We start from the raw sequence: 141,443 nt of genomic DNA on the forward strand, positions 1-141,443 counted from the left end.
CTTTCTCGAAAGAAAAGTTCTTTCAAAAAAGTTGATTTGGTCTTACGCATGAGGGACTGAGATGTGTAAACTCTTCAGTAGAAGGTAGAGATTGTTTCTGTTATTTTGCAATGGAGTCCTCATCGGGTGGCCTGATATAACTAAAACCATGAAAGGAAACTTATACCATGACATGTGCCCTTCGCATGCGTTTCACCTGTATGTCAAATTATGTACTGTATTTCAATGTTTGCATGCTCATGCTACTTTGCTATTTTTTACACACACAATTAAAAAAAGAGAAGTCTCTTATACTTTTTTTTTCGATTAAATCCATTCCAAAGGGGATGAAGGTTTGGCGCTGACTCCTACGCGTTCATTGGTAGAGTGCATGTACGACCAGCGAAGAGAACATCATCTTCTGAATCAAGCGAACGATGCATGGGAATTTGGATATATTCTTGCATGCATTAATGTGAGCTTACATCACCGTTCGAGAGCATTGCATACGAGCCTCCTACGTTTTCTACAACGATGAACTTCCTGTGGAACCTGAAGGTATAGAAAAGCTCTCGTCTTCCCATAAACAACAACAAAACTTCAAACCCCTATCATAAAAAAAAAACAAGCATATAGAATATATGCATACTCTAAACTTGGAAAAATCTATTCTGGTAGCTAGGTACGGAATCCGATATCCAAACCTGGGTGGTGGTAACTAACTATAATATTCTCAAAAATTTAGAAGCACCAAGTACTCAAACTTTTTTGCATCAAGTGATTCCCCTCTTATGGATATATAAAGAGGGATGCGAAGGATTCAATAAAAATGGATCCTTTACAACGTTATTACCCAACTGTTGACGCACCAACACTGTTAACAAGAGTGCAAACACTGGCCTTAAACTCAAATAAGGCAAGTGAACACGCAAGACAACATAGCAACACAAAACAAAAGAGAACACACACATGGGTACAAACAGAGACTCGAGTACTAGCTAGGTTTTCTTCAGTAGTAGTAATTTTCACCGAGACGATTTAAGTGGGATACATGAAGTGGTGCTGAGGGTTCGGTCCCCCAGGGCTCACCCTCTTGGATTCATTGTATGCAGTATCAGACGTCTCCTCTTGTCCGGTGCTTGCCATGAACGAAGCTGTCATGTTCGCCGTGGGGCCTCCGGCAGTGTTTCCCGACGCTTCCTGATACACCAAACGAGACTCTACGTCCCGAGTAGAGGAGGACAAGATCAGGATGATGCATAACCAAAAGCTTGGTCTCGTAGTCCCCATTATTTCCTTCTGGTGCTTCCAACTTAGAGCTTGAGAGATCTGTGGCCTCTGGGCTCTAGTTTGCGGGCTATTTATAGGCTGCTCCCTCACTATTCTATAGGCAAGAGGGAGATTAATTAATGAGTAATAGTGGAAAACAATGTGCTTAATGATACATGGATAGGCTTGATCACTTAAGCCTTGCCTTTCTTTATATGCATTTCAAATGACATTGTCGACATTCTTTTTTTTATTCCTTAAGATTATCCACATTTTATTTAACATTTTGTTACTTTTGCATACTCTCGATCTTGATACACCTTGGTTTTCTCATGCATGATTATTTTCAGAGGGAAGTGTGTGGTGGAGATGTATGCAGGACTGAAGTTATGGGAAAACTTATAAGATGGTATTTGTCCCACTTTTTGTACTTACAAGTGTTATTATTTTGTTGAACTGGTAGAGCTATGCTAAAGGAACAGTTGATGCCGCATTAATTACAGTTTTGCTCAAGAAAATCATGAGCCAGTCCCATTTTTTAGTCCAATAAGCAGTATTCGTATATGAAGTTTTATTTTCGATTTGTAATTTTGCAAACTAATTCACTCGTAAATTAACTTCATGCAAATTAAATGTACCAAATCTTGATGTCCGTACCACCATGACCAGTGTTTGTGCTTGTTTCTCAAATGAAATCCTGCCAATGGTTCCAATCAAATATCGGCAATATCCAGTTTAAAAGGGCAATTTTAGATGCAACCCATGGTCATATGCCAAGCCCTTAGGATTTTTTAAGAACCAGGATGGGAAGGAAACTCAGCCAAAAATTAGACTTGAAACTTGATACCAACTCTCAATGACTTTACTAGCTATACTAGTCGGCACACCTGCAACATTTTTTGGAATTAGATCGATCCATAGGTCACATATGTATGCCTTCAAAGATATTTGCTAGACAAAATCAGGCTAACATGTGAAAATCCATGGCTGGCATCTCAACTCTAATATTATTTAACAATATCCAAATCACCACATTGCAATAGGATAATGATGACAAACAAGGTTAAAATGCCCGGTATCCCTAAAGGTTCACCTGGTTCGGGTTTATCAGATTATGGGTAATTCCTAAAAATCTTCTATTTAGAAAAATGATTGTAGCAAAAAATAAATTTTGGCATGTGTGGTTGGTGAAAAAATTTCTTCAAAAAATAGCACTGACACGATTCATAAATTTAGTTGGAGCTAATTTTATTTGAGAATATTACCAAATTTTCAACATTACCCTTGAATAAACAATTTAAGTAATCACTTTTTTTTGTTCCATCCATTTATTGACCATTCATGACCACTTACATGAAGACTATCAACATGGGCTATTTTGAATATTGAAATAGATTTACATGAGTTAATAAAATTTTTTTAAATTAATTATATATATTAGAAAATATATTTGTTATTATACATAAATTTTAATGTATTTTTGGTATATTAATAAATCCATTACTTAAAAATTTTATAGATATATTTATTAATAATAAATATATTAAATATTAATAAATACCTTATTAGATTTATTAATTATATATTTATATTACTATTTATAAATAATACTATTGTTAATTTAATATATTAATTATAATCAATCAATTTCTTATATTAATTATAATAAATAATTAATAAATACATTAACAATAATAAATACTTTGATTAATACATTAATTACTAATATATTTAATATTATATTATAATTAGTATATTAATTATAATTAATAGAATCTATAAATATATATTAATATTTATTTAATAAATTAATATTATTAATGTAATATTAACTCCGCTTGATAATTTCAAACTACCTTCCTAATAGTATTTATTTTACTATGGTAATCTAATATGAAATTTTTTTTCGCATATTAGATTACCCCCAACTAAATGGATCCTCAGAAGAAAAGATAAACGCCTTGGTGAAGAAAATTAATGTGTTACAAAGAGCAACTGTGCCATATTGAAAAACAAGGGATCCTTTGACAATGCATCACCACATTCAAAAAATTGCAGTAATGATGGTGAAAATTAAAGAGAGAGATTATAGGATTTGATTGTGAAGAAGGAATTGAGAACATGTCTTAGCTGCCTATCAATCTTATATCACTATTACATTAAAGCAAAATTTTCTTCTTTATCTTGATGAATGGTCCGAGTCGTTGAGCATGCAGGAGTGGTCCCTCTTTTATGTGGGACCATATTATTTAAAATAGAAAAAAATAGAAAAAGAAGAAGTGGCGTACGTGGCTCATTTTGGAACCTTTTTTTTTTTATTCACAAGCCCCTTTCGGCCTGTTTTTGGAGGGCGGCAACAAAAGAGGAGAGGAGGGAGAGAGAACGGCCGACGGTGGAAAAAAAACCTTATGAAGTTAGAGTATTACTTTGTGGTCGATTTTATCCCAATTTTATTAAAATTTTAGTATATTATTTCCGACATTTAGGCTGCAAATTGAATGGTTTAAATTTTTGAAAGATTTTCTTCATTGGATATTTAAGGCATCTATATTTGGTGATATCTATTTTTTATTTTGTTGTTTATTTTGAAAATCTATTTTACTGTTGATGAATATTATTATTGTGAAAGCCAAGATTAGATCTTGATAATATTTGTATAGCCTCTAGTTAACTTAGAGAAGATTCATTGTAATCCTATTATCTCAAATAGTAGAAAATCTTTACTGGAATAGGTCTTGTGATTTTTTTCCTCATATTGAAGGGTTTTTCATGTTACAATTGTGTATCTCTTGTTGGGGGTTGCTTAATTATTTTGCTTGTTTACTATTTATACGGATTATGGAGATTATTGTTGCTTGGTGAATTGCAGTGATATTCCATATAATTAATTAAAAAAAGAAAAAGGGTTTGTGGCCTTATTGTTTTTTGGTCCATTTTTTTCCAGTAGAGTGTTTTCGTGGTTGTTTTTTCCGTCATGTTTATTTAGCTATCCTTCTCTCTTTTTTTCCCTTTTTTTATTTTTTTTAATTTTGTCCTTGCTTGTTCAGGGCTCATTTTCTTTATATCTCCTTTCTATAATACACCTCAATTCGATTCCTTTTCTTTAAGAAAAATTAAAAAGAGAAGAGAAATAAAACTGAAAGTTTTACTTATTGATCTAATTTGATTTAGGCAAAAAATGCAAATAGATGATATGATATCTATCCAATCCTTATTGAGTGTATATCCTATGGACAACACTTTTCATTTCAGAAGCGAGGCTTATCCTTATAGTTACATCTCTTCGCTGCAACAGAAGTTCTATGCCTAGAAAATCATTATGTGCGTGGGCCTCTCTCATTTTCCTTTTTTTTTTAAGAAAAAAAAACACTCTTCAAGCAACTTATTTTATCGAGGATGCTTCTTTACAATTTAATAATGGTTTCAATCGATCAAAAATATTAACAAATTAGATCTATTGTGTATCTTATTTGTTTGAAACCCAAATTAGATTATAATTGGGCTTTCTTTCCAATTAGCCATTTTCCCCATAAAATTAGGCTCCGGATATGTTTTTGCAGACCTATTCATATGTTATCATGTGGCCTTGGGTTCGAAACTAATTTTCTTAGTAGGCCAAGCTCACTCCATAACAATCATAGCAACACTTTGTAATAAGAAGCAATAGGTAGGATTTTCCATTCTGCTTATTGCTTCTTGTTTTTCCTCCAATTCTCTCTCTTTCTGAGTAACATGGTGGCATTGCCACCATTATGAGTTGAACTTGAGACCTATCCAACTTGTTGAGATAAGTATGGTTAGGGCAGGTAAACATCTTCTCAGTTGATAAAATATTGATAATCTCGATTTAGAATCAAGGACTCAAATACTTGCTTCATAATTAGGATGGCAATTCACAAGTCCATTAGGTGAAAGATTGCTATCTTGTAGGCCTTGGAATATCACCAGCTAAAAATCACCGGCCGACATGAGTCGACTTCTACATTTCGTTTATCCTTAGGTGCTGGAATCATGATCGCTGGCCAATTAGCTTGGTGCAATACGAGAATTGCGGGTCCAAAAGTCACATATGTTGCCGCACTTATGATGCCACAATAAGTTGTGATGGTGCCCGATTTCTCGAAGAGCTGAACCTAGCTAATTTTTGGCATGAGATTGATTGGAGTAGTCAATGATAAATACCCTCTCAACTGTTAATGTTCAATTTTACATGACATTTAGATCAAAATCTGTCATTGTCGGCTCCATGATATTGCTTTGATGATGGAGGAGTGAGTTGGAAAGATTAATTAGACCGACTAAGGATAGCTGCATGACGAAACATGGATGTGAATTGTTAGATTTTAACTAGCATCTAGACCCAAACCTACATGGTGGTCCCCGTGATGTTCTTGTGATGATAGAGAGGACTGCACTGCAAAAATTAATTAGACCGATAATTACATGATGAACTAATGGTTGCTGCTTCTTTGTGCGTGTCGGTAAGTGAGAGAGAGAGAGCTGGGGGAATAAATTACGAGGTAAATGGTGTCCGATGTAGACCAGCAGATGGGCTCGTAGCCCTTTTGCCGTACCGATGTGATTGCAAATTTTCTTTTTATAACAAAAGCTTTTCCTCTTATCAAGTTGTGGGCTGGGAAGAGGTCCAAGATTTCAACCAGAAAGTGTTCTTGTCGTAATAATTTTTTTTCAAAAAAAAAAAAATCCTGCAAAGAGACCCAGGTTTATAGTGGCACTATGTTGATGAATTGATTCTTAATTTCTGTTATATTTTATGATTGAAGTACCAGATAAAGTTTTTCCCTTTTCAAGTAAAAAGACAATTTTGAACTTACTATTCATCGTCCTCATTGCTTAAAAGACAATTGGTTCTAAATCGAAGATATCTTCTAAGAGAAAAGAAAGAAAATGATTCTGATCAAAATTGTTTAAGGACAATCAAATTCAAAATATCTGATTGTTGAGCAAAATGGTGCGTCGACTAAAGGAGCTATGAATTCACCCAAATCAATAATATTAAGCTTGTCAATATATGTCTATCTTAAAATACTTATTGTATAAGAAATTGTAGCATATAAATATAGAACCATTGCATTCATTTATTTTCAATATTTGCACATAAGATGGCAATTTACATGAGATAATGGGACAAAAATTGCTCCGGTTTTGCTTATGGGCACTTTAAATACGATACTCATTCTTAATCTTCCAAGGATTGGTCGAAAGCTTTTTGATAGTTTACAATCAAGCAGGATATTTTGCTTAGGGTTCATTTAGTATATCTTGTTTTCTATTTTTATTTTCAAAAATCCAACAAAAGAAAATGAATTAGACCGTATGGTAAAATCTAGAGAAATCGGAAAGCAAGATTTATGACTTTCAAAAAAGAGGGAACAAAAGCAAGGATGGCACAGTTCTATATAAATATTATCTTCAACGTGATAATTTATTTATTTATATTGAAACAAAAATATGAAAAAACTGATATGCCAAATAGGTCCTTTATTTTTTCTGATGTCACATTGTATTAGCCCACGTCATGTTTGGTTAGTGGGTTTTGGAGCCAAACAAGCAGAGCAAAACAGCTTCAATGTGCTTCGTAAAAACAAAATCCATACCGTAGAAACCATGAGAGAAACTATGTTAAGAGAACTTTCTTAGAGGTCACTGCTACTACCACATCATACTCGTACACCATGATGCATGCATAGAGGAATCCAACCCACGTTTTGTTCCGCGCGTTGTACTAATGAGGTTTAATTGCCAGAGAAAGCAGAGAAAATTAGAAACCTCGGACCCGTCTCGATTCTACAACGGCTCCTTCTTTCCAATCCCCATCCCTCGAGTCTTTTTTTCCTCCCGGGGGTGGGGGCCGGCGATCCAATCCCTTCATCTCCTGTGTCATTTCTCTAAAACAGTGTGGATCTAGTCATCATGACGGTGCCGCACATCTATCTCCTACGGTGGAAGAGCTAATAGAGTGTGGCTTCCGTGGCCAAAACGTGGCCTGCTCTTAGTATGCAATTTCATTGCGGCACGCAAGTGGTTACCATTATCTTATGACCTCTCATGCAGTCCCACTCAACACCCTCTTATTTCTTCTTTCTGGCTAAGAATGCATCCATTTCTATCCAGCTTTTCCTTCTTAAATAAACCTAAACTTTAATATGACCTATGCCCAGGCTTCCAAACTGATCCATTAAGCGAAGTTCTCTCCACTGAAAAGCATTCTGGCTTTAAGAGGGGTAAGACTTGGCATCAGTGATGACCAGTACAATTAGTGAACAAAAACAGGAAAGCAATAGTTACAATTGTTTACGCAGAAACAATAAGTTAATTCTATAGTGACCATAGATGCAGCGTTTCATTCTCATTGAATACAATGTGGACTCCAAATCTTAGAGTTACAGAAGATTGGTCGGCCAGAGTGGACAAGTGCATGGCAGACGTCCTTGGCACCACGTTACGTAGTGGATTATATGGACGGTAGAGAAAGACGAGCACAATAAGAAAAAGAAGTTGCGGTCGTGACCGATCTCATGAAATCAAAAGACTTCAATGCAATCTTGAATCTCCTATCCACTATTGCAGCAATGCATTGGACGGCCCTGTTCCAACTGCCGTGTATTGTTATGGGATTGACGCAAAAGTTTGTTATCAGAAAAATGTTCATGCTTTCGTTCATCCCAAAGGATCATAAAAGCAACCTTCCTTTATCTTTTTTTTTTTATTATTTTTTTATTTTTTAAACCAGGGTTGATTCCATCCTGCGATGCCATACCTATCCAATCAGCAGACCAAAGTCAAAGCTCGCGAAACCGACTCCAGGACTCCTTTTTTTTAAAAAAAATATTAATTTGCAGTTAAAGTGTGAGTCAACTAATCAAACCGCCATTCTTTTGCCAAAGTGATACCGACCAAACGCAACTTTCTCAAGTTAAATATAACAGAAGACGCTGCCGAAAACACACACATTAGATGGATGAAATCAACCTCCAAAAGCTAGTGTCTGCAATGACATCCACCGCAAATTAAATGCGCACCCATTACTAAAAGCCTATGAAACGGAGGCTAGATCTAATAATAAAGCATTGAGACTTGATTCCTATGATTGACTTTATTGCAATGCTGCTTCCTGCTAAGATGGTTTAATTTATTAAACTAAGGAATAAGGCTTGACCAGTTACAGTTGAATGCAACTTACGGTTAGCTTGGCAGTTGGCATCAGTGCTTACTCATCTTTCACATCCAGTTAGTCACATCTGACTCTGACCTCATCCGGGACTTTGCTTTGATACAGTCACTCAAGCACCGTAGGAGACTCAAAATCCAACAAGCATGATATCTAGTTATCCGTTGAACTTGATCTTATTTTGGCATTGTAATATGCCTCAATAAAAATAACTGGCAACCGAGCATTCACAAAATCACCCCCAAATAGTTGGGACAGATTTTTGGCTGCAATTATTTCTGCAATTCTTATTTCCATCAGATGTTCTTTAATAAGTTCACACATGACATATACCATGTCATAGAATTGATCCCTCGAGAGCTCAAATCCACCTTGAGATCAAGCATTGTTATCTACAAAATTCACCTCAACCATGTCACGATAAAAAATTAATTTCAATGAAACAGTTACAAGATTAAAGTATACAAGCACCCTGGGTATTCTGGTTTCGAAAATAATGATACAGGTAAGAATATTTGACCATTCAGGGAGAAAAGGCAAGCTAGCCACAATATTTTGTGAACTCCTTGAGCCATCAGAGCTGCTACAATCCTCAAATGTGCTCCTACTGTTAACAACCAGATCAGGAAGATTCTATCCAAGCCTGAAGGGGAAGGATTCGTAGAGAGACACCTGGCTCCTGACCTACTAACTCCCACTTTAGTTTGTATCTTTTGATTATGTCTGTCTGACGAGATATGCTGTGTGATGGCCTTGGAAGTAGCTGTACAGACTCCCCTCTTGGAATCACAACTTGTTCAATAGCCAATCTTGCTTCTTAAGATGGCAATTAATGTGTTCCTCTCCATGTTAAAAGTCTTGGATGGGGAAAAAATGAGTTCTAGGATCAAAGAAATTGAATGAAATTACCAAAAGATTTAAATCTATATTACCTCTGAAGCATCAGTCTTTTCTGACAGACTGACTCTCTTCTGCTTCACAAGCTTTGAATCCTTCAACATGTTAATTCATAAGGGCACAAAAAGCCGTTGTTATTTGCACTTAGAGTTTTTCTACAAAGAACAGATCAAGTCCCCAAGACCAAAAAGCAACATCAAATAGTATGTACATTTTCACATAAAACAAATTAAAACAAACTTCTAGAAAAATCCTCATATATATGCAACACTACCTTTGTCACAAAGATTGGTTTGTTGAGAGATTTGGCAAATGCTTGAATATGAGAATTCTTCTTGAGCTTTGAGCGTAAGGAAAGAAATGCATCCGCTTCACATATATCATTGGTACACACAAATATTTCTTCCATTTCCAGTTGCTTAATTGCTTGCAACGAGCATGACTCCGTGATCTAGAACAACTGCTCGACCAATAAGCTCCAAATTGAGCTTCTTTCAATTAATTACAGCTTCAAAATATGATAATGATGGTATCATATTAACTGGCGAATATCCACATAATAAGCATACATCATAATGTTCTAATGATTCATTAGAACCTAGAAGCTATTAATTGGTGGGGTCCATAGAATAGTAACTGCTTTATCATGACTGTGCAAGATATTTTCTAAGTGATTTTCCTTTTGGTTTTCTAGATTAGCAAGAAGGAATCTCATAAAATAAAAAATAAAAAAAAAAACATCCTGAAAAATCCAACCATTAAATAAGGGCAGATGGTGAAGAACCTATCAGCAGACTGAAGATTAACAGAATGATACATGACAGCAATTATACTTGTCAGAATGCTAAGAAACCAATAGCCAATTGTTAAAGTTGAGCAATTATAACAAAAAAATAGGACAAGCAAAAACTATTGCTTGTTCTTGGGTCTCTAGAAACTCATCTATTCTATGTTTGCAAAGCTTTTTTCATTTACTATTAACAAACCAACACCGTGAAGCATCACTTTAATTTTGTTCAACTCTTGAGATAAGCCGGAGGCATCTTCTTCAGAAAAAGGAAAAAAAAAACAGAAGAGAAGAGTGGAAAAGAGAAACTAGAGATATCAGCAAAAATACATGTTTTTCTTCACCTGTAATGAGGATCCCTATTAAAGGGCAACTAACAAACAAAACAGACTAGAGTATATTGCATTCAATATGCAGGAAATCCCAGGTTGTTGAACAAAGAACAAATTAAAATTGCGATGGTCATAGTTTCACATATACTGGGAGAACTGTAGCATTGGTAACATGGGAACATTGGAAGATAGTGGTGTGAATTTAAACTGGGTGTGCACTTGAGGCTGGTTGAGTCAAGTTGAAGGCTAGTCCTTAACTTTGTATCTAGGAAGCATGGATACTCCAAAACACCACCCATGTCCTGATATGGTTTTATATGTGATATATATGGGAAAGAACTATATTGAATTTTTTTTCTAATTAAGGCAGGCTAGGCTCGGATACTTCTAGGATACATTTGAATACTTCCTAGTTACTCTTGGAATACGTCCGTATACTTCCAAGATAATTCCAGGATACTCCTAGGAAAAATATTGATATATTAGTGGGTTGCCAAGCTCACATCAAACAGGTTTTGAATTTGGATTTTCATCCACAGCGAACTTAAAGTAAGTTATTTGCTACCCTCGTTTTCACTCATATCCATTCTTAGCAACTTATATATCTTTACTAGATTTATTTTTATTATGTTTATAATTTATTGAATTTTCATTTTCTGAACTATCTTAGAATTTATGATGTTGTCTATTATATGTTGCTTTATAAGAAAGTAATGACATTTTTTGGATATTTTTTAGCACATAAGTAAAAAAAAATACTTCTCATTGTATCCCAAACGTGTCATGTCATACTTTTTCAAGATTTGTTGCATTGGCATATCGTATATTCGTATATGTATCCCATATCCACATCCGTGCCTCCTAGCTTAACATCTCCTAGCTCTAACCCAACCTAAACTAACCTTAGGTTGGGATTTCTCCAACAGCCCAACCCAGCCCCATCTCAAACCAAAATTTGACTTGGGTAAGGTTACTATGAGGTTAGGTTGAGTTGGTTCAGATTAATTGGTCAGGTTGACTGTACAGGTAATATGAGATTAGGAAAAAGTTTCAGATATTTTTGTTAGCTTAGTGTTGGGGCAGTTGGGTTATCATTTTGCTGCACTTACAAAATTCTACAACTTAAAGAGGGCTAAGCATATAGGCAAATGAAATATATCAGTATTTTATGTGAAACATAAAAAAAAAAAATTCTTATTGATCAGGCTGGGTCAGGTTGGGCTTAGATTGCCAATCCAATTTCGGGTCATTTGGAATTTTTGAGCCTTCACCCAACTCAAGCTCATAAAAGCTCATCGCACCCCAACCAAACAAGTGGGTTGGGCTGGTCAACTTTGGATCGAGACCAACCCAAGTTGCGACCCAATTGAACAGGCATTTAGAAAAACTTTTAGTTACCCAGATAGTTTAAGGATGCTAAAAAATATACATCCTAAGCTCAGATTTCTTTGCCAGCCTGCATATTTACTAGCCTCAAACACCACTTATTTGGTGCATAAACTAAGGTCAACAGACATGATAATATTGATGCAGCACCCGAACAGACCAAATAAAGATTTCTTTTTTCTTTTTTTAGACAAAAGTAATAGATATACATAGAGGATACCTGTTTCAAGAATTTTTTTACATGACTTGCGCTTAATTAAATGAGAAAAAATATTTTGAGCTTTTTAGGATAGATCACCTTACTTGATTAAGATTGTGAAATAGTTAATAAGCATGAAGCTATGACAGAAAAAAAATCTGAACATCAAGAAAAGTTATTTTAGAGCTCTACTTGAACAGCAGGAATGGATGAAAATAAAATGCCCAAGGATAGTTTGGCAGGATGCAGAATTTTCGTTACACACTGATAATTTCTACGATACGCTAATGAGAAAGATAGATACTAAATGGCAGGTTGCTAGAGTCAGAGAAAGATAGATACTAAATGGCAGGTTGCTAGAGTCAGAGAATTTAATGACAGATAATGAGGGTCCAGAAATGCCATGCCATATTCTAAAAGGCTAACAACGTAAAGAGATCAACAAGTGATAGGTAGCTAGAAAACAAAGAAACTCTGAAACATACTCAAAAGCCAAAAGAGGAGGCTGTGGAGATGTTAGGATCAAGGATATGAAGCAAAAAAAATAAATACAATAAGTAAGACTCTAGTAAGAAAATAATAGTTAAAATTGAATGATATTTTGGGAAAAGAATAGCTAAATAAATATACCACATTGGCTTAAGTCTTCTGATCATCAAGGTTACAGTAAAAAATGGAGATGATTTGTCAAAATGCTTTGGGAAAAAGACACCAATACAAAGAATTATGACAAGCTTCACAAGATAAATAGTATTACAAGCATGCAAGTGAAACCAAAAAGGATACCGTGAGGGTGTAAAATATTTTGCAGGGTTGGTATAACTTTGTGAGATCTAACGGAAGTGCAAGGTGAACGGGATAAATGTATTTGTTCATTTGTCAAAGAATACCATTGCAGGATAATACTGGAGTCCACTGTGACAGAAGTGTGTCCATCAACAGCAATGCTATACATCCTCAAGAAATTAATCAAAAATCATAACAAGATAACTAACAAGAAAGAAGTTGGTAGAATTGGGAGTATTGAGTTAACTATCCTAGTCATTATTTTCTCTGTGTCGAAATCAGAGACAGGAATATTTATCAAATGAAACAGACAAATTGGAATCTAAAAAAATGGAACATATATAAATGTTAAGATTAGCATTTGAAAAACAATTAGACAGCTAAAATTCATAGATCCAGTACACAGGCAGTGTACCACAGTTACAACTAGTAGATCAATGTAAAGAGTTTATAAATAGTATCGTCATTTGACTAGTGAACAAAAAAAGAAAAAGAAATAGGGTAATTTACAATAATCAGTGCTAAAGGATAAGACTTTCTTTTTCATTTTGTTACTTAAATTGTTTAGATTGACAAGGTTTTAGGATAATAATATCTGATAACTAAGTTTTTGCTTGTTGACTAATACGAATATACAAACTATGGTTACTTATTTTGTTTTTGACAAATCATGGGAGTTGTTACTTGTATTGTGCTTTAGTCAATGATTGGAGATGTGTATCTTATTTGCATGTCTGAAGAAATTCTCTGGTTTTGAAATTAAAGTTAAATCTAAGACTTTAACACCACTCATTTAAGGGTTTTCATCTCTTTATATGCTTGTGCTAAACTCAGTGCTGGAATATGAAACACATATGCAAACCTTATTGATTTGTTATCTTCTCTACCAGTCTCATTCTCCATGATATTAAATTCTGCCCTCAAGGTCTAGCTCTCTTTCTTTTCTCACCCCCCTTCCCCTCCCCCCACCCCACCTTCAAGACTTGAACTGATTGCAATTTTTTCTTTATATAATATTTATATTTAATTTCTAAAATTTGTTCCTTTCTTTTTAAAATTTTTAAGATAATATGCATGTGTTACTACTATACTATTCGATTAACAGAGATAATACACTTGGATTATTTCTCGATTTTAGGACGGTATGTAACTAATTAAGTATTTCAATGGGTTTAAGACCATTCCAAATCCTTTATGATCAATGTACTGATGGTTACCATCTTCTTTCTTCCTCCATCTCATTTCCACCTTTCAATGGTGGAAACGAGTAAGAAACATGATCAAAAAGTCACCCCGAGCTCTATCTGGACAAATGTATCAGCTCGGGAGAGGTTCATGGCCAGTTCAATGCAAACCGACCTTGCTATGCACCCAAATTGCTTGAACTGGGTTAGCTCCAGCACTTTGAGTGCAGTTCAGGCGGTTTCTACCCATACGGAGCCTCCCTGTACTGAGAGAGGCTCAGTTTGGTAGTATATTCCTTTGTGAAGTCATCCTTGATACAAATAAAATCAGCAGTATGCTATTTGCTTGTATATAAGATTAAAAATAACATTCATGATAATGTGTGCTTCAATTTTATTTGGGAAGAATACTGATGATTATGGGATTAAAGCATGGATGAATGACAGTTCTCGATAAGATTCTCGATAAGATAAGAACTATCTAAGGTTCATGTTATAATAATTTCTCAAACCAAGCTAGATTTCAAGACGTGAAGTCAAATTTGCAGACTGAAAGTGTTGTGCCTATCTGCAGTTTGCATGCTGAAATTCCGTCGATTATATCAAAGCTCTAAAGCCAACACTCAACCAAATATAAACCCTTCCAAATTTCTGGCCAAGGCAACTAATGGGCAATATCAAAACCTGCAACAACTCTTGTGACAGAAAGAGAAACCCTCCTTATGGATTTGTAATTTAACCTCATAAAAACTAGTGATTGAACCCAGATTTAGAATGAGTCCAGATGCATGGAAAGATCTTATAGGCATTTGATCATCTCTAGTACATATTAAGAACCTAAGTTTCAAACTACATCACAAACCCATAAATGATGCGCTACATTGTGAAACTAAATAAAAACAGGAGGCATATAAAACATAAAACAAAATCAAGAGGAAGCGAATAAGCTCCGTGAAGTTGCTATGATAATTATCAGAAGAAGAGTATGACAAAGTAAGCCAAGTTTTAGCCATCAAAAAATAACAAAACTTCCATTAAGAGATCTGGAATAATGCTAAAATATGGTCACATAATAAGAATCAAATCAGCAAGAGGCAAAGCCATCCACCAGGCATGAGAAATTCAAATTATAAATAAAGATGGCAAAAATGAGTTCAAAGACAAGATACACTAAAACAAGACATTCTACCCCATAAACATGAGGTGAAAGCCCATTGGAACTTGATGAGATCTCTCTACACTTTTTCCTGCAAACTCATGATTGACTACCTTATCACCGTTTATCATCCTTTTTTGCTCTATCGTGCGAACTTCAAAGGTTGGAGATGGACCTGTATTAAGAAAACTATAAAACCATCTGAATTTGTGAAAAGATTATTGGGACCACTGACCATTATTTCACACATAACAGCCTCATCAAGGAGCGATAACAAACTAGAGACCTGGAAGAAGAGCTACCACTATAGCCTCCAAGCTACGATGGACTCGTAATTCAGTCTTCAACATGATCTCTGCACCACATGTAAATGTTGAAGGTCCTTTTCATTCCAGAACAGTCTTTTGGGCTCCTCTCCTGCTAGCCTCTTCATCACCTAAGGTACCACTGTTAAACACATGAAGCAATGCAGCAAAATATTAATGGAGAGTTAGGAATTATAAAAATATTTTATTTAACAATCCTCATTGAAATATGTAAATATTGAAAATAGTTAAAGCTTGCAAATAATTACTATGTTCTATTGATGAATAATGAACAATTCATTCAGTTGTTGCTGGTGTAAATTAGATTTATAGAAACTGTTGATAGAGAGATGAAGGCAGCCATGCTTTGCTCAGTCAATTTCCAAGCTTTTATGATGCCAATATTGATATCATTAAGAGAGCCAGCACACTCAGCCATCCACTTCTAGTCTCACCTGCTTTCGGTGTCATGCATTTTGAACACTATAAAATAACTTGAGCTATGCAACAGGATTAAATTAAATAACAGAAAAAACATAGTAGGGTGGTAGAGATAAGCAAAACTTCTGGTTGTATTGAACATTCGATGACGTACAAAGTGCTGATAAATTTCTTTGAAATGATCACCTTCCATTCTTTTGAAACTATTCTTCGAAGCACCACCATGCATATTTTGTGAGGATATTAACAAACTCACAATATCAAAGATCTGTTATGAATTTACCAAACATAAATTAATGTAGTTGTACAGATTTTCAAAAGACATCTTTTTCAACATTTGAAACCTCCATGCTTTACTTCTACCTCAGTTTTAAAAACATGACAGGTATATGGCCCTCCACTTTCATCATTGTTATTAATAGCAATCTTCTAGGCTACTATGACATACAACTTCATGTTTTCCTTCTTAGCAAGCATGACCTAAGCCTAGACCTTTTCCATGGAGGGTTATGCCAAACCACAAATCATATATTGCTTTTAAGTAAGATAAATGCTACACAGCCTAACCACTATGCCAAAGAGTTACCTTGCATCCCTGACATGCTATAGGCATGAGTTGATTGATATATTTTCTCAATGTACATATAAAATGCTAGATATAAATTTTAATGCATGTTTTTTTGAATATCCAATATATATTTGCTTAGACCATTGCTTGTCCCATACTTAAATCCAAGAAAAAAATAATTAAAAGACCCCTAGATGTGTATCATTAGAACAAAAAAAGAAAAAAAACTTTGTTTCCCTTGTAAATCAATACTTAATTGATGTTTTATGCAAAATCCAGTGCACCTTATTCAATATCGAGCTGGGTTGATTTGGGATTGCAGGCTCACAACCACCGGTCCAAGCTCAAATCACTATTTATTTTGGGTGAATTTTTGTAAACCAAGATAATCGAAGCCTATGACTATTTAAGCCCAACCGGCTTATATTATTGGCCCAGCCCAATGTTCACTCTAGCTACTATAATGACAATTCCTTTATTTAGCCATGGATTTGCTTTCTATCTTCCCTTCTCTTATTGATGCTCTTGGTCACTCCTCTGGATTTCTAGGGTTTATCGTCTTCTTATGTTCCCTTCCTTCTTTATCTGTTTTGATCTCTCGATTTTCTTTCGATCTCGCACCAGATCTAAGAGATTGGTGTTCAAATCAACTCTCCTCACTTGCCCTAGGACGATCTTGAGGCAAATATGTACGGATTTGAAGCCCTAACATTCAACATCAATGGAGGATACCTAGAGTCAATCGTTTAGGGCCGCAAGTCTGGCATGCTCATCGCTACCGACTACAACAATCTCTGCCGGTGTGAGCCCTAGATAACATCACGATGCACCTCCCCGCCACCAAGTACGGCCCCTACCCCCCGAATAGTGAACCATATCTCTTTGTCCCGTCTAATTTAAATTGGCTTCCTTGGCAGAATCCGAGGGAGGAAGAGAGGGAACGGAAAGAGAAAGAGAGAGAGAGAAAGAGGAGGGAGAGGAAGAGGGAGAGAGATTAAGCTCAGAGCCCACTTATTGGAGGCGGCAACAAAGGTGAGGGCTCAACTGCGAAATAGAGGGAAAAGGGGGACTTTTTTGGTTGCTGGATCCGGTGGTTCTCAGCGACCGGCCGCTGCTCAGAGGAGGGAAGGGGTAGAGCGAGAGAAAGAGAGAGAACAAGCGGCATCAACGATGGCAATTTCCGACGTGTGGGAGCATACAAATAGAGAAGGGGAGAACATGAGGGGTGGAATAAAAGGGGAGCCACATCCCTCCCCTCTCTGAGCCACGCTCGATCAAACAGGCAGCTATGCCGTTGGGCATCCTTGGCATACGGGGGAATGGGAGGGGTGAGGATTTTACAGGGTCATGGTGGAGGGGTGGACCTCCGCCGCCCCTTCTCTAATGGATAATAGGTCTGGTCTGTGTAAAGGTTTGGGCCCGTACCCACTTGTCACATACTAACACGTGGCTCCTCAGATATTTGACATGTTCCATGCTAAACGGTCGACACTTGGCATGGCACTGAGAGGAGTTGAACTCCCCTTTGTATGGATGTTGTACTATAAAAACCATTTACCAACCTTGTGTGGAAACAGTGTGAGTTTTCTTTGTCCTATTCTTTGTCTTTCTGACCACCCATATGATGGGTCTTAGCCTTCCCCTGCCCCATGTGATTATGCTGATAATTTTCCTTGATGTTTCAGAATTTTCTTCTTCTTCTTTTTTTTGACGAGACACTCTTTTACTTGCAAATGGGATGATATTATATTCTTCATGAATGGGCTCCTTGATAACTTCAAATACTTTCACCAAATCTGAAGTCTTAACTCAAAAGTTGGTCTTTGGATAGAGCACTTCAAGCATATGCAACATATTGCTTTGTAGCAGACATGGTGTTATAGCTTAAAAATCCAGTGGTCCATAAGAGAAATCAAGATTACCCCTTTCTGTTTCTTGACCTGTTCCTTATGATCTATTTTTGCAAATAATGTAAAAGACATGCAAGAAAATGGTAGAAGCAGGGCATACCTATATTCCTCCAACTAGCAGTTCTAGTGAAGGATTCTTTATCAAATTCTCTATAGTTACTCCATGAGCAGTGGCAACAAGCTGAATGCTGTGGTGCAATTGTACTAGCAGCCATCGCTTCCAGCTTGGTCCCAATTTTATCAATTATAATTACTTGGGGCATGTGATTTTCTATTGCTTCAGTCGATACCTGATTAGTATGCAGATTGAAGAATGATCACTTTACCAGGATAAACAGTGAAGCATCACTGAGAAAAACTACTAAGATTTGCTACCCATATGTGAGGTTCATCCTTAACCACATGTCATTTACATGTATTTCTTTGAGTATCAAACACCAATAGCATAATACATTAGAAATAATCAATGAACATGAGTGCAAAAAAATGAATAGAAAAGCACAAATGCCTAGAAAGAATCAGAAAACCGCATATCATAATGATCAGTTATTGAGAGAATATCATATATGCTCACTGTCATGAAGGAATTGTTTGTGCAACTTTGGAGTGTTGGTGGGGGTTTTCCAAGCTATCCCTTTGAGTTTGAATGAAGCCGGCTAATAACATGATTAGGCAACATTCCAAATATAGTTGAAAGATTAAGCAGCCCAAGGAAAACCAACATTATCCTATTCATAGAGCTAACTCATATTTTTTATTAGTTAAAAAAAAGACTTCTGATACAGCAAGAAGAGTAGGTTCTGAAGGAGCGTATAGCAGTAAGTAACCCGACTGCACATCTCAACAAATTAAAACAAGTAAAAACACTGCATTAAACTAAGAAAATGTATGCTAATGCATATGTTATTTTTAGAGGAAAAACACACAAAAGACCGGAAAGAAGCTTCTGTTAGTTGCTATAGCAATATCCTTTGTATGCGAAAGCATACATTGAAACTCCAAAAAAAATCAACCAACCTTGTGCTGCATGTCAGAATTAGGTACTTGCAATCTAGGAGCACTGTGAATACCAGCATGAGGAATATAACCATCTCCACCTATTTCATTTGAGGTGTCAACTGTCAAGACTCCTCTCTTATAATCATCTGCAAGCATCGGGCTATTTCTCTGCAGAATATGGATACCAGGTTAACTCATGGTAGCTAAAAATCCAGGTAAACCAATAAACCAATCAGCAAGCAGAAGCCAACATATTCTAATGCAGTGTTTTGGGAAGTTTCAGCCAATAGGTGCACTTATTAATTGTTCTAAATCTGGAAGAATAGCCAACTATTGGCTTTATCACATGAGCAATAATATATCTGGCTAAAACACAGGTCCTTAATTTCGCGAAAGTTTAGGAAAGTCAAAGTAAATTCATTTTATGATGTCCTATTCTAGTATGGTAAGGTCAGTTCTCTTACTAAGTTGTATAATCATATTATATGATGCATTCTTTGAGTATGACAAGTTCAGTTTACTTACAAAACTGCATTGCTGCATTACCATTTTGGTATCATGTTATAACAAGAAGCTAATTTTAAATATCTCAAATAAGTCACGTATGTTGCCATGTAGTCCATAAACAAAATAGTTTTTTTTTTGGTCAACAAAGAAATAACATTGCAGACCATGAGCATAACCAACAAGCTTCATCCCAAATTTCTAGTGCCATAAAGGATAACTGATAGAGTGATAACCAGTGCATTCAATCAGCTAAAGTATTTAAATTCATTAATCATACAGCAAAACATATGTTATCATGATTTTGTCATTACCCTATCAGTCAGGCATTCCACCAATTAGCACATTATATGAACAAGAATGGCTAGCAAGTACATGCAGCACATAGAACTCACTAAAGCACAAATTAGACTGAGAAAGAAAGGAAGGTTCATGAGGCATATTTTAATATCAAAAACACTCTATCGAATAATATATTAACCAATTACTCATGTAGAGTTTAGTCTATACCCTCCGAAAGCAAACCAGGTTAATTGAACCTCATTTTGATACCCAAAGATCGCCGGCTATAACATTGATACATTATCTCAGTGGATGAAACCCTATAATTTGCATTAAGAAAGACAGAAACATTATAATTGTGCTCTTCCAAACTCCCAGAGGACCAATGAGCAACGGAGAGCCCCTATTCTTCACCAAATCGCGCAACATATTGGCACTTCAAGATACTGCGCGCCCCACCTGGCATGTGAGGCTAATGATCGCGCCCTTTCGGTTGCTGATAGCCCTAATCCGATGCAAAGTCCGACTAATCCCTTCACGGTTGTCCACAGCGAAGTCCACCACCTGTCAACAAGGGATGAAATTCTACTTATAAGAGGTTCTTGAGGCGTTTGTTTTGTTTTTTTTCTTTTACCTTTTTCGCTTCTTGGGTGGGTTTGGAAGTGGCGTGGTGGAGATCTTGGTCGGAGATGTTGCGGTCAGGGAGGAAAAAGTCGCCGGAGGGGAAACGGGCGAGGGGCTGCACTCCAAATCCATGACGATCTCGATGAGCTGGCGGAGCACCGGGTGGTCCTCCACCCTCCGCTGCATCCCCTCCGGGACGAGGACCAGGGCACCGCAGTTCCTCATCAGATCCGCCGCAGCGGGCGCCGTCGGACGCCGTCCTTGCGGCGGGCCTCGGAGGAAGGGGGGAAAACGGGCGCCTCCACGAGCGATCAGGAGCAGACGGGAGGTTCTTGAGAGTTGAGAAGTGTGGGGGCCGGTTGGGGGGAGGGAGTCGAAGGGATCCGAGTGCGGGAAACGAGGGAGGGAAATGGAACAGAAGGTCGGTGGGGTTTCTTGACGGTGGTGGGGGAGTAGAGAGCCGGAGCACAACCATTGGACAGGCTCCGGCCAAGTTGTCCGTACCTCCCGTTTCTTACGAGATGGGGAATGGAGGGAAAGAGGAGATTCTTTATGACGCGGAGATTCGGAGAAAGGGCCAAGTGTCGCATAGTATCCGTTCCCACGGTGTGGGTATTCCGCTGTTCCAGTGACCCTGGTCGGCATTGTACCGGTGTGGCGGTAGGTCGGGGGTTCTTGCAACCGTTTGATCTTAAAGCCTCTTGTGATCACCGTTAACCTACTTTACAATTCTCATCGCTAATTAGCTCCTTCTTTTGGCTGTAAACCGTGGACAGAAATATTGGATCACATTTTTTTTTTTTTGAAACATCAAAAAAGATCATCAAATATTTCATGAATGTTTAAAATTATGTAGAATTTTGCTTCGAGAAAAAAAAGCAGATTTACAAAATGGTTAATTTTGTGTACGCCGATTAAATGCCCAACTCATCTAGAGGTGCATGCGTGGGCATCTCAAGATGCATGATAGCTAATGTTATCAATTTTAATCATGAAAATAGTGTATTTATGCATGATATTGCTTTCATAACTAATTATAAAATCTTAATAAAGAGAATGAATTAACTTTGATATCTTGGCCAATCAAGTATTATTTTTTCTTAGCAAAACCAATCAAGTAAAATGCTAAATAGATCTATAACATAAAAGAGAATTCTCACAAAGTGCAACCAAGAGGCACACAAGAGGAGAGAAACTAAGGAAAAACATCACATTGAAGAACACCTCTCCAAGTTCTAACGAAAACTATATAATTCTCTCATAACTAATCTTTTCATGAACAAGAAAACATAAAATTTCAAGGTAACATTAACTTGTATATTAGCTTATAGCACTATCCTCTATTCCATCCAAAATCCCAATTTGGAAAAAATGAAGCAGAGCCCTCTTCAACAATTATATAGTAGAAGATTATACTAGGCAAAGGGCATGGAGGAGATGGAAGGTGAAAAGCCAATTAACGTTCAGGAGAGACACACAAGTAGTCCTCTTTGAGGCATATATCGTTCTTCTCTTTAGAGGTGGTCCATCCTTGCTTGCCAGTTGATGCAATAGTCCCATGCTAGAACTCGGCAAAGCGAAAGGATCGTGCCATTCCCTAAACACAAACCATCTCGTGTGGTGAAGTATGGGGTGATGCCTTTGAGGGGCACTCTCCTCATCCTCCGCCATCTTCCCTTCTTGCTTGACCCTTTGGAAGGCCATAAGAAGCCAATAGAGAAGGGGAAGAGATTCTCCTTATCATGATGTTCCATGGAGAGGAGGTCCATAGTCATTCAGAGGCAAGGTCTCTTAGGAAGAGAATGAAGAAAGATGGTTAGTATTAGTTTTGGATAGGATGGGGAGGGGTATTTGTAATGGAGAAATGGAATTTAGACTTTTCTAGGGTAGTTTGAACTCCTTTTTTTTTTTTAGCGTTCAAAGTTTGGAGTCAAAAGGAAAGAGAATGAATTTATGGGTTTGAACTCTTGGCTCTGAAATTAGGAGGTAAAATAAGAAAGAACGGAGAGTAGGCAAAAAGTTAAAAAAGTTGATTTTTCAAGAATATTGTAGAGGGAGATTTGAAATTCCCAAGCTAGAGATCTATTCTTGCACTCCTTATGGAAGTGTCTTAACTCGCTACATCCAAAACACAAACTTCTCTCAAAAGGGTATTAGAAATTTGAAATAGAGAAAGGCTTAGATAATGAGCGATAGCGAACAAGACCAAAGATTTGATTAATATGGGTCTTCTCTCCACCGAAAAGATTCTTCCTTCTCAACAGACTTCTATAGTTTCAAGGACATCCACATACGCCTCGAGCACCTCTCCATGCCACTATTGTTGTAAACAACAAATCTTCCTAGTGTTAAATCTTAGCAATGCTTTCGCTGTTATTCTTAAAACTCGAGTGTGACTTTAATGATATATATGCCTAAAAAATAAGAAAAAAAATAGAATACAGTGGACAATACAAGTACATACTAATGAGTGTGAGGAGTTCATACATGAGATGGATTCTAGATATTCATATTGGGAAAGGATTCATGATATAGTGACAACATACTTAGGAAAGGATTCTAAACATAAAGATATATAATCAAGAAAAAGTAGAAAATATTTCTATACCAACAACACGAGCGCCTTACACGATTCACATACAAGGTTTCACATTATATGGTAGAATAGATGCATAGGCAAATAGAAATATTAGAAATCAACAAGCATTACATTTGCAAGGTTGATTGCTATTCTGCAAGGGAGCTAGAAATTTACGTAAGTGGTCCGTTTGTTCTCAAATGAATCCATCCTTATAGAGCAAGAATTTCTTTTAGAATTCTTGAGGCTAAAGTTCATTGATAAATTAGAGATCTAGAATGCACAAAATATGCTAGACAAGGAAGAAGATATAGCCTCTTTTCCATAAGAAAGATGGTGGGAATGCTGCCATCTAAGTTTAAACCTCTCCCCCAAATATTAGGCAAAGCGGGTAAATGAAACCGAACCCTAACGCATATGCGCCTCCGTACGTCCGATTTGGGTCCAACTCCCCCAAGCCCAAACCAAAGCCCTCCCAGAATCCGGCATTCTCTATCCTCCCCTCTCCTCCTCAATCCAATGCACTCCCGTCTCCTCCGCTTCCGTCCCCGAGGGCCGAGGCCGGAACTCGAAGGAGCGCCGCGGATTACCCATCCATACCACGCCACATCTCGAGCCCGTCCTCCCATGGCGGTGCAAATCGCACTCTCCTCCACCTCCTTCTCATCCGCCACCGTCATTGCTTCCCTTCCCCGCACCTCTCTCCCCTGCCTCACTTTCCCTGTAAGTCAACTTACATCTCTCAAACGGAAAGACAGAACGAACCAATTTAGTAAAGAAATCAACGAAGAAACCCTTTTACAAGCCTTAGCTCATTTGCACCCACCATCATTTGCTTTCTTGTTCTCTTCCACAGGCCCCATTCAGCATCGAAGGAGCTTCCATGGAAAAATTGGAACCGGTTTTAGAAGAGGGGCACGCCGCTCCATCATATCCATTGTCGCAGTCCCTGATATCAGCTCCACTGAAGCAGTAAATCCCTCTGTCCTTCCCCCTTCTTTTCAGCCTCTAATTTTCTTATTCACATCTGAGACCGCTGCATTCCATCAAACAGATACTACTCGTTGAAACTTTGTTCTTCATGTATAAGAATTGATTTCTTATATAGAATTAGAGTTAATCTCTATCCACTAAAATCTTGTTACTCTTAGGCCAAGAAGCTGGCGGCCAAGGAAAGCCAGCCACCGGTTTACCCCTTCTCGGCCATCGTCGGCCAGGACGAGATGAAATTATGCCTTCTTCTCAATGTTATCGACCCCAACATCGGCGGCGTCATGATCATGGGCGACCGCGGGACCGGCAAGTCGGCCACCGTCCGCTCCCTTGTGGACTTGCTTCCCGAGATCAGGGTGGTTGTCGGACACCCCTTCAACTCGGACCCCGAGGACCCTGAGTCCATGGGCATGGAGGTCAGGGAGTGCGTCATGAAGGTTTTTTCTTCCTTTTCTTGCAAATCATTTTGTTCTTCTAAGCTATTAGTTTTCTGTAATTTTGAAGCATTTATATAAAGTTCAGACTAGCAGGGATCAAGAAGACGTTTGAAGTATCCAACTAAGGTTTCCTCCCCTCCTTTTTTTAAAAAACATCGGTCCTAATTTTCGTGAATCCAACTACTGCTGCTAATTGATTACTGTTGCACGATAAATTATTCCTTGCTGATTGTCTATTTCTCTTTTGTCATCTGGTGTTAGTGATTATTTATAGGACCTTAAAAGAAAATGCAATGACAAACTGATGTTTGGCTCCAGCTTTAAATAATCAACATTACTTGTATTGCTACGATACATCTTATCCATTGTAATAGAAAATGAGATTGTTGTTTGTTGCAAGTTTTGCCATTCATGGAAATAAGAAAATTTAGTCATGTGTTTGGAAACCACAAGTACTGATTCTAGTTAAAACCGAAGTTTCTTGTGCAAAGGGAGGGAAAATTGTTGTATAAAGATTAAATTGTCTGAAGACTAAGGTGTTTACTACTTAATAATCAACTCATGTTAGTTCAGCTGTCTCAATTTTAAACAATTTGGTGGTTAAATATAGCAAGGTAAAAATGCAGCTATGCATAATCGTCTGCTAGAGTTGAGATGCAATCCGTGGTCTTAGTTTCGAAAGAAATAATGATTTAGTACTAGAAAGTGCATGTCAGAAACTATAATCATAGTAAAGACTGAACAACTTCGACCATATGTTGACACAATAGTTTTTGATGGAACCATTTAGAACAACTGCCTAAGTTCATTACATGGAAGGTCTGTTATCTTAAGCTACTTGAGATCAGCATGGTACCGTGGCCCCTCTTTTGAAGTTTGGTGAATTTTTCATTTTTTTGGAAAAAGAAATTAGTTCAGTTCAGCAGCCTTATTGTTGGGAGAAGGTTGGACTGTCATGGTATGGTCAGCCTTACTTATATGAAAGAGGATGTGTAATGTGTTCTAGAATTTTTCTTATCAGTAGTAGTAATATTTTTGTGGAGTTTTGCCTTTGTTTTGCTGCATGTGGAACTTTACCTTAATTCATAACAATTAAACTAGTTAGGGAATGATTCATCATGAACGACACTTCTTTGAATTGGACATCCAAGTTTTTCATCAGCTCATCTATTTAGGAGCGACAGAAACATCCAGTGGTAAGTTAATGCTTCAAATTCAGTCATTTCTGTTTACGTTCCTTTTTATTTTTTTCATCATGAAAACATGTTGTTTGTTCCTCTCAATGGGGTTGGATTTCGATATGGCTCTTGAAGCTGAACTTTTTTAAGTTCTGTGAAATGGAAGAGGGTGGCAGTCTACCTTTTTGTGTAAAAAGAAGTGAAAAAAGAGGACTTATGTCACTGTGTTATTGTGAAAGGAGAACTGAGAACATAATACATTCAATGCTATGTTGAAGTTAGAAAGAAAGCTGATTTGATATTTCAGTTCCATATGTATTCTATGGACCTACAGTGAAAGTTGCTTGTGGGAACAAAAAGATTTAAATGTGATATAGAAAAGAAGGCAGCATGAAGCTGTTTTTTTTTTGTGCTTTGCTTACAGAAATGCAGGGGTATAATCATACATCAAAGCTTACAATACCACTGAAAAACCTGTCTTATTTATTTATTTGTCATCATGAAAACAATAGCTTAGTATGAATAAAACTAAAACTTTGATATCATCACAATTACCCAATTCATTTACAGGGAACACCCCGGTCTAAGCCAGGGATGTTCGAGAAATGATTGCATCAGTATACTTGGCATAATTACTATTATTAAAATTTAATCTACACTCAGGATGAAGAAAAGAAAATGAGCAAGTAGTGATAGAACATAGAAGCATCTAACACAAAATCTATGAACATGTACTTGTTTAGCAGGTTCATGGCTGTGAAAATTGTAAACATTACATAGCATGTATACTTAACGAGGATGCGCACATGCAAATACATGCCATTGCCAATATAAAGAATATTATACCTTCTATGATATAGATACCTGAGAGAAAGTTACTAGTTTAGTTATTAATTTTGTAGTCAACTTTATCTGAAATGAGATATTTGAGGTTCTTCTTTTGTAATATGCTAATGGAGGGTATATTCTGTATTTAGCTTATGGTAGGTTTTCTTTGATCATATTGGTATTCTTTGGATCAAAGCATTTGCTGCTTCTTCAATGATATCTGATCGTGGTGGCCGGGGAAGATAAGATGATGGTGGTGGAGGGTAAAACACAATCTTGTAGTTGGGGATTGTTTGCCAAACTGATGAAATCTAGAAATACTGAATTAGTTGTAAAGATTTGGGATTATTAAGCAGATAATTTTTATCTCCCATGTTGCCCTGGTACAGGGCACCCAAGTGATAGTACATGTCCTGATCAAGTGCTCGAGAGTTGAGACATGTATCCCAGTTACCAATAATATGCGGATTGTGTCTCATCTCATCGGATGCCAGATTTCCTATCCGTATCCAATCCTATTTGAAAATGAAAATGGCCGGATTTTTTCGGCCCGTTTTCAGCCAAGAAAGTATCACAAAGAGAGCCAATGTTCATATGTATCATTTTCCCATGCCATGATTTTTTGCATGCGATACTAGGTGGCCGATACATTTCATAAGATATGAGAGATGCTTTTGATGCTGATAAACTAAAAATCTACATAAAGCCTGAGCTGTTATTGCTGATTGTGTCATTTCAAAGGAATGGATAGTTTATTTCAATTTTCAACTTATTCCAATGTGATAAAAATCGCACATAATCTATAGGCATAACTATGGCATGTGTCACTGTTTGTCTTATTCCTCTTTCTTATGCTCGTGCTAAGTACAATTTCATAACAATCCATAATTCCATGTTACACAAGTAAATTATGAACTGCAACCTTTCATGTTGAATCTTTTGCACGATGGCCAAGCCTTTGCACCATGAAGGTACAAAGGTTCTTATAAAGTGCATGGTATGTTAGCATATATTAATAGTGCGCCTCCTTCCTTACACATGAGATAAAGTTCATGTTTCATTCCATAGAATGTTCCCTAAAATTTATTTATAAGATTTGTAGAATGTTCCATAGAATAGAGCAATTGAGTGTTTTAAAGATATAGGGCTCGTTTGGTTCGCGGGAAGTATTTTCCCTCCTAGGAATATGATTCCTGGGAATCAGATTCCTAGGAAGAGGATACCTAGGAAAGTACTTTTGGCATGTTTGGTTAACCATGGGAAAGTGACAAATTTCCAAAGTGCTTATGTTTGGTTGACCATCCACTTTCCTAGGAAAGTTAAGTATAATTCCTATTATGCCCTTAATAAAAATTAGGTCTTTAATGCCTCTTTAATGCTTTTTTAATGCTGAAGGGTCTTTTTGGGAAAAAATAAAAAAGGAGTGATTCCCACCTCATGGGAAAGTAACTTTCCCATGTTTCTCATGGGAAAGACTTTCCCATGAAATGTGGGAATCATATTCCCATGGGAATACAACTTTTCCATCTCTCTCCTTTGAAAACTCCAACCAAACAAGAGGCATTTCATTACTTTCCCGTTGACCACACTTTCCCCCCTCCTTTTCCTGCGAACCAAACGAGCCCATAATGTATTAGAGGCTAAGGTTTGTGAGAAAATCTTGAACTCTTTAATCTTCAATTTTCTATAGTAAAACTTTTAAATCATCTTAGCTCGTGGACGTAGATCAATAGATTGAACCATATAAATATTGTGTGTATTTATTTTTTTCTGCCTGTTGCGATATGAACGAATTGGTTAAATTGGTACTTAGAGTAAATGTTGATTTTAACTTGTACAAAATCTAAACACTCTTTTTTTTCTATATGTGGATGTGTAATAACGATAAAACATTATTGATTGAAATTTCTCTTTAGAAATTTACCAATATCAAAGAGGTTTGCACACAAATTATAAGTAGAAATAATATTTGTCTAGACCCAACAAAAGATAGACAAATCTGAAAAAAACACCTATATATCACCACTCAAAACTCAACACCTAAAAACAATAAACCCAACTAGGTGGATTACATATGATGAGGTCAGGGTTTCTCCGATTTCAGATCTTAACCCTCACCGAACTGGAAAAGGAAAAGAAGACTGCGTCCCCATAGGAGGTATTGTCCGTTTTGGAGCAGGTATGACATAGGTCGGCCTCCCTCATGGTTTGTTCTTTAAAAGACGCTTCCTGATGGAAGGGTAATCGAGCCCTTCATTTAAGGCACAAACATTTCCGTTATTCAGTCGATGTGCGACTAAGTCTGAGACTATTTATTCCCACAGCATTAGCTCCTCCAACGGGAAAGTCTGAACCGAGGTCAAGGGCCCCTACTTGGCGCGCCAATGATGTGGTGGGGGTTATCCCGACCTCAGACCTTAGCCCTCATTAAACTGAAACAGAGAAAGAAGACTGCGTCCCCACAGGAAATATTGTCTGCCTTAGGGTAGGGTACGACACAGGTCGGCCTTCCTCACAGTTTTGCTCTTTAAAAAGCGTCTTCTGAAGGAAAAGTAATCGAGCCCTCCATTTAAGGTACAGATCTTTTTGCCATTCAGTCGATATGGAACTAAGTTCGAGACTCTTTATTTCCACAACATCAACATATATGAAAAACAATATCACCATGATAAAAATCCATGAGCTCCTTCCAAATGGAGTATACCCCAAGTTACTATAATTAAAGGAGCTGGTTGTCAATTATCAGCTACATATCATCAATCATCCGTGAGAAGAAAGTAATGCTACGATAACACGAAATATAACACAAAAAATAACTCGCTTTTATGTCGGCATATGTGGCGTGCTAGGCTAGCATCCAATCGGCAACAATTAACAGTTTAACTCTCTTTTTTCATTTTATGACATAGAGAGATGTCAAACCAAATTCCTTGTCTGAAATGGCGAGGCTAGCGGGCTGGTTAAAATGCATAGAGTATGGGAAAAACTATGCCTTTTCTTGCCACTGCTCCCGGTTCCTGGTCGCGCAATACCGCCGCTGCCGACCCTGCACTTGCCTTTCGACGTCGCAGCGGAGAGGGTGGTGGGATGGGCCAAGCCAAGAGGAACGGCAAAGGTTGTGGCATGGGTCATCTTCATCGGCGTCGGTGGTCGCACCGGCGGCAATGGGCGACCGGGAGCCAGTAGCAGCGATGAGAAAGATCAGCTCTAGAAGGAAGGTTTTTTCCCCTTTCTGTCTCTCTCTCTCTCATAAAAAAGAGACGATCTTTGGGGTTTTACATGCCAACTAGACGCCATCCTGACATACCACGGACGCGACACATAAGCTTGTCATCCTCTTTTCGTCTTATCATAGCATTACTCGTGAGAAGACTACACCCATCAGGAATGTTCGTTTTATCTATTTATATCCGTTAGAATGTCCCGTCCCGCTCCCGTCGCAGCTAACCCATGCATCTGGCTCTCTCTGAAGGACCATCTCCCATCAAAAGCCAAATCCAGTCTTGGACGCCGCTTGGTGCCGTAGTGGGACCCCTTCGCGGTGGTGCGCGTGGCGGCGACCGAGAGATGTCCCTACCTTTTCCTCCCCCCTCGAGTCCTAGATTTTTACTCGCGTACAAGCTCGCAAGCCGTCCAAACCACGCGCAGAGCCTTACAGGTATATCCGCCTTTAGAAAGAAAAAGAGGCAGGGCACGGACGTAACTTCCGTTGCCTTAAAGTTTAAAACGACCGGCCTTCCCTTCCATGCGTTATGTTAAAAATCTTGTGTGCTGGCTTGCTCTCTTTCTTTCAATCGATTTGGCTGTCGTACCTTCTTGGCCGTATGTCCTGCACCGCCCCCTCTTTCTCTCTCTTCCCTTCGTACTAGACTTGGGCAGCTCATCCTTGCTCATTGCCCATGTGGCTTCTAATCATGCCGATTCTTTGGAGGGACAGAGAAATAAAGAGATGGATGGGCTGATTGAGAGAGAGGGATCGAACTGCTGCTACTGCCGTAGAGTTCTAGCTTTGGAGCGTGAGCTAGCGTAGGCCTGCAATAAACTAGACCAACCGTAAAGAGTGAACACGTTGGCCTGTGAACAAATATAAAATGGAGAGAATGAGAGAGTCCACCGCTTCTGCTATTTTCTGCTCCTCCTAGCTGTTGCTGGGGCTGGCCCGCTGACATTTGAAAAATAGAGAGAGAGAGAGAGAAAGGAGTGAGGAGAGAGAGACGTTAATAGAAGGAGATGGATGGGGTTGTGGGGCGGCGAGGAATAGAAAGCGACGCCACACAGCACATCGGCACGCAAAAATCCTCCCCTTTTTTCGTATGATGGAACCCCCCACCAATTCCTCCGCCCATCCATCGCCCCTCGCAAATGCTAATAAACAAATACAAGAAACCCATCTTTTGGCTGTTCTAATTTGTACAGGCGTAGGTAGTTCCATTTATTATGAGCCGCATTTGAACCGAGAATGAGGGGATATCCCTCCCATTCCCGTTCCTGTCCTGTCAAATGATCTTTTTGACCCCACGAGATGGTATATTTCCTCGCTAATGAAGAGAGGTTGCTTGTGGACCAAAAAAAGAGAGAGATCGCTCTCAATTAATAAATAAATGTATTTCATAGATAGGGATAGAATAGACTTGCTTCTTTTCACGACGAATACCATATCATTAGTCTCTCCACTTTTTTACCCACTTTTAAGTATGTGATAAAGAAGCGGTTATGTTACATTGCATTGGCTGCGATATGGCGCGTGCATGGCCACCAATCATCGGGTCAGTACATCCGCACAATCAAATCAAAGCAACCGCGTGGGAATCTTAGATGATTTTTTTTTTTTTCTTCCATGGCCTTCATACCATACAAAGTACGAATACTTAATAAAATCTAAAAATAAAATATTATAGAATGTCTGAAGCAACTTTTCTTCCAGATACACATAGTACTATCTCAATAACTAACCATATAAACAGTCACCTAATCTACGGCCTCCTTGATTTTTCTGAATACATGTTTGATCTGAAAGATCTTTCCATTTCTACCCATCGCCCATATGTCTTGTATCAAGAGATGGATTTTAGGAACAAAGATACATGTGGATTTGGAGAAGGGAAGTGGGATGGGGGCAATATTGGGAATTTTGGTAGGTTCCATCGTGGCTCTGTTTGAGTCCCTTCTTCCTGTTTAGATTACCTTTGTTGCGACACCCGTCACGACAATAATCTAGAATAATGGTGTCGGAGATTAAATAATTACTGAATCAAGTAATGCCGTCTATTCCAGGAGGGCGTGAGGCAGTGTTTCAGTGGGCTCACGGGGGGAAACATGGGCAGTGAGAAAGCGGGGAGGGCGTTGGGGGGGGGGGGGGGGGATAATTTGGCAACACCGTGGGCGGGGAAAGGCGATGTTTCTTTTGGCCAAGCAATAAAAGGAAAGAGAAAAAAACCGAAAGCTGGAGAGTCGCCGTCCGGACTCTAAAGAAAAAGATGGACAGATTGACAAACGGGCAAGAGAAGGTGAGACTAGAGAGAGAAAGGGAGGGGACGAGTGTTGGAGCTCCCAACAGGAGACCGAGCCGAGAGGGCTGCTGCTGGAGCTGGGGATTTTGTTTAGGGAGATGGGTGGGCCGCTGAGATGACCAGGATCTTTAATTTCTGAATGCATGTCTGTGTGTGCCACCACCCTCTCACCCACCCCCCCCACCATTAGTACACCCTCAACCCTGTCCTCTTTCGTATAGGCCCGGCCCAAGATAACACTTGTCCCCTAGTCTCTCTCTCCTTTCCCTACCACCAAACCGCAAATCCCTTCTCTCTTTTTATTGTACATGGTCTCCTTGCCCTAGTCCCTCTTCCTTTCTCTCGTCGATCCTGAACTCCGCCTCTGCGTGCTAAAATGGGATGGGTGAGATTGCAAGCTTGTTTTGGGTTCTTGGTCCCCAGAGAAAAGGCCGGTCTGGTTCTCTAATTGGGCTAGTGGTTGCTTTGCAGGAGAATGGTGAGGGGCGAGTAGTGCATACAAGCCAATAGCTGGGTTCTTTCCTTGTGCACGCTTGCACAGGCCTGTGCTTTCCAGTAAGAGGTCGAGGGCTTTACCTGTAGCGTGTTCAGTTCCTTCTCTTTCGATTTCTGATTTTTTTTTCTTTTTTTTCCTTATAAAAGAATTTGTGGCCTGTGTTTGTTGTTAGTCCCAGCCGAGGTGGTGCTGATGGTGATGGGATTCTGGGAGTTGGATGGCCAAGCCTTTTGGAAGCGGAGGCAAGAAAAGCACCAGCACCAGCACCAGCGCATACTATTTCCAGAGCAGCAGCAGCAGCAGCAGGAGCAGAAGAGGCAAGAGAAGCGGCGAGAGGGAGCCGAGAGAGAGGAATCCCACTAGCGGCAAAAACAAAGCTGGACGGAAGACGGAAGAGGGCGGCCGAGGATCTGGATCCCCGGAGGACTCCGTACCACCCAATTCCGAACCCAAGAGAAAGCGAGAGAGAAGAAGAGGAAACAGGGCAACCACAAGAAGAAGTACAGCAACCCCAAGGCTTCCAGCTTCATCCCCTCCACCGTCACCGGAACCCACCACCCGGGGGCCGCTCCTATTTTCCGTCCCCTTCCTCCTCCTCCTCCTCGCCTGCCACGGCTTCCTCCTCCGACTATGCCCGTCTGTCCGACCGGATGGCCGAGGCGCGTGTCCATGGCTACGGCCACCAGCAGCAGCACCAGCGGCCGAGGTTCGGCGGAGGGCTGAGGGGCGCCGGGGAGATCGTGGAGGTCCAGGGGGGCCACATTGTGCGGTCCACCGGGCGCAAGGACCGGCACAGCAAGGTGTGCACCGCCAAGGGCACCCGAGACCGCCGCGTCCGCCTCTCCGCCCATACCGCCATCCAGTTCTACGACGTCCAGGACCGCCTTGGCTACGACCGCCCCAGCAAGGCCGTCGACTGGCTCATCAAGAACGCCAAGGCCGCCATCGACGAGCTCGCCGAGCTCCCTGGCCGGTACCCGACCGCCTCCGCCTTCAACCCTCCATCCGCCTCGAATCCTCAGGAAACCCAGGCTGCCGCCGCCGCGGACAACCAGCCCGGTGGAGATTCTGGCAACACGCCAATTCCAGTTGCTGAACCGGTTGCTTCTGCAGCCTTTGGCTTTGGTGGTGGCAGCGGCAGTGCTAGTTTTCTCCCGCCGTCTCTGGATTCTGATGCTATAGCCGACACCATCAAGTCCTTCTTCCCAATGGCCGCCCCCGCCGCCACCGCGCCCTCTTCAAGTCCTCCAATCGGCTTTCAGAATTACCCGCCAGACCTCTCGTCGCACACTAGCAGCCAGGACCTCCGCCTCTCTCTCCAATCCTTCCAAGACCCAATCTTTCACAACCCCGACCCTAGCCACCGCCACCACCCCCACAGCCGACACCACCACCAGGACCCCACTCCTTCCACTCAGCACGCCCTTTTCTCCGGCTCCGCCCATTTGGCCTTTGACACGGCCTCCGCCGGCTGGTCCGAGCAGAGCCAGAGGATGGTACCGTGGAATGTGGCGGAGACCGGCGGCGGCGGCGGCGGGGGATACGAGTTCAACGTGCTGCCGCCAGCACCGCCGCAGGCTGTGCCGCTGCACCCGGTGCTTGGCCAAAGCCAGTTTTTCACTCAGAGGGAACCCCTTCAGTCCAGTAGCCCGCCCACCATTCGTGCTTGGGCGGACCCCATTTCTTCGACAACCGACCACCAGATGCACCCTGCGCTCCGTCCCTCGGTGTCGTCAATTGGCTTCGCATCTGGTGCCGGCTTCTCGGGGTTTCGCATTCCGGCACGGATTCAGGGCGAAGAGGAGCACGACGGAATCTCCGACAAGCCGCCCTCTGCTTCCTCTGCTTCTCACCATTGATGGAGCGGAAGAAGAGAACTGACAACCACCAAATCCTATCTCCCCTGGTAATTTACCCTCTACTCCCTCTATAAACTTCAACTGTTGCTTATCTCATTAGCATTCACCCTGAAAAAAATGCCAACTTTTTTGTTCCCTGGTAGGATTGCGTGGTTTTGTCGAGGAAGGTGATGGAAGTTAAGGAAACAATATTTCTGCTGATACGTATGAAGCCATTTCTTTTGATTCTCTGGTTGGTCGGTTCCTCTCTTCTCTCCTTCTCTTGGTTTTGTTTCAATGGGCTTCAGCGGCCCTTCGTTCGTTTGCCATGGTTGGTCTTGGTTGCTGTTGTAGTAGTTTGTTATATTTGCTTCATGTTGCCGCTGCTCCTGCTCTTGTGCTCGTGACGGTCTACCCTTCTAGCTGTCGTCAAAAGGGAGAGGGCTCCCTGGATTCTGGTCACCCGGAAATGCCTTTAGTGAGTGGTTCTGTGTTGAATTCAATAGATGGTTAAGTGTTCCACGATGACTGCGCAATCGAGTGGAGCAAAAACTCTTATTGAGCTTTTGACATAGAAGCTCAGATGTTGTTTTCATACCGATAAGGAGATGGAGGCTGCTTTGCTTTGATTGGAAACGAATGGTCCCTTTCCCACTTCCTCGGCTATATTATGTTTCGTGTTGGTGTTAAAAAGAGAAGCCACGGCACTGATGTTGCTTCCACTTTTTCAAAAACCTAAAGTAGATGGATTTAGTATACACTTTCATGATTGCACATTGCCATCCCATTTGAAAATGCTGAACATAGGCCTTTTACCATTTGAAAACTTTCATGGTCATACCTGCTTTCATAGCTCGGCCGCTTATATTATTTCTCATTAGCCAAACTTCCAGTTTGAGCAGCAAAAAGAGACATTATATCCTAGATTGCATGCACCATGTAGTCACACTCAGATGGCATAAAGATACAACTGAGATAAAGTTTATAGAAACAAGCGGCTATAATTGACTGCGTGGGCTCTTTGCCTACAGTATGTGGCATGATATCTCCATAAAAAAAAAAAAAAAAAAGCCACAAACGTTACCAGATTACTTGGGGCCCTTTCACTGCGACTGTTAAAACGTTGTTTTCAGAAGAATGGCTTTATGATTTTGAGTCTCTTTCCCCGTATGACAGATTCCTTGATTGCATTATTTTTCTTTATTTGTTGATCGGCTTTTCCTATGTCTCTCTTGTCTGTACTATCTCGCTCTTCGGAGTGCTGCTTTTGGTGGGGAAACCTTATTGAGGACTTCTCTTTGGAGGGAATCTGCTTCCAGTCTTTGGATAAAATCCTTTTGCCTTTGTTTCCTCTTGATTATATAGAACTAGCTCGAACCCACTTGCATATTCCTACAATAATACTTCTCAATTATGAAGCATGAAAAGGAAACAACCAATTTAAAATTGGCCTCGATAATTCCTAGTTTGCAGTGTGAAGATCTCTCGCATTGAATTATTCAATTTTATATTCTTGAGGGAATTATGATGTGAAAGGGGCCCATAAGTGATCTGAAAGTACCTCTCCTTGTTCTTTCATTTTTAGTATGAAAAGACAAGCAGAATCTTTGTGCTATTCTTCTTGTCTCCCTGAAAATTAAGCAAAACCCTCTAAAGCCATTCAAGATCTAACTTCAGCCCAATGCCTTGCTAGGCCAATACAGAAAGCGTGCAATTCCTCATGCACAAACAAGACGAAGACCCATCCCTTCATGGCTTTATCACATGAGACGCCTCGTGAGCGGATTTGTCTTCGATGCAGTCGACACCCAGGATGAGATGGCACCAGCTCATGCACGGTGTAACTGCATTGCCAGATGATTAAAAGCAAGAACCTTAGGGAGGTATACATAGGCTTTTTTTTTTGTGTGTGTGATGATAAGGGATGCTGGAAGAGCAGCCACCCGGCTTTATTAAAGATCAAATACCATGAGAAATTACAAAAATTTTAGCAGAGAGATACGAGGGGGAGAGGGGGTAGAGATACAAAGTCAGAGAAATACAACAGGAAGAAAGAAGCAATACTGAGAGGCAAAAGCAACAAAACAGACTCTTTAAGCAAACGCTGTGCTAAGCCTGAAAAAATTGGAAAACTCCCCATTTCAAGTGAAGCAGAATGAATCCCTCAAACAAGGTATGAGTAGGCTGGTGATCTCCGCTGGATCTCTGAACGCAAGGCTGGACTGATTTCCACCCACCATCAATGCACAGTTAAGCACAAAACAAACAGATGTATCCATTCCAAGTTGAGATCTACGCTTTCCATCTTGTTATGCTCGTTACGATGTTGGACGAGAACTTGAATACTTCTTAATAGTTCTGAATGAGCTACCCCACCGGCAAAATACGTAAATGGTGTTCGTCCTCTGGAGCATGATGATGGCATCCGCCGATGCTGCGGTTTTAAAAAAGTGGCACAACATATCCAACATCGGATCTAAGGTTTGTGAATTACCTTTGGGTCTCGTGGCATGAAGAAGACATCAATATATAAGAATGCGGTCGGTTAACATTCCACATGCCGACGAATTCCGTATCCTTGCCCCAAGCGACAAAACACACAGAAAACCGATGAAGCATTAAGAATGATTACAAATGGACACTAGTTTAAAGGGTTTTTGTTCCACAACAGCCAGGGCCAGAAAAGAGCATGTCGAGTCCCAGTCATCCAGGTGGCCATGCAAATCTTGGTGAAAGAACCTAGCAGGAACAAGAAGGCCCACTCCTTGGACAGCCAATCTACAATGTTTCTTCACATGAAAGCACATGCATTTATATACTCAATAATTTTTACAGCATCAATGGCAAGTGGCCTCTTTTATTCTGCATAATCAATGATTTAAAAAATAAAAAACAACAGAAAATTATCACTCACACCATCACTTCTATATAGATATATGTCTGAATGTTCTCACTTCTGCAAACAATGAATTGGTTTCATCCGGCACATAATCTCAAGCTAGACTCAGGCAGTAATGTCACTTGTTTGTGTAGGAAGCAGCTGCTCCTCCTTCATCTTTGAATTCTTGGTTTTTTGATGAGAAGTTGCAGCCTTGGCAATTTGCTCTCGGCTAAACATTTTCCCATCATTTGACTGAGATGATCTCTTTGTAGAGCCTTTCCCATCAGTTGCTGCAGGTTTAACTGAATCTGACGCTGTCTCGGCTGATGGATTTGTATTCTTGCCAACTTTGCTTGTTGCCTTGGTCTGGGCTTGCTTGGGGATCACAGTGGGCAGCCTGGTTTCCCATGGACGACCTGCAATCCACCGATCCATCCAACTCCACCTCCAATTACCCTTCCCACATTCATAAACAAAAGGCCCCTGGTTCAAGCCAGGGTTGGCCCTCCACTACAGGCAGAAGCAACAATACATGAGTCCCATGGCAAGTCTGTATTAATTACATGCTTAAGATATCTAGCCAGTTCTTCAAACCTGACCTGATGTGAAAATGCGTATGCCATGGCTCGTTCACGCTTGATTGCTGCTTCTTCTCTTTGTTGTATCCTGGCAAGTATTTCCTCCATCGTTTCAGAGCCTCCACACCATTCCACCTGTTTGAAAATCAAAGGTCAGGACCAGGCTCTAAATGAACGGGAAGCAGGTATAATTTATTGGTTCCTGACTCAACCATGTGGAAATGTACCTAATCAGCCCAAATTGATAAAAATTCATCACGTGTGCAAGAGATACGATACGACGTCTTAAATGTTTTGGTGCCCCCATAAGTGCTCAATTTTCTAGCTCTAGCCCTACATGGAAGACTAAGAGGTGACTTGTATTTTATCAAAATGAGTACTGTTAAGGCCATTGACATGCAAAACAAATAAACAATCTTCAGCGCATAATCCTTAAGCCGGTCATCTAACATGAAGGCTCTTTACCAGTATTAGATTATGTTCTATCAAACAAAATTAACAACCATCTAAAACCAGTAAACCATGAAAATGCCGCTGCACTCATTACAAAACCAAAATCAACTGATGTCCCATTATGACTATTTCAGAAAGCCACTATTGTCATACCACATGCATTAAGCTATGACTAAGGTTTTGCAATGTTACGTCGTAAGTTCTAATAGAACAGATTGAGTTCAGACCTGTTAAAAACAAGTAACATGATAGACATCACTTACCTCTAAGTCATGAATCTTAGCCTCAAGCTTCAATTGATTGTCTTGTTTCTTCTGCCTAATGCGGCCTTCAGTTACCATACAAATACGGCGAGCTCCAATTTGTGCTTGTATTTTGCTCCAAGATTGGATATAACTCAAAGTGCTCGATGTCTGCTTCTTAACAGAATGGCCTTGGGCAAGGACTTGCAGTCTTTCTGTCCCTTTCAAAGAACGAAGGTTTTTCCTAGCCTGCATACATACTATTCTATCAATCTGCAGATCACCATGGCAGTTACCTGCCGTGACAGATCAATACAGTTTCATGACAAAGAATCTGTATTTGGATATGAAATAGATTAGTAGGAAAGCCAGTTAACAAAAGTAATCAGAGGGGAAAAAAAGTCCATTACTACGACTCAATACATAATTGGAGGTGGGCAATTTGTGGGAGGAGAAAGAAAAGGACATCAGATATTTACTATACAAAGCCACTGAGCATTAGACACCATAGTGTTCCCTTCACTAACAAGGAGTTGGTCACTACAAAACTGTGAAAATTGCATATGATTATATTCATTGCAAATGCTGAAGATCTCAACATGTCATAATGAGGTTCACAAATAACACACAAACAAAAAATTGCATTTTGAGGAGTTAAAAGATGCCATGCTAAAATGCAAAAAATCCACCAATAAAAGGCAAGTCACATAATACTACCGCACATGGATCTGTGACATATCCCCTCAATGGATCACCAGTAGAGATATTTCCAGATAAAATAAGAGAGATGGTAGTATGAATCTTGATAAGGAATTCTGGACATTGATATATAGATTGGATATAGTAAATGTGGAAAGAAGCGGTAACAGTAGTGGCAATCAATCATATTGTGCTTTCCCAACTTAAGGAAAAACTCAACATGGATACTAGCATAGCACTTCAATTATCATGATATTCCAAAGTTGTGGTATTAGATGTTACACTAGCATAATCGATAAGGTAATGGAGTCAGACAACCTCTTTAGCAGCATGATATGTAGCACTGATACATTTCCATGGCAGTTAAGCAACACAATAACGTATTTCTTTCTTTTCAAGAAGAAGAGGGAATCTCCAGCTGACATATAGAAGCCAGAAGTGAAGAGTTGATTACAACATTCACTAGCCAAATAAAGTAATTGTAGCCTAGGAGTGAGGTGGACAAGGACAAGAAAGCAAATGATGGTACTATGGAGGCACTAATCAAAGCATAGGATGATCATGAAAGTAATTAATTGAGGGAAAATGAAAATGGTAATTAGATGAATGGCAGTCTGATATTTTACAGTCACACCCTATACATCTACAATGTTTTATAATGGCAGAGTTAGGATCCGGCCATGCATGGCAGTTGGATATCATAACACTTTTTTAATATAATTTCTGGCATCTCTCGTTCATTCATCCACACATCCATACCACCAGACACATGGCTTATATATTATTCCTTCGAGAATTACTTGCCTGCAAATATCTTACTGTGCGGAGTGTCTCTCTTTGTTGATGCTTCTCAATGATCAGCCTTTCTAATGGATGAGCCTACCACAGGCATCCCTCAAATGCTCCCTCATCTTGATTAAAGCATGCACATGGCACATGCCACGATAGTAGCTCTTTAATGCAAATCCACTCATATTCGTGTCAACATGGCATGATACTTTTCTTTAGCCCTGATATGACAGGTTTCCATAATCCCTTTTTCACTTCTCAACCCTTTTTTCGCAGACCAACAAAACAAAAACTCCATACTTAAGCAACCTGCCCCCACCTTACCCCTTTTTCATAATTTACAGCACAATCTGATGTGCAAAAAGGCATGAAGTAGGTAATACAGCTTAAAAAGTTTTCATGAAACAATTTTACAGGTAACAGTTGATTGCATGGATGCAGCAGAACTATAATTAAGATAAAAATCATGCTCCACAGTGAATTGAAAAAGAAACTCATATCAAATTGAATGACATCGTACTATGCATATAATCTAAACGTAAACATTTGTGGAAGAAAGACATGGAAGGGCATATAGCATAAAATGTTTTCATATATACCCTGAAGCCTCGAAATGCAGTTTGAATCCGAATGGCTGCTAAGTCCTCAATACTCATGCTACCACAACCATTATATAATTTATTAGACTTTCTGTGAGATTGATTTCTCCACTTGAACCCATTTGATTGTTGACAAGAAGTGCCCTGTTCCGAGGCAGGATTTGTGTGAATCATGAATAAGTTGACATGCAAGAAACAATTGCTGATTGACATGAATAAACAGAAGGCGAATATTACAGAACCAACATCAACATCAACCAGTACATCAAACAATAGCAATTTAAAACCATCTTCCATATCCATATTATGAACAAATATACTAAGTCATACATCTAGCCATATGGCGTTTTGACTAGATAAAAGAACAAGCACTGGTGAGCAATTTATTTGTTAAGTGGGTTCATTTATTCTTACTAAGCCTCATCCTTTAGGGGAACAATTGGTAATTGTAGATAAGACTCCTGCTCCGATATTGTTACCATTCCCTAGATTTATCTGTCCCAGTTGCTTTGCTTCTACAGCTACAGCATGAACTATTTAGTTTTAACAAATGGCATTTTTATGTCATCTTCTTTCTTTCTTTTCTTGTTTACTCGCTTGTGTATGAGGTATTCTATTTTTTCATGCATAATGAAATTAACAGACTTATGTCAATTTTCTTTATAACATCTCCCTAAACCTTACAGCTAGCTCAAGTTAATAATTCTACATCATAAATTCAACTTTCCAATTATCTTTTCTTCTTTTCCAGTAAAACATGAAACCCTATTTGATTGTTTCTATAATTTGTGAGTGGTCAATGATATTTGACCTCTTATCTTGACGAAAAAACTTTCAAAGCAACAGCATGTCCCTGTATCGATCTTGAACTCTGAATTAGCTAGCATGTCGAGATAGATACCATAATTCAAATCCCATTACTGTAATTCTTATCTATTTTTAAATGTTGATGTTACCCCATTATGGTCTATAAGCCCCACCTTCAACCTAGTATGGAACAGACCATGGTTCATCCCCAACTCTGCAACCAATCAATCTTCGCATGTTTCTGTTAAGCAACAAAGGACAGATAAGTAAAAAGTTGAGACCTGCTGGACCCTTCAAACATAATTTAAGTGTTTTTCCATATCAAGCCCTCTATCCCTTGCATACCGAAGTATGAAGCAACACATCTAATAGCCTATCAGAGAAGATTGGAAGATAGTTTTACGCTATGTACTTTTGTACTACATATTCACCTTTACGGGTTTTAAAACTACACCATAACAGGATGGAGTGAAAATACACACACAAAAAAAAAATCAGGTACGTAGTTTTGGATTCTCCAAATGATGCTGAAACCATTTCTTGTTACATGTTAATGCAAGACAGCAAATCAGTTAGAGTGTCATTCATTTTTCAAATTTATTAAGCACTAATCTGTGTTTTCGACACCACTTTAAATATGAAGTTGTCTGTCTAGGCACAGAGGCATCAACTATGACGCTTTAGGAGCATTAGGGCTTTACTAAAATGCCATGTGTTTATGTACCTAGATTATGAAGGTGCCCATGCGGGCCCAAACCAATGCCATAGAGTTTGATCCTTGTAGTATTCATGACTGCATCTCTCCTTGACACATCCAACTCCCTCATTAGTTAAGCATAATCTATGATCATCAGATTGCATTACCAACTACAGCTCTACAAGCAAAACATATGTTAAATGCTCAACTTTCAATTCAATTATTATATGCTAATTTCAAGTTTCCGTAGAAGTCGATATCTAGCACTTCACTATTGCTAACATTACTTCATATTTCCTAGACATTCCAACTTCCAGGATATTTTGAGAATCTCGATATACTCCTCCATATGCATGCACCCTCTACTCATTCAAGCTATAGAAAGTTAGAGCATGGTCAAAATAAGAAGCAGATAACCAATCAAATAAGTTAATGTTTTACCTTCACTTGCTTTGACTGATCTTGCTTCGTTTTCTTCCGGCAAATAATTGTTTTAAACCAATCTCCAGAACCCATTCTCCTAATGTGCAATTCACTTAATGTCAGACATAAAACACAAAACTTATGTTAATGTAACCTTGATAACAAAATGACAAATGAATCATCATGCAAACGAATTATTACAGGCCATATAACCCTATTGTGATAGAATGTAGAGATGGTGTAAGAGGTGAAAGTATGCTAGATACAGAATTGAGAGTGCTAGATGTTCAGCTGAGGTGATTTATTTAAACAAGGTATATGTGATATGTGACACGCAGATTTAAAAACTAACAGGCTTCTAATGTAATGAACTCCTGGTGAAATATTGTTGAGTTACAGCCTGTAAAAACAAGCTACTAGATCCACAATGCCCCAGTCTTGATGAATAGCTTACAATTAAAATCCTCTAAGCCTTACCGAGGATTTGACTCAAAACAACAATCATTCTACCCTCTACATGTCTCAAATCCTATTGAACTGTTTTGATATTCATATGATCGAAGATTCATAAGTAAAAGAGCATTAGAAAGTTGAAACACCCATCCATAACATTGGCTGATCATTTATTTTTTATCAGCCGAATATTGCCAAAAATACATCAGTTAATCCCATTCCTTTCAATTATTCATGAATTTAAGGTCTGTTGATGCATAATCCAACCACTTTTGTCCAACCAAATTAAATAGCTACTAAATAATGACAATCACGAACTCAAATATCCAATATGGGATCTGCTCAATCCACACTGGCAGAAAGTTATTAATTAACGAAACTTCAGACAGAACAATAATTAATTTCAGAAGAAAAGTTCACGGTATAACAATCTCTGAGAAACTCAGATCCCATTTCCCGCACCAAAGTAATTTCATCAAAAGTCTACAACGTATAAGCAAACCATGAAGCATGTCCAAATTGAAAGCATATCACGGCTCGGTTTGCAAAACAGCCCACCAGATCATAAGAACCATACATGACAAGGACTAATGAAGCCCTGAAACACGAGAACTAATCTAGCCTGTCAATCGAAGCACATACAAACAAACCCACGAGTCCCCACTAACCTCTGCTTGAAACACTCCGGGGAAAATCTACAAAAACGTCGTGTGCATCAACTCCGCTGCAGAATAAGAAACGGAAGCGGCGACAGCGCCCGAGACGAAGGCCTGTAAAGACGGAGGAAAAGAGGCTAATGGTGGTGTGGGGCTTTCAAAGGAGGAGAAGTGGGTGTAGAGGAAGACAGAAGCCACCCGGACGAAGCAATGTGGATTGGTAGTCAGAGAGAAAGATGCGGGTGGGGACGATATCTATAGCCATCGCCCTTTTCACTTTTATTTCAGCCTTCGAGCTTGGTTTTTTCACTCGGTCTCTTCGATCTCTTTTTCTCTCCCCAAAGGATCTAAAGGAGTATGGTGAGTGATGCAGTAGTCTTCTTTTCATCTTTTCTTTTCTTTTCTTTTTTTCTTTTCTTTTTTCTTTTCTTTTTTTATAATAAATGCAGCACTTTATATAGCTTTAACTTAAGTAGTGATGCAGTAGTCTTTGAGGCTAACTATATGTATTAAGAGGTCAACATAATGGCTGACTGAATGACAACACATAAGAGGAGACAATGCCCCCAGCACTTCATAATTTATTATTTGCTGATTTCATTGGGTCTATTCATGGTGTATGAAATATCCGCTTTAGCGCAAAAAAAAAAAAAAAAAAAAAAATCTAAAGGAGAAGGATATCAAATTTGAGTACAGCCGAAGCCTCTCCAATCAGAAAGGCGTGGTCGCTGCCAGGTTCCGACCCCAAAACAGCGACCGGGGAACCAACGTGAAGGGATTTGAACATCTGATGCCGATCCATGGGGCCGCATGGTCTCTTTTTTGTTTTTATAGGCTTGTAAGACAATCTGAAGCCGATCCTGCCTCAATAGTTTGATCTGTTGATGTGGAATAAAAACATACTTGGTTGGATTAAGGGGATGAGCTACAATGAGAAAGATGTACTTCTTTATACGTTACTTCATGTTCAATTTATATAAAATGAGAAGGAAACACTACTTCTATTAAGAGGGGATGGAGTTTAAAGAGGTCACATTGTGGTCCAAACATGAAACAAAAGTTGACACATATGAAACGTTCAAAAATGTTTATAAAAATAGAAGTCTTTCTAATGTTTTGTGTGAACATCCTAATTGATGGAGCCCTACATATAATAAGGCATTTGTTTCTTTTTTTGATAGAACAACTACTCTGTTACAGTACCATGAACTGATTGTAGCAAGGTATCAGCAGTACATGCAAGTTTAAGGGAAAGCAAACAGGCAAAGATGAAACCTGAGAAGCTAAGCATCAGTGCATCAAAACAAAAGAGCAAACTACGATGAGCTGCAGGTAGACCAGGAGGGCATTTGTTTCTTTAATGAAAAAGCTCTGACAAAAAAAAAAAAAAGAGAGCTAAATTTTTTTTAAGGTTGTGATTGTCATTATAGATCATAAAACCAGCATCATCAGTTGAATCCACCGATATATTTTATAGCTAAATTAGCATGAAAGTCGCATGATATTAATGCAAAGATATAATTGTATTTATAAGGAAGTGGACATTGACACAAAACTGGAAAATATAACTAAAAATATGAATTTTAGGTATCTTAATATTAATTTTACTGGTCCCGGCGAGGCTCGAACTCGCGACCTTCGGCTCATAAGACCAACGCTCTAACCGACTGAGCTACGGGACCAAAGACGCGTATACGGCCATTATCTTGATAATATAGTTATAAACAGAGCTATTTTTTATCCATGCCCTTTGTTTGGAAGGAAGCCAAGGTGGAGATAATTGAGGTGTTGGCCCCCACCATCGCCTGTGTATAGTGGTGGGTCAGCTGGAGATGCCGAGTAGGGACAGGTGGCAGCGAAAAGGGTGCATACGAATGGATTGGAATATTTAGAGAGGCAACAGTGGAGTGATTTCACTAGTTGTGATAATCTAGCATAGGTGTTAAAAGATATTTAACATGGTGGGAGCTTTATTTGGCAGGAAAAAAGCTGTCACTATGTTAAATACTGGACTCAATGAAGGAGGGAGGGTTGCTGTTCCAATGGCAATGTTATAATCCATTAGTTGCCACATCGGCAATTTAAAAACCATGTGTGATCATGTGACTAAAGAGCAGATAGCATCGAGCTTAGTTAGTACGATTTTCTGATTTTGCGTAATTGTTGATCCAATCAGGAGGAGAAGGAAGAATTCCCTCAATTCGATCAGTTTGAATTTTTCAAAAAAATTAAAAAAAGAAAAATTTCAAAATTATAGTTTACGTCCTCTTTTATTTTATTGATTATCATAATATCGAGACACATCGTCTCTATTTATAATGATGAGATCTGCACTTGTACAATTCAGGTTAGATTCCTCTTTTGGTTTTAATAGGACTCATTTTTTTAAAATATACTTGACTAATATAAATAAACTCGATAAACTTAAAAATCTAAAGAAGGTAAATTTCGACTTCTATATTAATTTTGCCTTCGGTCGCTCCATATGATTTCTCTCGGATTAAGAGATACGTTAAATCAAAATCTTTTTTCAAAAGAAAAATTTTGGCTTGACTGATCTGTTTCAAGATCCAACTGATGAAATTTGAACCTGATTACTGAGTGTGCCATACTCTTTACAGGAGGTTTCACGTTGTAGATTTCAAAAAGTTAACCGATTTTAAAAATCTCAATTGGACGTCATATAACCAAGTTATGGTCTCCGAAAATTCGACTTGCGACTCGACTTCTAATATGACGGATTTCGCTCTTAGATTCTGTCCAACTCTATCCATAGTAACCAAAATAGTTCATAGAGCCTGATAATTCTCCTAAAATGTTTATCAACATTGTTGACTAAGTTGCCAAATTCTAAAATTTATGGTTTTAATTACTAGTAATCTAAAAGTTAACGGTGTAAAACTTCATTTTGATCGCCATCATGTTAACTCCACTCCCAAGTCACATTGAAAGAAAAAAAAAAAAAAAGGAAAAGAAGACGACGACTACAGTGGCTCGATGGTCAAGCAAGGTGTCAGGTTTCCAGTTTTAAACACGGTTCTCAAGTTTTCGACCCTGGGTAATTTATTCCAGAATTTCCCAGGCGCAAATCATGGATTCATGTCTTGGATCAGCCTAGGTATCTTCGCGTCTTAGAGACGACTTTTCTCCTGATCTGGAAAAAAAAGAAAATCGCAATACACAACAATCATTATAAAGATCGTGCTATCACTCCAAAAAAAGAGTTTTTTTTAAAAAAAAAAAAAATCATGCCTCGCAGCTATCAGACAACGAACTTCTCCTATGACTATTTCTCTTGATTCAGAGATCTACCCTTATCCAACAACAAAACTATGATCGCCCGTGATCTAGCCCAATCTACCTACCTAACTAATATTCCCTATTGAAATTAATATTGTTAATCTATTTGATCTGACCCAAAAGTGGGTCCGGTTGAATCCAGACGCTAAACTTGAATTTAAATGAGCTGAAATATTAAGTAAGTCTCAAATGCAACTAGAGCGACTTGTAGTTATATGCGAAATACACTCGAACCACCCCGCTTTATGTGGGCTTGGGACCGTTCATTGAACAATATATCACCTCTGGTCTCATATCATCTAAAAAACATGCTGAATTTGTTTAATGATTATGCCTTGCTTGGAAGCGAAGGGTCAATTCGGTTTTAAATGGCGTTTATTTCTTAAGACTTCGATATTATATTTCCGGATACAAATTACGGATTCCCATCTCAGATGAGTACAAATAGTCTCTCTTCTCCTACAGCTAACACTTTCTTTTTTTTAATCTGGAAAAAAAATATTATATATAGGAATATTAAGAAGATCGTACCATCACGTATTCTAAATAGAAAAAAGAAAAAATCGTGTCATCACAGCTGTCGGACAACGAAGTTCTTCCGCTTGTCCCGTGACTCCTTATTTGGAGCTGGCAATCCATTATTATTATTTTAAATATTAGTTTTGGAGCATACAAACCATTCTTATTAATTTATCCTTATTTTTACTGCATCTCGCCGAACCGGGGCTGCCGCAGTATTGGGCTAAAAAAATCTTCCGCCTGCTACCAAACTGAGGGCTACCGCAGTATTGGGCTCACTACCAGTTGATGTTTACTAAGAAAAAAAAAACGAAAAAAAGTTGATAGACATCAAGTTTCTATCCTCATGATGCCTCCATCTTATCCAATCGTAACAAAATATCTCAAAATCAAGCTCCAGTTAAACCACAAGTTTCTTTCCACATTGCATCCCTGCACCCTGCATGGTAATAGCAATTAGCAAAGCTTAATTTTTGTCATTAAGGAGATTAAGAGATAGATAACGGAGAAAGATTCGACCCACCGGGCCGCTATGTCCAGCCACGAAGGGAACACCATGGAGGACCAAACGGGCAGCTGCTGCAGCGCGGTGACAACACTCGTTCTCGTCGGCATCTTCTTGGCTTCCTGCGCCGTTCTCTTTATCATCTTCTTCTTCTCTCGCAGCTTGCTTCGGAGCACCTGGCACGAGCGCGCCACGGCCGGGCTTGATCGCTCCGCCATCCGCGCCCTGCCCACCTTCGCCTACCGAAGAGCCACCTATGATCAGGGCAGCGGCACCGGCGCCGGCAAACAGGGGACGTCGGCGGAGTGCGCGGTCTGCATCAGCGTGGTGGAGGACGGGGAGGAGGTGAGGTTGTTGCCGAACTGCAAGCATGTTTTCCATGTACAGTGCATCGACATGTGGTTGCACTCCCACTCCACCTGCCCCTTATGTCGGAGCGCCGCCGAGCCCAGGAAGATGGCCAAGAAGGTGGGAGCAGCCGAGGTCGACCTCGCGACCACCGCCGTCTGAGTTGTATACTGGTGAAGCCCAGGATGATGGATTCGCCGTTCCGGGGAGGATGCTGCGCGCTGAAGAGAGAACTTAGAGAAGCAGTAGTAATTTGTGAAATTCTGTAGATTTATTCTTTTGATTTACCTTAATTTCGTAAATCATCGGTTTGAGAGAAATGAAGGGTTCCTGCTGTAGAAATTCTGTTTAGTGAAGGGCTTGTCTGCTTTTGTGAGGTATTTACCTGCAAGTTTTCATGGCTTTAGGTGGTGTCGTGATTGGCTAATGGGGGAGCGGAAGTTCAGAGACTTGGTACTCGGTGAAAGGGCAAAGGACTTGGTTTGTCTTCGTCTGTCCGGTGACTTGCGTAGAAGTTTTGTTTATAGGCTGTATGGTTGTTGAGATATTCTTGTGTATTTAAATATGGTTTGAATGAATGATCAGGCAGCAGTTTGGCTTGCAACCAGCGTCAATCGGTGGAGTAAGACAATGATACACTCAACCTACGATGTCAACGGTCTTACCCGCAATGTAAATTTGATCTTATTTCAGCCCGGTTCTCGCGCTAGGCCTATTAGAGTTTTTGTATATGTTTAGTTTCGGGTTCTTGCCGCCAAAACCCAGTCTGATCAGATTCGGTGAACTGATGAATGGTAAATCAAATTGCCCTGCTTGGGTTGATCTTCCAAACTGATTCGTAAACAAGAAAGAAAGTATTAAAGATTTGCCAACTTTGTTTAGCAGCAGATTCTTCGATATTTAAGTGGGACAAAAATTTGAAAAACAGTAGATATTTGAAAGAAAGTAAAAATATATTATTAGCATTCAATTCTAGATTTAGGCACTTCTTGTAATAAAAAAATAATTCATAATTAACAAAATATCTCCAAATTTTATGAGGTTAGTTTTGTTGGAACCATTGAACATTAGAGGACATGTGGCTGAAAAGACATCGAACATAACCAACACGTAGACTAGACCTAGTGTTTCCATAAATCTACTTCAAACCTACATTAATCCGTCAAATAATATGGAAATAGGGCTAAAAATTATTGCAATTATATCTCTTGTTAGAATTGGAAGTCAAATCTGATCTCTTTTCTTCTAAAGTGGTGGTCATCTTTTCCTAAAAAAGTAACAAAATCAAGGGTTAGATTGTGTGGCATGAAATCTCAATAGAGATGGAGAGAGAGTCAAGGATTTTACCTAGTAGAGAGAGGAAACAAAAAAAACGGTGAGAAGAGGAGAGAGGAAGAAGGGCTCGAATGACATTGAGAGTAAAAAGAGAAAAAAGAGAAGGAACTAAGGCCGGTAGCAAGAGAGAGGAGACAAGAGAGCGAGAAAGAGATAAACAAAAGGGAGGACAGCAAGATGGTTGCTAGAAGATAGTGAGACGGGTGGCATTGGTGATAGTGGCGGGTGTGTGGTGGTGGTCGTGCTTGGTGAGAAGAGAAGAAAGGAGGGTAAAAGAGTGATGGAGGCTTGGGTTCGCAAATAGAAAGGAAAAGAGGGGAGTCCGATATCGATATCAAGGACTCATAGCCCAAAAGTTCGTCATGATAGGCTTCTCCTCGAGATAGGGGGCATCATGGCCCAAGTCCTCTATCCTACTTGATCCTTCTTGATCCTGGTATCCCTTAATAAGGAATCCACATAACTAATAAAGATGGTGGGCTTGATTTCGATACCACTTGTCATGGACTCACAGCCCAAAAGGTTAAGTTCAGACTTATAACCCATATGGCACCCCTTTAATTAATCAGCATAGGACTATGTTATTGGGGAGATGTGTGGTATCGGGCCAGGCTCATGGGCCTATGGTGGCCATTGGACCTATCGAAGAACCCTGGATAGCAATGGCAAAGACACGTTGGTACAGTGTGCAATCAGCCTTGGCCTAGCACATGAAGGAGTGCTTTGACATGTGGTTGTACTCTCACTTGATTTGCCCACTGCCGAAAATGGCCGAGAGAGTCAAGGACGGTGAGGACTCGGCCCACTAACTTTGCCGGTGGTGCCTTTAAGGGGACGCTGGCGAAGGTCACGCCAGATGGCAGCAGGAATCCTTGTTACGGAGAATAACATGTAGGCAAGTGGTTGATCATGTGAATTGATGCAGGAGGATGCTGTTGAAGTTTAGCGGGACATTGGTAAAAAAACTTGGCATTTTCCTAATTGCTTCCTTTTGTTTCACTTGATTTATATGCAAAAAAATTGGCTAAAACTTTTTGTGCGCTATATTAAAATCATAAGAAAATATGTATAACTAACTACAAGAATGGAAATAAGTGCACCTGTCATGGGACACGGGTTGCATCTTTCATACGAAAGAAGGATTATTTTATTTTCATAAGGTATCACTAATATAGATTCAAAGTACTACAAACTCTGCCATTCATTTATTTGTACAGATCTTAAAGTGACCAATGGCTGATTCAGAATAATTCCTTTGCGAAAGATACAAACCGTCCCTCGAAAATGATGGTAGGTGCGTTTAGTTATGCTTTATTTTGCCCTATGTATCAACTCCTTTTGGACAAGATAATGCGAGGTTTACATCAAAAGGAAAAAAGAAAAAAAAAAAAAGGTAGGGGTTGGGATGGGAGGTCGATGGTGAGGTTAATTTCGAATTGCAAGTGTAATTGTCAACGTTTTCATTGCTGGTGTGTTATGGGGAGTAGTGGAAAGTTATAGACGGTTAGCAACGAGCGTACGCGACTTTGTCTACTTTATTACCATTAATTTTGAAGAGGTCTCCCATGGTTTTGCTTGTGGAACTTCTGTAGTTTGTCCTTTTCGGCTTTCGGCATAAGCTAGTAGACGTTTTATGGTTACATTATGTCCGTTAATCGAGATAAGAGAAAACATTGGTGTAAAATGGAAGTGTTTGTCCGCTCAGATTTTTATTTAGTACACAAACTACGAGGTGATAAGGTTGATGAAATGGATGTTAACCATCCCATGTTCTTAGTTCGATCAAGCAGATGAACTACCAGTTAATGATTCCTAATCACTGCTCCTTTTTTCCTTTCCCTTTTTTCCTTTCATTTATTTTAAAAGATGATGGATTCTAATGGCTTTTTTTTTTGTAATTTAAATTGCAGGTCATGATCGCTGCATCTTTCCTTCGAGGTTAGAATTTGTACTCGGAGGGACCGGGGTTGAGGGAGGTGACAGCGGCGGTGCCGGAGGAGGAGAAGCCGTGGCGGACGAAGTAGCCGTTGAAGGCGAAGGAGGTATGGGCCTAGAGGTCCTCCCGCTCGAAGCACGCCCCGCCCTCGTGGATGGCCCGGCAGTCCGGCCCGCCTGGCCCGCAGGCCCAGTCCGCTTTGTTCTTTGCCACGCACCGCAGCTCCCCCACCGTCGCCACCGCCGGCCCCTCGTCGTCCTTCCGCCGCTCCTCGACATCTTCTTCGCCCGCCGCCCAACGAGAAGAATAGGAGGAGGAATAATGAGAAGTGAACAGCTCTCGCCATTTCTAACGAGTGCTTTTTCAGTGAAATCAAATAGAGAAGGGGAAGAGGAGAAGGGTGCGAGGAGAGAGTGGGAAGCGTATTGGTTTCTGCCAAGAATTAATAAAAGAGAAGGGATGGGCTATTAAATTTGAAACTGGAGTTACTTACGAAAAGAATAAGTTTAAGATGTCGAAGGGAGTGCTGTGTTACCGTTGGAGGCCGAAGCTGGCCTTTGGGGCCTGCGGTGTGGAGGGGAATAGACGAGAGAGAGAGAGAGAGAGAGAGAGAGAGAGAGACGCAGAAGGGGAAAGGAGGAGAGCGTATGCGTCAAGTCTTGAGTCCGTGTTTGCCTGCTGGTTGTTGAAGTGTGAACCAATATGGCAATGGAGTGTGACGAATACGATGCATGACTGGAAGGCTAGGGCTGGGCGAGTTGTAGTTTCGAGCTCAACCGACATAATCGGTCAATAAAAGAAATAGGGTTTCATTAAGCTTGCTTAAATATGCATCCAAATCATCATTAATCACTAAAGAAAAAGGAATGTAAATAAAAATAGCTATGCATGGTCCTTGTCATTCTATCGAGGATCCATTATGTTCCCTAAAAAAACAATCTGATTAGTCGGACAAATAACTATTATAAATAATTATTATTTATATTTGTTGCTTTATTTTTGTTGAAACGGATGATTCATACATATCTTATATGGATACATTCAATAAAGTCAAAAAAATAAAAGGTTACAGAGCATTTTAGGCAGCTTTTCATCTCCAACCTACATGGTGTCTTTGGATTGTCTGGCCACGTACGAAGCCACTTAATCCGCGGCCCTATTTGTCTTTCTGAATAAATGCTTGATCTGGAAGACCACTCTGTCACCCACTATAGCTCAAATATTCCGAAGCAGAGGATGACCTCCCACAAACACAGCAAGAGCCACCTGAATTCAGCTGACCATACTGGCCATACCACAAAACTGATTTCCATATCAAAAACAGTTTATATATATATATATATATATATATATATATATATATATATATATATATAAAGGCTAGTTTGGCTGTCCGGCGTTTGACTAGCTTGCCTCAAATTATCATGGAGCGATTAGTGTGCTTCTTTAACAAAATAAACAAATTATGTGGTAAAAGCTTGACGGTTAGGGGTGGCAAAATATGACTCGACCTGCCAATCCGACCCATGTTCGACCCACCATAAACAGGTTTGGGTTTGGCCTAAACAGGTTCGGATCGTAAACAGGTCGACCCGTTTAACCTGTTTATTAATTGGGTCGGATACGGATTTTAGATGTCTGATCCGTTTAAACCGTTTAATCTGTTTAACTGTTGGACAGGTTAAACAGGTCTAAACAGGTTAAGCGGGTTGAACAGGTTAAATTGGTCTAAACATGTTAAACAGGTCTAAACAGGTCGGGTTGGGCAGGTTAAATAGGTTGGGTTGGGCAGGTTAAACGGATATAACCAGGTTAAACGGGTCAGGGTGGGCAAACATATTAAACAGGTCGGATCGGGTTGGATAAACAGGTTACATGTTTATTAAACATGTTAAATAGGTCGGATCGGGTTACCTGTTTAATAAATGGGTCGGGTCGGATTACCTGTTTAATAAACAGGTCAGGTTCAGGTTGTAATTTCTGACCTGTTTAATAAATAGGTCGGGTTCAGGTTTATGATTTTCTGATCCGATCTGCATGTGATCCGATCCATTTATGATCCGACGCGATCCGATTGCCAGGTATAAAAAATTGTACAGTTTTACTGTTCTTTTAGAATCCATACCAGTGATGGCGATGGACCCAAGATGGTGTGGAACGGCACGGCCGAACCTTGACGACAGAAATTGCGGTAGATAACTGCGGAAAACAGTCACATCAAAGTTGGTCAGTCGTCATATATGATAAGAGTTTGTCGCAATTTAAGGCGTTCACGGGCCTTTATGGGCTTTGAATTTGGGCATGTTTGCTCTCCCAATTCATGAGCCAATCGAGACTTGAATGGCCTTCGAAGAAGGTATAAAACATTATAAAGCCTCAAAGATCACCCACATAATTTTGCGTGCCAGGATGGCCACCAACTATTTGCCCCAGAAAATTGAAAGCAATGGAATCATCCTCCAACTAGTGGCTTAGTAGCTCAGTTCCTTCCAGGCTGCCCTAAACTCCACCATGAAAAATGTAATAGAGAGACAAAAATTGCTCCAATGACACTGATTTTGACAGCCAAAGTAGCAGATCGTTAAAGGTCAAGGCCTTGGTGATCATGTTCACGTAAAGAGATTGGTTTTAGGATAAATTACCAGTAAAAAAAAAGAAAGAAATTTAACATTTTGCTGATTTGTTAGATTTTGATCAATACATATCACATGACAGAGCAAACCATATTTTGCAAAACAAGGGCTCCAACCCTGCTGACTCATGACTTGGAAGAGCCACCGGCTTTTGTGCAATCGGAATCGCATTCTCTGGATGCATAACATGAGAGGATTCCAATACTTTTTCCTTGATTATATGAGAAAAAGGTTTGGATCATGGAGAGCATCACAATTAATCCCAAGGATCCTCGCATTTTGACCCAAGTCATATGTAATAGCATGCAAAATTCGAGTACAACCGTCTCTCTTGTGACTATTCACTCGCTGGCCAAACAAAGATGTATCTGGTCCCCTCCTCAATCTGACCATGCGCTACTAAACTGGGAGAAAAATAATGGACGAAATCGTTCTCTTTTTGAGAGGGCGATAGTAGATGAACTTAATGGTTCACTGTGTCAAAAAGAAGCCAGCTCAGGCCTTGGATCCCACTTTCCTGTTCTACCTTGCTTCCAAAATTTCTCAGCCCTGGACCATTTCCAATCCAATCTCATAGATTTCCATTTGACAAGGTACTTAGATGGGGCTCCCACACAGGATTGGGTAGAACTTCTTTCTACCAATGGTTCGGTCCAAGTCCCCATCACCTTTCACAGTCTGAGATGCACATGAGTTGCATGTGAATGACCTACCCATTGGGGTTGTCATGCCCATGGAAGGCATTTTCTGCAGCTCCTTGCGTACATGACATGGCCTTTTTCAGGCATGCCTTTCTAGATGGGCAGGTTGACGGATGCTCCCACACAACCTTGTAGCATGCCACACAACCACCCTGGCACCACACCTTTCATATTAGCACAACAACGTATTGATGGAGTTGCTTCAAAATGCTGCACCCACATGAGAGAGCCAAGCAAGGAAATGATGCTTTGGGGACCAAAAGATTTATAGGAAAAGATGTTGGATGCAAGTCTAACTTGGGATCCATCCCCTAGTGGGAAAAAGGTGGTCTGTAAGCTTTCCATTCCGGAAAAAATGGCATTAATTTAAATGTTTTCAAATAAAACTAAAAAAAGAAGTTTCATTTTGTTCACCCAAAATATCACCATAACTTCATGACAATATGGTGGGAATTCGATTGTGTAACTATGATATTTAGATGTATTATGCTATATAGGTAAGAACAAACATGTTACACACTACATAAATTTCCTTTTTATTTAATATTCCTCCTATAATATAAAAAATCTTAATAATATTTTTTTTTTGACTTTTTGAGAACTAAGATAGACAAAAACCTGGCCAAATATTCAAGTGAGGGTGTAACTAGACTTAGATCTCTTGTATGACTATACTAGCTTAGCTAGTTGGCACTCTCTTTAAAAGATTTATCTTCATAATTAGAATACCGGGTCTAAAAATGCTTTGAATCATTCATCACCGTTTATTTCCTAAAAGAGAGACAGAACAATCATATATAGTTGATGTTATCAAAGATATAATGCTTTGAACATTAACTTAGTTGTCGCTATTTTTTGCATTGATTATACGTAACAACTCAGGACCTCACTTAAAAAAAAACTAGTTAAAAGGTGTTATTCGGGCTCTATTACTCTGCATAAGTACTTAAGTTCTATCGAGTGCATAGCCAATATGAGACTAAACATACGCTCGCATAGGTCTTCACATGCTCTCCGCAATTAAGTCATGGTTCTCTCATCAGGCTGAAGATCCAAATCCAATTACAACTCTACAATCAACTCATGATCAATCTAAATAGACCCGTATTGCAATGTTCCTTAGTCTACATAGATTACGGACCAGATCCACTATGATACTATTTATACTAATTTAGAATCTCACCTAAAAAGACTAGTTGAAAATACTATTTTAGTTTGTTGGTCTTATATAAATATCCAAAATTTACTTAGTATATAACCATATGGAACTAAATATATACTTACACTGATTCTCACACTACATTTTGATGCATCTAGGGATTATAACCATTCCTTCTTACTCGGCCTATTGACATTTTTACATTTCTTCAGCTCATTATTGTCTAGGATAGGGATTAAGCTGAGAAACAAGTTGTTTAAGGCTAAGTGCTAGAAAGGAAGGAACGGAGGTGATGCATTGGAGCATGAGGATGTCAATAGATCTTATCTCTTGGTTTAATTAATAAGCAAACAATGGAAGATCCTTGGAACCAGACGAGAGACGAGGGTATCCTTTGATGTGGTCGTCGTATCTAACAACAATATCTTGTTGCTTTCCACATCATGTGTAATGCGAGGAGTGGAGCTTTTAGCGTAAGAATTGGTCCCATGGCAGCCCACTTGTCCCTCTCCAATAGGTGTGGCGTGATTTAGTTACAGATGCGGCGTTGGAGGAGGGAGGGGACCGCTCCGAAAGGTGCCTCCAATTGGAACATCGTAAGGAGATCCGATGACTAGATTCCACTCCACAACACCCATGTCACAGACTCACAGCAAATAGAAGGGCCATCTTTTTAACATATCACCTTTAACGCAAACATCTTCCTGAAGTAATCTATACTTTCAGGACAGCGAAAGAGTTCATGAATGAGCACAGTGGAACTTTAAAACGTGTTTGGTACGATATAATTGTGAAAGACTTTTAAGTGGCCTGCCAAGTCGCCCTGTCCCATATTGTATTTTAATTATTTACTAAGTGAGAAATTGTAAGCACTCATTTTGTTGGATATGTCTTTGTATTTAAGTGTTATAATTCCATTTCCAAAGAGGTAAGCCATATTTAATAAGTAAGGTAAATAATTGTCTGGCTACAGATGTATATCTAATCTAAACTATTTGTGCTCTAAAATAATGTAGTAGCTGCATTTGCATATGTACGATGTTAATAAAGAAAAAACCATAAAACTCAAGATCAATGAATCTCTGAAAGAATATACACATATATGAAAGAAAAAAAGAAAAGCAGAATAAGTTAAAAGAGCTAATCTACAATGATCAAACTTGGAATTTATAACAAATAGTTTATAAGTGCTACGAACTGTATGATCGAATCAAGAGAAAGGGAAGGGTGTCCAGGTTCTAATGGCAATCTTGCTAGTGATAACAATTAATATGAAGTGAGTAATTTGTACGCAATAAATTTTCATCATGTTGATTAATTATCTTTTCACGAGTGCAAGAGAAAAACCAAAAGTCAAAAGCACGATCTTTTTGGTACATATACCCCATTTTGTTGCATTGAATCAAAAGTTACTTTGTAAGCTCGATTCCAATTTGTTTTGAGAAATACCTTGACCATGAGGGGATTACATGCTACAGCACTAGGTGTTACAGTGAAAGATCTTTGGAGTGCCTATTATGAGTACATTAAAAGTTCATTGGGTCCACAATTGTTGGTTTAACAACATTATAATCAACCTAACTTCATACTTAGCAACAAATCCCACGAATTGCACCAACTTTCTCTTGCTACATGGCAAGAAAATTATTTATATGCATAAATTATTCTGGGAAGCTTCATCACCGTTCAGTCACCATGATCTCTATTTGAGGCATGTCTTAAATTTGATGCACCATCTCTTCAGTGGCTACAACTGCTCCTCATTCTTGAGCAACTTGGAAGTATACACTTTCTCATCCCCGCATGCGATAGCCTGGTGTGCGTTTGTAGAAGGGCGTGGGGTTTTGGTGTTTCTGGAAGTGGGAGCAAGTATTTGGGAGTATTTCTCTTTCTAGATACAAAGGATTATTAATTTATCAGCGGGCGATACGCCATAAACAAGCTTAAATTGGAAAGTGTCCGACGCGCGGCGTGGGCGGAAAGAGAGGATCCTTCCGTTCGATTATTGAGGAAGAGGAGGGCCGTTGTTGGCCTTCTTGAATCGAAGGAAACGCGAATCTAAATCGCAAGATAGTATTAGAGGAAAAAGGGAGGAGGAGGGTCGCTGGATCCCGGGGGGAAACCAGTGAGACAGATCTTGTGGAGTTGGTCTCGAGGATTGGGGGGGAGTGGAGCGAGGATTTGGGCGCCGAATCGGCCGCCGGAAAAGATTCGATCGACACCCCCTTTGGATCCCCCCCCCCGCTCTCTCCATCTTCATGCTTTGCGCAACCCCTCAGACAAAGCAATCGTTGCCAATTTAGCGAGATCTCTGGCGCTTGGAGATAGATGTTCCCTTTTTTAATGAATTTCTCCAACGTTCTCTTCTTAATATAACTCCACCCATCACCTCATTCCTCCATCCAAAGCTCTCCTCCCTTTTTTTTATTTTTTCTTTTTAATTTTGTTTTGTTTAGATGCTCGTTCCAATGATACGTGCGCGTGTCTTGGTCTTGTCTTTCTCCTCCGTGGTTCTTGTTGATCCAGGGCCTGGCTTTTTGAGTCGTTTGTATGGATGGTAGATGCCACCTCTAGTCCTTTGGGTTTATTGTTTTTGTTGTGGATTGGGAGCATTTAAGTAGGAGTTGATGGTGTCGAGATGAGTTCTTTTGCATGTTGTTGATGAATGTATGTTAAATTTTGAACGTTAAAGAGAGGAAACATCGACTCGGTTAGAGGTGTTTTTTGTTTAGTGTATCTGTAGTGTATGTTGTTTTGGATCTAGGCATATAAGTTGTAACGTTGTCTGGAGATTAGTATCAACATTGGGTGAATGTTGTTTTGCCTGGGTGCAATCTTTTTAGATGGAAGGGGGGTTTCCATAAGCATCAAGATAGCCAGGCATCATGGTGTTAGAAGAAGAGCAAGCGAGGTACAGCAGTGGCAGTAGAGGTGGTGGTAAAAAGAAGAATAAGCAGAACAAAATCCCTCAGCGAGGTCTCGGAGTTGCTCAGCTAGAGAAGCTACGGATAGAAGAGCAGCAAAAGAACGTCGCCTCTTCTTCCTCTAGTGCTTCACAAGGCATGAGCCTTTTCCCCTCACAGCAGCCCATCCTTCCCTTCCTGACGGCCCCAAATGATCCGAATCCAATGCTGAGGCCGGTGGTCAATCCTGATCCCCTGCTCGGGCATCCAGAAACTATTTCGACCCCAGCCAGCTACTTCAACAACACCCTGCCTCAAGTCTTGGAAAATTCCATTGCTGGTTCGGGGAATTCTGGGAATGGGTTCTTGCCCATGTTGTGGAACACAGCGGAGCCGAGCCCTCTCAATGCGGGGGCACTGCCTAGAGATTTCGGCTTTCGTACTCCGCCGGATGCTGAATGGCGGTCCTCTGGCCTTTTGCGGAGGAGGCAACAGCAGCAGGTCTCGCCTATTTCAGTGGTGAGAGGAACGGAACGAGTTTCTTCTTCGTTGTGTTTATTGTAGTGAATATATATCTGAGGCTTGTGTCCCTGCGCAGGTGAACAAGGCATTGCCGCCTTCATCGTCTGGAGCTAGTCTTCAGATGGAGCCCCCTTCAAACCAAAGTTATACCAGTAACTACAATTTGTCCTCCTTCTGGCCAGAGGAGGAGAGGGTATGTATGAAATTGTTCTTGTGCTTATGCCAGATAGTTTACCATCTTTAAAAGAATGCATACACACAGAAGAAAACAGATGTGTTTGTTGATTCAAAAGATTTCAGTAAAGAAGATCTCTTTTAAAATCTATTTGCTAATTGTAGATTTGGTTAGAATCTAGTATAGGTGGTTGGCATGAAGCGGCGATGGCCCTTTCATCTCGACGGCATGCCTGGTCACACGTCCTTCCCCTGCAAAAATCCATCATTCTCGAGCTCACATCTAAAACCAAATGAATCTATGCACGACTTCATAAAATCCGAAACTAAAACAACAGATTTCAGGTAATTATGTCGCTTGTTTCGTCCTAATTTTTATCATTTCTCTAGCTTTGGTTGTTTATGGATGCGATGCGATGTATTGACTGCAGAGGGGAAACTTCCAGTTCTAGCATATGTGACATTGAATGCAAAAGGTTTGTCGATCTTGACAATAGCAATAAAGAAAATGGTGGTGCCATGGATGGTGGTTTCCTCAGCTTAGGCCTTTCGCCGGCATCATGCATCCCAAAACTTAAGCAGGCAACTCTCATCCAACCCCCCAGTGTTCTAGATTATCCTGAATTCAGCTTTGTGCCCTCTCAAGTAAGATCATGTCTGACATTCTTTTGTTATGATTCTGCTGAACTTTCACTTGATGTTGGGGTTCGATGCAGGGAAGCATGAGTGATGCCATCTCTTCATCGCAACCGCCTTTCTACAGTTTCTTGCCTATGGGACCAAACAGCTGTGAGAAAACTTTGAATGAACCTAGAAGGGAAGCACTGGATGGTGTTGATCTCAACTTGAAGCTGTAGAAGTCCTGCCAAGGAAAGGTATTTAGCGGATGCTTATGTTGTTGCAGCATGTTTGCAGCCAATTAATATGAAGTGAGGTGTAACGGGATTTGTTTGAAGTATGTGTATCTAGAGAGAGTAACATATGGATTGGTTTTGTTAGAACCAAGTATTTCATGCCAAATGATTTTCCAGTTTCTGTTAATTTTGGTGTTCTTGAATTTTAAAGCCATATCACTCAGGTTTAGTTCCAAGAAAAATGTGTGTTTATACTTGTCTTGCCATTGTGGGGATGAGAACTGAGTTGCAATTCCGTGCAAATAATTTTTATTAGTGGTCATTGTTCTAGGAAGGGCTGAATCGGACCATCCTACCTGGTAGATGAAGAGTTACACATTGCTGTTGGAAGGAACTGCACTGCAATGCCAGATACACTAATCTTTGGCAAGAGACTCCAAGGTTTCATTAAGTTTCTGTCGTCCACCGTTCAAAAGGGAAAACAGCATGCATAAATTGGTCAGTGAATGCCTTTTCGGTTCCCTCTTTGAAGTCAATTAGTAGCTTCTTTAGCTACTAGAGGTTGCAGTTGGGTTTCTGAATGCAAGCACCATGGAGTTGAATGGAACTTGAGTGCAATTACAAACATCAGATGAGGGGGAATCTTGCCAGACTTGTGCCACAACCTTGCATCTTCAAATCGATTGAGTTTCCCAGTTTTAAGCAGTGCTGCAGCGAGCTAAAATGAATGGTATGTAACATAAAGTTTAAGTCCACAGGAGCTGGTAGGTGTGGCATGTGACCTAACACTAATTTAATATCTCCGAGTGCAAGCAGTTTCACCAAAGCTTATCGATTTCACGCTAAACTTGCATTTGGACCAGAGCATCACTTCTAGAGGTGTATTGTCTTCAAACTGGTGAAGCATTCATACGTGCAATATCTAAGTTAAAAAGCTGGGTGATATGACGAGTAATCTACTCTTCATACTGTTTTCAGTTCCAAACATCCATTAGTTTTTTGATAGACCAGGTTCCACTGATCAGGCAACCTGAAACAATGGCTTACAAGCACCAGAAGCTGATCTATTCACTACAAATTGGTCTCAAACACCACTCAAAAACGTTTGTTGAACTCAAACATGACAAGCACAGGTCCATGCATGAGATGCAAGATGCTCCTCAACTAATGAGCATCGTTATAAATACCTTCAATGTAATGATGTGTTTGTGAACTATCTGCACATAATATCAACATGTCATTCACATGAACATTTATACAAGACCAAGTGCCCATGTAGAGGTTGTAACAATGTAGAATTCAAAAGGCACAAGCAGATAGCATAACAAACCACCAGCAACTAAGAATTGCATTGACAATCAACCACTTAAACACAACAAACGTGGGAAAAGAAAATTCCACAAATCTTTGGGCTAGCACTACTCCATCAAAACCTTCTCATATCCTCTACTAGTATCTTAGAGTTTATGATCAATCAAAAACAAAGTCAAGAACATGAATGAGCACCAGAGACGACGCATTTGATGGGTGCGCGATGGTAAATGTCCAAAGAGGGAATGTGGTGCTAAAGATGGCGAACATTACCATGACAAAGCCAACAATAAGAATGACCAGCACTTCAGCAGAGAAGTCTCAGATCAAATGTCTCAGATAAAGAAGGCCAATTAGCACAGTCGAGAAGAGTGTATTGTTCATGGCCATCCCACCATAAATCTACCTTAGTAAAAATTAAGTAAAATCAAAGCACAACTTCATTCTAAACTTGGACCATCAATGCATTTATCGATTTATTTATTATTTTAGTTTGCAGTTGAATTGTATCTATGCAGTCTGGACCAAATGGAGTGGTCAACAATAAAGACTGTGGGTCCAAATTTTGTTTCGACGATGGAAATTCATCCACATAGCCTAAATGAAGGAGATGGGAGAGAGCACGACTTGGAATTTTGAAGATATAATACCATTGATTTGGTAACTTGCACTAAAACAAGTTTTATTACTTATGAGACCAAGTTGCTACCTTGTAGTAGTACAGCATAATGGATAAGCTTATCTAACGTGATAATGACAGAGTATGAACATAATAGGATTATAATAGCCAGTTTATGGAGTTCATACTATGTGCTCTAGTGATGTGTCCCGTTCATTACTGAAAAGTTCTCCAACTACCACTTTCAATGTAAACTTTTGATTTCCTGGTAAAATATCTCAAGGTAAGATGGGTGGTGAGCTTAAACTTGATCAAGGAATGCTCGCACGTCCAATTTAAAGTAATGCAGCTAGAAGGGTACATTTGTAGAATTTCTTAGAAACCCATTTAAGTCTGAATTCCCCAGGAATGTTCTTCCAACCAAAAAAGAAAAAAGAAAATTCACCATGTAATTTTAAATTATTGAGATAGTAAATTAAGATGATAATTTTCCGGAGGTTGAAGTCATCAACCAAGTTATCTCCCTGTCAATAATTGCATGCAGTAACTACAACATAAAAGCTTCAAACTTCTAGAAATATAAATGTTCTTTTTCTTTGATTCTATCTGTACAATTGTTGGACAAAATAGTTGTACAGTGAATATGTTTCTTTGATCCCAAAATGCTTAAATTAAAACTTTTTTAAAAAGGTCCATCGATACACTAGGCAATCAATAACTTGTGCTTACATTCACCACATATTACACTTGGGCTCAATTTCAAATCTAGACAGGATCGGGCTTGGCATTGTTAAATCCAGCTCGACACAACATATATAATATATAATATTCTAATATGATACTATATTGTATAATTTTTAAAATTTAGAGTAAAAGAAACTGAAAGAAAGGAGGACATAGAAACCCTAAATTGCTCTCCCCCTCGCCAGGTTCGGACTTGATGGTTTGGTCTTGATAGGCCCGGCCTGAGCTTAACCCGACCCTACGGATCGTGAAAGTAGGCACAAAATTAACCAACGTAGTAGATGTACATATTTGGCTTGGTTGGCTTTGATTTTGATTAGTATGGGTTGGGTTCTCATCTAACCTTTCCAAACAACACATGGTTTCAAGAAATAGGTGAACTCCTCCGAGACCCTCGGTTGTGAGTCACATACTTTCGTGAGTCTGTTTACTGATATTAAGATCATTAGGAGAATCTGAGAATTGGAAAACGGAATGCTTGAAGCAATACATATTGCCCAAGCGAGAAGCTCAAAAGATCAAGGGATGAAAAATTGATAAGTTTGGTTATATTCAACATGGAAGGCATTCTGATGATTCAATCTTCAATCCAAAAAGACCAATAAGGCATTTAAGTTAAATGGTGAGTAGGAATTGAGGAAGCTAGTCGTGATGCAGGATATTCCCTATTTTAAAACAAACAATGGAGAAGCATGATTAATGCTGCATGCACAAGAGAAATGTGTTTCTTATCAATATATTTGCATCTAGAAACAAAACTATATTATAGGTAGGCGAAGATACAAGTTCTGTACATGGTTCACATTCCGAACTTTCTGTCACTGGTGCTTCTCCTCTTCCGTGATTAACATGTAAGAAACCCTGAAAAGACTTCAATAACACTTATTGGCATACTTGAGATATCTTAAAATTTCAGTTGGTGAGGTGATGTCGAAATCATGACATTAGACTATTAACAAATGTGATTAAGTCGATATTAAGGCATCATTTTTAAGTCATTGCTTCATTTTTGTATTATAAAAAAAATCATCTACAATTTTAGAAAGAGGTTAAAAAATCTTGATTAGTATATTAGCTATTATCTCAGAATGTATTAATTTATGTTAGCCAGGATAATATTTGCTAATATAGAGAGTAAAGATTTTGTAACTGTATTAACCAAGATAGAGGGCTAGGATTTTGTACATATAACATTGGCAGCTTACAAAACTTGATATTCAGATACAAATCTAGATATTGTATATGATAGTTGATTTTATATGGATACCACGCACTCAATGATAAGACATATAATTGGCATCTTGGCTTTTACGACTCAATAAATCTTAATACATCCACTAATCATGGATATTAATCAATCTTAGATATTTTGCAACCTTAATCTTTATTATTTAATATTTAAATTCATATCCTAAAGTGATCACTAATTATGGTGTTCTCATATTGGCAAGATTTCTGTATCTTAGATCAGATCCTATATTATTACCCAAGATTCTAAAAGCATGTTTTTTTTAAAATAATTTCCCTAACCCTACATGTAATCCTCCCTAATGATGACTTTATAGTTTCAGCAAGATTTCTGGATCTCAGGTCAGATCCTATATTATCACCCTAGATATTGAAATTTTGATTTTTTTTTCTAATAATTTTTCTAACCCTCTATGTTATTCAAAATTTTTACAAATTTAGTCAAATTAGCTTGTGTGTGTGTGTGTGTGTGTGTGTGTGTTTTTGTTTTTTTGGCCTTTTGGGGTAAACCACATTAGATTGTACCATTCAAGGGCAAAAGTCTAGCAGCTTATTTCAGCATTCTCAAATGTCTCCCTGGAGCCCAATCTCTCTCTCTCTCTCTCTCTCTCTCTCTCTCTCCCCTCCTCTAGTTGAGGAAAGCGATATCTCGCTCATCTCTCCTCCGGTCCTTCCAGCCCGTTTCAATGCCCACATGGCCACGCGAACATAAACCCTAGTCCAACCCGGAGAAGGGAAAACCCCATAAAATCCCTCCCCCAAATCTCCCATGCCTTATAAGAAGAAGAAAGGAGGAAAGCCCCGCCAACCCCCGCCGCGAGCCCCAGAACAACCACTCCTCCGTCTCCCCCCAAATCCTACCATGCTCCAAGATCCCCCTCCCCAGCCCCAACACCAATCCCAGTCTCCGGCCAGGGAAGAAGAAGCCGCCACACGGCCTCCGCCGCCGCCGGCGCCTCCGCAAGATGTAGAAGACGGAGGAGCAAGGGAAGAGGAGCCCCAGGCCGCGGCGGCCTCCCCTCCTCCCCCTCCCGACGTCGCCGCACCGGAGCTCCCGGTCCCTAACCCTGCTCCGGCCTCCCGGAAACCACTCGGCAAACGGAAGAAACCCTTGACGGAGAAGCAGCGGGCCGCGGTCCAGCAGAAGGCCGCCCTCCTCAAAGAGAATCTCCGCCCTTTCCCCTTCGTCCCCGAGAAAACCCTAGATCTGTCCAAGCACGAGCAGCTCTTCCGCTCCCTGGGGCTCTGGGACTTCGCCCACGTCCAGCTGGACCGCGAGATCCGCTCCGATTTCCTCATAGCTCTCATCGCCCACTACGATCCCCCTAACCGCAGGAGCTTCGTCAACGATGTCCGGTTCTCCGTCAGCCGTGCCGATCTTGCCCGGGCTCTGTTGCTCCCCGTCAAGAAGGAGAAAGCCGGTGCTTTGGAGGGCGGCGACTCCCAGCAGGAGCTTTTCTCGAGGGAGGAGTCGGTCACGGCCATAATGGACTTCATGTCGACCTATATGCTGTTCCAGTTCCAGGATGATGCGTGCATACTACCGGCGGAGGTCGTGACGGTGACCCGGATGGTGAAGGAGGGTCAGTCGCAGAAGGTGGATTGGGCGGGATTGATGTGGAGTTTCGTGGAGAAAGAGCTCTTGGAGGTGCCAAAATCTGGGGATTGCTACTATGCTTCGCACCTCCAGTGTTTGATGAAACACCAGCAGCCCGGGTTGTTTGAAGATGAAGCAGAACCCAAGTATGAGCCTGTCCCTGAGCCTGAGCATGAGATAGAGTCTGAGCCTAAGCCTGAGCCCTCCACTGAAATTCCTATGGAAGAAGAGGAAGTACCTATGGAAGAAGAGGAAGATGATGCAGATGATGGTGTAACAAGGACTCGAAGTTTAGAGGATTTTTCAGATGCCGGTCATGAGAAGCATGGGCCTGGGTTGAGTTTGGGACTTGGTGGGGATGCGGATGTGGATGTTATGGATAGTTTTGAAGAGTGTAAGGAGGGAGATGAGGAGCAGTGGCTTCCAGAGGAAAGGAATGAGGGTGTTGATCATTGCTTGCGTCGCTGCAGCTCGAGTGCTGGTCGGGGTATGGAGTTTGAAAATTTGACTAAAGAAGCTGGGGAAGCGAGAGCGGAAGAAGGCTATGTTGATGATATATCTGCAAAGTTTGCTTCTTTGGAGAGACTAACTTCAACTGACCTACTCCAAGCAATGGACACGGTTAATGTTCCCTATAGTCTGCCTGTGAATACCCTTGACCCTTCTTCTGGAGAATTTTTGGCAATGAGAGCTGATGGAGCTGATGCTCAGAAGACCATGTCGCTAAACCATGGACCAGGCAGTTCTTTCTTCTTTGGGAATAATGGCAAAAGGCAAATTGGGGAGATTGATGATGATGAGGACGGCGATGATGAGGACATTCACCAGTTTGCCCAAAACAATCATCAAAAGAGGATGAGAAGTGGTGGACTTTGGGAACGTGCACCATCGGATTTTGAGACATGCGTGGAACAAGTCCAGAGCTGTATGGCAAAGGCTAAAATTCTTTTTGCAGAGAAAGAGCAGGCTTGCATGAATGCCCAACTGGAGCTGCAGTACATGCACCAGATGCTTCAGCAGAAGGATCAGATCATCCACTCCTTGGAGAAGACAAGGGTGGAAGAGCAACAGAAGTGGCAGCTGGAGGCTCACCGATATGAGCATGAGCTCAACGTGATGGCCCAACTGGTTTTCGGTTATAAGAAGGCTTTGAGGGAAACCCGCATCGCATTTGCAGAGTATAGAAAGAAGTTTCCACAGGGCGATGAGCCTCTTTACAAAGATGTTGGTGGGACTGGTGGTATGGTTCTTAGTACTAGGGAGTTGGAAAGACAACGGCTGCAGAAAGAGGAGGAAATGCGTTTTGCTGTAGCTGAGATGATAAATAATTTTCAAAAGGACTGGCTGGGTAAGCTTGACCAATATGCTTCATTTCTTGCAGTGTTGACTAAGAGGATTATGGAACTTGAAGGAGAAATCAGGCTTCTAAAAGAAAATTTTGCTGCAATTAAGGGTTCAAAGACCCAAGCCCTCCAAGGTACTTGCTCCACATGACTTGTCTGGAGGAACCTTGTCTTATGCCGCACATGGAACCGACGGTCTCGTCAAGTATGTCCATGTTTATTAATATTTAAAGAATGATCCTCTTAGTTCTCTCTGTTATTTAACAAAATATTTGTTAATGAGTCTTCAACTAATGCTTTTTATCATATAATTAGTATCACGACTCAAACAGGATATTTTTCATTCCTAAAATATGTATTTTGAATTGCTAGCATGGCATGCTTGTTTATTTGTGTATAGGAGGTATTTATCCATATTGCACACAACTTTAGAGAGATTTTATAATGCATTAGCGTGGTGATGCAAAGTATCTGTACCTTTTTCTATTTGAAAATATTGGTCTTTATTTTCGTAGCTTAGTGTTCACAGTTGTCCTTCAATGTGTTGTTTTAGTGGTCTTTAAAATAGTTGATGACTTGTGGTTTGGGTTACTATCAAGTCGAATTAATGCCATTTCTGCAAATCATTTTGATGGAACTCTCCTTGACAACTGAGAACACATCATCTAAGGTCAAAAGGGTTTCTGTACCATCAAGATCAATCATGCTTTAAAGTTATTTTGTGCCAGTTGATGGGGACTGCCAACATCACCCAATTTGTTTTCGTAGCTTAGTGTTCATAGTTGTCCGTCAACATGTTGTTTTAGAGGCCTTTAAAATAGTTAATGACTTGTGATTTGGGTTACTAGAAAATCTTTAGAGTAAATACCTGATTCGGATTCAGCAGGTCTTTTTGTCTTCTTCAACCAATTATGGCATCCCTTCTTTCCAATTAATGCCATTGTTGCAAATTATCTTGAGGGAACTCTCCTTGACAACTGAAGACACGTCATCTAAGGTCAAAAAGGTTTCTGTACCATCAAGATCAATCATGCTTTAAAGTTATTTTGCGCCAGTTGATGGGCACTGCCGACGTCACCCAAAGTTCTGGAGCCATCTGCTTGGTTTTTCAGGTTGAAGTTGATTTCACACGATTCACCAATCTGGGTTGGTAGTGGTCACAACCTTCCCACACTCTCCATATTATCCTTATAATTTCTTTGTTTTGATTGGATTACTCCATTTTACTGAAATTTGACATGATAGAAAACTAATTTTTTCTTACGCATGGGTTCAATATTTGCTTTACCATTTAAGTTACTTAATACGCTTCTGTGTGGATACCAACATTTTTGATTGCTTGTTGGCTTCTCAAATGGCTTCACCATTTATTGGAGAACCATTGCATGTGTGTCCTGATGATATTCATATGTGATTTCTTTATACAATTTAAATTGTTTACATCATGATTTCCCATTTGCGAACCTAATAGGATAGCACTGAAGAGAGGTTCTTTTTTGATAAATGTGGAAGGGATGCTTTTACTTAAACTAGCATCAGAATGTTGACCAATATGATGTCAAAGCTTCACTACGTTGGTATGTGAGGTATTGCCTTCTTTTGTGGTTTTGCATAACACCAAATATTTTCTCATTCCAATTTGGCTATGGTTACTATTACAGCAGTCATCCCTGGGTATGGGAACCTTTTATTTGAGGTGTCAAACCCACTTCATATGGTTTCACTTGCTTCCGCTGCTCTTGAGCTTTCAATTCGATATTGTTGTAGATCATGACCATTGCTGTTTCATAAGAACCATTTCAAGCTTGATAAGGGATTAGGAAAGATGGAGTTACCAGCAAGATTTGGATAATAGTGAAAGTTATTTGGAAGGGAGAGAATCTCTAAGGTTGTGTGGTTAGAACCAGTTGCTTTTATCTTTCATCAAGCAAGTATATTTTGTGTGAGGATGCTTCTTTGATGAGATTTTTGATATGGTATGCAATATTTCCTTATTTGGTTCTGCTACAAACTTTCCTAATTTTCATGGTCTTGCATATGGTCCAAGCAAATTTTAAATTTTTGGTTGAAACCTGGTTGAAATAAGATTGAAATTTCAGTTTCGGCTGAGTGGTGGTCGGTTTCAGCCAAAATGATTTTAGTTGGCTAGAGATTATGTCTCATTTTGGGGATGTTTCTCCATTCTTTTTGGTATTTGGTGTTGCTCTAAAATTTTTAAGAAAAAGCTAGCACCTTGTAGCTGCAGAGAATATTTTTAGGCTGTCGGAAGACTTCTTTAACAAAAACTCGGAAAGAAAAGGGTCTGTGTAGTATAGCGAGCCTCCTAAATAATGAAATTCAGAAGATATAATCTTAATTATGCTAGATCTTAGCTAAATCTTAAAGGCACTTAACTGATATATATCTAATTATGGTATCTTTAATATCAGCTAGATTATAGATTTTTTTGCTGGTACTTGGTGATTGATATAATGTTTGTCATTATATCCAATCTTCATACTCATATGATTCTATCTTACTGCATTTAACTTTTAAAGCTACATTATTTGGTGTTTTAAGAATCAATTGTTGTCAAAACAATTGAATGAACAAATTTTATGACATCTTCTTTGATTCTTAACAATTTTTCTGGTAATATGGTTCTTCATACTTTTACTCTTTTAGTCAAAAAAAATACCAGAACTATGAAAACTAAGATTACAAGCAATGCAGCATAATTTAAAATCATGTAATATATGTAACATATATTGAATATGTTGGCCCTACAAATGATTCATTCGTTGCATGACCAGTTATCTTGAGAAGGATTTTCACTGCTGAATATCTTTTTAGAAAGGGGTCATGGATGCTTGGCAAAAGAGGGTGTGAAGGGAAAACACATGATGGATATGGTGTCAGGGGATGAGAATGTGCTTTCCATTTCTGGCAGGCTTGAAATGGATAGGAAGAAGCGGTGAAGTAGTTTCCACGGACAACACTAATTAGTAGGAAAATAAAGATATTAGTGCATGCTTATGCAAAACTTTAGCCACCCCTCAGGTTCATGAAATATTATGAGGAAATCAGAAAAGTACAAGGAGATCAATTTAGGTAATATGTGCAAGAGGAAAATCCAGGGAAGAGGTTGACAGGGGTCCCTTGGATAATAAAATAGGGTGATGTGGCTGAACATTAAACAGTGTTCATCAAGAAATCACCCATCGAAGACTATATACCTGTATTAATCATGATCCAGTTTTGATTTTCTAGGGATATATTATGCCATATTTTATATAAACTAATTTGGATAGCTATGTACCAGTGACCTTTAAACTACATACTTGGATAAGTTCTTAGGTTTTGTATGTTTGCTACCTTTGACATTTCAAGTAAAAGTTACAAGACTTGAGATATTATATTTATTAGGATGTTGACTGGTAAATGGATGGTTCAAGTTCGTGATAAGCATCCCATAGATGAAGATTTAGGGATGGATGTGTGGCAAAATCAGAAAAATTGCATTTAAACAAGCAGTTGATGGAAGTCTAAGAGTTTCTCTAACTGTGTGTTTTGGTGTTTAACTAAATAAGATGGTAATAATATGGCAAAGGAATTCTCCAGGGGCTCCAGTAGATGGAGTGTCTTAGATTTGTATCAGAGGGTCATGTAAGAAAAGAAAACAAATGTAACATAATAATGAAAGGAAATGTGCAAAGGTTATTGACAGTGGATATAGCCTTACTGGTTATCGATAGTTAAAGAGGCTTCAGAAGCCAAACCAAAACAGTTGGAATGGACTTGTTGGTTCTGGTTTTGGTATTTTGCGGTGCAATGAAAAGACAATTGCAAAGAATAATTAGCTCCCTAGGCAATTGATACGGTGAGGTTTCTTGGGCATTGCAGAGAATAATTAGCTCCCTAGGCAATTGATACGGTGAGGTTTTCTTGGGCACTTGATGGAGTGAGGTTTTCTTTATGTCGGGAGAGGTGATCTTGGTGTGCTTTGATGTAATCAAGTTTTCTTGATGTTTGGAGAGTTGCTTTTGGTGTGCCTCATTGTAGTGAAGCTTCTTGATGTTTGCAACCCTATAACATTCTCCATTGTGTAAGTGGTTCAAAATTCTAGTATGCTTGATGTCAAGAGAGGCATTCTTAGTGTTCCTTGACGTAATCAAGAAAACTTGATGTTTGGAGAGTTGCTTTTGGTGTGCCTCATTGTAGTGAAGTTTTCTTGATGTTTGCAACCCTGCTAACATTTTCCTTTGTGTAACCGGTTTGAAATTCAGTAACATTGGTAGTTGGCATGGCCTATTTATTATTCTCCATGGCCCCTTTCTTTCATTTATTTTTATGAGTTTTTGTTGCTTGAAAAGAATAAGGAGAAAGAATGCAGAAGAAAGCCGTGACATCTGAGTTATCTATTTCCCTTTTTTTATTTTATTTTATTAACTACTACAAGGATCTGGGAGGGCTTTAGCAAGGAGGTGTACCTGAGTTTGTGTTGAAGGATGTAGGGAAGAGGTGGGGAAGTTCAAAGGGAACATAGATGGAAGTTGGGAAAAAAAATAGGGAGTTTGCAAATATGGGTGGCCTGGAATAAGCACTTAACAAATGAGAATCTGTGAAGCCAACTCGAAATAGTTGAGAGTGAGTGAATTTAATTGATAGGGAGGATTCCTGACCTGTTGCAGGAAGGGGCATAGTGCAGGCGGATCTTTTGCCTGTGTGATATTGTTGCAGTTGATCAGCCCTATTAGTGACAACTGACAATTGGTGGAGCAAAGATCAGTTTCTCAGCATGCATCTTGTTTGTATGGCTAGTTTGTTTAAATAATATAATACATTCAATTTCTTGTCTCATATGGCTTTCTGCAAATTAATTCATTGGGTGAAGTTAATATCTCTCCCAGACTTGAGGAACCAGTATAATTGCAGTCTTAGTTGAATTTATGCTCTTTTGTGAGTTTTCTTCATCAAGATGAATAGTTTATTTTTCTGATAACATCTTCAGAGGTTTGAGCTGCAAGGTCCAAATTTTTTAGCCCCTTTTGTAAGTTTGTCATTAACAAATATAATGTCCAAATGGAGAGCACAATCTGTTTCAGAAAATTTCCAGAGGTCACAAGAATGACCTTGTTTCAAATTAAAGATGTTTACTGTAAGCTTAGGAGATCATCTCTTGCAGATGCATCAAGGATTATGGCCAATTTTTGGTCATGGAGCCATTAACCCCTAGTATTACAAGCAGGCACTGAAATTTGTACATAATTCATTTCATGATATATTTACCTGGACAACTATTTTGTTTTTCCGTTGTATAATTTTCCTAGAATGCTAATCTATTCGGCTTAGAGATTAAGTATTACCATGGTTTCGCATACCAGTTTTGAAGCAGACAAGTTTTGAACTTTTTGCCAAAAATAAAGTCTATCTTGTGTATTTGGAAAGTAAATCAGCTCCTCAGTAAAATTAACTTTGAAGTTCTAGCATATCTATTATGGACCATGATTTTTGTCTCAATCATGGTATGCTGTACCGTAACATACCGTGTGGTACCGGGCATACCGTACTGTACCGGTACTGGTACTAGTGGCGTACTGACACTCGAGACGCTAGGCGTACTGCGTACCGTACCGTACCAACAATATGATAGTATGGCATCAGTACGGGTCCGGTACCGGTACGGCGAATCTTGGTCTCAATTAACATTTCGTTCTAGGTTTGGAACCTGTTCATGAGTAAAGATTTACTCTTTCACAATTATACCTTCCATATCAGATCTGATCCCAGCAATCTGCTCATGCTTACATTGCTTCCTGAAGGCAGCTTCCTAAGATAAAACCAACACTCTATTAGACATGTTTAAGGTAGAGATGAATTGTACCTTCCATATCAGATCTGTGATCCTGGCAATCTTCTCATGCTTACATTACTTCCTGAAGGCAGCTTCCTAGGATAAAACCAACACTCTATTTGACATGTTTAATTTTTTTTGGTCCTATGGATTCTTGAATTCTCATATTTTATTCACTTGCATGTTCCAACCACGGGTAACATCTTATGTTTCCTCTTGTTCTGAGAATTCTGAGAACTGTTATGGACAGGAAACCCAGATGGGTATGCGTCAGGCTCCCTTTTTGTTGTCAGACTGTTCATCATTTTTGCCCTTGGTCGTGGAATCAATACATATCGACATTCGGTAGGGAATCTGTCTCCATTTCTAGACCTCCTCATTGGGCAAGCCCTTAGGAGAAGGGCGCTAACCAGCTGAGCTAACAGCCGTTGGCTATGTCATGATTTTGTTAGTTGTTGCAAATGAATGATCTTTTGGGATGCATGGTAGATGCTAGTATCTGTGCTGACTTCATAGTATCATGCAGTGCTTTGGTTTTTCCTGCTGTGGTGATACTAGTGCATTGCAAGGTTCCCTGCAAGGCTCTTAGTTACACTTCATCCATGTTCTCCAGATTTAAAGGATCTCCAGAATGACTATGTTTCTGTGGTGGCGATGCCTGTGCTGCATACATGATTGGCCTGTATGATGGGGGTTGTTCCTTGAGCCGAGTGGACTGTGCACTGCATGGCCCCCTGCTGTGTGTGACTGTCACTGCATGAGCCCAGGGAGGGCCACTAGGTGTCTGTTTCAGAAAATGCATTCATCCAGAACATTCCTGTATGTCTGCCTCGGCAAGATGTTTAATCACTATCATGGTTAAAAATTAACTTATGGCTTTGGTTGGGCTAAAGTGGTCTTGCATTCGCAGTGACATGGAATTATGTCTCAGATTATGCTAGTTTTTGGTTCTAAGTTCTGTTGGAAAGTGAAACGTGCAGTATGTACCTGATTTATGTAATGGTAATACTGTTTGCATTCAGTTTAATATCTTCCCACATTATATGCATTAGATGCAGCTATATCTAGAATGCTGTAGCTTTGTCTGTCATAGTTAGAGAAATAAAGAACGCAACTCCGATGTAAGAGGGGAGTTCTTTAGTCTGTCGGTAGACTTCCGCTTAAGACATCTATGGGACGAACTCCAGAAATTTGTTAGGTCAGTTGTTCATCAGGACGTATTGAATCAGAGCTATTTTCCTGGGTGATTTCATGCAAGAACTTTTTATCCTCTGAGCAGATCACTTGCCAGAACTTAATTCTTTTATCTTTGTACCTTATTCCTCTTGAATTTGGTGTGGATTGCTGTTTGTTTTTGTTCTTCTAAGCTCTCCTTTTTCTTCTTCTTCAATGCTGAAAGTTAGGGGAGATCTTTCCCACACATTATTTTATTATTAGACAAAACTTGCACAAGAAACGGGGTTGCATGCTAAACCTGATTAGATCCGCACAAAAAAGTTGGGAGCTGGTATTTCGTAACCAGCCTGTTTCAGATGTACCTGTTTTGAGTTCAGATTCGTGGACGGCTCGAGCATGTGTAATCGATATTTGCGCGCTGTCTTGAATTTGGTGAGCATCGCTTGTTGACATTTCTTAATTCGAGATTCTTGTCGTGGTGTCTGGTTTTGGCATGCCACACCCACTTTTCTCCTCTATCAACATCTGTGGCGTTTCAAAGACCAATGCCATGCCGTCTTTCTTTTCCTCTGCCTCATGGAGGGATCCATTTTTTTTATTAAATCCCAACTTACATGCCATGTACTACCCTAGCTTCAAACCCGTTACATACAGAAAGATTCATATCTATTATGATTCTATACATGTATAGAAAGGTACACATATATATACACATAAATGATGCATAAATGTTAATAAAGGAGTAAGATAAAAACTAGGATATTTGTTAAGCCTAAGAAGTGTAAGGCTGAAAAATGAGGATAGGCACCCCGGGGCTGCACGTTAGGTGGAGATCTTGCCCGGCTAAAGCGAGCCTAACATCTATATCAAGAGGTGTCGAAAGCAGCATGGAGCTCAGCTTTAAGTTTAAAAAGGGAAGGATAATGGGGCTGCCTTATATCCTTGTTAAGAACTTCTTCCAGCTGGCTTATTCTTAAAATAAATGCAAGAAGAAAAATATTGTTTTTTTATCGTCAAGTACAAATACAACTGCACATGGCACAACTAACTTGGACAACTGGATGGACATCCTTTATTGATGGGCCCTACCAAAACTGCTGTTGACCGTTATAATGGATTATAACAGCCATTATTTGTCCTAAAAAGTACTATTAGACTTTTTTAGTATGAAAATGTTGACCGTTAGTTTTCCAATAATGTTTATTTGGTTAAAATTTACAAAGTACAATCTCTCTTCGAGATAATTGATGCAGAAAAGTTTGAATATTGAAATAATAATATTTTATTTGGAGGAATAGTACAAATGAAGTGGCTGCTATTTGCATTATAACGGAACGTTAGAATGTTAAATAACGAGTTAGAGCAGCCTTTTCTCCTTCCCTATTATAATAACATAAAGAGGAGGTAGTTCATCTTCTTGTTGGCTGAGATCCTTCATTCCTTGTTCCTCACAGGTCATTCACATGACCTTAGGAAAATTAGATTTGTATTAAAAAACAATTAGATCAAGTACAAAACATCAAACAAGTGATTGGAGAGCTCTCCATATTCTTACTAGGGGCTCGTTTGGTTCGCGGGAAGCATTTTCCTTCCTAGGAATATGATTCCTGGGAAACAAATTCCTAGGAAGAGGATGTCTAGGAAAGTAATTTTGGCATGTTTGGTTGACCATGGGAAAGTGACAAATTTCCAAGGTACTTATGTTTGGTTGGCCATCCACTTTCCTAGGAAAGTTATATATAATTCCTATTATGCCCTTAATAAAAATTAGGTTTTTAATGCCTCTTTAATGCTTCTTTAATGCTGAAAGGACTTTTTGGGAAAAAGTAAAAATGGAGTGATTCCCATCTCATGGGAAAGTAACTTTCCCATGTTTCTCATGGGAAAGACTTTCCCATGAAATGTGGGAATCACATTCCCATGGGAATATAACTTTCCCTTCTCTCTCCTTTGAAAACTCCAACCAAACAAGAGGCATCTCATTACTTTCCCGTTGACCACACTTTCCCCCCTTCTTTTCCCGCGAACCAAACGAGCCCTAGGAGTTGTTTTAGCGTCAAAGGATACGAGGGATTTTGGTACTCTATCGACTTTTGAAGCATGTGGTTTGGCGCTTGTTTCGGGCTTTTGCTATAAAGTAAATAAAGTCGAAACATAATTTCTTAACATGCATGTGGAGAGAGCTGGCCACAGATATTAAGCTGCATTTTATATGACGGGATGGAATCCAAGTGCATCTGTTCTATGTATAGTTTTGTGTACGTGAAGACATGACTCATAAGATGTTCACAAGTGAATCAGCTGCGGCTCCAGAATTACATCACCGCTAGAATTCCTAAATTACTCAACCTAACGACTGCCTTCCCAGGATTATCGATGGATATAGTGGATCCCCTCTAAGATTGCTCCAATGCATGGAGGTTGACCTCGTGTATATTTCTGGTTTCTACTACCACTAGTATCTAGCCATGATGTGTTCTAGATCACTATGTAAAATGATGGTTTCCATCTTCTTAAGAGCATGTGTAGCATATATGTTTCTCGACAACTCAGAACCTCATTCAAAAAGACGAGCAAAAAGATAATATTTACGTTCCTTAATCCTATATAAATACTCAAGATCTATCTATGAAATAATCGATGTGAAACTAAACATACGCTTGTACAAATACTCACATGTTCCATAGTTTTCTTTAACTTATTGATCCGGCGGTGCTGATCTACTATCCATCACTCAACTTGATAATCTAATCTAGGTTCTTAGCCCCAGTGCTAATGGTACATACTTTCCAGTTACAGTAAACACCGACCCATCACAAAATACTCTTATTTGGTTTCTTTCCAGCCAGAGACCAAGATATAAAGTTCATTAAAAACAAGAAGAATATCATAGAAATGGAAAGAAACCAAAGAAGTGGGAAGAGATAGAAATAGGACATGTGGCACGCATGTGATATAGCATAGTTTAGGGATAAAGCTAGAAAGAGCGTGCTACCGCCGCACATGGGAAGACATCATTTAGATCCATGTCACCTCCCTACGCTTCCCCCTTTTCTAATGCCCCTCCTGCTCCTATCATTTCCAAGAGCTCCCACCCCCCACCCCTCCATCCCATCGCCAATACCTACATTCACCACCATATCGAACTTTATCTTGATATCTTAGACCAGATTTTTTATCTCGGTTCAACAATCAGTTTAAATTAATATTAGATATCCTCTCATATGACATAAAACATTATCTTGGTTTCATAAAACAACTCGGCATATTGTTTTTCATATTTATAATTATTTTTTAACTATTAAATTTCCAAATCTATATATAAACATAAATGCTAATTTTAGATTATCATATTTATTGAGATTTTAAAGTCTTAATCTTATTATTTTTTTTAATCTTTATTTCGTCATCATAGAATTAAAAATTTTGCATGTTAAAGGATACGGTGCTAAAAAATATATTAAATTGTTTTAAGATTTCAACCTGGCATGTATATTTTTTTGTCACAAAAAGATTATGCATGATTGTAATAAAATAGTATACTAAATACACGCCTGTAGGCTGCACACCCAAAGTTGCGGTCACGACGGCACGTGGCTGCTGAGACCGCCAGTTAAATTGCGACTTTCCCGTATAACCGCTCCGCCCCAACTCCCACCTTCCACCCTCTCTCTCTCTCTCTCCGTCTACAGCTGTTGCTAGCTGTCCCCCTCTCCCCTTGCATGTGATCCTCCCCTCTCCCTCCCTCCGCCTCATTGGCGGAAACGAAAGCATCCAATCCACCGCCGCCCACCACACCAACGAGAACAGAGGGGATGTCAGAGAAACGGAACGAAGATAGAATGCCAATCCTAGAGAGATATGGCAATGTTGGTTTCCTACTCGAACTGCCGATCTCCCACTTGCCTGGTACCGCTGTCTGGTTCCTTAATTTCAATCTAGAATTGGTCCGTTGATTTGCTCGGATCAAGCTGTTTAATTCCTGGACTCCGGAAAATGGCCCAGTTGCCTCCCAAGATCCCTACCCTATCCACCAACTGGCCCAATTTTGGCTACCAGAAGTCCCCCTCGATGGGCACATTCGTCGCGGCCGCCGCCGAGCCCTCCTGGGCGGACGAGTTCTTGGGCTTCTCCGCCGCCAAGCGCGGCGCCCACCGCAGGTCGGTGAGCGACTCGGTCACCTTCCTCGAGCCCCCGGCTGACGGCAGCATCGACGAGAGCAGGGCCCAGGACTTCGACCGCCTGGATGACGACCAGCTCCTGTCCATATTCTCGGATGACGTGCCCCATTTTTCGGTGGCACCGGTCTCGTCGTCGACCCCGTCGACACCTTCCGACCGCAACAGCAGCGAAGAGAAGACAGGGGAGGAGGCGCAGAGTGCGTGCAAGGTGGAGCCTCGGGCCACACCGGCAGCCGCGCCGCAGGCTGCAGGGCCGGAGCCAACTGCTGATCCCCGGAGGGTCAAGAGGTGATGATCTCACCGCATAGATAACTGTTTTCTTACGTTAAATTTACCTCAAAAATCTCTGAATTCTGTTCGGGTTCGTCAGGATCTTGGCGAACAGGCAATCGGCGCAGAGATCCCGAGTTAGGAAGCTGCAGTACGTCTCCGAGCTCGAACGCAGTGTAGCAGCATTGCAGGTACTCAAAGCCTTAGACTTCATGCGAGCGCTCAAAATTTAGGTTATGTTCATTAGCTAGCTGAGCTGATCCTTTTCTTCGTTGTCCAAATGAAGACTGAGGTATCGGCATTGTCTCCCCAAGTCGTATTCCTTGATCACCAGCGCTCCCTCCTCACCGTGGGCAATAGCCATCTCAAGCAACGGATTGCTGCCCTTGCTCAGGATAATATCTTTAAGGACGGTGGGTGCTTCAGACTTCTATTACTAAATCAAGTCTTAATTTTTCATAATGACTGCATGAACTGAGATTTTGTTTATGTAATAATGCCAGACCTTAACAACAGCTATCTTAGATGTCTAGAAATTTAGCAGTCTTGACATGCATTGGTGTCTCTCCCTCCCTCATGCAGTCATAACATAATTCAACGGGCATAGGAATAATGAATGAAGCGAACTAACCAAAATAATGAAAAAAAATAGCGATCATATTGGAATAAATTGAGATGGATCTGCGTTTATTGGTTTTTATTCTACGTCTGAAGAGAAAAAAAAAAAAAAAACAATGCAGCTCATCAAGAGGCACTGAAAAAGGAGTTGGAGAGGCTGAGGCGAGTCTACCACCAGCAGAGCCTCCACAAGATGAGCGCTCCCACCTCGGACCCCGCCATTCCCGCTGACAACCGGCTCCTTGCTCCTTAGCACCGGCGGCGCCCACTCACGTGGCGCTTCCCCTTGGAAGCCCTCGTGGGCCGTAGGGCCCAGCCTTCCGAGGCAGAAGGCCCCATTGGCGGACGACAAGCTGTTACTTATTCCTGTTGGGGGTTGGGGTAAATTTTTTTGACCTTTTTTTACCGAGTTTGGGGGGTTGTGATGGTTGTGGGGATGGTGGCGGTGAAAGCTGCAACCTGTGCAACTTTATCGCATTTATTTTTTATTTTTAATTTATTTTAGAATGGGGGTCGAGGAGGGGGAGGGGAAGCACCGCGTTGGAGGGTTTGCCGGGATTTAATGTGTACCACCGAGGGGCATCTCCCCTGGCTGCAATGCATTGAATGGAGGCCAAGAAAACAGCTTGGAGCTCATCTTGTTAAGATTCATTTTTGCTATGCACCATTAGTACATACATACATGCTCGAAAGACCCTTACTCAGTCCAAAGCTATCCTAAATGATCTGTCAGTATTTCATTGTAAGTTCTATCTGATGTTAAGAATTTTATACTTTATTTTCTAATTATTTCTTATACATTTTTAGTAATTTTCTAATAATTCTCTGATAATAACATCATACATTATTAATAATCCTTTAATAATATTATTGTACAGTTTTAAGAATTAAAAAACTGCCATTAAGGATTTGAACTTCGTGAGTTTTATGAAATATTTTTTAATGGGAATCAAATATAATTTTTTTAGGTCTTCATATAATAACAAATTCTAGTTTACAATTCAAGCTTCACTAAAACAATTTTCACAATTAAAATAGAAAATTCAGGTCAAGATGATTAGTGGGTGGTGTACTTATAATTCAACGAACACAAGATATAGTCATTGGATCTAATATTGTTTTTTGAATTAATTGTATAACATTCTTTATATATATATATGCTAATTTGTCCAAATCTACGCTTCTTAAAAGATATTAGGCATTCCTAAAGAAATCATTTTTATTTTATTATTTTGCATGGTTACGTAGACAAGCAAATTATGACCATGGCAGAATTGTCTTCAAGTACTCTACTCATAGAAGGGAGAGAATGTTTGCTGGAGATCTTTTGCATTGCTACATTGAAAACCAATCTGTAATTACGGAATTTTGAACATGGTTCATATATATTAATAGTTGAACAATTGTATGAGTCATATCTTTATTGTTCAAAGCCCTGCCAGGTCTATTATATACACCTTATCAAATAATCCAGAGGCTGGCTTCACCCATTTGATTGAGGAGTCATTTTATTTTTTTTCGTAGAATAATTGTGGAAGCTCAAACATCGATCATCTAGCTTGCTTCACCTCACGACACTCGAAGCTTGCTTCTTGTTTCAATGTTTGTATGAAAAATGAGCCATTTTCTCTCATGGTCCATTTCCAAAAGGTTTGTAGCTCGATAGCATACGGGGAGAGCTAAACACAAATTTCTCACGTAAACACAAGATTTCAAAGGTAAAACACCAAACAATTTTCCATGACTGTTCCATTGCATCTTGGTGAACGCAATGCATAGGTACAATGGTGCTCAAATAAAAAAAAACACCCGAACAAGTTAAAATTGACTTTTATCCCCCGAGAAACAGAGTAACATGAACAGTTAAAGAGCCCTTCTTTTAGGTGCATCATTGTCCCCCGCAACGAGGGATATTTTTTGTGATTCTCAGGCGAAGCATCTGCGAACTTGGCCAGCCTCAAGGTAGATGTGTCTGAGATCCTCCTCAACTTCTGTTGCTTCGACAGACAAATGCATGCCTTCTCGTGGAAACCCTGGGAGAAAAAAACCTAGTAGAGATGTAGTTGATCTTAAGGTTCAAGCACAAGCCTTGATGTCCTACAAGCTCTCGTACGTTGGCCTTATTTTTTCCAGCATGTTTTGGTTTTGTCCTCTGCCCAAAGTCCCACGGAAGACTTGCCAGTCTTGCGGGTCATCTGATCTGGTAGAGAGCCGATGACCTATATAATGAGAGGTATCTATCAAAACAAACAAAAGGCAAAGGTTAATTTAAAAGCTATCGAGCACGCTATAAAAATTTGGGCTACGGCTCAAGCTATTAGTCACTTTCTTGAAGACGATCAGATCGATATAGCCTAATGTCAGCCATAAACGTTGCATTGATTGATATCCTGCTAGAAGGTCAAATATTTATCTGGAGTAATCATAGAGAGCATCCAATCTTGACAAAGCTTGATACATTTCCAATATCTACATGGTGGAATGAGCTTTGTCCGAGGTCATCACAATCTGTCCTGCCTAATCCATGCTCGGATCGTGTATAGATTTAGTTATCTTTCGATTGTACATGGAAGCCAGAATCATTGTTCAGGTTCGACTGATCTTGGTTAATAAATGACAACATTAATGAGGTAGTTGCTAAGGCGTGGTCTTCAGTGGAAGTCTCTAACAATGCAACGGCTAACCTGGTCCATAAACTCAGAGCTACAAGGAAGGTGCTTAAGAGATAAAGCGCAGACGCAAGATGGACTACTAGACAAGTGAAAACGTCTTTGCTTTGCTTGACAAGGAATAGAATGTGCCTCTCTTGCCCTCACAGAGAGAGAGAGAGAGAGAGAGAGACGGTATGTATTGAAAAGAGAACTTCAAACTATCTACAGGGGGGAAGAAATTTATTGAAAGCAGCGTGCAAAAGTGAAATGGCTTCAGGAAGGTGGCAATTATAGAAAATTCTTTCATAAGATTGCAGATTATCACAAGAAAGTGTAGATTATAATGGCAGTGAGATCATCAACTTGGAAGAAATTAAAGAAGCCTTCACCCATTACTTTAGAGTGATACTTGATCACCCGAAGGAGTCGGGGGTGGATTCGGACTGGGGGAAGATATGCTCCACACTCTTCCTGGACTTACATTCTTTGGATTTGCCTTTCTCCATAGAGAAATATAAGGTGGCCGCTTTCAGTTTCAAGGGAGATAAGAATCTGGGGCCGAATAGCATTTCCATGTGCCTCTACCAATATTTTTGGTAGCTTGTCAAAGAGGATTTGATGTCACTTTTTCAGCAGCACCATGATCACAATTTGGACATTTTGAGACTCAACTTTGCATTCTCACATTGATTCCAAAGAAGATAGCTACAAGGTCACCTACCGATTTTTGTTCCATTGGCCTTATCCATAGCTGCATCAAAATTATCACGAAGGTCTTAGCCAACAAATTGAAGCCCTTTATGAATTTGCTTATTGACCAAGCCCAATTGGCATATACAAAAGGTAGGTCTATCATGGATAATATCTTATGTGCTAGTGAGATTATCTACCATTCAAAGAAGGAGGGTGTAGAAGGATTCTTGGGTAAGCTCGACTTCTCCAAAGCATTTGATTAGCTCAATTTAAACTATATTCTTGATCTACTTAATCATAGAGGCTCTCCAGTAAGGTGGATTGGATGGATGCCAAATGTTCTTCTCTCCTCGAAAATTGCTGTGAACACCAATAGGGTGTTACGGGGTTGGTTCCATCGCACATCTCTTTATCTTGGCTGTGGACACTTTTAGTAAGATGTCTAATGATGCCTCTTTAGCGAAGATATATGAAGGCCTTGGTAATCCATGGAGTTGTGGTGGCACCAAATTACTTCAGTATGCTAATGATACATTAATGATCTTTGCCAAGGTCAAGAAGGATAACATTGCAATCTTGAAAATCATCCTATATGCCTTCAAATTGATATCGGGACTCTCCAAAAATTATTTAAAGAGCTTGGAGGCGAGCATTGGGCATTCTTCCTCTCAAGTCGAATTACGTGCCGAATGGTTGAATTGTAAGTATGATTCTTCACTGTTTACTTATCTTGGTTTACCTCTTAAGACAGGCAAATTATCCAAAGAAAATTGGATGTTGTTGATCCAAAGGTTTGAATCTAGATTAGCAGCTTGGAAAGGAAAATTCTTATCCTTTGGAGGTAGGCTAACCTTGGCAAATGCAGTTCTGACTGCCCTTCCTTGATACTTTATTTCTCTCTATAAGGTACCGGTCTGGGTCATGAAAAATTTGGAAAAAATCGGAAAAGCCTTCCTATGGAGAAGATCGGACTCTATTTCGAGGGTTGTTTGTAAAGTTAATTGGACGAAGGTAATGCTTGGAGAAGGAAGAAGGGGGCTTGGGAGTGAAAGATCTTAGACTGGTCAACAAAGCTATACTTTGGAGATTGCTTCGGAATGACTCCAGTTATTGGAAAAGGCAATTAAGATGGTGCTATTTTAGCAAGGTGAAGCTTAGCCCAAGATGGAATGCTCAACGAAACTGTTGGAAAGATATCACTTTAGCTCGTACTCCTTTTTGGGATTGGATTATATACAAGGTGGTCTACGGCCTCACTGCTCTCTTTTGGGTGGACTGCTGGTTCTCATGTTCGCCTCTTAAAACATTATTTCCGAGCTAGTTTCTTGTTAGCCGGAAGAAAGCAGGTTGTGTGACCAATTTCTACAATTCGAGAACTACATCATGGAACCTTAAGCTGCCATCATCCCCTTCTGGGCTGTTGATTGAAGAATTTTAAGAACTTTCAGTTATGATAGGTGAGTGTAGCTTAAATGTAGATCCAGATCAAGCAATTTGGACCTTAAGCAAAGACGGTAATTTCTCAACCACCTCCTTCTACAATTTTCTAAACCTTAGAAGGATCTAATGGAACCACAAGCGTCGGCGCACACTCTTTCTTTTTTTTTTTCTCTCTTTTGCAACCCAACTTTTATTGGCATTAAGTAAAACTAGAATCGATCATGGGCCACACTTGGGTTTAAAAAATATCAAACTGTAAGTAGGCCCGATCCAAAGCCCATGACAATGAATATTATTGACTGTTAAGGCCCGGCCCATGCTAGCCTAGGGTGGCCAATCGGTCGGCCAGGCCGTCGCTGAAGTTGAATTGGGCAATGGTGTAAGCGCCCATTGGTAGGGCACAGGATAGAAATCACAACCTCCGTTTTGAATCAGCGGGGATTGGACTGGGCTACGTGACTAGACCGACCACATTCTGATTATGTATAGCAAATAATTTATTCTGATTGGACTGGGTTAATAGGATGAGATATGTGCAGTCAACTATAATATAAAAATCATTTCTATCGAAAGAAAATTAGCTTGTCTTGTTGATACATGCGGTGGTCTTCCGCCAAAACGAGTCAAGATTGAGTTAGATATCACATGTAATGGTTTGGTGGACCTTGGGTTCGATGGCCCGAGGTTCATCTAGTGCAACAATCGGCAATGGCAGGCCAGGATTTGGGAACGGATCGACAGAGTCTTCGCCACGGGTGGCTGGGTGCAGAGTTTTCTAGATTACCGGGTGAGCCATCTGCCGCGGATAGCCTCGGACTATTGTCCTATCTTGGTTAGTACCTTCTCGATTACCCCTATTCATTGTCCTTTTAGATTCAAAAAGATTTGGTTGGCATATCCTCAGTCTTGGGAGGTGGTGCATGAGGCTTGGCGGGTACCAGTTAGGGGGAATGCCATGAATAGAGTCTCTCGTAAATTGGAGATTACCAGGCGACAACTGCGGAGGTGGAACAGGGAGGAGGTGGGCAACATTTTCAGGAGGGTGGAGGCGGCTGAGGAGGTTATTTCTAGGTTGCAGACCCAGGAAGTGCAGGGTGGTGGGTTGACTTCAAGGGAGTTGAAGGAGCTTAGATCACATCTGTCTACCCATGACTCTCTTTTCCGCCAGCAGGAGACATTCTAGAGATAGAAGTCTCGAGTTCAGTGGATCATGGAGGGAGACCGCAATACCAGATTCTTTCACCAGTCAGCTATTATTTGGAGACAGAGGAATAGGATCAGGGGTATCAGAGATTCAGATGGCCAGATGACAGAGGACCCGGTAGCCATTAGGAAGGTGCTAGAGCTGTTCTTTAGGTCCAGGTGGACGGACCAATCAGATCGGATGGATTCTTCTACGCCACCACCGCCGCCAGCTAAAGTCATAGAGGAGGAACAGCTTCCTAATGGATTCTTCTGCTTTGATCAGGACCGTGTCGACGGAGGAGATTAGGGAGGTTTTGTGGTCGTTGGGGGAGGATAGAGCCCCAGGTCCGGATGGTTTTCTATCGGCTTTCTTTAGGAGGTACTGGTCGATCATTGGGCATGATGTAGTTGAGGTGATACAACAGTTCTTCACCTTCGCAGTCCTACAAGCAGATTGGAAGAGGACATTTGTCACATTAATTCCGAAGAGGTCAGATGCTTCAGAGCCGGCCCACTACCAGCCTATCAGTTTGTGCACTACCCTGTACAAAGCCACAACGAAGGTTCTGGTCGCCAGATTGTGGGTTGTCTTACCCAGACTTATTAGTCCGGAGCAGGATGCTTTCGTAGGGGGGTGCAGTATCACAAATAACATCCTTATCGCCCAGGAGTTTATGTTCGATTTTCGGCGAGCCCCGTGCCGGAGGAGCTTGATGGGCATCCAGCTAGATATGGAGAGGGCCTATAATAGGATGAGGTGGGACATCCTGCGCAGCTCACTAGTCAGCTTTGGGTTTCACGGGCTGTGGATTGATTGGGTTATGGGGTGTGTTTGTTCGCCCTCCTTTGCCATTCTGGTGAATGGATCACCCTCACAGTTTTTTGAGACGATGATGGGTCTCCGGCAGGGATGCCCGTTGTCCCCGTTACTTTTCATACTGTGTGCTGATGCTCTTTCCAGGGCTTTTAGGAAGGCGGCGGAGCGGCAGGTCCTAGAGGTATAAAGTCCGGCGATTGGGTCATGTCAGATCTCGCATCTTCTGTTTGCCGATGATTGTTAACTTTTGGCTTGGGCCTCCCGGCGAGCGGCGAGGGTGATTCGGGATATCATGGATGATTACTGTACTGCTTCTGGTCAGATGGTGAATAGAGCCAAGTTTGCTATTAGTTTCAGCCCCAAGGTCCAGCCACGGACCAAGACTTCCATTAGAGACATCCTGGGTGTGGGTGAGCAAGAGGGCGCAATGAGGTATCTTGGGATTTCCATCACTGGCCGGCATCTTCGGCGTAGTGACTGTTCTGAGGTTGAGACGAGTATCTGACGAAGGTTAGAGGGATGGCAGGTGGATGCTCTCTCCATGATGGGTCGGCTCATCTTGGTGCGGTCAGTTCTGAGTTCGATTCCTATGTATTTCCTGGTGAATACTCAGGTGCCGATCTCCCTGTTGAGGACTTTGGAGCAGTTGTTCAGAGACTTCATGTGGGGTAGGAGAGAGGGTAGGAGAGGCATTCATCTGGTGGCATGGGAGGTGGTCTGTCAGTCTCTCAGGCTTGGGGGCTTGGGGGTCCAGTCACTGTTAGTGCGGCGGGAGATTCTAGTAGCACAGCACGCAGCCAGGTTTATTCTAGAGCCAGATAGTTTGTAATACACCTTATTAAGGGTGAAGTATGGTGGCCATTCGACGTGGGAGGAGCTTCGGAGTGGGCGTCATTGCTCCTTCATTTGGCGGGAGATCTGCTCCTCCGTGCCCTCACTGCTTCCGGCGATCGGTGGATGGTGGGGGATGGGCAATCCATTGACATCTTGGAGGACTGGTGGCTGGCTGAGCTACCGCTTTGTAGGATGCCGATGTTGGTTGACATTGCGAGATTGGCTGGTCGTCGAGTCAGTGATCTAATGATCCTCGGTGAGGGCCAATGGGATGAGGCCAAGACCAGAGAGGTTTTTGGGACACAGCTAGCAAAGCAAGTACTTGCCACTCCGATTCCTTGGGATGGGATGGATAAGCAGGTGTGGGCGGCAACTGGGTCAGCTAGGGTGAGGGCAACGGATATTCAGGTATTATTGGGGGGTGAGTCGGCCAGGCGTTGTGAGGGCAGGTGGATTTGGAGGATGCGGGCTCACCCGCGGGTAGCATTGTTTATTTGGAAGGTGGTCTGGGACTCCTTGCCTACCAGGAGGATGCTGGCCAGGAGGGGGCTGGGGGTCTCTCCGATGTGTGTGGACTGCCCGGAGTCGATGGAGACTGCTAGCCATGTGCTATTTGAGTGCCCGCGGGCAGCTCAGGTTTGGAGGAGGGCATCCTTCCCCTTACCGAGCCGTACGTTTGGTGTGGAGGACTTTCTACGGTAGGTGAGGATTGCTCGATGATCGCCGAGTATTGCAGGGTGGGATATTGTTGCCGTCTACCTGGAGTATTATATTTGGTTGGACAGGAATGCCAGAGTGTTTGAGGGGAGGAGGGCTTCCTTGAGGTCTGCTGTGGAATGGGCCCTCTGTCAGGCAGTGGAGATCATGGAGGCCACTGAGTTGGATTCATTTGCGATGGCCAGGGACATCTGGGAACCTCTCTTCGCTACCATAGCTCCCGGATTTGTCTATCTCTTGAGAGCCCCTACCCTCTGGCTATCTTAAGGTGAACTTCGATGGGAGTCTGTCTGGCGGCGCCGATCGAGTGGGCGTGGCTTTTGTCATCAGGGATCATGGCGCCAGACTGATTGCAACAGGTGAGCGTCATTCTTTCGAGGCCTCGGCATTTAGGCGGAGCTTAGGGCTGCATGGGAGGGGCTGTCTTATGCGAGATATGTTTTGCAGGCTGGTTGCATCATTTTGGAGGGAGACTCAGCTTCCTTGATGGCGTGTCTGAGGGAGGAGGGGCGGGAGGAGGTGGAGCACCCGCTTCCGGGTGACATTTGTCGGATGCTACGGGAGTGCCGGGTTCTCCAGAGGCATGTCCTGTGGGAGGCAAACCAGGCCGCCTGGGTCGCCTCCTTCATTGCGCACCACTCCGGAGACCTTCTCTGGACGCAACAGTCTTTTGTTCCTTTGGCTTTATGTTATTTGCTTGATACTGATGTAGCTGGCTGTGCTCATGGTCGGTTAGTGTGAGTAGCCGTTTTCAACAAAAAAAAAAGAAAAAAAAAGAAAAAAAGAAAGAAGAAGAAGAAGAAAGATTGAGTTAAGTGTGGTCGTTTGCTCAGGTGGTTAACATGGCTTGGGCTCAATGGGTATGGGCTTTTGCCAAATTTTCATCCTCAAGATTCTACTATAATGTGCCCGAACTGCCCAAGGCCAGGTCCGTGCCTGGGGCCTTTTTATTTTACGTTACTTTATTTTTTTATTTAGAGAAATTGCAATCGAGGGGCATTCCATTCCTTTCATAACCTCTGAGCAAATAATCTCACTGCATATACTTCAAAATATACATCTGACTGTACATATTTGTATAGCTATTGCTCAGTTCTCTTTCTCTCTCTCTCTCTCTCAAAAAAAAAGAAGATTACTATAGCTAAATTACCAAAGCCATCTACATTTGAGTTGCTTGCTTTTGTTAAAGCATCCAAGGGATGCCCGTATCTCTCTATTTAAGGATTCCTACCCAAGGTGAGGAGGCTCTGCAGGCAGGAGATCATTGTCATGAGAATCTATTTCGACATTGTCAATTGTTTCAAAGCCCATGGCGACATCATTTTCTGCTTGAGATGAAGTGATAGGTAAACTGGAGAGTTGAGCTTCATTCTTCTCCCAGAACATCATAGCCCTCCACAGTTTTTTGCTCTTAGACATCAGAGACCTCCATAGTCTCCTGAGCCACTCTCTTGGGGGCGCATCTGCTTGTTGGTGGGAGGTAAGGTTTCTTTGGAGCAAACGAGCAATGCACAATAGAAAAACAGTTGTTGAAGTGCCACCAGTAAAGAGGAAGAGCTCCCAAAAGTGGTCAAGACTTAAGCTGTCTGTTTTACCATCGTTATTATCTGGGCTTGGGCAGTTGGACAAAGGGAAGAAGAACCACTTTGTTTCCAGTTGCTTCAGTCTCCCGTCCTCGGCTAGCTCCAAAATGGCTCCAGATATATCTGCAGCTATTGGTGAACCTTTCTGAAATACCTGAAGGAAAGTACGTAGTGGTGATGATAAACCGACTGGCTGAGGGTCATCGATGAAGTATATATGGAGTTCTTAGTACATGCATTATTTCTTGGAAAGAAAGAATGAAAGATAGGTCTAGGGGAGCTCCTCTATTTAATATTGATTATGTCCCTCATATATAATAGTGAGAAATTTTCAAATTTGCTGTTAGACCGTAGTATGTACTCATTCCCTACTTTTTCCCCCCTTTCTTTTCTATCTCTCTCTCTCTCTCTCTCTCTCTCTCTCTCTCTCTCTCTCTCTTAATTTATTCTATCTTGATTTAAATTTATTATTTATTATGTGTGTGAGCTTATTTAAGTAACAGAGTGACCATATACACACATTCATGCATTCAATTTATTTATTTTTATTTTAAATTTCTTTTTATTATTTTGAATTTGTCTGTGTAAGCTTATACTTCTACTAGCAGTTCCAGGGTGCAGGAGTGTTGGAAGAAAAGCATGTTCCTAACCCTTTTTAGTTCCTTTTGGTGGCCAAGAACCCTTTCTTGTTCACAAAGTTATTTTCAAGCAATTAGGATTCTGCTTTAGCAGCTAGTAGAAGTATGATTGGTTAAGAGGAGAGTGGACTTGAATTATAAAAAAAAATAGTGCTAAAAGAACTAAAACCCACGAAAGGAGCTCAAGAATTTTTAAAGGAAAAACGTCTCTGTTTCTGTAGTTCTTCAAAGGTTCTTTATACATCGAACATGTGAGGCAACCTCTGCTCGGGCAAAACCTTTGATAGCCATAAGATCATCCTAACTCTTCTCTACCCTTTGTGTCTACAATTGTGTTCTCATCACTTCTCTCACCCCCACCCCTCAACTTCTCCATCCTCATCGTACCCTCTTTTGTAAATAACTTATTTCACTCTTAATAAAATTTTGGAGGAGTAAATTTCTTCTTGTTAATTTTCCCCCAATGCCTGACCAAAGATCTGAAGCTATAATCTGATAGAAGGGTTCATGATATAAAGTCCAAACCTTTTGTAAAATCAAATACGTTAAATTGAATGTCTTACTATCCAATCAAAAAGAATGCGTCTTATTTAAAATTCTAAAGTCGGCAATCTGCAAAATCAAGATCTAAATTAAAAATGTCCCTTGAATGAGAAAGGATTTATAAACAAACATTGAATTGCATGCAACCTGAAGTTTCAAAAATAGAATTTGATCCTAAACAACCTAATTTGCTTACCCAATAAGTTAGAGCCTAGCCAATTAGGCTTTCATAACGTTTTGAGTTAGATGTAGATCATGCAATTCTAAATGGTAGCTATAACAGAATTATGGAAACAAGCATGCAGATTAAGTGCACCTATATTACAAAACTTGTAAATTGAACATGTAAACTAAAACAAATGACATCTAATCAAGGATATTAACCACCAACGTGTATCCTATTAAGGATTACACTACATTTACTTATGCAGCTTTAAAAAAGTTGCGCTACTTACAAAACCAAAGCCTCCAAGCCTATGGGTCTCCCCATAGACAGCATAACCATCGTGCTGCGAAAGAAATACTCGTAGATATGGAGTCTCCAAATATGCAGCGGTGATGTTTCCACTTTCAAATGCCTTAGGATAGTTTTCTGCTGCTCCAATTCTCTCAATCATTTGTTCTTTATAGCCTAGCACATCTTGCAGGTACTTCACAACAAACGAGTCACCATTACACCCAACTCTCTTGTGATCCACCATCGGTTCAAGCTTTTGGTTAGTCATGATAGAACTAAGAGTGGCGGTGTAGCAGGAAATCAGAATCAGTACAACAAAGAGCCATGGTATTACCACTGTTCTGGTGTAAGAACTATAGATCCTTCCTGCAAAACGTAATAAAAAAACATATTACTATCAAGAATCTATATTGTACTTATCTTAAAAAAGAAAGGTTAGTATGTTTTTCCGAGTTTTAATTGAAATGGCCTCTAGGTCTAGGGTTTTATTGTGGAGAAATTAAATCCAATTCGTACCTTCACCAGAATTTGGTGCTCCTTGTATTTTACCTCTAATTGGAAAAAAAAATTCTTAGTCCCTTGCAAGATACAGCACCAACCCAAGGTCTCTACTTGCACTAAATTTATCCCTCCCTAAACACTTTTTGCATTAAATGACTAAATTTATTCCCTCCAAAAACTATGGTCCTGAATAATGCCGTTGATAATAAATTCGAGGAGAATCTGTAATCTTATATTTTCAATAATGGCCCATTATAATAGAACAATTTAATTGAACGATCCCAAACGCTTGTTGGTTTGAGGATATGGTAAATTCATGTTCTTCCCCTAGGTTTATGCATTGGTTTGCATATTTGGGCCTTAAATAATGTTAATATTATTTGGGGTGTATGGTTGTTAGAATGACCTTTTTCTTAGCTTGCGAGTTTTGAACTTTCTACATATTCTGAAATAAAAATGGATGGAAGTCTTCAAAAAGATGACTTCACCATGTGCATAGAAGATGCTTGAGAAGATCAACCAAAGCGTGGCTCCAAGTTGCGTCCGCCAGGGGCCGTGGAACTCCGGATTTTTCTCGTGTTCAAGGTACCAGATTATGATCCCCGTGTAGATTAAGGTGACGAAGATCAGGGCCCATACTGCCTTGGAGAATGGCTTGGTCAGCATGAACGTTTTGTGATCCCGTTTCACACGAACCAACATGGATAAACCGGACCCAAGAAATGGCTCGGTGAACGTGATGTTCTTCGAACGCTTAGCTAGTATAGTGACGTCCCCCACCACGGCATCAAGAACCTGTGAAAAACTGACATGTGTTTATATTTAAAGATTTTAAAGCATCAGACCATCTAATGATCTTGAAGTTGCAGTGCAGGCTTGATGAACGGAAAGAACAGAAATATCAACGATTGCTTCTATAATCACGCACGCTCGAGCAGAATCGATCGAAACTCGTGCACTGCCACTGAGAAACTAAAGAAATACTTTGTTGTACCAAAAAAAATAAAAAATAGAAATACTTTGCACAGGGATATTATGCGTTAAGAAAGGATTCCTTGAATCCACCTCCTTTGCTCATCTTTTTATTAAAAAATTTCTTCGGGAGATTTAGGAGGGAGTGAGAACGACCCTCCCGCCGCATCCCTGGAAATCCCTGCAGAATAAACCTGCAAGATGGAAAGGTGGCGTGGAGCTTCAAGAAGATTCTCCGTCAGCAATCATTTAGGATGATAAAAAAAATCAGAACAAATTAATCTCTCGCATTCCCGATAAAATTAAGAAAGAAAGTGTTATTCTTAGAAGAATCATATATTATATGCGGGTTAAAGAGAAGAAAATCATCACGTCAAATGTCAAATGATGTAAAAAGCTTAATCTTGCCAGAAGTTCTGGAAGTCCGAACTAGAATTTTACCTTCGAGGTCACTAGGGAAATGAGCTCATCGTAGGTTCCATCCAAGGGGATGAAGTCGTATTCTAGTTCGTATTTCAACCGTTTCAGGGTCTCTTTGAAAACATCGATGCAGAATCCCCCCACAGCCCTCACCTTCCCCGTTTCGTCGTACTCTACCTTCACGAACTGGTCGAAGGACGTCCGGGCCGGAACCCCAATCCTCAGCCGACCCCACCCTCCCGGGACCCTCCATGGGCCTCCAGGCCAGTAGACCGGACCCAAGACATCCACAGCAGGCCTACCAAGGCTCATCTCTCCCTCCTCGTTAACGAATCCCGATCCCTTGAGCCAGAATCCCAGTTCTTTGTAGGTCTTCCCCACAACATTGACTACCCGAAAAGCCGGGGAGCCCTTCCCTTCTGCTAAGCTCCCATCTTTTCTGAAACTAATCGGCCCGCTGAGCCCAATAAATTTACACGAGAGAATCCCTTCCAACAGCGTCTTGTGCTGCTTCACGGTCTCAGATGCGGCACATGCGATGACACGCAGCGCATCATAAACTCGCAAAGCCAAGACTCCCGGGTCGACGTACTTCTCCCCTTCCTTTCCGTAACTGGATTCGTATCCCTGCCGGAATTTAGTATGGAAGTCGCGGTAGGAGTCGGTGGTCTCGTTGAAATAGATCTTGATACCTACCACGCCTTGCATGTAAGAAGAGAGGAACGACGGCGGGAGGGCCGAGTCAAAGAGGGTGGTGATATCATCGTTGGTGACCCAGACGTGGCCCTTCGCCGTCATTCCCAACCTCTTTGCCTCCTGGAAGAGATGGACGGTCAATAACGATGATGCGCGGACGATGACGTACACCTTGGGCAGCTGGCTCCGCACCCTGTCCAACTCTCGACGTACCGCGGCCTTTGGGTCAGGGAGCGAGTCCATTGGTGGGAAGGCGGCGCCGTAGGCTATATCGGATCCGACGTCTCGTAGATAGTTGGAAAAAAGAGCGATGGTTGTGGAGATGCTGCCGTACGCGTCGTCTTCGTAGAGCGCGATGACCCTCCTCCAGTTGTAGGATTTCACTAGGTCCGCGAGGCATTGCACTTGTCCGGAATCCGGGTACGACACGCGGACCAAGAATGGTCTGGGTGCCAAAGCCAGCGGAGGGTTCGCCGCGAGAGAGAGCACCGGAATTTTGGCCTGACTGCCGAGCACTGCCACCGTGTCCGCCTCCGGCCATGGCACTGTGCTGACAATTACTTCTGCTCCCCAGTCGATGAGATTTTTAGCTGCATTTAAACGCATTTGAATAGTATTAGCAGGTTGAGACAAATTTTTCTTCTTTCACGTTATCATTTGTCTAAATTACCGTTTGAAGTTGATCGGAGGTGATCGCTGCTGCTTCTGCTGGAATCGCTGACATGGAGTAGTAACGTAGAAGTGGAATTGAATTGTTGGGCTGCGATCTCAATGGCCACCTTTTGCTCTCTTCCAATGCGAGACTTAGTGTTAACGATGGCGCCGACGTGAACAGTGAGTGCTCTACTGGTGGAGAGGAGGAGATAAAAGTTGCATGATAAAAAAAGGAAGAGAAGACAGGTCGTAGGTTTCATGGGCATCTACATAAGTTACTCCTCGGTTCATAGAGTGGGGAAGAGGATATTTTTGTTGGTGGCCCTGTGGGTTGTAGATCTCTGTCCTCCAACGTCTGCCTGAGGGGCAAGCTTTAGGCGAAGGCAGGCTATATGTTTCAACGGTGGAGTATCCTCATCCCTGTTGCAAGCGTTAATATTAAATGTCAAACCTAAAGGAGATAGAGACAGAGGAAAGAGGGACGAAATGGGACTATTGCGGTTGGAAAGCTAATCTGGAAATAAGCTCCCCACCGTCTGGCAATTAATTCGAAGAACTTTTGTCGGTTAGCAAACTGAGCACCCCGCTAGGCTTGCGAGTCAGTGGCTAGACCTGCGTGTAAAGAAAAGGACGATCGTTAAAATAATACTTTACCAGGAGGACCGGATGTTAAAAAGTGACCAGCATTTACACCCCGTCCACTGCCTTAGACAACTTACCTTCGTTAGTCTTTTTTTTGATCCCCTTCAACATCAATGTTGCCGCTAAAGACAAGAATATCCTCGTTGGCAAGCTTTCAATGATCTACACCACTAATAACTTTTTACTTTGCCGCCTAACTTGGAGATGGGAGCGGGTTGTGTTCCATGGGCCCCGTGCCATTGGCTACACTACCCTTTTCTGGCTCTACTACCTTTGCACTTCATTTGCTACTCGATGGACAAAACAAACAGGTCGAAGCTAGATAATCACTTTTCTTTTTATAACCCTTATCTTATGAAGCAAATCAACACTTTATTTATTTATTTCTTTATTCCGTTTGAGCAAGATGCATCACTTGAGATGGAAAATCCTGCATCCAATGCCTAGCTTTAAGCAAATCACAAACAATATCAGCCATGATGTCGATGGCCTGATTGCCTTTCTTGACAAACATGCGAAGGAGTGGATTCCCATGATAACGAACTCTTTACAATAACATAAAGTAAGTCAACTTGCTCATGTGGGCTTGCTCCTTTTGACAGCCTTCTTCAAGTAGGCTTCTTTCTCCGCTAATGCTTGGAAATTCCTAGCGACTAAGCAACTAAGTTGAATTCTATTTCTAGCTTTTTTTTATAGCTATATATTTCGTAATTAGGCAGCTAGGTCGAGCGAACAATCACATATGTAAAGGGATTGAAAGAATTTGTTTTTTAACCTATTAATGGGTGCCCTTAACTCTAAGTTTCTGTCCGAACAAATTGATATTAGGACTCTGAGAACTAAGATAGAGCATGGCTTGCTTATTCCTCGAACGAGCTCCAAACTGCTCACTATTTGCCAACGTGCATTTTATTATTCTTATAAGGGATTTGCCAATCTATGTTCCACCAAAAATAGTGTCCTTGCCCCCTCTTGATCTACAATCTGCTAGATTGGAAGTGAGACATTACAGTGTTGACGCTCCCTCATGACAGAGTCTGCGATATCACTGTTCTTGGAATGAAAATAATGATCATATGACAACCTAGAGTTTGAAATAACTGATATTGCTAACTTACATTCATTCTCTGCTTGCTCGAGTCTGCACGTAAAAGTTGCCTCTTATATAGTGGCTTATCAATTGCAAGGCTGGCCAAAATCAACTTAGGGGTCTAGATTGAAAAAAAATAATCTAGATTAAGAAAATGTTGGCTTTGTGTTGAAAAACTAGCCGGTGAGCTAAAATTGTCAAACATTGAATATGAATCTCATTTGGGCGCAGACTTATGCCTAATTGGACCTATTAAAAAGGTGATGCTTGTGCCAGGTTAAGGCTTGATGTGCTTAATTATTCTTGTTTTAGGACTTCTTAAGTTTGGCCCAGTAGGGACACAATAAATCTTAAGCAGTTATTTTTTAAAAAAATAACAAATCTTTATCTAGCTCCAAAAAATCTTGGCGTGATCAGCTTGGTCCATGGCATGACAATTTTATTAAAGAAAGGTCCTTCAGGGTGTTATCCTTATTCCCCTAATTGGACATCTCGTATGCGATTAAAGATCAATATTGCATGTTTTTTATTGAATTTCTAAAACTAAGAAAGTATCGTATTAAGGCGGTCGAGAGTTCTCAGTCTCTCTCAATCCATAAAACAAATGTGCCAACTACCCTACAACTGAAGTCTTTTTTTTTTGTTTTCCTTCTTTTATCAATGGGAGTGGCTGCTTCTCATCCTCTACCATATACCCATATGGACTCAGGGCAGAGCATAACTAAATGTTAAAGCGAGGGCCAATACCTCTTTAGGTGCAGCTAGGAGCACCAAGTCCAACCACGAATGGAGAGGATCTACCTACGTACTTAAATTCCAAGGACGAACGTATAATTATCGGTAATAAACCAAAATTTTGTTTTGCACTTTCTCAAACTCAACTAAAGATTATTCTAACAGTAAACAAATTGTTATTATGGTCGAACAAGTAATGGTGCATTGGGGTATTTTTGATGTTTTAGAATTGAATTTGGGCCTAACATACCAAATTAGTATTCGAGAACTCTCTCCTGACGCTATAGGCTGGGCTTATCTTGAGATATATTAGGTCTGGTGCCGATGGCCCGATTTGGGCTAAACTTTGACCGAGAAGCTTTTGGATGTGTATGACTGCAATGATTAATGCCTCATAAATATGTCAGGGCGGGGTCGGCATCTACTTGAAACATACGGGACTTATGTCTTCGTATATTCCATACCAATGCCCTATCCGGTGAATATTTTATTATATAAATCATTTATGGTAGAAAAAAAATAATCTAAAACTCTAATTTTATCCAAATATATTGGTAAAATTTAGAAAAAAATCATGAAAAGAAATCAACCACGTGTCTCCCCAATCCACCGGCCTTCGCAATCTTCTTCTCAATTTTTGCTTTCCCTCCTTGCTCTAGCAAATTCTTGAACACCACGCCGCATAAATTGATCGCAAAGCATCGTGGCGTGGATCATGTAGCTGGGCATCATTGAAGTGATTGGTTGGGCATTGCCGACGAGATCATAGCGCACGATCATGATGGCAACCTCCGGCAGGCCAATGTTCTTCCGCATGCTAACGCAGATTATACCGAACTTGGAAACATCGAAAACTTCGAATAGAAGTTGGACAACATGTTAGCGACCAAGATTGAATTTTTATTCATCGCTAGCTCTCGAACTCACCGCCAAGGAGGTCCATGGCATCGGGGTTTTGCTGGATCTCATTGAAAGGCAGAATCTTGGTGTACTTTTTAGACTTGCCGAACTATGTGAGGTTGGGGACAATAGAGGTTGAGAGGGACAACAAAGAACTAGGTGGTGGTGTTGCCTTGGAGGAAGAGGATGGCAAAGCCGCTCGGGATGGAGAGGAGGAGGCCAAAGACAGACTTAGCCGACAACATCGAACTCCTTGCTACAGTGGCTCATCTCAGTAATGCTCATGGTGGAATCACAATAGTTGTAGAGCTCAGCATGGGTCTTGAGGAGTGTAGGCTCGAGGAGGGTGACAAGGGCGGTGGAGAGGTGATTGTGGCGCAGGAGACAGTGGGGTGGGGCTTGCGGAGGGTAGGGTTCAGGACTAGAAGCGATTGTTACTTAACAACAACGACGATGCCATCATCAGGGGTAGAGGTGGATGTGCACAGGGGCATATGAGGCAGTCATCGCGGGAGGCCTTCGAGCCAAGTTGAGTGTAATGCCTGCGACAAATTTACAATCCACTATTCATCGAGCTCTCTCACCAATGTAGGGTTAAGAACGTTTTTTCAGGCTCTACACATGTCAACATATCCTGCTTGAGGATAAAATTTTTGAAAATACGTATTCAGTAGGTGATCTTAATTTCGTATAGCTATTGGGAAGCTAGTAGTCGACATCAAGACACCGTGATACTCTAGCGGGTAATATTAAGTTTATTTGGCTTCATAAAGTGCATCTATGTCAATAGTGCATGCATGCCAACTTACGTGCTACGAAGCTCGATCAGCTTGATGCACACTTTTATTTAAAAAAGCAAATTGCATCACAAAATTTTCACAGCAATATGCATGGTGAACAACCCCGAACACTTGCGGTACATAAGTCGCACTGAAAAATGTTGTTTAGCCCTCGATGATTATCATTAAAAAATGGATGTCCATCAAACAGCATGCGCTACATATAACATGGTATACACTTGTGGATAGTTTTGTTTGATGGCCGTCCATTTCCCGAGTTGCATAGAATTTTGGCAGCCTGTGCACGGTAGAAGATCCCTGCTCCATGGTAAAACCATGCTAGGGTGCTAATTAATCCCTAATTGCTTTACCTGGCTGTTGTTTGAAGTGGACCTCGGCTGTGTGCCCATGGGTTGGGCCCAGGATGGAAGTCACATCCTACGATTTGAAGTGGCAGGTATTTGACCGGGCTACACGACCAGACGGCATATATTCTGATTATATATAGCAAATAATCCATTACTGTTACCTAACATACTCTCTGGTACATGTGTTGTGATGCTTATCAGCATGAGATATGTCTAGTCAACTCTGTTCTATAAATGAAAGATATCTATTGGAAGAAAATTAGCTTGTTTTGTGGATACATGCGTTGGTCTTCTGCCGAAACGAGTCAAGATCGAGCTAGGTGTGGTCGTTTGCTCGGATACTTAAAGATGGCTTGGGTTCCATGCTTTTGGGCTTTCGCCAAAATTTCGGCCTCAAGATAGCTATAATGTGGCCAAATTGCACAAGGCCTGGTCCATGCCTGGGCCCTTTTTATTTTAAATTACTATTAATTTTTATTTAGAGAAATTGGAATCCAGGGCATTCCATTCCATTCATAACTTCTGAGCAAATAATTTCACTGCATATACTTCAAAATATACATCTGACTGTACATATTTTTAAAGCTATTGTTCAGTTCTCTCTCTCTCTCTCTAAAATACATCTGACTGTACATATTTGTATAGCTATTGCTCAGTTCTCTCTCTCTCTCTCTCTCAAATAAAAAAGATTACTATAGCTAAATTACCAAAGCCATCATGTACATTTGAGTTGCTTGCTTCTGTCGAAGCATCCAAGGGATGCCCGTATCTGTCTAGCGAGGTCACAGTGGAAACTTTGTCAAGCGCGAGTCGCCACTTTTTAACCATTCCTACCCATGGTGAGGAGGAGGCCCTGCAGCCGTGAGATCATCGTCATGATATTCTATTTCGACATTGTTAGTTGTTCCAAAGCCCATGGCAATACCATTTTCTCCTTGAGATGGTGTGATAGGTACACTGGAGAGTTGAGCTTCATTCTTCTCCCAGAACATCATAGACCTCCACAGTTTTTTGCTCTTAGACATCAGAGACCTCAATAGTCTTCTGAACCTCTCTCCTGGGGGCGCATCTGCTTGTTGGTGGGAGGTAAGGTTTCTTTGGATCAAACGAGCAATGAACAACAGAAAAACAGTTGTTGAAATGCCACCAGTAAAGAGGAAGAGCACCCAAACGTGGTCAAGACTTAAGCTGTCTGTTTTACCATCGTTATTATCTGGGCTTGGGCAGTTGGACAAAGAGAAGGAGAACCACTTTTTTTCCAGTTGCTTCAGTGTCCCGTCCTCGTTGAGCTCCAAAATGGCTCCAGAAATATCTGCAGCTACTGGTGAACCTTTCTGGAATACCTGAAGGAAAGTGCGTAGTGGTGACGATAAACCGAATGGCTGATGGTCATCAATGAAGTGTGGAGTTTTTTGTACATGCATTATTTCTTGGAAAGAAAGAATGAAAGATAGGTCTAGAGGGAGCTCCTCTATTTAATATTGATTATGTCCCTCATATATAATATTGAAAAATTTTCAAATTTGCTGTTGTACTGTAGATGTACTCATTCCCTACTTTTTTCCCTTTCTTTTCTCTCTCCTCTCTCTTTAAGTTATTATATCTTGTTTTAAATTTATTATTTATTATGTGTGTGAGCTTATTTAAGTAACAGAGTGACCATATACACACATTCATGCATTCAATTTATCTATTTTTATTTTAATTTTTTTTGTTATTTTGAATTTGTGTATGTAAGCTTGTACATCCACATCCATATATACTTTCTTTTGCCAGCAGTCAGATGTAGCTGCTCCAGGTTGCAGCAGTGTTGGAAGAAAAGCATGTTCCTAACCCTTCTTAGTTCCTTTTGGTGGCAAAGAACCCTTTCTTGTTCACAAAGTTATTTTGAATCAATTAGGATTCTGCTTTACCAGCTAGTAGAAGTATGATTGATTAGAGGAGAGTGGACTTGAATTTTAAGAAAATTAGTGCTAAAAGAAATAAAAACCATGAAAGGAGCTCAAGAATATTTCAAGAAAAAACGTCTCTGTTTCTGTACTTCTTCAAAGGTTCTTTATACATTGAACATTTGAGGCAAAACCTTAGATAGCCATGAGATCATCCTAACTCTTCTCTATCCTTTGTATCTATAATTGTGTTCTCGTCACTTCTCTCACCCCCACCCCCCAACTTCTCCATCCTCATTGTACCCTCTTTTGTAAATACCTTATTTCACTCTTAATAAAATTTTGGAGGAGTTAAATTTCTTCTTGTTAATTTTCCTCCATTGTCTGACCAAAGATCCGATGCTATAATCTGATAGATCGGTTCATGATATAAAAGTTGGAACCTTTTGTAAAATCAAATAGGTTAGATTGAATATGTCTTACTATCCAATCAAAAAGAATGGGTCTTATTTAAAATTCTAAAGTCGGCAATCCACAAACTCAAGATCTAAATTAAAAATGGCCCTTGAATGAGAAAGGACTAATAAACAAACATTGAATTGCATGTAACATGAAGTTTCAAAAATAGAATTTGATCCTAAACAACCTAGTTTGCTTACCCAATAAGTTAGAGCCTAACCAATTTTGCTCGCAAAACGATTGATTTAGATGCAGGCCAGGCAATTCTAAATAGTAATTATAACAGAATTGTAGAAAGAAATATGCAGATTAAGTCGACCTATATTACAAAACTTGTAAATTCAACATGTAACCTAAAACACATGACGCCAATTTTAGTCTTAAATTCTTAATCAATGATAAGGACTGCAAGTGACGCATATACTGTGTTGCTCTAATCAAGGATATTAACCACCAAACTATATCTTATTAAGAATTACAGTACCTTTACTTATGAAGCTTTAAAAGAGTTGGGCTACTTACAAAACCAAAGCCGCCAAGCCAATGGGTCTCCCCGTAGACGGCGTAACCATCATGCCGTGAAAGAAATACCGGTAGATATGGAGTCTCAAGGTAAGCAGCAGTGATGTTTCCACTTTCAAAAGCTTTGGAATAGTTCTCTACTGCTCTAAGCTTCTCGATCATTTGTTCTTTATAGCCTAACACATCTTGCAGGTACTTCACAACAAACGAGTCACCATCACACCCAACCTTCCTGTGATCCACCACTGGTTCAAGCTTTTGGTTAGTCATGATAGAACTAAGGGTGTTGGTGTAGCTGGAAGCCAGAATCATTACAACAAAGAGCCATGGTATGACCACTGTTTTGGCGTAGCAACTATAGACCGTTCCTGCAAAAAGTAATAAAAATATATAGTACTGACAAGAATCTATAATGTACTTGTCTTAAAAAAGATAGAATTTAGCATGTATTTCTGAGTTTTAATTGACATGACCTCTAGGCTGTCACGGAGAAATTAAATCCAATTCATACCTTTCATCAGAATATGACGTTTGCTTTTATTTTACTACCAAATGGAGAGGAAAAAAAAGTTGAGTCCCTAGATGCAACTCCAACCCATGGTGTCTGCTTTCACTAAATTTATCCCTTTCCAAACCCATTTTGTACTAAATGACTAAATTTATTCTCTCCAAAAATTATGGTCTTGAATCGTGGCTGTTATAATGAATACGGAGAGAGCCTGTAATCTTATATTTTGATAATGAATATCTAAATAATACAAATTATTTGACAGCAATCTCTATATTGTATCTTCGCGCAAAAAAGGTAATTCACATTTCTTCACACGAATCTACTATTGGATCATGCAATAGTTGCTTCAAAAACTGTGCAGACAAATGAAGGAGTATAGAGTGCTTTAAGAGCCGAGTGTGGTGTTGTTGGATTGTTGATGTCCCAAAAAAGACCAATAATTTTGTATAAAATATACAACCCAAACCCCATCCCTCTCACGGCGGACATGAAAAATAGTTGCACGGTGACAGTTGCCCTGTTTCCTTTAATAAAATATTATTTAAATTCAAAATTTGTTCCTATTTCTATTCCGAAAAAGCTTGGACTATATAAAACTAAGTTTTTATTGGGTAAAAAGTGACTTCTACAAAAAATATTGTTATTCTACTTTTATTTCTTGTTATTTTCCTTTATAATACTGTTATAATCCTAAATTATTCCAAATTACACATGATGGGGCAAATGATGGTTATTCTGATAGTTATAATTGTCAATCACAGTTTCAATATTGGTCCGTTATAATAGAATAACATAATCGAACCTTTCCAAAAGCTAGCTGGTTTGAGGATATAGTGAATTCATGTTCCCTTCCCCTAGGTTTATACATTGGTTTGGACATTTGGGCCTTAAATGAGGTTAATATTGTTTTTGTTGTATACTTATTAGTTGGACTATTTTCTTAGCTAGCGAGCTTTGGTCTTTCTACATATTCTGAAATAAAAATGGATGGAAATCTTCAAAAGATGATGTCACCATGTGCATGGAAGATGCTACAGAAGATCAACCAAAGCGTGGCTCCAAGCTGCGTCCACCAGGGGCCGTGAAACTCGGGATTTTTCTCGTGTTCAAGGTACCAGATTATGATCCCTGTGTAGATTAAGGTGGCGAAGATCAGGGCCCATACTGCCTTGGAGAATGGCTTGGTGAGCATCAACGTTTCGTGATCTGGTTTCACACGAACCAACATGGATAAACCGGACCCAAGAAATGGCTGGGTGAACGTGACGTTCGCCGAACGCTTAGCTAGTATAGTGACGTCCCCCACCACAGCATCAAGAACCTGTGAAAAACTGACATGTGTTGATATTTCAAGATCTTAAAGCATCAGACCATCTAGTGATCTTAAAGTTGCAGTACAGGCTTGATGAACGGGAAGAACAGAAAAATCAACGATTGCTTCTATAATCACGCACGCTCGAGCAAAATCGAAACTCGTGCGCTGCCACTGAGAAACTAAAGAACTACTTTGCAGAGGGATATTATGCGTTCAGAAAGGATTCCTTAATTCCACCTCCCTTGCCCATCTTTTTATTAAAAAATTTCTCCGGGAGATTAATGAGAGAGTGAGAACGACCCTCCTGCGGCCCTGCCGTATCCCTGGAAATCCCTGCAGAATAAACCTGCTAGATAGAAAGGCAGCGTGGAGCTTCAAGAAGATTCGTCGTCAGCACTCAGCAATCATTTAGGATACATGCATATAATCGCTATGATAATAAAAATTCAGATTAAATGAACCTTCCGTATTCACAAAAGAAAAAAAGAACTAAAGTGTTATTCTTAGAAGAATTATGCGGGTTAAAGAGAAGGAAATCATCATGTCAAATGTCAAATGATGTAAAAAGCTTAATCTTGCCAAAAGTTCAGGAAGTCCGAACTAGAACTTTACCTTCAAGGTCACTAGGGAGATGAGCTCATCGTAAGTTCCGTCCAAGGGGATGAACTCGTATTCTAGGTCGTACTTCAACCGCTTCAGGGCCTCCTTGAACACAGCGATGCAGAATCCCGTCACTGCCCTCACCTTCCCCGTTTCGTCGTACTCTACCTTCACGAACTGGTCGAAGGCCGTCCGGGCCGGAACCCCAATCCTCAGCCGACCCCACCCTCCCGGGACCCTCCATGGGCCTCCAGGCCAGTAGACCGGACCCAAGACATCCACAGCAGGCCTACCAAGGCCCATGTCTCCCACCTCGTTAACGAATCCCGATCCCTTGAGCCAGAATCCCAGTTCTTTATAGCTCTTGCCCACAACATTGACTACCCGAAAAGCCGGGGAGCCCTTCCCCTCTGCTAGGCTCCCATCTTTTCTGAAACTAATCGGCCCGCTGAGCCCAGTAAATTGACAAGAGAGAATCCCTTCGAACAGCGTGTTGCGCTGCTTCGCGGTCTCAGATGCGGCGCGAGCGATGACGCGCAGCGCATCATAAGCTCGCAAAGCCAAGACTCCCGGGTCGACGTACTTCTCCCCTTCCTTTCCGTAACTGGATTCGTATCCCTGCCGGAATTTGGTATGGAAGTCGCGGTAGGAGTCGGTGGTCTCGTTGAAATAGATCTTGATACCTACCACGCCTTGCATGTAAGAAGAGAGGAACGACGGCGGGAGGGCCGAGTCAAAGAGGGTGGTGATATCATCGTTGGTGATCCAGACGTGGCCCTTCGCCGTCATTCCCAACCTCTTTGCCTCCTGGAAGAGATGGACGGTCAATAACGAAGATGCCCGGACGATGATGTACACCTTGGGCAGCTGTCTCCGCACCCTCTCCAACTCTCGACGCACCGCGGCCTTTGGGTCAGGGAGCGAGCCCATTGGTGGGAAGGCGGCGCCGTAGGCTATATCGGATCCGACGTCTCGTAGGTAGTTAGATAAAAGAGCGATAGTTGCGTAGATGCTGCCGTACGCGTCGTCTTCGTAGAGCGCGATGACCCTCCTCCAGTTGTAGGATTTCACTAGGTCCGCGAGGCATTGCACTTGTCCCGAATCCGGGTACGACACGCGGACCAAGAAGGGTCTGGGTGCCAAGGCCAGCGGAGGGTTCGCCGCGAGAGAGAGCACCGGAATTTTGGCCTGACCGCCGAGCACTGCCACCGTGTCCGCCTCCGGCCATGGTACTGTGCTGACAATTACTTCTGCTCCCCAGTCGATGAGATTTTTAGCTGCATTCGAACGCGTTTCAATAGTTTTAGCAAGTTGGGACAAATTTTTCTTCTTTCACGTTATCATTTGTCTAAATTACCGTCTGAAGTTGATCGTAGCTGATTGCTGCTGTTGGAATCGCTGACATGGAGTAGTAACGTAGAAGTGGAATTGAATTGTTGGGCTGCGATCTCAATGGCCATCTTTTGCTCTCTTCCAGTGCGAGACTTAGTGTTAACGATGGCACCGATGTGAACAGTACTGAGTGCTCTACCGGAGAGGAGGAGATAAGAGCAGCATGATAAAAAAAGGAAGCGAAGACAGGTCGTAGGTTTCATGGACATCTACATAAGTTACTCCTCGGCTCTTGGGGAAGAGGAGCTTTTTAGGCTAGGGCTAGCAGGCTTTAGGTACAAACGGCTAGCATGTGCTAATTTTAAAGGAGACGAGAGAGTGGAAAGAGCGACGAAATGGAATAGTTATTGGTTGGACCCTATCCACCAGCTCACCTATGGACCAATCCCACAACCAAAGTATGCCAAAGATAAATAGGGACACATCATGTTCGTGCATGTCTCCCTATAGTTTGTCATAACTGTATTATTTACGTTCCTAAATTTTGTATAAATATTCAAAATTTTTCCGATGAATAACCAATATAAAATTAAACATATATCCTAGTATCTTCGCCACATTAAGGATCCAAATTTATTCAAATTCAATCACAAATGCCACGATCAACCTGTGATAACTCCAAATGGGCATTTGCTGCATTGTCTCATAATCCACATAGCTCATGGGATCTGACTGAATTTGTAACAACCCAAAAATCTCACCCAAAAAAACTAGTTGGATGGTATTATTTGAATTTCTAGTCTCTATACGTACCCAAGATCTTCTCGGCAAACAACCAATATGAGACTAAACAAATGCCCGCATAATTCCTCACATAAAATGAAAAATAGAATCGGTGATAGTGTTGGAAGAAGGCTGACCCCGTTTGGGAGTTCACCTTTTCCCAGCACGTGCAACGAATGTGCAATCCTTTTCTTTTTGTGGGGGAACGAGCTTTCGGCCCTAATTTGGTAATGAGCTACCGGCACGTGCCCATCTTAAGCCCCAAGCCAGTCAAACGGACCAAGCTCTAGCAGGGTATTACAGTTGGACCGGTCGGCCGCCGAGCTGGTGGACCTGCTCAAACTTATAATCTCACGACGAAATAGAACTATTGCTTCCTCGTAAGTGTACGCCGCTTTGGGTTTGCTTGCAACTTGCCGAAGAGCAATCTCTGAAAGCTCCCATTTTTCTGAGTAATTATTTCGAAGAACTTTCTACAGTGAACAGTCGTGCAAGCAACCCGGACCCAGAGAATCTAAAACCTTCCGTTCCGATCTCTTGGAAAGTAAACAGAGCACTTATCTGAAAAAAAATATTCAGTACTCGACAGACCCGCGTGTAAAGAAAGCTGCCCCGTCTACAATGACTACCACAAAGTCTACATGCTAGAAAGGGATCGATCATGGAAAAAAAACTTTGCCAGGAGGTTTGGGTGCTGAAAAAGTGGCCAACGGAGAATTTGCGTTAAAATCCCATCCATGGGAGGACCTGCCAGTAAGTTCACCTGAACCAACGGAGAAGAATTTACTCCCCGTCAACCGCGTTCAGACATTCCATTGGACAACTTACCGTCGTTCTTTCCTTCCCTCTCACATCAATGTTGCCGCTAGAGATGGAAGATCATCGCAGACGAGACCTCTAAGGTCCACAAGCTAAAAACTTTCGGTTAATTATTTCGCGGTCCCTACATGGACGGCGGTGTCGGAAGACTTCGAATTGACCGGAACATAATTCGCTGTCCGCAAGATACTGGATTTATAACTTACGATCCGCATCTTTAAGTTAAAATGCCAAAAATACCTCCATCGGGCGTCCGTCCAAATGATCCATCTTTTTCTCAAGCTTCACATCGACGTGACTCGCGGTCAATAGCAAGCAAAGCAACCTTCATAAATCAAAAAAAATTCCATTGAAAATATTGTCTTTATCTATTAACAAGATAAAAATATTATATAGCTTTATACAACCATTACCCCATCCTACGGAAAAGTGACATGCTTATTCATTTTCAATTTCGGTTGGGGATGATATTAACTAGCCTAGTTTGTGGCTTTTCCTTCATGATACTTCATCAGAGATATTAACAATCCGACCCCTCCCCCCAAGCATCACGCTTCAACACATTCTTTACCACCACGATACGTGTATATACTTAATATTCCACAACACACGTAATATAATATTTTACATACACACTTAATATAGAATGGTACATACTTAATATAGCATGGTATACACTTAATATAAAATGGCACAAACTTAATATACCAAAGTATACACTTAATATAATATAGTACACAGATAATAGAATACAACATACAGTTACTATATAATGGTACACTGTTAATATGACATAGTAAATAGTTAAAATCCCAATGATATCCATATATTAGTTCCTCTCCTCAAATTAAAACCATTATTGGGGGCTATTGATTCTCATTCTCTGCTATCGTAGTGCAGTCCCACTCTACCGGATCACCCACATGAATTCCATCCTCTACCATGCTTCTACCACCTCCCTTCATCCTCTTTTTCACAGACATAACTACCAACCTCTCTGAGCTCCACTAGTCCCATGCCTACGTGATCAAGATTGGCCTCATCCAGTCTTCGGTTGAAAATTCTCTTCGTCGCTATCACCGTCAAGGAGCCCTCAGTACACAGTTAATATCTTCCAGTAAATAGTTATTAGATACGTGTACACACTTAATATATCATAGTACATAAGCATACTTAATACATCATAGTATATAGTTAATATAACATAGTTAATATCCTCTTGTACAAAGTTATAAGATATATGTACACACTTAATATACCATAGTACATAATTATATATCACAGTACACCTGTACAAACTTAATATACCATAATGCAGTATAAAGTTAATGTCTCCTAATATATAGTTACTAGATACATGTACAAACTTAACATACCATAGTACATAGTTAATATACCACAATATATACTTAATATACCATAGTATATAGTTAATATAACACAGTACAAAGTTAATATCTCCTAGTGCACAATTAGTAGATACATGTACACACTTAATATACTATATTATACAGTTACTATATCATAGTACAAAGTTATTAGGTATGCATACATACTTAATATACCATAGTATATAATTAATATACCACAATATACACTTAATATACAACAATATATAGTTAACATAATGCAATACACAGTTAATATCCCTTAGTACATAGCTATTAGATACATGTATATACTTAATATACCGTACTGTACATGTTATATCATAAATTCTGTAGGTATTTTCCTTAATGACTGTGCTATATTAGATATTTTACTAAGCATAAACTATTTTGCATGTATAGAAAGAAGGTCAGGGTCTTATCAAGCATATATTATCTTGGTATATATGTAAGAGAATTGTCAAGTCATCCTTTTTTTTGGCACACAATTAACATAATTGATAAACCAAAATATACTAAAACTTGTTTAAGATCCATAATGGTTTGTCGTGTAATATATCAGGCTCATTTATTTATTTAATCCAAATTCAGAAAATTGATTCATCGTGAATATGTTCAGGTAGCAATCAAGTCTAGATTACTGCAAAATCAAGTCAGATTTGGTTTGATACGATTTCACCCAATTTTGCTTGAAATTGACACGGTCGCCCATTAGGACCTGGTAAGCTTTCTTTGGACATGACTTCAATTAATAGGTAGGTCAAGTCAGGCTGAAGTTTTGTTTGTGTGGGTTAAAACAACTCATCAATAGTCTCTTGCCCCAGCACCTAGGTTGAATTTCTTTTAAATCTTTTAAAAAAAAATAAAAAAGCCTCCCATTCAATCAAAAAAAAACTAACAGCTCTGATGATGGCAGTGGACCGGGAGAGAGGGCCGGGGAGGGAAATGTTGGTGAAGCTGAAAGAGCAGTAGAAGATAGAGGAGGATGACTGTGGAAAAGATCGATGGAAGGGCATGGAGGACGACTGAGGCCGGGGGGTGCTGGTGGATGAGGAAAGGGTCAAGCTCAAGGGATGCTGGCGGATGAGAAGGACCACCAGAGGTGAGGTGTGGATCAATGGAAGGGAGGGAAGAAAGCGAGAGCCGGTGGTCAAGACAAGTTGCAGGTTGAACAAGTAGAGCGAGGTGGCAGAGTGAGAGGGACATGCAGGAGAGTACAAGAGAAGATGGAGTTTGACAAGCTAGGAGTGGGAAAGTCAGGAAAGAAGGTTCGGGATAAAGAAATATGGAAGGCATTTTTATCCTCTAGGGATCTATAGTTAAAAACGAATTTGTCTGTGGACCGGATGTTATAAAACGAGTTCACAGAGGTAACAATTAAAGCATGGTCCAAGGATGGACCGGCGATTAATTTCCTCAAAAACTTTTTACTTTGTTTCCAAACTTGGAGATGGCATGGGAGCGGGTTGTGTTCTACATGCATCATGTCATTTGATTGTCCCATATAGTGCAGGTCCTTGGATTGCCATCAACATAAATGCAATAGAACTAACATCTGCGATAATAAAATGTATCACATGAGATGAAAAAATTCTGCATCCAATGCCTAGCTTTAAGTAGATTGCAAATAATATCAGCCATGAAGTTGGTGGTGTGATTGCCTTCTGAACAAATATGTGAAGCAGTGGATTTCGTTCAAGATTTGCCAACATGCATTTTATTATTCTCATAAGCGATTTGCCAATCCCTATTCCACCAAAAATTAGTGACCTAGCCCCCCTCGATCTACAATCAGCCCCCCTTGATCTACAATCAGCTACGTTGGAAGTTAGACATTACAGTATTAATGCTCTCCTATGATAGAGTTTGCGAAATTATTGTTCTCAAAATGAAAATAATGATAATATGACAACCTAGCGTTTGAAACAACTGATATTGTTAACTTATGTTCATTTTCTAATTGCTTGCATCTGCACTTAAAAGTTGCCACTTATATATATATATATATATATATATATATATATATATATATATATATATATATATATATATATATATATATATATATATATATATATATATATATATATATATATATATAGTGGGTTCTCAATTGCAAGGCTGGAAAATCATGTTAGAGGTCGAGATTAAAATGTTACACACACACACACACAAAAAAAAAAAAAAAAAAAAAAAAACTAGATTAAGAAAATGTTGGCTTTGGGTTTAAAAACTAGTTGGTCAGCTAAGATTGTCAAACATTGAATATGAATTTCGTTTGGGTTTGAGGTTGGGCACGGACTCATGCCTAGTCGGACCAAAGCAAAGAGTGATGTTTGGGCCAGGTTAAGGCTTGATCTGCTTAATTCTTGGTTCAGGCCTTCTTAGGTTTGGGCCCAGTAGGAACACAATAATTCTAGCTCCGAAAAGCCTTAGCTTCGGGTGGGGCCGTCACATGACAATTCTATTAAAACAAGGTCCTTGTGGGTGTTATCCTTATTCCAGTAATTGGACATCTATTATGCGATTAAGGATCAATATGTTTTATCTTTTGACTTTTTTGGGTGTATCCGTACCCATCGTATATGATACATCCGCTCTAGCAAAACTAAAAAAGATCAATAATGTCTTTTATTTGAAATCCTAATATATAGAAAGTACTGCATAAGGAGGCGGAGAGTTCTGAGCCTCTGTTGATCCAATTTTTGAATTTGGGCTCTGATCCATTTCTCATATGAAAAAGCGCTGACTAGCGTACAACTAAGGTCTTTTTTTTATTTTTTTACCTTCTTTTATCGATGGAAGGGGCGGCTTCTTATCCTCTACCCTCTACCCACCCTTATCCAGGATGGAGCTCAAGCTCCTAGGTTGATAAAACTATTTTTTTTATTTTTTGATGAAGAGGGACGCAAAACCATCCGGCTTTTATTGGAAAAATAAAATTTACATATACTATTCATAAAGAATTTACAAACAAAAAAATAAAAAACTTTTACAAAAAGTAGTGGTCTATAAGTAGATCTGTTAAACTATTCAATAAGCTGAACAATCTCATATGCGATTTGATGGATCTCTATATCTTCAATATGCAACTAGATCGATAAAACTATTGCTCGTCGTATAACTAAAGATTGAAGCGAGAGCCGACACCACGTGTGATCAAACCTCCGCCCCTTGTTTGAAAAAGTAAAGACCATACTAAAGGTCGATTGCAGTACCCACTTAAGATCAAGACTCGGGATGAAATAATAAATTCTGATTTTCATATGGGAGCTTCCACATTTTAATGTTCCACTTTTTTATGTAATGATTAGACTGAAAGAACATTAAACAACCTAAGAAAATCCATCTAGCCCCATCACTTCAAAAAACTGAGTAAACAAATTTACGAATGCCAACTAATTTAGTTGGTATTTAATTAAAAAAAGAGAAAAATGCCTCAATTGGTTGATTCACTAGGGATTGGATATCAATGACTGAATCCTAACCTTCACCATAATTTGTGATCTCAACAGATTTCGATGGACTTTTTGCCTATCTTTTGATGTAATATGAAAAAAATAGCAAATCCATCTATTTTCTAAAAACAATAATTAGATTAGGTAGGTAGCTCAAACTAAACCGAGCCAGACTTACATCAAGCAAATTCCCTAGACTGCTAAACCAATAAGCAATCATAGTTAAAAGGAGCAAGATTTACATAAAGTACATCTGGCCTGAAACCAAGGCAAGATATCATCTTACAGCCCAAATTGTAGAATTTTTTCCCAGCTAAAGCATATGTCTGATCATAATAAATAGCATCAGATAATTACACTATAGCACTTTCCTTTCCTGCTTTAAAACGATCCACTCCCAGTTGAATAGGTGCAGTAAAATATCTACAATCAAATTTGGACATATGGTGGATTTTTGTAGGCTGCAAAGAAATGAGTTTTTTCCATAAAAAACCTGCCTCTCCGATAAATAAGACAAGGCCTAGAGTTGCTGGGCCAATAAGATTGATTATTAAAAAAATCTCAATTTATTTGTTTTCTTATAAAACATAAACATCAATGAGTATGGATGATAATTTTTTTTTTCCATTTATACGTCTCATCCGCCGTAGAATTATCAGTGCAGAAATTTTGAAAGTTTTGTAGTTTTGAGCAAGTAACATCCTACATCTTGTCAAATCAAAACAAATATAATTGAAGGCAACAACTGGACCGGAGTTTTCTACTACGATTATAGTTTCCAACCTGACGGCTTATGTACATGGGCCGGGCTTGGGCCAGATATCCAGAACCTGCAGGCGAACTCCTTCGGCGGCTTTACGCGAATGATGGAAAATGGGTTGTCAGGGGCCCAAGGATACCTCGGGCCGAACGAAATGCATATGTTTGGATGAGAACAGCATATGCTCCAAAGGAAATCCAATTTATCTTGGTCTTAGAGGAACTAAAGACCATTCCTCGTAGCAGGGGGGGGGGGGGGGGGGGGAAGAAGAAAGAAAGAAAAAGCTAAGGATCAGGACTAATCAGAAAGGGCTCCGAGGCGATGTCTCTCCATAAAAGTGAAATCACCACGCTTGGCTAGAAATACCCGTAAATAAGGTGTCTCAAGAAATATCGCCGTGATGCATCCTTTTCCCAAAGCCTTTTGAGTAGTTTTCCGCCTTCCCAATCTTGTGAATCTTGTGCTCCTTGTAGCCCAATACATCTTGCAGATACTTCAAAACAAACGAGTTTCCATCACAGCATACCTTGCTGTCAGCTACAACTGGTTCGAAGTTTTCTTGGGCAGTTAAAATAGTGCTTGCTGTGAAACTTGATGTTAGGATCCTCCTCGTACACAACGTAAAGGTAATTGCAGTCGGTGAGTTCTATGATTTCCCATAGGTTTTACCATATGCGAAAAATATGGAGGTGAAGATTAACCGGTGCGACTCCTAGCTGCGTCCACAAGGCCTTCAATCATTAGCCTGAGGAAGATTCCAAGCAAAGAAACTTGCAAGTTATGGTGTTGAAGATATTTAATCTACAATATCTTCCATGTCTACTTGCATGCAGGATTCCGTATTCCCAATATCTTATTCATTGATCCGTGCCTCTGCTGAAACGCCCTTTTTTTGCCTCGAATTCTAATCCTAATCCCTTGACAAGGTCCTTTTCCTTCCCGTGAGTTGGACTTAAATATAAACTAGTGAACTCTCATGAAAACAGGGAAATAATCCCAAGAATTTAATGGTAGCGCCTGTTTAATTAGATGAGTGGCCCAACTGGCACCGAGCCCCTCCATATGAACGCAAAGTTTTTGGCACTATTCCTTCTTTTCAAGAATTCTTAGCATTGCTTGCTGTCAACTTCCAAAGAGTTTCCGGTACAAATGACAAGTTCTCGTGTCATCATGCTCGATACATATCTATTCTTCGCAAGACCTCGTCTTATTTTATTATATTTTGAATTGACTGAAAAAATGGCCCCTGGTGGTGTTCACACTAATTCCTTCATGCCACCTTAGCTAAGGAACTTCCAGGGTAAGTAGGGGCACCAAATATGCGAACATGAGCGATACTCTTCTTTATTAACTGATGCCCATAAGACATGGGGAGGTGACACGCCCATGGCCCCCCACATTGGAATTATTTGCGCCCACTGGCTCCATTAACCATACTCGGGTTCGGCCCCTTTCTCGCTTTTGTCGCCTATTGGACTCCGTGAGTACACGATACCAAATCTTCCTTGTGATCTGGCTCCTGTCGGCATATATTAATTTATGGACAAGAGGGGAAAATGAGCTTTTATATATATATATATATATATATATTATTTATTTATTTATATATTTATTTAGGTGGATGATTTATACCGTTTTAGTACGGATGCAATCCAATCAACAGCCCCGTTGGCCTCTTTATACACATCCATAGCCTATAAGGCTACCTTGCCATATATCATGATCGAGATATCTTGAAGCAGGGGGTGACACTCGCCCACACTACTAGCGCTCTGCTGAATCTAGCCAATAACCATAGCTGAATCACCCTCAAGCTGTATTGCTCTAGCCCACAACACTCGCGGAGCATAGCCTAATTCTATGCAGACTGTTCTCAGCTCAGTCCCTGTTACCACTTTAGAATCCGGACTTCTGATAATAAACTATGCACCTCTCCTGTCGCTGTCTAACACGCACACATCGAAATTAACCTTGTGGAAGCTCAAGAGCAGTGAAAATTAAGCTTGAGATGATGAAAGATAACATTCCTTGGACACCTGCAGTTTGAACAAGGGAAACCATAGCAAAAGCCATGACATCTAGTTTGGACACCTGCAGTCTGAACAGGGGAAACCATAGCAAAAGCCATGACATCTAGCGTTAGCTATTGATGGCAATTATAGCAGAAGAGATGCTTGCTATAGTCTCCATAGCGTGGGAAAGGAAACGGCTGAACGGCAAGCCAGCAAAAAATAGTCCTTTTCCTAAAGGAAAACTACACATCATCTAGTGTGGGAAAGGAAGGGGTTGATCAATCAGTAGCACAAACTTTTTAACAAAGAAATTCCCTTCTACCTGGTTAACTCAGCAAAACATGAATTAAAGAAAAGATCACTTTTGTTTGGCAGTCAAATAATGTACGCAGACTCTAAGATGTGTTCGGTTGTCGGGTATAGATTACATAAATATGAAACAACAACTTCTCTATTGCCTATATTCTTCGGGCCACCTGAACCTTTTGACTCTAGAAACTGGCAAAAAGCTAAAGTGTGAAATTGTCATTAGCTCGGCTTCGAGTGTGGTGGCAACAAAAGGGTGCCAGCTCTTCGACATCTCGATTTCAAGCATAGAGTTACGGGTAGCTTGGATAAGATTGCGTTATGCACGACATGTGCTGCAGGCGACTCCATCCTCTCGGAGTGGGGATTCAACCATCATGATTAGCTGGGTTCGAAGGGGCCCATACAGTGATAGAGAAGTTCATTTCTTGCTCCACGATATTTGATTGACCGCGGACTGGGTGGCGGCATTTGTAGTGCGTTACTCAGGAGGCGCCCTATGGATTGGAGAGGATGAGATGCCTGGTATATTCTGGAACTTTTTGTTTGCCGATTCTACTAGATGTATTCGTATCCGTATTGTATGATACATCTGTTTCAGCAAAAAAAAAATTGCCATTAGTATTCCAATGGTGATCCAACAAAAAATGAAGCGTAAATTCTCTCTAAAAATATTTCCGTGCGACTCCCACAATTAATGTCGAACTTTAGCTCCGAACTCTTTAGCTTAGAACTCGGGGACTATCACAAAAGCTGAGCTATTTTAACATCAAAATGTGAAATTATGCATAAAAATGAATAATTAATATTTTCTTTTGAAAAAAGTAGCTTCATCAAAATCCAAGCAGGTGGCAGTCAATTTTTCTTTTTATCCTTTTCCTCCTTTTACGACGCACGTACCGTAAGAATGGGCAACTCGTGGAATCCGGAATGCAGGATGGGGAAGTGGCTGGGGCCACATTGGGTGGTGTGCATCACACCACCGCCGTCGCCGCCACCACCTACTAGAGAAAAAGGGAATGGAAAGTGGGCAAAATCCAAACCCAACCTCACCCACCCATCAGCATCGCCATGTGTTTCACCAAAACCACACAAACCAATTCCTCACAACTCACTACTACGTACCCACCCTTCCATCATGTCACCGTCCTCCTCCATTTCAAACGTCGATCCCTATTATCCCCAACGCATGTGATTGGCCTTTATAGTTTTATTCCCCCAGTGGCAGCCCCACTTGCCTCAGGCCCTCAGTCCCATCCCCTGGGCCCTGACTCGCTAAAATAATTGCAGGATCCACCGCTGTTCCTTGTCATTGTTTGCCGTCCATCGTCATGACATGCGTTCCCATCCATTCTTTTATGGCCTACTTGTGAGGTACGATCCTGAGCCTTGCCACCATTTCAACGGGGTCTTCCCCATTGTTTATTTGTTATTAGGCAGATGGAAACGGTTCAGAAAGATGGTCTGGAACTGCCTACTAATTAGGAACATACTGAGTAGAAAAGTTGTCAAATTTTTTTTTTTGATATATGTGGACTAGTCGGATTCGGTGGAGACAGTCGCCCATGTTTTGTTTGAGTGCCCAAGGGCAGCTCAAGTTTGGAAGAGGACATTATTTTTTCTTTCGGGGTCTGGTGTTGTACCGAGGGACTTTCTACGACAGGTAAGGTCTGCCATTTGATCTTCGAGCACTGTAAGGTGGGGTATTACTGTCGTCTACTTAGCTTATCATATTTGGCTAGATAGAAATGCTAGAGTCTTCGAAGACAGGAGGGCACCCCTGAGGTCTGTTGTAGAATGGGCTCTCCATCAGGCAGTAAAGATCATTAAAATTGTTGGGTTTGATTCATCTACGATGGCTAGGGACATTTGGAACCCCCTCTTCACTGCCACAATGCCTAGGTTTGCTTTTATTTCTTGGGAGCCCCCACCTTCTAGCCATCTTAAGATAAATTTTGATGGGAGCCCGCCCACCAGCGGCGATAGTGCTGAAGTGGCATTTGTGATCAGAGACCAATGCTCCGGGCTGATTGCTGCGGAAGAATGTCGTTACTGCGAGGCTTTTGCTTTTGAGACGGAGCTTAGGACTGCATGGGAGGGGCTGGCTGGCTGTATCATTCTGGAGGAAAATTCTATCTCGTTGACTGAGGCTTACGGGATGAGGGGTGGGATGAGGCAGAGCACCCGCTCCTAGGCGACATACGACGGATGCTGCGGGAGTTTCATGCTGCCCAGGTCAGGCATGTCCTTCGAGAGACCCAGCAGTTTTCCGTTTCTTTTACTTTGTGTAGTCTTCTTGCCAGTAATGCAGTTGATTGTGTCCATACCGATGTACCTTATATAATAATAATAATAATAAAATAAAAAAATAAAAAAGAAAGACCGGTAGGTGCACATGGCTCGAGTGTTAGTGGTGCGTGAATAACGACCCATCTCGCACTATAAAAGCCAAACCTTGCTCATTTGGGACATAACTCCCATCCCTTCCGATTTCCTTTATTCCAGTGCTATAGCTTTCTACTACTTTTTCACAGATCGTTTCTTTCGCGAGCTAGCAAGATGGCATCCATCCCTACTGAGAGCTGGGACTGCAACTTGGAGGACAAAAACTTGGAAAGGCTCGGGGTGGCGCCGGAGGTTGACGGCGCCCTTCTCATGGAATTGCTCGAGGAGTCATACGCCGACGAGGCCGAGGATGACCAGCTAAGATGCGTCATGCGATCTCTGGAAGCGGAGATCAACCATGCCGATCCGATGGTGCTCGGCGATGGTGAGTCCACCACCGGCCCTCATGGCGATATCGCGGATGGTGGGATTTGGGAGGATATATTATCGGATTTTAATAGCTATGATGGTTGGAGATCGCCAGCATACCTGGTAGAGGACCCTTTTGATTTGGTGGACATGGAGGTGGGTAATGGCGTGGGGAATTGGTGCATGGAAGTAGGGGCGTGCGAGGGTGATATGGTTGCGTATGGAGAGCTAAGAGAGTACGGTGGCTTTTACTATGGTGAGGGCGCCATGGAGCAAGCTTATAGTCCGTTGTGGCAGTGAGTTTGATCTTTGTACTTAGGTGAGGAAGTGGAATCTTTTTTTTCTTTCTTTTTTCACGAAAATAGATTCACCGATCATAATAAATTCTCAATTTTATCATGAAATAGATTGATTTTTATGTTTTTAATCCAGTCTCAAAAAGGTTTCATGCTTTTAATCATTACATTAAGAAAAATTTGTTGAACATATCCAGAGTCCGGGCGATACGGCTGCAACCAGTTCAAATCCGGGTGGCGTTCTCACCTCCCTTTACCTCAGAAAAAAAGGGACAAAAAAGAAGACAGTTGGACAGTCAAATCGATCATTCAAACTGTTCGAATTTTGTTGGGCGGAAATTACAAAATTTTCCTTTGTTTGGTTCGCTAATCGCGCTGTGCTTGGGTCAGAAGCCAACTCAAAAATTTGAGAAAGTATGAAAGAGATCTAAGTCGCGGATCCTGAACAAACTAACGGCTATAAAATTCAAGACACACACATACACCTTTTTTATTTTTTAAATTAGGACGCCCAAGTTTATATCTTCCTATCTTATACCCATCCTATCTCTTGAGAGCTAACTCTAACAAAATTCAAACAATTAACTCCCTTACCCTAGTGGCAAGAGATCATATCATCCGAGAAAGCATTGGGCCGTAAATATCAAGATATGATCATTGCAAGTAAAATTAAGCCCGAGTAAATAGAGTTCTTAACTGTAATAAAATTCTCTAAAAAATTGTTTTGCATCAATTTGGGTCCCAATTATCAAATAAAGACTTGTGAATCAATATTAAACATTTTAATGATTTTGCTTACTCAAAAGAGACTTACATACTAGAGTTTTGTGAGACTATCTATAAGACCATCAAATATATCATAAGTTTTTGTCTCACATGTAAGGAATGATAACTTGATGATGTCGCATGTGTATCTGAAGAATAAGAATTGTTGACATATGAATAAATCTTAAATTTAGACTGTATAAAGCTATGTAGGCAGAGTTAGATGTAGCTCGAGTTGTGTATACAGACCAACCTACTTTTTTGGATGCTCACAATTTGAGTTGCATAGTAAATTGAGTCAACCATTAAGCTACAATTTAGGTCTGATTTGCGATAGGTCCATCTACAGTTAGAATAGACAAAGGACAAGTTATAGCAGCTCTCGAGTAGGCATCTCAACAAAAAAAACTAAATAAATTATATTCTCTCTTCTATTCAGATCGAAGCCCTAGAACCCCTCCATCATTCCAATCCAATATTGCCTCCTAACACTACCAGCCCCATGCCTCGCCAAATTTCCCTTCTCAACCCCCCATCAGACCTCCTCTAACTTCCCTCGCAGGCCCTCCCTAACCTCCCTTTTCCATGCGCTATACCAGACCTCTCTCAACCTCCCTCACCCACACCTCGCCAGCCCTCTCTCTTCTTCCATTGCCAATGCCCTGCACAGTGGTGACAACCTCACCTTCCCTACCTCATACCACCTCTCAATTGACCAATGACTAGGTCCCATCTTGGTCAACAGGGAGGCAGCTGATCCCATTGAAATCTCCCGACGGCCGCAAAAGGGATTGAATCACATATAACTCAAGCGCATTAGCTTGAGCTGCATTGCAGCTTTGCCTGCAAGACTCCAAACAGTCTTTTCTAAGAAAGTTTGCACCTTTAATGACCCACATTTTTGGCTGATCCCCATGCTCAAGCGAAAAATCGAAGGCTTGCTCCGATGCCTACCCTCTGGATCTCTCTTTGGTCATCCAATAACCACACTGCCGGACTTTCATCCTTTGCTGACTAAAATAGATCTCTATGATCTTACCTCGTTAAAGATATTGTAACCTTTTCATCTAGTTGTAAAGACAATGGTTTCTTACAAAAACAAAAAAGAAGTGGCTAATTTTCTCTCATGTGTCCAAAATATCACGGCTAGAGACCCCCATTTCCATTTTTCATAACGATAAACTTCAGAAAATCTCTTCCGCTGCTGGAAATTCTATCCAAATTAGAAGCCATCATGTATGCACCTGCTTGATAACCATAAGTCCTATTAACTGTGGTCCTTGAATTTTGGCTCTATTTCGGGCCTTATTTAGGCTTAGGCTTGGGCTTGGGTCGGGCCCGGGCTCAGGCCAATGATATCTTTGAGCCCAGCCCGAAAAATAAATAGGCTCGATATTTAAATCCAGTCTAAAGTTTTTCAGGCCTAGCTCGAGGCCATTTTCAGCCCTACATGCAATAGAAGTTCTTTGTAAGGTAGTAGTCAACTTTAGCGGTCAGACTATTGATTTTGTTGCTCTAGCATTGCTTTGTGCTGTGACCCGCTGCTTGTGCTGATTTGGTTGGCAGCTTATCCTTTGTAAGCTAGCCTATTTCTTGGGTGCCAAATGCAAGAGGATTTACATGCCGCGTGCTCTCAGCTATTCCCTGATTTGTGCTTTTGCTGTTTTGATTGTAACGGGCTGATGTCTTAATACTTCCCCCATGAATAGTTTTTTGAGAAAGACTTCAACCATGAATAGTTGAATAATAAAATTGTTACAAAAGTGATTTCATCATGGATGTTAATGGTTTGTATAGATGGGCAAAAAATAATGCATCCAATATGTCATATATTAATTTTGGAAGTTACGACTGCTTTATCGGTGCGATAAAATGATAAAACTGCTTTATTGTGACCTTAAAAATTATGAATCTAGAAAAGAAATAGTCCTCAAAAGAGAGCCTAGAAACTGCTTTATTTTTGTATATTATTATTTAAAGAGAATAATGTGGAAGTGAAAAAAAAAAATTTAGCCGAAAATAATGAATCATGTATCATTTACTTATATTGCAGAAGGAAGCCTAATTTTTAACTAATACATTTACTTATGAAGCAATATTATAAAATATTAAACTTTAATTAGAATCGAACCGGACATATCTGTGGCCCAAACGGATAATTCGGCCGGGCCCAGTCTGGTTCGAGTTGGGCTCGAGTTTGAATTATTCAATTTTTTTAAAAACTACTCCCAGCACAAAGCCCAAAAAAATTCGGGCAGGATTCAAGTAGGGGCATGACCTCGCCCAGACCAGCCCACTTCCATGGCTCCACCCAATCAGCACATTTGCCTCTGTTGCGATCAAAGACCGCAGGGCAAAAACTGAAGGTAAACAATAAAAATATTTAGCCAAATTGAGACAATAAAAATGTTTAGCCGAACTGTGATCAAAGAACTGCAAATCAAGAAAGGAGAATAAACAACAAAAAATGTTAAGCCAAAATTTTCAAAGATAAGGCAGTTTCAGTGGAAACCCTACAAAAAATTTAGGGCCTATATGGATGGTCTCGCTTTTGTTTTAACAAACCGACACAAAAAATTGGACCGGACCGAACAACCCATATATGGCTCGTTGAAAAAACCTTCAGACTTTAGAAGCCTCGGCCAATTCTGGGCCTGCCCAAATGAAGCCCATGGCCTGTAGGCCTAAATTTGGATACCCAGTATTAATTTCTCCCATTTGCTCGACTGAGAACAGTTGCACAGCCAATTATTTAGCTGCGATGCAAGCGTAAACTAGAAAGCAGTTGACCATTTTTTTCCCTTTTTTTAAATCACATCGATAATTTCTTTTGAGGACGCCATTTCTTTGCTAACTTGGAAGTAAAAGTTTCCGATTCATATACACCAGGTGGAGTCAGGGACCTATATTTTGGCGAACAAATATGAACTTATAACTATACCATCACCATCATTATCATTAAGGGCTTCCGGAACCCAGATTCTGCTGGAAATCACAAAGTTGTTGCAGAAGAGGTTTTCAGCCGAAACAGGTGTAGAATCATAGTTTCTGAACGTGCGCAATGGCAGGCAAAAACTTGTGCAAACTGCTAGAACAAGGCAACAATTGCGTGTGTGATCTATGAGATCATCAAATCACAAAAGAGGATGAAAACAAGTAATAAAATAAGCACATAAACTTTACATGGAAAACCTTCAAGACATAAATATCATGAGATGGCAAGAACGATCCACCAAGCAACAAGGGGTTATAAATCATCTCTCAGACCACCAATCCTGAACCGAGGATTACCACTGTGTATATAAACCGTATATGCATCCACACACACAATTATCAGGGAGGACTGCAAGAGAAAATATAGAGAGCTAAAAAAAATGGCACCGAGCAAGAGAATGCAAGGCTGCATGCCAAATACTGAGCCCGTTTCTTTCTCCTCATTTTAAGAAAGGAGAGAGGAGTAGGTCAAGAACCAAACCGGAATAGGGCCCGTATGGGGTTGGACCCTATCCCGGACAATATCACCCTAGTCTCATAACGAGGGCTCCCCGGTTTTACGCCATGCCCACGTCTGCCAAGCTCTGTTACCGACCAAACTTATGTTTTGGTAGCATGCGACTCATCACACCTGATGGATTCTTCTCTGCAGAAACCACTCTACGCTGCCTACTAGTCAACCAATGACTGCTTCGCCAGTGCTATAAGTCTGATGAAGGTTTCATCCCACCAGGGTTCATTTTGTCCTTATAGAGCTTTCCTTGCATTTTTTTTGTAGATAATGCAACATTTGCTTCCTTCTTGCCATTATAAAGAGTCTTTTTAGTAAGCTGCCAATACCTTTTACCAGAGTAGCTATTATAGCCATCTTCATCCAACTTGTCACTGCATTCAAATTCACCCAAAGATCAGCTACATGACTCACTTCCTTTGAAATATATTTTGTGCGTTTGGCTGTAAAGAACTTATGTAATCCCTAGGGCATCTGAACAAGACCTTCTTCAGCCTCTCTCTCTCTCTCTCTCTCTCTCTCTCTCTCTGGGCATCTGAACAAGACCTTCTCTAGCCTCTCTCTCTCTCTCTCTCTGGGTGTATTCTTTTCATAACTTCGTTTGAAAGAGGCATAGAAATGAAACATGATTAATTTTTTGCATAATATATTAATATACATAGTCTATGAAAATAGAAGAACATGCTTGTAAAATAGTTTCCCTACTGTTTACTATGTATTATGATTTGTACGAATTGTAAAAAATTATGGTGTTCCCTATTGCTTTATGCTTTTATTTCTAAACAATTTTTTTTTTCTAAATTATAGTTTGTTACTTGTTTCAGACATGCCACATTCTGCAAATCACAATGACCTACATCTAGCTGTCACTTCTACTGCCTATCTTATGACTTGCATCCTCCAGCTATGCTTGATCCTTCTACTTTCTTGGGTTCTTAGATAATTTTTTTGTTTGTATAGTACTAGATATGTATCTTATGGCCTGTAGATCTACCTTATATAAGGATGATACTTTTTTAAAAATTCTTCAACCAAACAGTACTCATAGCGATTCCTTATTCTCCTATCTTTTTTTTTTCGAATTTTTCTCCCCTCTTTCATCCTGGAATCGGCTATTTGGGTGGGTCGGACCAACTTTTAACCCTAGGCAACCTCGCCCATTAAGAGCCCTACTAACACGACCAACCCCCAATTTCCTATTCCTCTTTCAGATGATGCTCAACGTTAGTTTTACTTTACGGTATCCGGTTCCAACTAGCCTTTCTAAATGCTCCGAACCCGCACCCCTTAGATAAAAAAAGAAACGAACCCACCGAAAATCACAGAAAATAAGCATTGCATGACCAGATGAGGATCGACACAACTCCTTCCTTTTGCTATCTGGATCATCAGCTGATGCCCTTCGTGCTTTTAGAAGCACAAAACTCAACTGCCCGTGCAAGCGTTCAATTTCGGATGCTGTCGCGCAGCAATCCTTCCTCGCCACCAAACACCAGACCAGGGAAGACCTAAAAAGAAATAAATAAATCGACCACCCGCATAGACCAAATGAGTAAAGAGCCAGGCCAATCCAACCAGCATGAAGCACACCTCAGATCAGGAGAAGGGAAAGCGGTTGCAGCGCTGCGAGAGGTACACCTGGCAATCATCCTTGGGTACTATGGTGGGAGCGTAGGAGATGTCATCGCAGCCGTCCGTCCTGGGGCGCTTGAAGTCGATCAGCGATAGTGTTGGGCATCGGGCCGTGCCGGGCCGGCCCGGCTCAGGCCCACCGGGCCCAAGGTCTAAACGGGCCGTGCCGGCACGGCCCGTCGCGGGCGCAAAAAGAAGCCCGGCCCGGCCCCCGGCCCGTCTATTGGCGGGCCGGGCCGGGCACGGCACGCCACGGGCCGTGCCAGGCACGGCCCGTAACGGGTGCAAACGGGCCGTGCCAGGCACGGCCCGCAACGGTGAGGGGTGAGGAAAATAGCCGTTTCCAACGGCTATTTTGGGAAAAAGTCGGTTTTACCCCTCCCAACAGTCCAATAACGGCTGAATTGAGGGGTATTTTGGAAAAAAATTTTGGCCTTCTATAAATAGCCCTTTCCTCCCTCATTCTCACCACACCAAACCAACTATTCTCTCCTTCTCTAATACTATTATTTCTCTCTTCTAAAGTGCTCTTCTAGCAATTTAATTTTTAGTTTGCATTTAGCAAGTGTTCAAGTGCTACACAAGAGGAGGTTCCTGTTGAGAAGAGAAGGTCACTCCTGTTGAGAGCACAAGAGGAAGCTCAGAATCTCGGCTCTGCGGCTCTGCCTCTGCCCTCCGACCCTCTACTCAATTCCTCCAATCCTCCTTGTGGTTAGTTTTTATTTTTTTAATTCATCAATTTAGATATGTCATCTTTTGAGGAAAGTCAGTTTGGCATTCTTCCTGTTTCTGAGGGAGAAGAAACTAATCCCCAACCCCATGTTCCTAGTTCCTCTAGAACTAGTGAACCGAGTGAAGATCAAACCTCTTCTCGTAAGAGGACTAGTGCTGTATGGATTGAATTTGATAGAGTTATGGTTGATGGAGTCTGGAAAGCTAAATGTAAAAAATGTGCCAAACTTTATAGTTGTAGTAGTAGTGGGGGAACAGGGCATTTAAAAAGACATCAAGAGAGTCATAGGATGCATGATTCCCATGCTCAAACTCAAAGTACCCTTAATATACAAGGAGGATTACTTGTAGGTAATTTTGCATATAATCATGAAAATCAAAGAAAAGCACTTGTAAAATGGATAGTTAAGGATGAATTACCTTTTAGTTTATGTGAATCTTTTAATTTTGAAGAATATGTTCAATTAAACCTACAACCTGCTTACAAAAGAACTAGTAGGCGTACATTTAGAAGAGTAGCTATGACTAACTTTTTAGCAATGAAACAAAGTTTAATTGAATCACTTTCTACTTTAAATGTAAAAATTTCATTAACTTCTGATATTTGGTCAGCATCTGTAGGTAGTAATTGTTTTATTGCCATTACTGCTCATTATATTGATAATGATTGGCAATTAAATAAACGTATTCTTGCTTTTCGTGCTTTTGATTTTCCACATTCTGGGCAACAAATTTCAAATATCATTTATCAAACTGCATGTTCATATAATATTAATGATAAAATTATGTCTATTACTTTTGATAATGCATCTAATAATAATTCTGCTGTTGCATTATTAAAAGACTCATTGCATCCCATGTTAGATGGAAATTTATTGCATATTAGATGTGCATGTCATATCTTAAATCTTTCTGTTCAAGCTGGCATGGGTATGATTCAAGATGTGATTGGTAAAATTAGAAATGCAGTTTCTTTTATTCATGCTTCAAGATCAAGACTTCAAGAATTTAAGGAACTATGTATAAATCATGGTAAACGTTTTAAAAAATTTAAACTTGATGTAATTACTCGTTGGAACTCAACATATAGCATGATACATGATGCATACCCATATAGAAACTTATTAAGTGCATATATTAATGATCGTGGATTAGGCTTTACATTGACTGAAACTGATTGGAATAAAGGAAAAATTTTGGAAGATTTTTTGCTTAGTTTTTATAATGCTACCAATGTTCTTTCTGGTATTTATTATCCAACTTCATGTTCATTTTTACAACAAGCATATATAATTAGTCAAAAATTTGCAGAACATAGATATGATGATGTTTTAATGCCTATTATTGACCTAATGGAATCTAAATGGAATGAGTATTGAGACAATATATGTCCTATGCATAACTTAGCTGCTGTATTTGATCCTAGAGTTAAATTAAATGGCGTGCTAATTTTACTTGATGCATACTGTGAAAATATGATTAAAGATCCTGAACCTGCTAAAAATGAGGTAAAACAACTTTTTTATGATATTTATGCTATATATGATAAAAAAATTCGTGGATCTAGAACACAAATACAAACCTCTATTCCTTCTTCTAGTAGTTCTCGTTCGTCATCTATTTTTTCATTCATTGCACAGAGAAGACACACACATGCTTCAAGTTTATCTTCATCTTCTTCATCTTTAAGTAGTGAACTAGAATTTTATTTACGAAATGATCTTCAGTCTGCATATGATGAAAATCAAATAGAGAATCTAGATGTATTATCTTGGTGGAAGAGTGTTAGAAATCAATATCCTGTTATGTCTGCAATTGCACGCGATATTTTAGCTGTGCCGATGTCCACAGTAGCATCGGAATCCGCTTTTAGTGCAGGTCGGCGTGTTCTTGACGAAAAGAGAAGTAGGATGACGGGCGAAACGGTGGAGATGCTTCTCTGCTTCAAAGATTGGTTGGATGCTGAGGCAAGACTTCAAGATAAAGGTGGACATAATACAACATCCTCTGATGATGATGATACAAACACTACTGAAGACTGAAGAGTGAATACTGAATCACTGAATCACTGATGATTAGTAAGATTTCTTAATTTTTTATAATTGTACATTTTTATTGTATTCTGGAGGTCAGACCAAGGTCCAAACCTCGGCCCTTTAGCCCCTTTCTTATTGTATTCTGGAGGTCAGACCAAGGTCCAAACCTCCCTTCATGTACCATTTTGATTTAAATTAATAAACTGGTAGGGGTCTATGCCAAACCCCCCACCATTAAGGTGGCTTTATATTCATAAATCCTTAGTTTTCAATATTTATTAATTTATTAAAAAAATTTATGAAGCATTAATTTTTATCGGACCGGGCCGGGCCCAGGCCGTGCCGGGCGGGCCCAGGCCGTGCCGGGCTGGGCCCGCGGGCCGTGCTTGGGTCGGCCCGCGGGCCAGTAACCTGTGACCCGGCACGGCCTGGCACTGTAACTATCGGGCCGTGCCAGGCACGGCCCTCTTCGTGCCGGGCCGTGGGCGGCCCGGCCCAGTGCCCAACTCTAATCAGCTAGACGAACATTCCGATGAAGAGAAGGAGGTGGTTGATGGCGTAGCGTTGGCCCACGCACTGGTGGGGCCCTGCCCCGAAGGCCAAAAAGTTGCGCTTGTAGACCCGGTCCTCTTGCCGCTCCTCCGAGAACCGGTCCGGATCGAAGCGGTCCGGCTCAATGAACCCCTGGAACGACGACTCGTAGGCCGAGGGGAACACAATCGTCCCCTTGGGGATCCTGTACCACTCCGTTAGGGGGAACGCCTCCCCGGCGATGTGCGGCACCATCGTCGCAGGAGGCCGGAGCCGCACCACCTCCCGCGCCACCGCTTCCGTGTACCGCATCCCTCGGAGCTGCTCGGCACCGATGGGCTCCCCGGACTCCGGCGACCACAGCGCCGCCACCTCCACCCGGACCTTGTCGAGCACCTCCGGATGGGACTCCAGCAGCGCCACCGCCCACAGCAGTGACGAGGTCGAAGCGTCCTGGGCGGCGAAGAGGAAGTCGAACAGGTGGCCGCCGATCTCGAGGTCGCCGGTCTCCGGCGGCGGGGGGACGCCGCAGTCCTCCGCCTTAGCGATCTCTCGGAGGATGTCCTGCATCCAGAAGTCGACGAGGCAGGAGGGCTCCTCGCCGGCGCGCATCCGGTCCGTGCTCTGGGAGACGCAGCCGGAGAGGGTCTGGATGAGGCGGGCGACGGCGAGGCGCGCGCGCCGGAAGGCGAAGCCGGGGAGGTCGAAGGGGATGGCCATGAGGCCGACATTGAAGAGATTGTAGTCGCGGTTGAACTGGTCGCGGGCGGCGGGGGGGAGGTACGGGCCCGCGAAGACGGTCTGGGAGGTCTCGAGGTTGAGATCGCGGCAGAGGAGGCGGAGGCGGAAGGGCTTGAAGGGGAAGGAGAGGGCGAGCCAGCGGCGGAGGTGGGAGAGGATGACGCGCTGCTGGATGGCGAGATAGGTGGAAAGGGCGCGGGGGGTGAAGTTAGGGGCGATGCGGCGGCGGAGGTCCTTGTGCTGCTGGGCGAACATGTAGATGAGGTTGTGCTCGCCGAAGAGCTTCTTGCCGAAGGGATGGCCGATCAGGTGGAAGGCGTCGAGCCGGACGTTGGCGAAGATCTTGTGGGAGAGCTCCGTGGATCGGACGAAGAGGATGAAGCGGCCGACGAGGTAGTCGGCGGAGAAGCCGAGGCCAGAGGACTTGGCAAGGGCGGCCTGCCGCTCCCAGAACCTGGTGGGGTTGAGGATCATAGGCACCGCGCTGCCGAGGAAGGGGACGATAAAGTGTGGACCGGGGAGGGGCCCTTTTTTCCGGAGGTAGGAGAGCTGCCCCAAAAGAACCAAGAGGACAAGGAAGCAGAGGAGGTAGGGGCCTGAGGCCGCCAGGGCTCGCCGGATGGTATCAACATCCACCTGAATTGCGTCCATCGCCTCCTACTTCTCTCCCCCCGATTTCCTGAAGTGAATTATACTGCTGTTGCTGGATCGGGCTTGTCGGGTCCTGCTATGACTCACCGCTGACACTCTCTCTCTCTCGGTTTCCTCGCGGCGTTTCTATTGGTTTCGCTTCTGCTTCGCCACCCCCCCCCCCCCCCCCCCCCCCCCCTTGGGAAAAGGGGAGGAAAGGGGAGGTGGCGTTGGGAGTGGCTTTTTGGTATCTCCGCGCGCTTTTCTACCGTCCCGATTCTGGAAGGGGACTGCTGTGGCTTCCTTGCGCCTTCGCGCCCACCGTTGGATCACCCACTGCACCGCTGTCAAACCGCTCCGAACTCCGTCATGCATCCACCTCCACGAATCTCAAAGCGAGCAGATGATCCAACGGTAGAGTCGTGCGAAGGAAGGTGAATCTTCTTCCACGCGAAGGGTACAACCGCGATCCTTTTAGAAGGTGAGTCTGCGCGAGTATCACGGCTTCCTAATTTAATGATTATCGCTATAATTACTTTAGAGATCATTGGATATGCTATATTTGGTATGTCTTCTTGCCATAATTAACTGGATAATATTTCATTAATTAGAGGATCATATTTTGTTCTTGGCACTTTTCTTCATCAGCAGTTTCTTATGAAAGAGAATGTCTCTATAAATATTCATTGTAACCACTTGGGAGAGAGAGCTCAGCATTAATAATTTTTTTAGAGATTTTCTTCAATTTAGCAAACTTGTCTAAGTGCTTCTAGCCCAACGCATTTTCATTCTGCGTCAATTGATATTAGAGCTTGTCCACGGTATGATATGGTGAGGCTCTTTGAGCAATGTTGAAGGCTCAATACTAAATGATTGATTGGGGGCTTGAAGGGATTTGCGAGGGCTTAATGCCGATAAACATTGTGAAGAAGGTGGGAACAACTATGCCGGAGATCTCACTCGCGACCAGCCTATAGATCATCGCAGTCCTACAAATCAACATAGGTAGCCAGCCTATGTTGATGATTCAAACGATGAAGATGGAGGGAATGCAGCATATCCAAAGGAAGCAAGATTTGTTCAGGAGATCAAAAACTATTGTCTTAAGATTGATATGGAGGCCATTTTAGACTGGATCCATGATGCTGAAAAGTTCTTCAAAGTAATGGATATGCTAGATAAGAAAAGAGCCAAGCTTGTCTAAAGGTGGAGGGTCGGTTTGGTAGAATTGCACATAAAGCAGCTATCAGAGAGAAGAAAAGATGCTTGTGACAATTTGGTTCAAGATAAAGAAATTATTAAAGAGATTCTTGCTTTCTGACTATAAACAATATTTATTTAAAAGATATTAAACTTGTATACAAGGTACCAGAGCTGTTGCAGAATATGCCGAAAAATTGTTTTTGGCTTATATATATATATATATATATATATATATATATATATATATATATATATATATATATATATATATATATATATGAGAAAGTATTTTGTGATGTATATATATATTAGTTTGTATTGCTCTATTCAGGGATATAGACAAGCCAAATGAAGTGCTAGTGTCCAGGCTTGAACTGTTTTATGAAATGGGTATTCAAGTTGTGTTGAGTGTGATAATAAATATTCAAGCTTGACATGTGTGCTGATTGGAAGAGCTTGTTATCGATTGAGTCCAAGCCTATTTATTTTTGCAAGTCCAAAACATTTGAATTCAACTCATTTGTGTATGCAGATTTAAATGAAGTTTGAGCTTGGCCATTTTCCCGATCAAACGGGTTTGTCAAAATTTGTTATTAAGTTTTGCGCTATTTAGATAGTGCTTTTGTGTCATTTAAATTTGCAATGCTGGGAAGCTACAACTAGTTTGCCCAAGGAGCAAGATGACGCGATACTAATTGATACTTGCTAAAATCTAATATAATCTCATAACACCTTTACTTCACCTGATGTTATTTGTGGTTATCAATATTTTTGGCATCAACAATAACACGGTTAAAATGTAAAAAGAGCTATAAGGTGAAGCTTTGTTTGACATATCTTGGCTTATCTTGCTCTATCGATTTCTTATATTTGAAAAATAAGTTTTACTTTCCAAGCTGGTCCAACAAGAAATTTTATTTTATTCCGACATTGGCAAAATTCATATGTAGATTTTCTATGGAAACAAGATAAGTAGAGAGAAAGAAAATTAGATTTTTTATGAAAATAAACTTTTTATATTTCATGAAAAAAAAATTATATGAAATTTAATATATATATTTTAGATAGAATGAAGTAAGATCTTTTCTTTTATTAAGAATATAATAAATATTTTATATAATTTTTGAAAAAATGTAGATGCTTAAAGAAATATAAGCTATTTTTGGATGTACCGGCTTTTGATGATCAACTAAATATAAAAAAATTATTTTTTTAGCTATCGTGTTCAAGCATCAGTTTTTTAGAAAAAATATTAGAGTGAAAAGAAAAATCTTTCGACAGTCCTAAAGCAACAATCTTTTTTTTTTTTGGCTAGAACGAACGTATTATACATAACGGATACAGATATAATAAAAAAATCAGAAAATAACAAGTTCCGGAGTGCACAGATAGGTCTCTCTCCTCCACCACAAAGTATTCTCGAAGTGGTTGACCGCATATAAAACTACTCAATCTGCCGTTCGTTAACTTTTCTATCTATCTATCTATATATATATATATATATATATATATATATATATATATATATATATATATATATATATATATATATATATATATATATATATATATATATATATATATGTTTTGCCAGCAAAGCCATTCCACCGTGGGCCATAGTTTTGAGGGATGGTTGCCTACCCCACCGACGCACTGCATTGCTGGATCCAGCCAATGAAGCAGCAGCCCTCTTTGAAGCCACTAATTAAGAGCCTTCTTTTCCATTCCCTCCTTCCACACGTTTAACAAGCACAGATTCGAAATGCGTGGAATTTAGCCCACCTCAACCGGCGGGCACGCGTGATGCCATGCCTAAGTTAATACAACTCCCGAGGTTGCACGTAGCACTGCAAGCGCGCTCTTTTTTTCTCAGTTTTCTACAGGGAAGTTGGATTAGGAAATCAGAATTCTACTGTTTTCGAGCAGCGAATACCACTCTCAAACCGGCCCAACACACAAATATTCCCACTCGGCGGACGTATTTTACGGTTACCATCGTCCGGACCATTTGGCGAAGATAGTTCGGACTCCGCACCGAAGTTTCCCCAAAAAAATCATCTTGCTACCGACTCCAACCGCTCCTGCTGCTGCGCCTCTCGTTCAAAGGACCGCCGCTTTCTGTGACACAAGTGCGTCGGATTGTCTGTCCTTGCTGGGATGAGAAAATGCTCTGCGTTTCCCTGCTGCACGAGCGCTGCTCGATGAAATGCACAGCCCAAAATTGATTTCCTGGACGAGCACCATAGCCTCGCTCATCCGAAGCGGACATGCTGAGCTCGGCTTGCGAGAGTTTTTCCTCATGTGGAATTCAGGCCTGAGACCAAATGAGTTCGGCTTCTCACTGGCTCTCAAGGCATCCCGCGTCGCTGGCGAACTCACCATCGGAAAGCTCCTTCATGGCTGCACCATTAAATCTGGCTTTGCATGCGATGCCTTCTGTAGCACGTCGGTTCTTGACATGTACGTCAAGTGTGGCGACGTGAAAGATGCTCGCAGTTTCTTTGAGGAAGTCCCATCCAGATGCGAAGCTCTGTGGAATACAATGATTGATGGGTGCGCCCGGATCTCAGACGCGAAGGAGGCTGTTGAATTGTTCCATCAGATGCTGGTCTATTCCACCATACCAAATGGTTATACTTACACCATTCTTATTAAGTTATGGGCAGGCACTGGTGATGTCGACATGTTAAGGTTCTTCCATGGAAGGACCATCAAGGCTGGTTTTGATGAGTATAATTTTGTGGGTGGTGCTCTTGTTGACTCCTATGCTAAATGGGGAGAACTAACTGACGCCTGCAGAGCATTCTGGAGCCTAGAAGAACGTGATCATGTTGTGTGGAGTGCACTGTTAGCTGGCCTTTACCACAATGGTGACACCAAACAGGGCCTCGATTTGTATCTTAAATTTGTCTCAGAAGGTCATAGGCTCGACCCGTTTATGTTTGCTAATGTATTTAGTCTGTGCTCTGATTTCGAGACTCCATTACTTGGTTTGCAGGTGCATGCTTGCTTAGCAAAGTCTGGATTTGTGGTGGACTCATTCATAGGAACTGCTCTCATTGACATGTATTTTACCTTCGGAATGGTCACCGATGCACGCAGAACTTTCCTTGACACCATAGACAAGAATGAGATGATATTCGGTGCAATGATTCATGGTTACATGTGCAACTCAGACCACAGAAGTGCTGTAGAATTGATATCTCAATTGAGGAAGCTAAAACTAGTGCCAGATTATTACACATTACACTGCATGCTTAGAGCTTATTCTAGTCCAGAAATGTTGGAGGAAGGCAGGGCTATTCATGGTCAAGTAATAAAATCCATAGCAGAGTCCGATCTATTTACTGGGAATACTCTTATCGAGACGTATTCTAAATGCAGAGCCGTTGATGAAGCCGTTAAGGTTTTCATGGTAATGAATATGCGCAATGAGTTCTCATGGACCGCCCTGATAACTGGATTCATTGAATCGGAGAGGTGTGAGGAAGCCTTGGTAATGTTTCACAAGCTGCACTCTTTAGGGTCCATCCAACCAAGCCAGTATACTCTTGTTGCAGTTCTCCGGGCAACTTCAAAACTTCCAGAGTTTTGCAGAGGCAATCTGGTTCATGGCTACATTATAAAACTGGGATTCTATTCTCATGCTTACATTGAAGCTGCACTAATAAGCATGTATGCAAAGTGTGGTTGCATCGATGAAGCATACCAAGTATTTTCAAGCATGTCACAGAGGGATCCTGTGTCATGGAGCACCATGATGGCAGCTTATGTCCAACATGGGCGTAGCGAAAAAGCGCTGAAGCTCTTCTTGGAACATCGAGATGGGCTTATCACTGTCGATGAGTTCATCTTGTCCAGCTGCCTCTCAGCTTGTTCTAGCTTGACAGCAGTGGAGATGGGCAGATGTCTCCATGTCGTTACTATCAAAACTGGATTGGAGTCCAATTTGCATGTTGTGGGTGCCATGGTTGACATGTATTGCACGTGTGGATTCATCGGTGATGGACAGAAGTTCTTTGATAAGATGAGGGAACACAACGTAAAATCTTATACAGCACTAATTTCTGGTTATGCTCATCATGGTCTTGGTCAAGAAGCCCTTCATTTGTTCCATGAGATGCTGAGTGCTGGAGTGGAACCTGATGGTGCTACATACGTTGGAGTTCTTTCAGCATGCAGCCACTTTGGATTGGTTAAGGAAGGATGGCATTATTTTGAGTCTATGTGGAAGGATCATAGGTTGGAGAGAACAATAAACCACTATGCATGCATGGTTGATCTCCTTGGTAGAGCAGGAAGTGTGAAGGAAGCTGAGGAGTTGCTAAAAATGGCACCATTTAAATCAAAGACCTTGTTGTGGAGAACGCTGCTCGGTGCATGCAGCAAGCATGGAAATATTGAGGCTGGGAACAGGATTGCTGAAAAGCTCATTGAATTAGAACCAGATGAACCTTCAACTTATGTATTGTTATCAAATATTTTTGCATCAGCCTCCATGTGGGATCGTTCTTTTGAGCTGAAAAACAAAATTAAAGAGGGAGGCATGAAAAAATCACCCGGACATAGTTGGATAGAAGTGGCAAAATGATTACATAGTCAATATTACCACCATGTAGCCTTGTTTACAATTCATTTCGATAATAATTATTGGCCTTATTCAATTTTCTGGGTGTACTTTTAAGCCTTAATGCTTGATTGCTAATTTTTTTCGTTGAAAAATATTTCTCTATCGCTCCTTGTTTCTATTATAAGCTTTCCAATCCCTCCCTGTTACCAGGATTATTCATTGATGGTTGCCTCTCTTCTAGTATATATTTTACAAATTTATGCTTTTCAACTAACCTAAAACTTCTATTATATAAATTTTTTCTCTGTTAAAAGATCTCAAATTATTCTTAATTTCTACACGGCCAGAAGATTCTTCAAATTATCATTGGGTAATTGGGTTAATCAAAATTCATCAATTATTCATGAATTATTTGGCATGGATTCAGAAAATACTTGAGAATTGCATAGTACTGATGCTATTTGTTACTGATGGTATTGGTGTTGTTGCTATGTTTTAGTTGATTTTACATGAACAAATATATATAAACATATTGATTATCATATGTTCTTTATTTTGCCTTCGTTTCTTTTCTACATTTTAGTTATCCAAATACCTTCCAAACTTCTGGCATCCATATCATTCCTGAATTTTTGATCTCATCTATGTCTGAATTCTTTTACCGAACTTTTGACAATACCTACGTATATTTTAATCACGCTAGTGGGTATTTGTGATTTCTATCATTGTAAAAATGCTATTTAATAATGTCTTCATCAAGTGAACTACGGCTTGCCCTCATAGTTACACCTCTCACCCTGGCAATTCATTACCTGATTTCATTCGATTCCAAGCACTTATATTCAATGGCTCATTAGGTTGGATTCAATACATCCAAGAATTCTTTAGTGATTTCAAGAATGAGGACTAGTGATGCATAAAACCGTTTTAGCAGGCATATGAGCAGAATTTTTGTTGGTTCCAAATCTATGGTTAACCTTGACATACTAAGATTCACGGAGAAGGCTTGAGGGATGAGATCCTTCCACTAAAAGATGCTTGCAAATAGTAGTGGCATCATCCTCCAAATAAGCATTTGAGGCACCAATTTCGTCTAATAGCAGAAGTCCTTAAATTCTTTTGCTCCTGCTTTCTCTGTTGAACATGGTGAGATCAATATTGCTGTACTAAATATATGATGTCCTCTATAATCTCTGTAATCACTCCAGTGCCCGATCTAGATGATGATGTTGCACCATCTAAATTGCATTTAAAATAACCAATCTCAGGTGCTTCCGGTCCATTACTTTCATTCTAAACAAATGCAAATACTAACTCTTGAGGGATGTTAGAAGTAAAACTTTTGGTCCTCTCACTTGGATAAATGTTAACCCCTGCAAAAATACTTGTAGTATGTTGAACTTGATTTTATACTACTTTGTTTATAGTTTTCCACAATATTCATCTAGATCCATTTATGTAGCCGAAGTTATCTAAATATGGATACAAATTTCAATATACAAGCAATATCCATATCCATATCCCAATGAATAAACAACTATCTAATCCATATCTGAATATTTGTGACAATATTAACAGACCTTTAACTTAGTATGTATTTGGAATTGCTTTTATTTTTTATTTTATTTTAAAAATAAAATCATAAAAATCAAGATAAAAAAAATGTTTGATATTATTGGTTTTATTTTTTGTTCTCAATTATTTTTATCATTTCTAAAAACATAAAAGTAAGAAATCTTTATTTTTATTATTTTCAAAAATAAAAAAATTTATTCTCTTACCATTACCTCCATCGTCACCATCATTACTGCAACTGTTATCGCTATTATCTCTACCACTATCATTACCACCACCTCTTTCACCATTGTCATCTCTACTATATAATTACCACCACTACCGCCGTCGTCTCCAACACCACAATTGTGGCCATCACTATCGCTGCCATCATCTCCACCCTTACCATTGCAAGCAACCATTGCTTTATTGTTTCCACCACCATTATCACCGCCACTATTACTATTATCTCCACCACTATCATCATCGTCACCGCCATCACCACTACCACTTCCACCTCCAACACCACCCTAACCATTTTTGCCACACTACCACATTGTTCGATGCCTCCACCACTAGTCCCATGTCTCCCATTATTGCCACTATAGCCTCTACTATCTTGACCGCCACTATCACCACCTTGGCTACCATCATCATTATATTTTTATTTCTAAAAATAATTAACTATGCCAAACATATTTATATTTTTAAAATTTTAAAAAATATTTTTATTCTTAAAGATAAGAAAAATAAATTTGATGCCTAACAAAACCATAATTTACCTTCCATACATTTGATTTGATGATTCATAAAATTTAACTATTTGGTTTATGTCCTTACTTATATCCATACCATTAATATATGATTTTTATCTATTTATAATAAATATAAATATATCTTTCAGCATCCCATTAATATCCATATCTCTATCTATATTCATCAACCTAAAATAGATATGAATATTCTTATACTTGATATCTGACCTGTATCCCCGGTCCATTTTCAACCCTATTGTTTGTCCAAGACTTCTAAAATCGAGTGTCCACTTTTTAAAGCCTTTAGGTTGAGAATAGACCCGGACTTCCATATCCATCATGCAAATTGACAATAAAAAATAAATGATCAAATGCCTTCTCCATTTGATTGCGGAGGGGTCACGCAATGTCTAAATATAAGAGAATTTTGTTCAAATCTAATCAAATGGGGAACAATTTGGCCCAATTTAGCCCACAATTCCCTGGCTGCGATTTCTTTCACTGCTAATCAGGATTTGAAGATTCGCATGACACAACGTGTAATAGTTAATATTGCAAATAGGTCGGATTAACCCGTGACCTAATTCAATCCGATCTACATAGGCCTCGATCTACTTAGGCCCCAACCGACTCGTGTTAAAGGACCTGTGAGACCGGGTCAGACTCATTTCATTTTTTGGGTCAGGTCTGCATTTAACATAAGCAGCCACTCAAAAAAGCAAATCACGACCTATGATAATTGCATATTCACGAGTATCGTAATGATATTATATGTTGGACATCAATATAAGTAACAGTTTAATACTCCCAGGTTACAGCTGCTATGCCCATGGATAAAATTCTCTTTCAACAAAATAAGGGAAATTCTTCTGAGGCACTAAAAGTCTAAAACTGCAATTTCCTATGCCTTTATGCGCACCCCCCTTATGTATAGGCATGACATCATGTACGTATGCAAGAGAATTTTACATGGTAATAACGATGATGACAAATCCAGCCTCTGCACTGAAATTTCTGTACATCTTAAAGCAATAGCATTACTGTCCTCATGACCATTATATAACGCCAATTATTTTAACAAATGCCACAATATAATGCCGACAACACATCAATATGCCCCATAGCTACCATAACCGTATTACAAAACTAAAATACAGCACATTGTCATATATGGTCCCTTCTGGCATCTCACCACCTCTCCAACTGGAAAAGTAGAAGGCGAATGGATTGTTCTCAGTACTGGGTCACATATCAACAGCAAGGGAGAAATCGAAAGTGATAAATGCTCAGCCACAGACATCTGCCCTGAAAGCTTTCCTACTGCACTAGCTGATCTGAACATACAACAGTAAGCTAGGACTTCGCTTTTCCAGCCTGAAGAGTTTGAATCTTCTGTTGTAATTTTAAAATCTGTGACAAAAATCAATAATTTACATTTTTTAGTGCACTGATCATTATTACAGGCACAGACAAAAATCCAAGGTTGCCAATTCTTTTTTTTTTTTTTTTTCCTATTCATATTGGTAACAGGTTTGGCATTCAGATACTGTTAAGGTAGAGCATCCAAAATTCAGGAAAAATTTAAAATTAACCAAAAGTTCGGTAAGAATTGAATCAAAAAAATTAAAAATTAAAAGAATACACAGTATCATTGGTATAGTTATATATAAATTCATGCTAAAACAATAGTGGAGTCAAAAATTGCAAGAAACAGCAATAGTCCGATCTCCAACAACAGCATATAGAATAAATGATTTCTAATTCATCATCATTCCTTGGAGAAGAAGTGAGTAAATCACGAGATATAATTTTTTATAATTCAATTAAATGAAGAATAATTCAAAGAATTATTCAGCAATAGATAATATGTGAATAATTAGAAAAAGTTTCTCCAAATAATTTGGAGGTGGTACTGAGAGAGGGATTAGGATAAAAAGTTTACAATTAAGCACTGTTCTTGAAATAATACATGGAACTACAACTACAAATAAGCCAATATTACATCTAAATTTCTTAAAACCCTTTTTTTTTCATAAATTCGCAAGAAATCCTTTCAGGTCCCATGGTCCTTCAGCTTTTACCTATAAATATTCAGACTACCTTTACCAAGGTAAACTTTTGACTTACAAACATACAAAATCATCTCATTTAGTTAGATATTTTAATACGTAAACTCAGAAAATCATCTGTTGGATATTTTAATATTATATAAGCATATTTCCTTGTTAACCTTTGGGGGACTTAATTTAACCTTCACAGCAAAAAGCTCTCCACTCATGCAAGCAAGATTTTCCATAGAAGACATCAGAAGGTACCTTCATGAAACTAGAACAACAATTGGGGTCCCAACAAAATCATTTTCACAACCTTAACAAATGTAGAGATATATGCTGTAAGGTACTTAGACCCTACTTTGGACAAACTTCAGAAGCAGCAAGATTTCAAGGTTATATCCTCACCAGCTCAAAGATTAGTCTGTGATCTGTGATGCCTAACAGCCAAGATCTTGAACATCATTGAACAAATCATTTAAACTCTCCTTCTCTACTTTGGACAAATTCCGAAGCAACACAATTTCAATGTCAAATACCCTCACCAGCTCAGAGATTAGTCTATAATGCTCTGATGCCTAACAGCCAAGATCTTAGATATCATTGAACAAATCATTCAAACTTTCTTACCAAAGGATGACAGGGCAATTAGTTCTTCTAGTATTGTCTAAGGCACACCTAGGCGCAAGGTGCTTGCAAAGCCCAACTGCTGCGCCTCACCTAGCCTGATGTGAGGCCCCTTTGCTTGGGCACTACAAAAGCGCGCCTTTTTAGCACCTTAAAACAAAGTCGAAGCACAGAAAAAGCATGCTTGGTCACTTTTAAATCTCAGCCGTTGATCATGATCAGGAGTTGGGGACTTGTGGCTAAAAGGGAGAAAGATACAAAGGGGAAGAAAAGAAATTGCCAGATCTAGGGCTCTGTCCGGCCGACTACCCAATTCTTCCATCCAGCACCTTTTTAGCACCTTCAAACAAAGCCTAGGCACAGAAAAAGCATGTCTGATCACTTTTAAATATCAGCCATTGATCATATTCAGGATTTGGGGACTTGTGGCCAAAAGGGAGAAAGATACAAAGGGGAGAAGAAGAAATCGCTGGATCTAGGGCTCTGACCAGGTGATCAGCCAATTCTTCCATCTAGTAAGTCCTTCATCATCATCATTTTCTTTCTCTTTCTCCTTCTCCTTCTGCTTCTTCGACCTGCAACTAAGTTTCAGTCTAGCAAAAACAGAACAGAGGACAATGTTCTTTCTTCTTTATATATATATATATATATTGATAGAACAGAGGAGTACAACCTTTCTTCTTGATATTTCTATTCAATTGTATCTTCATATTTTTGCACCTCACTTCATCAAGGTGCATGTCTTGTGTTGTGCCTAGGTTCCACAAGACCTTGGTTAGTGCACCTCGAGCCTTTGACAACTTTGAGTTCTTCTATCCTATTATCTAGGACTAGGTTAATCTCCCATTGGACATGAGATTAGCAATCTGAGGCTAAGTATTATCATGCTTTGCTAGGAAATCCGTCTTTAAAACTGATAATTTCCACCCTAACTTATAGTGCACATCATGAGGTCTAATTTTGCTGTGGAAAGGCCACTAACACTGACCAAGCACTGAAGATGTTTAATATTAGCGAAACTAGTCGGAGTGAAACAATAATAAACTCTGATGAAAAGCTTAATATCAAGCTGATTCAGATCACTCACCAACCATGTATTGCAAAGGAGATTCTATTGCTACACACAGAGGTAACTAATCCTGAACAATTCTTATAGATCCATTTCCATAATGGTCTGGACCACAAAACCTATATATAATGCTTTGAAACTTTCAATTGGCGGCTGTATAAGACTCGCCCACTCCATCACCAGTCCTCTTAAAAAAAGGTTTCTTCCACCCTAGTGATTTGGATTCTTTAGAAGATTTTGGTTAAAAAAAGTACTACGTTTGACTTATTGTAGCAACTAAGAGAATGATGAGATGGAGCGCTATGTTCTTAGACATTTAATATCAAAAGCTGAATCGTGGACCAATAACCTAAAAGATGCAAAGAGAAATGTTATTTATCGACATTTTTTTCAGAGGATTCCCCTAGTATTTTGAAATTCAAAGTTGATTTAATTCTAAGACATCATCCTTGGGGCAAAAAGTGAGACATCCCTCCTTAAATGGTTATCCAGATGTTGCGCTACCTCTATTGGCTCATGCTTAGGTACCAACATGCTTAGCTAAAAGCTTGAAACACATTGGACAACTAATTTTTATTGCTATATCTGTGAATGGTTGAGGTGTAAAATAAAAGACTTGATTCGCATTTTAATTTAAGTCAATAGCTAAATGCAAAATACTCATTTGACTAAAAATAAAAAACTATTAGGAGCAAAAGCTCTTCATCTTTTGGTATTCCATCGTTTATGTGCACTTTTTTCTTGTAATGTGCAAAAAGA

The 141,443-nt window shown here is 40.5% G+C and overlaps 12 protein-coding genes and 1 non-coding gene across 56 annotated transcripts in view; 6 read left to right on the forward strand and 7 right to left on the reverse strand.

The window, feature by feature from the left end:
* Positions 1-8,853: 8,853 nt before the first annotated feature.
* On the reverse strand, positions 8,854-21,438 carry LOC103703494 (protein SEEDLING PLASTID DEVELOPMENT 1-like). 12 transcript variants are annotated; one of them, XR_015972435.2, is made up of 8 exons: positions 20,811-21,409; positions 20,405-20,740; positions 19,409-19,558; positions 15,470-15,614; positions 15,281-15,342; positions 9,612-9,797; positions 9,373-9,492; positions 8,854-9,297 (listed from the first exon to the last, which is right to left on the reverse strand). XR_015972435.2 is itself a non-coding variant. In XM_088709435.2 (5 exons), the coding sequence occupies exons 3-5, from the start codon at positions 19,544-19,546 to the stop codon at positions 15,604-15,606; spliced, it is 339 nt and encodes a 112-aa protein (XP_088565561.1). In that variant the 5' UTR covers positions 19,547-19,558; positions 20,405-20,740; positions 20,811-21,432; the 3' UTR covers positions 9,612-15,603. The 12 variants fall into 12 exon arrangements, 1 of the variants encoding a protein (XP_088565561.1); XR_015972434.2 differs by having other exon boundaries at positions 15,454-15,614; XR_015972430.2 differs by adding an exon at positions 15,742-18,681 and having other exon boundaries at positions 9,612-15,614; positions 20,811-21,438.
* A 2,316-nt stretch (positions 21,439-23,754) lies between these two features.
* On the forward strand, positions 23,755-27,114 carry LOC120111931 (magnesium-chelatase subunit ChlI, chloroplastic-like). The gene is made up of 4 exons (XM_039130320.3): positions 23,755-24,101; positions 24,235-24,350; positions 24,530-24,808; positions 26,964-27,114. The coding sequence occupies exons 1-4, from the start codon at positions 23,774-23,776 to the stop codon at positions 26,982-26,984; spliced, it is 744 nt and encodes a 247-aa protein (XP_038986248.3). The 5' UTR covers positions 23,755-23,773; the 3' UTR covers positions 26,985-27,114.
* A 5,145-nt stretch (positions 27,115-32,259) lies between these two features.
* LOC103703352 (transcription factor PCF5-like) lies at positions 32,260-35,312 on the forward strand. Of its 5 annotated transcripts, none has more exons than XM_017842938.5 (4): positions 32,260-32,709; positions 32,796-32,879; positions 32,993-34,726; positions 34,823-35,312. In XM_017842938.5, exon 3 carries the CDS (start codon positions 33,471-33,473, stop codon positions 34,677-34,679), a length of 1,209 nt encoding a protein of 402 aa, XP_017698427.2. In that variant the 5' UTR covers positions 32,260-32,709; positions 32,796-32,879; positions 32,993-33,470; the 3' UTR covers positions 34,680-34,726; positions 34,823-35,312. The 5 variants fall into 5 exon arrangements, with proteins under 5 accessions (XP_017698427.2, XP_008784441.2, XP_038986250.2 ...); XM_008786219.6 differs by having other exon boundaries at positions 32,310-32,709; positions 32,796-32,886; XM_039130322.3 differs by having other exon boundaries at positions 32,318-32,709; positions 32,796-32,902.
* A 2,132-nt stretch (positions 35,313-37,444) lies between these two features.
* On the reverse strand, positions 37,445-44,306 carry LOC103703212 (protein IQ-DOMAIN 10-like). Of its 6 annotated transcripts, none has more exons than XM_008786027.6 (6): positions 43,948-44,253; positions 42,845-42,923; positions 40,900-41,043; positions 38,834-39,061; positions 38,139-38,252; positions 37,445-38,049 (listed from the first exon to the last, which is right to left on the reverse strand). In XM_008786027.6, exons 2-6 carry the CDS (start codon positions 42,917-42,919, stop codon positions 37,663-37,665), a joined length of 948 nt encoding a protein of 315 aa, XP_008784249.3. In that variant the 5' UTR covers positions 42,920-42,923; positions 43,948-44,253; the 3' UTR covers positions 37,445-37,662. The 6 variants fall into 6 exon arrangements, with proteins under 6 accessions (XP_008784249.3, XP_038986252.2, XP_038986253.2 ...); XM_039130324.3 differs by having other exon boundaries at positions 38,834-39,085; positions 43,948-44,161; XM_039130325.3 differs by having other exon boundaries at positions 38,834-39,085; positions 42,845-42,938; positions 43,948-44,084.
* A 1,237-nt stretch (positions 44,307-45,543) lies between these two features.
* On the reverse strand, positions 45,544-45,617 carry TRNAI-UAU (transfer RNA isoleucine (anticodon UAU)). The gene has a single exon. It is a non-coding gene; the product is annotated as a tRNA-Ile (tRNA).
* An 11,997-nt stretch (positions 45,618-57,614) lies between these two features.
* On the forward strand, positions 57,615-61,650 carry LOC103703061 (uncharacterized). 2 transcript variants are annotated; one of them, XM_008785790.6, is made up of 6 exons: positions 57,615-59,793; positions 59,873-59,989; positions 60,158-60,315; positions 60,402-60,615; positions 60,687-60,845; positions 61,156-61,650. In XM_008785790.6, exons 1-5 carry the CDS (start codon positions 59,257-59,259, stop codon positions 60,825-60,827), a joined length of 1,167 nt encoding a protein of 388 aa, XP_008784012.2. In that variant the 5' UTR covers positions 57,615-59,256; the 3' UTR covers positions 60,828-60,845; positions 61,156-61,650. The 2 variants fall into 2 exon arrangements, with proteins under 2 accessions (XP_008784012.2, XP_026659759.2); XM_026803958.4 differs by having other exon boundaries at positions 57,617-59,793; positions 60,687-61,650.
* A 3,617-nt stretch (positions 61,651-65,267) lies between these two features.
* LOC103702712 (uncharacterized) lies at positions 65,268-74,546 on the forward strand. Of its 19 annotated transcripts, none has more exons than XR_015972453.2 (3): positions 65,342-67,891; positions 68,570-68,832; positions 74,133-74,546. XR_015972453.2 is itself a non-coding variant. In XM_088709439.2 (2 exons), exons 1-2 carry the CDS (start codon positions 65,516-65,518, stop codon positions 74,192-74,194), a joined length of 2,367 nt encoding a protein of 788 aa, XP_088565565.2. In that variant the 5' UTR covers positions 65,342-65,515; the 3' UTR covers positions 74,195-74,546. The 19 variants fall into 19 exon arrangements, 2 of the variants coding, with proteins under 2 accessions (XP_088565565.2, XP_088565564.2); XR_015972437.2 differs by having other exon boundaries at positions 65,342-67,820; positions 68,573-68,836; XR_015972438.2 differs by having other exon boundaries at positions 65,342-67,820; positions 68,573-68,832.
* Positions 74,547-78,086: 3,540 nt separating this feature from the next.
* Positions 78,087-80,479, forward strand: LOC103702629 (basic leucine zipper 61-like). Its single transcript, XM_008785174.6, has 4 exons — positions 78,087-79,164; positions 79,247-79,337; positions 79,433-79,559; positions 79,887-80,479. The coding sequence occupies exons 1-4, from the start codon at positions 78,692-78,694 to the stop codon at positions 80,015-80,017; spliced, it is 822 nt and encodes a 273-aa protein (XP_008783396.2). The 5' UTR covers positions 78,087-78,691; the 3' UTR covers positions 80,018-80,479.
* Positions 80,480-89,328: 8,849 nt separating this feature from the next.
* Positions 89,329-94,897, reverse strand: LOC103701260 (glutamate receptor 2.7-like). The gene is made up of 5 exons (XM_008783261.4): positions 94,582-94,897; positions 93,237-94,501; positions 92,312-92,618; positions 91,321-91,688; positions 89,329-89,838 (listed from the first exon to the last, which is right to left on the reverse strand). The coding sequence occupies exons 1-5, from the start codon at positions 94,829-94,831 to the stop codon at positions 89,329-89,331; spliced, it is 2,700 nt and encodes an 899-aa protein (XP_008781483.4). The 5' UTR covers positions 94,832-94,897.
* A 5,012-nt stretch (positions 94,898-99,909) lies between these two features.
* Positions 99,910-105,976, reverse strand: LOC103701251 (glutamate receptor 2.7-like). The gene is made up of 5 exons (XM_008783250.4): positions 105,733-105,976; positions 104,388-105,652; positions 103,475-103,781; positions 101,950-102,317; positions 99,910-100,422 (listed from the first exon to the last, which is right to left on the reverse strand). The coding sequence occupies exons 1-5, from the start codon at positions 105,974-105,976 to the stop codon at positions 99,910-99,912; spliced, it is 2,697 nt and encodes an 898-aa protein (XP_008781472.4).
* A 15,657-nt stretch (positions 105,977-121,633) lies between these two features.
* Positions 121,634-129,481, reverse strand: LOC103702545 (cytochrome P450 710A11-like). The gene is made up of 2 exons (XM_039130328.3): positions 127,476-129,481; positions 121,634-124,281 (listed from the first exon to the last, which is right to left on the reverse strand). The coding sequence occupies exons 1-2, from the start codon at positions 128,874-128,876 to the stop codon at positions 124,150-124,152; spliced, it is 1,533 nt and encodes a 510-aa protein (XP_038986256.2). The 5' UTR covers positions 128,877-129,481; the 3' UTR covers positions 121,634-124,149.
* Positions 129,482-131,794: 2,313 nt separating this feature from the next.
* LOC103701242 (pentatricopeptide repeat-containing protein At2g33680-like) lies at positions 131,795-134,722 on the forward strand. 2 transcript variants are annotated; one of them, XM_039130329.3, is made up of 2 exons: positions 131,795-132,976; positions 133,057-134,722. In XM_039130329.3, exons 1-2 carry the CDS (start codon positions 132,926-132,928, stop codon positions 134,647-134,649), a joined length of 1,644 nt encoding a protein of 547 aa, XP_038986257.2. In that variant the 5' UTR covers positions 131,795-132,925; the 3' UTR covers positions 134,650-134,722. The 2 variants fall into 2 exon arrangements, with proteins under 2 accessions (XP_038986257.2, XP_088565566.2); XM_088709440.2 differs by having other exon boundaries at positions 131,799-134,722.
* Positions 134,723-137,958: 3,236 nt separating this feature from the next.
* LOC120111934 (prefoldin subunit 6-like) overlaps positions 137,959-141,443 on the reverse strand; it is a 7,235-nt gene continuing 3,750 nt past the window's right edge. For all 4 annotated transcript variants that reach the window (XR_016397949.1, XM_089926437.1, XM_089926438.1 and 1 more), the window contains one exon: positions 137,959-138,347. Coding sequence is in view for 1 of the 4 variants with exons in the window: in XM_089926437.1 (XP_089782563.1) it covers positions 138,291-138,347 (57 nt within the window). In the remaining 3 variants the exon portion in view is untranslated. The remainder of the gene's footprint in view (positions 138,348-141,443) is intronic.

Source organism: Phoenix dactylifera, chromosome 12, assembly GCF_051530095.1.
Source record: "Phoenix dactylifera cultivar Ajwa chromosome 12, Ajwa_hap1_PhDact_Kaust_v1.1, whole genome shotgun sequence".
Lineage (NCBI taxonomy): Eukaryota > Viridiplantae > Streptophyta > Magnoliopsida > Arecales > Arecaceae > Phoenix > Phoenix dactylifera.

What these genes read in the sequence shown, in the direction of transcription:
- LOC103701242 (XM_088709440.2), top strand. Translation starts at nt 132,265, where the DNA reads ATGCACAGCCCAAAATTGATTTCCTGGACGAGCACCATAGCCTCGCTC.
- LOC103703352 (XM_017842938.5), top strand. Translation starts at nt 33,471, where the DNA reads ATGGCCGAGGCGCGTGTCCATGGCTACGGCCACCAGCAGCAGCACCAG.
- LOC103702629 (XM_008785174.6), top strand. Translation starts at nt 78,692, where the DNA reads ATGGCCCAGTTGCCTCCCAAGATCCCTACCCTATCCACCAACTGGCCC. An exon ending in GCAGTGTAGCAGCATTGCAG is followed by an intron (nt 79,338 to 79,432) that starts GTACTCAAAGCC and finishes GTCCAAATGAAG; the next exon opens with ACTGAGGTATCGGCATTGTC. An exon ending in GGATAATATCTTTAAGGACG is followed by an intron (nt 79,560 to 79,886) that starts GTGGGTGCTTCA and finishes AAAACAATGCAG; the next exon opens with CTCATCAAGAGGCACTGAAA.
- LOC103703494 (XM_088709435.2), bottom strand. Translation starts at nt 19,546, where the DNA reads ATGCTTGCAGATGATTATAAGAGAGGAGTCTTGACAGTTGACACCTCA. An exon ending in ATTCTGACATGCAGCACAAG is followed by an intron (nt 18,682 to 19,408) that starts GTTGGTTGATTT and finishes CATACTAATCAG; the next exon opens with GTATCGACTGAAGCAATAGA.
- LOC103701260 (XM_008783261.4), bottom strand. Translation starts at nt 94,831, where the DNA reads ATGCCCATGAAACCTACGACCTGTCTTCTCTTCCTTTTTTTATCATGC. An exon ending in CCTCCGATCAACTTCAAACG is followed by an intron (nt 94,502 to 94,581) that starts GTAATTTAGACA and finishes GTTTAAATGCAG; the next exon opens with CTAAAAATCTCATCGACTGG. An exon ending in GGCTTGGAGGCTTTGGTTTT is followed by an intron (nt 89,839 to 91,320) that starts GTAAGTAGCGCA and finishes ACTTTCCTTCAG; the next exon opens with GTATTTCAGAAAGGTTCACC.
- LOC103701251 (XM_008783250.4), bottom strand. Translation starts at nt 105,976, where the DNA reads ATGTCCATGAAACCTACGACCTGTCTTCGCTTCCTTTTTTTATCATGC. An exon ending in TAGCATCTTCCATGCACATG is followed by an intron (nt 102,318 to 103,474) that starts GTGACATCATCT and finishes TACTTTTTGCAG; the next exon opens with GAACGGTCTATAGTTGCTAC. An exon ending in GGCTTGGCGGCTTTGGTTTT is followed by an intron (nt 100,423 to 101,949) that starts GTAAGTAGCCCA and finishes ACTTTCCTTCAG; the next exon opens with GTATTCCAGAAAGGTTCACC.
- LOC103703061 (XM_008785790.6), top strand. Translation starts at nt 59,257, where the DNA reads ATGGTGTTAGAAGAAGAGCAAGCGAGGTACAGCAGTGGCAGTAGAGGT. An exon ending in AGGTCTCGCCTATTTCAGTG is followed by an intron (nt 59,794 to 59,872) that starts GTGAGAGGAACG and finishes GTCCCTGCGCAG; the next exon opens with GTGAACAAGGCATTGCCGCC. An exon ending in ACTAAAACAACAGATTTCAG is followed by an intron (nt 60,316 to 60,401) that starts GTAATTATGTCG and finishes TATTGACTGCAG; the next exon opens with AGGGGAAACTTCCAGTTCTA.
- LOC103702712 (XM_088709438.2), top strand. Translation starts at nt 65,516, where the DNA reads ATGCCTTATAAGAAGAAGAAAGGAGGAAAGCCCCGCCAACCCCCGCCG. An exon ending in AAAGACCCAAGCCCTCCAAG is followed by an intron (nt 67,821 to 68,572) that starts GTACTTGCTCCA and finishes CGGATTCAGCAG; the next exon opens with GTCTTTTTGTCTTCTTCAAC.
- LOC120111931 (XM_039130320.3), top strand. Translation starts at nt 23,774, where the DNA reads ATGAAACCGAACCCTAACGCATATGCGCCTCCGTACGTCCGATTTGGG. An exon ending in TCCCCTGCCTCACTTTCCCT is followed by an intron (nt 24,102 to 24,234) that starts GTAAGTCAACTT and finishes TCTCTTCCACAG; the next exon opens with GCCCCATTCAGCATCGAAGG. An exon ending in ATATCAGCTCCACTGAAGCA is followed by an intron (nt 24,351 to 24,529) that starts GTAAATCCCTCT and finishes TGTTACTCTTAG; the next exon opens with GCCAAGAAGCTGGCGGCCAA.
- LOC103702545 (XM_039130328.3), bottom strand. Translation starts at nt 128,876, where the DNA reads ATGGACGCAATTCAGGTGGATGTTGATACCATCCGGCGAGCCCTGGCG. An exon ending in TTCTCTTCATCGGAATGTTC is followed by an intron (nt 124,282 to 127,475) that starts GTCTAGCTGATT and finishes CGATGCCCAACA; the next exon opens with CTATCGCTGATCGACTTCAA.
- LOC103703212 (XM_039130324.3), bottom strand. Translation starts at nt 42,919, where the DNA reads ATGGGTTCTGGAGATTGGTTTAAAACAATTATTTGCCGGAAGAAAACG. An exon ending in CTAAGATTCATGACTTAGAG is followed by an intron (nt 38,253 to 38,833) that starts GTAAGTGATGTC and finishes ATTTTCAAACAG; the next exon opens with GTGGAATGGTGTGGAGGCTC. An exon ending in CATACGCATTTTCACATCAG is followed by an intron (nt 38,050 to 38,138) that starts GTCAGGTTTGAA and finishes TTCTGCCTGTAG; the next exon opens with TGGAGGGCCAACCCTGGCTT.